Here is a 144,179-nt window from a genome sequence, read left to right on the forward strand (position 1 = left end):
CACAGGGATCAAGTTTGCCGGCTATAAAACACGAACGGTTTGAGATAAAATTAAACGTTTTTCACAGGCCAACGTGGAATTGTAATCTGTAACATCTTGCAAAGTTTCAGCTTGTTGCCATAAGCAAAACGAAAATAAGAAGTGTACATCATCATTTTGTCGAAGGGCATAACCGTCCACGCACTGACGACAATGGTCGCACAGGGATAAAGATTGCCGGCCATAAAACACAAACGGTTTGAGATAAAATCATTCGGTTTTCACAGGCAAAACGGTTTTTCAAACAAGCCTTTTTGAATTGTTGCTTGTGACTGATATTGCTAATTTCTGCAGGCCATTTTATGTTACGACTTGGAGCACGAACGCCAGTAGCACACAAAAAGTTTTAGACGCCTTTACACTATTTTATGTTTCTTTAAACATGTCGGCATTTGTTAAGTAAGATTTGAAGACTAAAGGTTTGTTTAATCTTTTAGCGATCTTATACAAAGCCATGTGTTCATCGTCGTTAGCTACCGAAGACATAAACAAATCATAAACTGTTATTTTGTTTTTTGCTTTTTGTAGGATATGAAACTTAATGTTGAATTAGTTGTATTAGACACAGAACTTTCGTATGCTTAATTACTTCCAAGGTATGCGAAAAAACCTGAAGTAGGTAAATCACTGTATCGTTTAGCACTAAAGAATAGTCATTGTTTTCTAATTGATGTGAAACAACAGATAGTGACGCAATAAAGCTTGCTTGCAACACAAAGTTTCAAACTAACGAGTCAAGGAGCGTGACGTGATTAAGTTTTTTAACAAAAGCTGAAACAACAGGACGTTGATTTGCTTTCCTTTCCAGCAAGTTTACGCTCCCTGAATTGCCCCCTATCTCTTGACTATAAATTTGCTATTTCTACCAAGGTAACCCATTGCGCCTGTTGTTTCTCTGGAGTAAACTTTCCTCAACAAGTCTGTAGAAATGAAACACGGATTGTACATTCTTTATTCAAGCCATTGATCCAATTCCGTGCGGCTTAACTTTGTAACTTTTGAAAGAACTCGCAATGAAAAGCGCCACAAATGTATCTCAGCAATAATGCAGTAAAACACCTCACATCCAGTGAAATAATTCTGGTTCAACATTTGGAAGTGGTCATGGATTTTTACTCAGTATTAAATGTGGATAAAAATTGTAGACTAAAAACGCAGTGTAACAAAAAAACAATACAGTTTGCATTAAAATAAGCACAAAAAGCACCACAAATTAACAAATAGATTGGGACATATATAGCAATCTAAATATTACCCAACAATTGGAATAGACAGATTTGCTTATTATGTTGAACCTTCGGTCATATCTTGGTTAATGTGCTGGATGTGGAATACAGAAAGCAGATTGCATGCAATCTATAGCTCTGTAAAGGTTAAAGTTTCAAATAGTACACATATCCCAGCAGGCACTCGACGTCTTTTTCACGTTTGTTTTTCAGTTGATTATAGGTCGAGACGTCAAATCAACGTCATCTATCAAAATGTTACGTACTTTTTTGGTCAAAATTACGTACATATTTCAACGCAATTTATTTTACCACATATCGACGTGAAAAAAACGTTGAGAAATGGTTTAAATCACAACGTACATTTAATTACCGTTTTTTAAACGTCGTATGGACGTCGATTACCCAACGTTGAATTTAGGTCATTACTTCAACGTGCAATTAACGTTGAATTAAAGTAAAAAGCTGGACGTAGAATTAAAGTCTTTACTTCAACGTCTAAATAACGTTGAATTGAAGTAGAAAACTGGACGAAGAATTAAAGTCTTTACTTCAACGACTAAATAACGTTGAATTAAAGTAAAAAACTGGACGTAGAATTAAAGTCTTTACTTCAACGACTAAATAACGTTGAATTAAAGTAAAATTCTGGACGTAAAATTAAAGTCTTTACTTTAACGTCTAAATAACGTTGAATTAAAGTAAAATTATGGACGTAGAATTAAAGTCTTTACTTCAACGTCTAAATAACGTTGAAATAAAGTAAAATTATGGACGTAGAATTAAAGTCTTTACTTCAACGACTAAAAAACGTTGAATTGAAGTAAAATGCTGGACGTAGAATTAAAGTCTTTACTTCAACGACTAAATAACGTTGAATTAAAGTAAAAAACTGGACGTAGAATTAAAGTCTTTACTTCAACGACTAAATAACGTTGAATTAAAGTAAAATTCTGGACGTAAAATTAAAGTCTTTACTTTAACGTCTAAATAACGTTGAATTAAAGTAAAATTATGGACGTAGAATTAAAGTCTTTACTTCAACGTCTAAATAACGTTGAAATAAAGTAAAATTATGGACGTAGAATTAAAGTCTTTACTTTAACGTCTAAATAACGTTGAATTAAAGTAAAATGCTGGACGTAGAATTAAAGTATTTACTTTAACGACGAAATAACGTTGAATTAAAGTAAAATGCTGGACGCAGAATTGAAGTCTTTACTCCAACGTCTAAATAACGTTGAATTAAAGTAAAATTCTGGACGTAGAATTAAAATCTTTACTTCAACGACTAAATAACGTTGAATTGAAGCAAAAAAACTAGACGTGGAATTTAAGTCTTTACTTCAACGTCTAAATAACGTTGAATTGAAGTGAAACGTTAGACGTAGAATAGTAGTCTTTACTTCATAGTCTAAATAACGTTAAATTGAAGCAAAAAAAAACTAGACGTAGAATTAAATTCTTTATTTCAACGTCTAAATAACATTAAATCAACAACAAAAACTGGACGTTGAATTACGTTAAATTAAAGTGGAAAATCTAGACGTTGAAATAAAGTTTTTATTATATTTTATGACATAAAATAGAACTAAAAACAGTCGGAGAATTAAAGTTGGCACTTCAAGGTGTAAATGCAGTTAAAGTAAATACTATAGGCCTACACATGTAATAATAAAGGTTACGTACGTTCTTAATTAACTCAAACGTACAAGAATATTTAAAATATGATGAAAATTTAAACGACTCAAACTCTAGCTCCAATTTATTCAAAAAATAACATGCGCCTGGTTTGTCAACAATTCATGATATCAGACAATCGCTGCCCCTCATCATCAGGAAATAATTGAACCGTAATTTGAATATTGCGAAATAGTTGTGAAGTCAAGCGTGAAAACGTCGCCCATTGGATAATGGCGTGGTCGATGGCGTGGCGCACTGTACGTAATTTAAGTAATGTATCTTAGTGAATCGGGTTTATTAATGTATTATAGGATGTGTGATTGTGGTTTTATTGTTCTGTAACTCAGTATGTGCAATAATATTTGATTTAACGCAATCTAGGACAAATTTAAATAAGCTATTGCTGCCAGGCATAGTATCAAGTTTATAGAGCTCTAGGACAAATTTGTTTCGTACCTCGTGTTGCGCAAGTGAATTCGTGAGAAAAGGTTGGTTAAGAAATGGCATACCACAGAAGATGGCGACATAAACAAAAAGTTATGGATGACCTTTTACTTTCGAGTGAAGAGTCAACGGAGAGCTATGTTAGTCCAGCAAAAAGACAGAAGGCAATAGTTGAAGTAGACGATTCCCATTCGGACACTGGGGAGTCAGCATCAACATTTGATTGGGCAAGTAGAAGTGGTCTCAGAGGAGTGTGTCAGAGGAATCAGACGATTGTGATGAACATGCTGTAAGTTGTTTAAATGTTCAAACTGAATCTTGCAGTAAAATTGAACCAAAATTAGCTTCTTGGGCTGTTACTCATCACATAACAAGAACTGGATTAGGTGATCTGTTGGTAATATTAAGGGAATTTGGTTTAGATTTGCCAAAAGATCCCCGAACTCTTTTACTAACTCCACGTCAAATTGAAACTAGAAACGTTTGTGGTGGCACATATTTGTACTTTGGTATTGGAAGATGTCTTCTAAGAATTCTTGATAAAATGACTGGTGTACCAGAGGTAATATATTTAAAAGTAAATGTTGATGGAATTCCACTCCACAAGTCATCCAATGTACAACTATGGCCCATTTTATGTTCTTTTGATAAACAGTGTCCGTTCATTGTAGCAATATTTTGCGGGCTGTCAAAGCCGGATCCTGTTACAGAGTACATGCAGGATTTTTTAAAGGAGTATAATGAACTGCAAAAGAACGGGATCTATTGTCACAAAAAGGTCATTAAAGTCAAAATCCACGCATTTATTTGTGATGCACCAGCACGTGCTTTTCTTAAATGCATCAAAAGCCACAATTCATATTATGCATGTGAAAGATGCACTATTAAAGGGACTTGGAAGTCAAGGGTTGTATACTCCTGTGCTGAAGAGGAACCACAAAAACGTACAAATGACCTATTTAATAAGTTTGTCTACCTTAACCACCAAAAAAGCTTAACTCCATTGATTGCCAGTGGAATTGGATGTGTCACAGAGTTTGCATTAGACTACATGCACCTTATATGTTTGGGTGTGGTTAGAAGAATGATTTTATTTTGGAGAAAGGGTCCACGCTGCTGTAGGCTATCTGCAAATCAACTTAGCCAAATTTCAGAGCAATTATGCATGTTAAATGGAAAGTTGCCTCGTGACTTTTCAAGATAACCCAGATCATTACTTGAGGTTGATCGTTGGAAAGCTACAGAGTTTCGTTCTTTTTTGCTTTATACTGGGCCAGCAATATTAAAAGATGTACTGGAACGAAAAGTATTCCTAAATTTTATGACACTTTCTGTTGCTGTTGGACTGTTATTGAATGAAGATGTTGTCAACAGAACAAAAAATCTGCCATTTGCAAAAAGCCTGTGTTGTATGTTTGTAAATAATGCAGCAAACATTTATGGTGAAACATTTGTTGTCTACAATGTTCATTGCTTGGAACATTTAGCTGATGATGTAAAACATTTTGGACAGTCTTTACACAATATATCTGCATTTCCATTTGAGAATTATTTACGTATTGTAAAAAATATGGTTAGAAATTCACATAATCCAGTTGTTCAGATTGCCAAACGATTGGATGAACTTGATAAACATACATTTTGTTCTTCAAAGCCAGACACAGAGCTTCTCCATGCTTCTACAGATATAAGGGATAATTGTTTTCTGTTGCCAAATTCTAGAGAAGTTGTGTTTTTAAAACAGAAATGCTGTGATAGGTTTATTTGTGATGTCATTCCAACAAGCAAACTAGAAAGTTGGTTTCAAAACCCATGTTGTTCCTTGAAATTAGACATATATTTTGCAAATTCTATTGCTCCCTTTTATCAAAAACAAGTTGTTAACAGTGGTTTACGTCATAAAATGATATGTATTTCTGTCTCAAAGGGTTTCGTTTTTTTGCCAATGGTAAATTGCAAAATTACATCCATTTAATATTGAAATGTATTTTAGTCATAGCAGCAAGTTAAGTATGTCAGCGTGGAAATTAGCTGTATGGAAAGAAGGAGATGTGGAAGAAGAAGGTGCTGTGCCATGCACCTGGATTAAAGAAGGTGTCCTTTACTGGCCACCAAAAGGTCAAAATGCTGAAAAATTAAGGAAGCAGCGGACAATACCTGGACTGCATTGGCAAAAGTTTCCAGTCATAAAAGTAAAGTTTTCATCAGGTATTGGCACAATAATACATAATTTGCTATTTTATTTTTTTCCATTCTAGAAAGTTCCCCAGTGTAACTTTAAATTTGACAAATAGAGACATATTTTACTTTGTAAGATGAAAATGTAGAAGTCGTCTAATTTAATGGGAATCACCAGAATAACCATATCATAGAAAGGGGTGGTGTTTTTACTTTAACCATAGAATGTGTTGCAAATGGCCATTTGTTAACACAAAGGGGATAAAACAAAAATTAGCATGTTTTGAAATTTAACATCTTTGTTAGATAACATCAAGGAGTGTGAAAGATACGATTATACAACCACCATGGAAGAATATTCAGACACAGAACCGAAAAGAAAAAGAACCAAGAAAACCCATGAAGACTTTGTGCCATGTATATTTTATGCATTATGATTGTTAAACCTATTTGATTTGCAGTGTAATACCCGAATATAACTTTGCTCAGGTGACAGTAACTCAGACACTGAAGAACTAATTGAGAAAGATGAATAACTAATTGAGAAAGATAAAGAACTAATTGAGATTGATGAAGGTAAAAAACAAGTCGAAAAAGGTGATTAAAACCAACTCAATGCTGTATCCTTTTTTACGTTGTTGCCATGGAGAACGAAATACTTTAATTATCAGAATGTCTGAAGCAAAATGTTAAGCACAACAATAATAGAGTTTGCCCATATATTTTAGAGTTTAAAGCATTGTGTTGTATTTAGATATTCATCTGCCAGAGCAGCGCAATAGGAAGAGGGCATATCCAATGTCCAAGGAACGTAAGTTGCACTTACCTAGTTTATTCATGTTAGGATTGAAACCATTATAATTTGATGTGTATCCAAACATGTTGTGTGCATAGGTCATTGTGTGCTGCTCTTAACTATACAACTTTACATATATGGGATTTCAGAAGAGAGTGTTCAGCATGTTGCTTGATATAAAGGAAAGTATCGCAAGTAATTCTAAAGCATCATCAAGCATGTCATACACAAACCACAGCAGATGCACACTTTAGATGAAGTTTATACGCTCGCAGGCAAAATAGAAGATCCAGAGCAGAGAAAGGAATTGGTATGATACACAACAGGAATTTAGGTTAAGAGCAGCATATTTATAGTATCTTCTTGTTTAGCTTCAAAACTTGTAACATTATAAACAAATGCTGTAAACAATAGTTAATGTCAGTAAAGTGTGTTGGTAATATTTTAAATTGCAATGGTTTTGTCAAGGTATATTTACAATTTCAGGTTTCACAGTTGAAGTTAATTGGTGGATACACAAAACGTGAGGCTGTCAACAAAACAATCAAATCGTAAGTGAATTACAAATTGTTTCATGTCATTTATCTATGTCAACAAACTTGTTTTGTGTTTTTAGATTGTTTTCAAATAGTCTCATGGCAAAAATGAATTTACGGGGAAACCATGGAAAGTTTGCTTTTGCCGACTCTCAATTTTTTGCAATAATATTAGGTAAGCAGTACATACAGTTTTAAACAAAATATTGTTTAATATGGTTTTCGACACAAAACTTTTATGTTTTTTTTTTAAGAAAGCATACGCTGCAACCATCAAGATCTCAGTGAAGCAGAATTTACACGCAGAGCTGCAGAATATTTGAAGCACGCCCCTGCACGTAAAGGAGGCAAGAGTGATTCTGCAGAGGATTCATTCAATTCCTCATTTTCCTCTGCATAGCATGCTAATGTCTAAATGTTCTTTTTATTAAATCGTGACTCCACGAACTTAAGTGCTTTGTTTTGCAGATGCTTTAGTAGTAGCTACTATTGAGGTGCATGCAAAGACGTAGACCAGTGTCGGCCTGCTACTCCAAAATTAAACGACGTTTTCTACGCACAAACGACGATAATCAATGATCGTAGTTTTCACCGAATAGAAACGTTATTACGACGTCTTTTCCATGACATCTAATATACGTTGATAACATACACGCAATAGACGTAGATGCAAGTTTGCATTCTACACCAAAAATCAACCTTAGGGCAACGTCTATTTACGGACGTTTAATATACGTTGATAATGTACGCGAAAAAGACGTAGAATAGTGTTTGCGTTCCACACCAAAAATCAACGTTATGCAACGTCTATTTCATCACGTTTAATATACGTTGATAAATGTACGCGAAAAAGACGTAGAAGCAAGTTTGCATTCTACACCAAATAACGCATCTAATTTCACGTTGAAAAATCACACGTCTCGACCATAAAATATACGTGAAAAAAACGTGTCAGTGCCTACTGGGATCCTTCCCTTGCATCTAACTTTTCCAGATTTTAAGGGTAACATCTCCTTGCCCTGTCCTGTAATAAAACACAAATTTAATGAAATAATTAAACACCATAAAAATCTAGTTTTGAAACTTTGGAGTTAATTAAATGCAATTTTTACAATCTTTACTTGATAACCAAATGGTTAGTTGCTAAAAAGGCTTTTTATGCTACCATCAAATGACTATATGACAGTACTGCTATGTAATGGTCATAATATAAAAATAGCTGAGCTGCAAACTAAACTATCTGCAACATTTTTTAACAAACATTTTGTTAACAATTGGAGATATCTGCTAAGTAAATCTAAGTGTGAAAATAGAGCTTATTTTAGTAGCAATGGTGCAATATTAATTTGAACAAACACAGTTGATTTATGTTAAACAATGTAAGCTAGTTTGTACTCATTGTATACATATCTACCTGGTCTACTATTCAGTCCATAGCCTTTGTGTCATTTGCTTCTTTTAAAGACAAAAAGCATGCTTTAAATTGTTTTTAGTTGGGAAATGACATCTTCATGGCAAACCATAACATGAGTTTGTATGGTACATATGAGGATTCACCCATAGCTTTAGCTGCAATTGCACAATATAATAATAAATTTCAATTCACTATTAACTAAAAAAACATACAGTATATGTTCAAAATCGCAAACAATTTTGAACCCATTTTAGTGTTTTTACCAGTCATTAATATTACAAGTGCTGGAGGCAACCAAATAAAATCAGTCAATAAAACTAGGCATGCTATCGCAGTCTTTCAGGTAATAGTTTGTAAGGTGTGTAAAACACTTCTATACCAAATATCAAAGTCATGCTATATTAATCTGCCTTAAGTTTATTAGATCAACTGTTTACTCACACAATCATCTGTGGTTCACCAAATCTGTCTCTCTGTCACTTGTCCTGTACTTGTAGTGTATTGGTTTCAACATTCCAATTTTCACCACCAGCCCAAACATTTCCAGACTTGTCCGGGTTGCATTTTTTTCTGAAACAATTATGACCTTCCTTTAATCAAAAATACACCATCTGTGTAGCTGCCTTGTTTATAATCGATGGAAGTGTTGCCCATATGAGTTTAAACTTCAACACCTTGATGTTTTTGTCCGAATCAAATACACACCAGGTCCCTGCAGGGGCACAGATGCTTGTCACTTTAAAGGCTGACAAACTCGTAAAACTATGCTGCTTCACTCAAAATCTACTTCCTGTGTGTGAACCCAGTTAATATCCTCAGGTCAGACAAATATGTGATATGTCTTTCTATATTAAAATGGTTTTCTATTATTTACAAAATAAATAAGTTAAACTTACCACCAATTTTAGGAAAAAACTCCATAAATTGAAGCCAGTGTTCTAACTTCTAACTTCCTACCGCACTGTAAGGTTCAGTTCAGCTGATTTAATTTGTCAACAAACAGTCACACTCACAACCAACGAAAACAACACCTAGGGTAACCCTCTAAGCCGTTCGTAATATCAATGGCATACCATGTCGTTTAAAGCGCAGAATCCATAATATGGAATATAATACGACAGCATAAAGGCCCGGGATTATCCAGAATTCGACAGTTTAAAGCGCCTAAAAGTAGACGGATCGGGTGCATCACTTCCAATCTCCTCCAATGCTATGGCGCAACTTCGTGAAGAAACTGAACGAGATCCCCAGTCAATAGACATCGTGCACTACGTTTACAATGGTTGGCCGGAACGTTCCGCAAATTGCACACCAGACTCCCAGGTATTTTGGAAAGTCCGTGATGAACTGTCCGTAAATGAAGGTGTCCTGTTTAAAGGAAGCAAAATAGTCATTCCCCGGAAAATGAGACCGTCAATTCTAGCTAAGCTGCATGAAGGTCATATGGGGGAAGTTAAATGCAAAGGTCGTGCCCACGAATTAGTGTATTGGACTGGAATTAACAAGGACATATCAAATTTGGTGTCCGCATGTTCAACATGTATGCGTTACAGACCGCGTTTGCAAAAAGAACCCTTGAATCCACATGAAATTCCCAAGTTTCCCTTTGAAAAAATAGGTGTTGATTTATGTTCGTATAATGGTCGGTCGTATTTAGTAGCTGTTGATTATTATTCAGGTTATCCCGATGTTTATTGTGTTAACAACACTTCTAGCGATGCAGTTATTACCTGTCTTAAGCAAACGTTTTCTCGCTTTGGTGTGCCGCTTAAACTATTTAGCGACAACGGGCCACAATTTTCCTCCCGTGAATTTAGATGTTTTTCGCAATCTTGGGACTTCTGTCATTTAACATCAAGTCCCCATTTTCCGCAATCTAATGGACTTGCGGACAGGACGGTACAAACCGTTAAAAATCTGTTAAAAAAATCTGTTGCCAGTGGCCAGGACTTTGATTTGAATTTGTTAATTTATCGTAGTTCGCCTTTACAGTGTGGTTTATCGCCGTCACAGTTGCTCATGGGAAGGCAAACCAGAAGTAATTTGTCTATTTGTGAAGAAAAGCTTAGGTGTCATAATTTGCCCAAACGCCCTTTTTATGCCGAAAAAACAGTACAAAAACGTTATTTTGATGTAGGTTCAAAACCATTAAGTGTTTTAAAGCCTGGTACCCCTGTAAAACTGTTTGATTTTCTTCGCCGCACATGGACAGAGGACGGAGTTATTGACAAGGTTTTGTCACCGCGCTCCTATATCGTTCGTACTCCTGACAATGTACTTTATCGTCGTAATCGTATACATATTCGCCGCAACATTGAATCCTCATCTCAAAGGTCTTCTCTGTTGCAAACGTTACCTTTATCGCCGCATCATGTTTCTGATAATTGTGAAATTGTTCGCAACTTTAATGTTCCGTGTCGTTCCAAAAGAAAACGTAAACCGACGAGACGACTAATTGAAGAAATGTAGACTTGTGTATTTTTCGTTTTCATACTGATGTTAGTTTTCTCCTTCTGTTACTTCTTTTTCGTGAAGGGAAGATGTAATGTATATTGCGCCACCTTGTGACGCATTAAGTATATTGCCCCGCCTTGTGACGACCTTGCCGCATGCCCATATAAAAGCGTGAGTTTCACCTTTACGGGCATTCGAAGTGTCTTGTAGCTGTGGGCTTGTTGTGTCGCTGTTTCATTCAATACACTATAAGCAAGTGTTGGCTATCAGTTTGACATGATAGCTAGAAAATATGCAAAAAAACTTTTGGACTTTAATACTTGTACGAATGTGCTGGTTGCAATGTTATAGTACATCTGATATCTGCTTATTTTGTAACGGACAGTTGATTTCCCAATCCGAAAGTTTTATTGTTTTTTAGCAACAAAATTCAGGAGAAGGAATTTAATGTATTGTCATCTTGGAGATTTGGCGAGGAATGGCAGGAAAATCACCCACAGCTGAGAACATGTAAATTAACGGACCATGCTTCGCTTTTTGTTGTTTAGTATACAAATCAATACAAACATATTGTTTTCAGACAAGAACACTTCGGTAAAAGTTTGAGACAATAGAAGTGAGATGATCCAGCAATTGGATGCTTCTTACATTCAGGTGACATATAAAATAACATCAAAGCTTCTTACAAAGATTTTGGCGTATTTCCGAAAAATCAGAGCAATTTTAAAAACGCAATTTCTTTGAATATACAGGAACATGGCTCTTCAGAATTCTTCATCGCAGCAAGAAATCCTGCTCCAGGAGAAGAAGAAAACTTTTGGAAGATGATCGTGGAGAGAGGTGCTTCACTTGTCGTTGATTTGGACAACAGCATTCAAGTAAGTGTGTCGATTTTAATCTATTTTCTTTTTTCAGTAACCACGCCTTCATGCAATACATCTGTTTTCAGATTCCAACCAATGCAGCTTTACAATACGAAGCTATTTCGGTTTCCGTATGCGATGAAAATGAAAGCAACCTGTACAATCTGATTACCGTCGACCTCCGGTCTGCAACTAAGGCATTCGTAAGTTAAACTTTTACTTAAACTGTTAACTTTTAAATCACATTTCTTTTTGGCAATCGTACAAAGTGAGTATTATTTATGTATGTTGTGCCATTGATGCAAATCCACGTGGCAAAAAAAGTCACTAAGTAACAAGGCTGTTCAAAACGTAGCTTAACTTGTTTATAGGCTGCCAAGCAATTGATGCTTGTGCAAGTCAAGGGATGGAGTGCCGTGGAACGACCGCCCAAAGAAATTGATTTTATCAAAATTATCGAGAAAGTGCAACTAATAAGGGCAAAACAGAATTGCCAGTGTGTGTTGGTTGCTTGCAGGTAAACCCTGTGCCTGTATCGCACTGATTCGTGTCACCCATAATTTTCAATAATTATAAACACAAATCGTGTCTACACCTGAAGCCCACCTTCGCTACATTTTCCAACACGACTTGTTCTTTATCGCAGTAACGGATCAACGAGAACTGGGACCTTCATCGCTCTGGTGAACATTCTCGAACGTTTGAAGGCACAAAAGCGGGTGGATGTATTCCGAACTGTGAAAGACCTGAGAGATATGAGACCGAATATGGTCGACAACAAGGTAATGTTTTACGTAAGAATCAGAAATAAAGATTGCGTCTTCAAATAATGTTTATGTTTTTACAGGAACTCTACAAATACCTCTACTCGGTCGTCATGCATTATCTGTCTGATTTCGACACTTATTCAAACTTCAAGTGAACTACACCAAAAAATACCTAGCATAACAAACGGGACAAAATTTATCCATTGTACAAATTGTATTACGTCAGTTCGCACAAGAAACGTCTTTGGTTATTGTTTTTATACGTACTTGTGCTTACTTGATCTGTCTGTTTGTTTGTTTGTTGTATACGTGCGCTCAATTTATTTGTTTGCTTGTGTGAGGCACATCTGAGTGAAAATGTCGCATGAAAAGCCGCTCACCACAGATACGAATCAAAAAATGTTTTCAATGCGTTTCTTTGCTTAAAAATTTTACAACTAACTGTCTCCTGACCCATTGCATTCACTTCAAAAACACTGAAAAACTTCCGCAAAACTGTTTCAATAGTTTAATGACGACCCTGATCAGTGCTGACTTGCATATTATTATTTATTTTATAATAAGGTATATAAACACCAAACCAAACCTCTCAATACCTTGTCATCATTTTGTAATGTTAACAGTCAGTTTAGTATCAGAATATCTTCATACGCACATGACGAAAATAAGCATTTCGGGTACAACGAAACTTTTCAAAATAAATCCCCGAAAATGCTTAAGTTGAAAATAAACAAAATCAGCTGAAAGAAACGCGCCTTTTTGTTGTTTGGTGCACCCCAATTGAATAAGTAATCTATTTTAGAATCGGTTTTGTGTTTATTTATTTGGTGACGTGCTTAAGCCAAGTCTTTAAAAAAGGTTACGTTTCATAACGATTACGTTAATATGTTCAACTGCATCAGTCCTACGTTTACGACACGATCTATGGCATGCGAATATCAAGACACAAAAGTTTTGTACAAAAATGGCACAGTAGATTCTGAATTTCAAGTTTCGTCTACACACTGATACATTTAAATTTATGGCATTCAAAATTGTTCCCCACAGCATTTCGATATTAGTCCCCAAAAAATTACCCACGAGTGAAATCATACATCGACAAATCAACGAAGCACGAAATCCAACACATTCAGCTATACTTACAGAAAAACAACGAAAAAAACGTTAATACAGGAAAATAGAAATGTTTCTGAATCGTAATTAGGCAAAAATGTGATTGCTCTTGAACTTAAAGCAGTCTCTAATGGTTGTTTTTAAAAGGAGCTAGAAGTTTTTTGACAACCAACGATAAACGAAATACACACATGTCCTAAGATAAAAAATAAAAAAGTAAGTTATGTTTCAAAATAGTTTACAGTGGACAATAAATGCGTATACGTCACTTGAAGTTAGAATAAGTGTCAAAATCGGAAAGATATTGCATGACGACCGAGTAGCAGTATCTGTAGAGTTCCTGTAACAACAAATAGACATTATTTGAAGACTCGCTTACTGGACAGTGTTTATTTCAGCCCCAATCGCTAAGTATTCACCAGCGCTCTCGTTATTAGTGCAACGCCCCATCAGGTCACTTACGCCCAATTTGATAATTACTGCTTTATAACTTTTTTTTTAATGATTAAAATTATTGCGGAACCACAAACAGGATTTGAAACATATTACCTTGTTGTCAACCATATTCGGTCTCATATCTCTCAGGTCTTTCACAGTTCGGAATACATCCAGCCGCTTTTGGACCTTCAAACGTTCGAGAATGCTGACCAGAGCGATGAAGGTCCCAGTTCTGGTTGATCCATTGCTGTAAACACATCAATATTATAGAAATCAGGCCAGAAAAACGGCTTTAGGGATTTGTTTTCCCCCAGATGATATTAAAGCTGTGGTTCTCAAACTGTGCGTCGCGACGCCCTGGTGCGTCGTTTCAATTTTCCAAAGGCGGCGCAGAATATTTCCGTTTCGTGACTGAACTCAGTTTATTTCATAAAAATGAGGTTTCACTGCAGTTAACGTATACGTCCAAATACTTTTTGCGTAGAGTGCGGATTGACGTAAATTTACCTCAAAAGTTTTTGATCAAAAACGCGGCTGTCCGTTAATGTACGTCGAGACGAAACAGAACAAGCAGTAATTGCGTGATAGGCGCGTGTCTGGTGCGACGCTTGGCGGGCATTAAACTTGATTATGTGAACGGAGTCTTCATAACAATGTAACAAAGGCGACTTTTCTAGCAAATGCTTGAGGTAGTTATAACGTATAATTGTTAGCTAAAGTTTTAAGTGATTATTGTGCGTGAGTTGCAGCAGTAAATTTTGTGCATCAGTTTATATTGTGCGTAAGTTAAAACATTACTTTCGCTGTAATTCATTATTGATGCTGTTGAGACAATGCAATTGTGCGGAATAATTGAAACAATTAACAAAAGCCCGAACGTAATTTCCGGGTGCACTAAAAGTGTTGAGGGCAGTTTTATAACTTTGTCGAAAAACAGTTTGGCTAAAATTGTTCTCTAAGTGCTGTTTAATAGATTTAAATTAACTGTTTATTAATAAATTTCCTCATTAACTTTTATTTGCTGGTGCGTCGCAAGTCCAGAAAACTTTTCCAGAGGCGTCGCAACAAAAAAAGTTTGAGAACCACTGTATTAAAGGAATGGTTCGCACCCACTAGTTTAAATGGGTTTTAAATGTATAGGAACTCGTAGTTATATGTCAAAACATGTTGATATTGTTTGAAATCAAACTTAATTAGGGTAGTTCAACAGGACTTGGTTTCTCAGCTCAGATTTGAGTTTAATTTCGTTTAAAAATTTGCCCGAAAAACAATTACTGTTGACAACAGTAAAGCGTAAGCTCTTAATGAGCTGCTGTCGCGGTTTCAAATCTCAAATTTATTGAGTTTGGACTTTTCTTCCACTCGCCTTTTCATATAAACGTCCGTATGAGACCGGCATAACTCGGCATTTCGCCTCTAATTAGTTGTTGTGCGTTTCCACAAACAAATATTTAGACGTGGTATCCAAGTAAAACATTACCTGCATCCTACCAACACACACTTGCAATTCAGTTTGGTCTTTAGTCGTTGCATTTCCTCGATAATTTTGATGAGATCCATTTCTTTCGGGGGTTGTTCCACGTCACTCCATCCCTTGACTTGCAAAAGTATCACTTGCTGGGCAGCCTGACACAAAACAAGAGTTTTATTCAACTTTGTGAGAACAACTATAGTTTTGTTGAAAACAAGGAAAGCTTTAGTGTGGTTTGACTTTGTCATTTCTTTAATTGCAAGTTATGCAATAATGTTAAACGGTAAAGAATTGAATCGAAACTCTTGTTTAAAACCTAGGCCATTACAGTGCACATGTTTCCATAATTAATATTGTTATACATAACGCAAACTCTCCTTGCCAACCTGCAATAACCTTTCCAAAATGCTCTCCATACAAAAAAAGTATTACAATCTGTGCTGTTCGGAAGTTATTAACTTACAAAGGCGTTGGTTGTTGACCAAACGTTAACAGTTATCAGATTGTGAACGTTGCTTTCATTCACATCACGTACAGAAACCGAAATGTCTTCATATTGTATGGCTGTATTGATTAGAATCTAAAAAAGACGTATGATATACAGTAAAGGCCTATTATAGAAAGATATAAACTGTCAAATTTACTTGAATGCTGTTGTCCAAATCAACGACAAGTGAAGCTCCCCGTTCAACGATCATCTTCCAGAAGTTTTCTTTTTCTCCTGGACCAGGATTTCTTGCTGCGACAAGGCAGTCTGAAGAGCCATGTTCCTGTAAAGAGAAACCTTTGCATTTGATTGACCTCAACCAAGAATGCATTCGATTGATCCTCATTGGTTTTAGTTAAATGGCAAATGCATTTAAAGCATTCTGACTCCAAAAAAATCACATCTCGAAAGTTATTACCTGGATATATGAAGCATCTAATAGCTGTATGCTTTTATTCGTATTGTTGTTGACTTTGACAGATGTGTTCTTGTCTAAAAACAAATATTGTGTGTGATAGGATAGAATATTAAACATTTTTAGTGAATTATTTACATGTTCTCAGCTGTGGGTGATTTTCCTGCCATTCTTCGCCAAATCTCCACGATGACAGCGTGTTGAATTCTTTGTCTTGCATTTTCTTACTAGAACAGAAACCTTTACTGTTTCATCTACTAAAACAATATGTGTACAATATGCCTAAGCGATCGTATGTCACATTCGCTTACAAATAGCAAAAGATCAATAACAAAACTTTTACGTATCAACCGGTTAGGTCAAGTGCTTAAATATCGTAATACCTAATTTACTACTAATCTGTTTGGGTGCAAGTCGTTTTTAAACGATACAAGATAATACAACTACTAACAGGGTAACAACCCTGTATCCAAGCTAACAAAATAAAACGTTTGGCAGGTAATTAGTTACATTTCACTTGAAGTCATCGACTGGAGTTCGGTCACATCTTTATCTGTTTCCTCCAAACTCTCACGCTCCATAAGCAGTTTGTAGACGTACATGTATTGTTTCTGTAGAAAATATATATTATTGAACTGATTTAGGCGATACTGGAATTTGTTGCCAGCACATTCGCTAAACCAAAATGTTGTAATGAAACGGCAGACGAACAATCTTAATCAAATTTAGTCCAAATTATGGTCAAGTAAACACAAATGTTAGTAATGCTTAAGATTCATATTCAGGTTTACAATGCTTCCTCACCCGTGCATGCGCAAATGTTTCACGTTCATTGACGGCGAGAATTAACATGAGGCCCCATACTTACTTAACTGTTTTCAGTGTCAAGTTGTGTATTGAAGATAAAAATACACAGCAATAACATAACTATAGTCAAGTCGATTCATAACATCAGGCCAACTAAAGTCTAATGTAAGTAAAGCATACCGTTCAAAGTTAGGTTTATTGAATCTATATGATTAATGTATCAAGTACAATTGGGTGATGATCAGCTTACCACATTTTGAATCATGTCTTTTCGATTCTCTCTCATTCTTAACACGGTTCGCGGCACATCAACTGTTCCTTTGTCGTCAAGTTCATGAAACAAAGAGTCCATCGCTATGTAAGTTCCTGTGCGTCCCACTCCAGCACTGCATACAAACATATGCTTCATTTGAGTGATCAAATAAACATGTGGTTGATTAAGTCTTTACCTGCAGTGAACGATAATTGGAGCATTGGTGTTTTGCAAATTATCGACCATATTACGTAGGTGGATCATGTTGGATGTAGTTACTGGAATCCCATGATCGGGCCAAGTTGTAAACTGCAGCTGTGTTATGGTTCGTTGCTCCTGGGAAACATACCCGCATAACTTATAATAGCCTTTTTTATACGTCACCGCAACAGGGAATCCTTTCATTTTACTTCGATATTGCAAAGTGTTTATTTATTATTTTGCTCGGTATGGAAACATACCTAGAAAGTGGTTCATAAGGTTGTGGGCAATCAATCGAATTTGAATCAAATTATATCTAGCATCAAACAGTTTATGTTATTTTAATTACATGAAGCGGTTTTAGTGAGAACTTAAAAGGTTATCCAATCTCGAGCTAGTGGATTTCAAAGACATTCTATTGATAGACGCTTTGTATTTGCTGCAGCTCGTTTGCAGTCATTTCCTGCCTTTTTCTCTACGCCAAACCCTGATTGAAAGATCAGATTTCAGTTCAATTAATCAACAGGCAAGCCTCGTTGTATTCCCAGCTTTTGTGTTCAATGAACCAAACCGGTTTTGAAAACTTGTTAGACTGTTCGGAACAGATTTGATATTTTGTTCTTTGCACTTACCCTGTTTGTGAATAAAACCAACTGTCGTTGAAGAATGCCACCGATGGTTATTTCACGTTGTGTTCGAACTGTAAGCACTGGCGACAATTCCCTTTGAGATTCAACGTCAGGCCAGTATTGCTCGCACTTTGACTGGTCGAAAAACAAGGTTCGCAACATTAGTGCAAACTGTACAATAATTTACGCTTGCTTGCTTTCCCGTAAAATGGGTTAAACCAGGGGTGCACAACCTTTTCGCTAAGACGGCCTCATCGCAGATCCTTATTTCACCAACGGCCGCCAATTAGCCTACCTGCTTGTTTTTGTTTTTAAATTGATTATGTGAAAATAGGGTTTGTCCCACATACATAAACCATCTAATGGCGTCCAAAAAGCCCGGATAATTTGAAACTTGATCCACAGATTGAGCTAAACAGTCTGAGCTATATTTATGACGTTATAATCTATATTGTGATGCAAGAGGTGTCTGTTTACTTGCATTGTTTGCACACAATAAGCGTATGTAAAGTGTGATGCACAGGGGGTTACTAGGCTGGTAATATTCTTTACAGTCTTACAAAATCTATTTAAAGCAGTTTGAAAGTCAACATATTTAGCAAAGGAGTTTCATTTTCGTCACAGCCACCAGTGCATATATTTTAATAAACATGTTCACGGCCGCACAAAATCGTCTATTCGGCCGTAGGTTGTGCACTCATGGGTTAAACATAAGTCATGTGGCATGATATGGTCGTTGTAGTAACCAAACATGACATCTTATAAGTTATGTATTACTCGAAACCCAAGTATGGCTACGCATTATGCTGATAACAATTTGGTCATTAATCACACCACTGTGGATTACTCACTGAACACTTCCTTGGTTTAACCACAGTGCACTGGCGAATGAAGGTTTTTTTTCCATAAATGTTTATTAGTGAAAAAGGAAAGAAATAACCAACCTTTCCGTTTTCCCTCAAGCCAGTAAGCATTACGATGATGTTGGAGTTTTCCTGCCAAACCATCAACCAGAAATCGTTGATTGTCTCCTTCTTCGGACCCTGAGTGGCGATGAACTTCCTCTCGTTATCGTAACCCGGTATATAAGCGGCGTTGATGTAATCGTTTTCACCGCTTCCTTGCAAAACCACTCGAGCATGATCGTCTATTGAACAAACAAATCAAGAAGCTAATAGCTGATTACGTTTCCACAAGATAAACTGATCCGTAATCTGTTTGTTAGTTTTTCGTTTAGAAGGCGCCTGATTTATTTTTCTTAACAACGACATATAGTTGGTAGCATTACCAAAACAGATTTGCTGATTAGTGTTTTATGTCATTGCTTTTCTGCTTAGGTGACTTAAAAAATACCTTTTCGCGCAAGAAGCTAAGTTATTTATACGTTTTCCACTTACAAGGGAAAATGTTCTTGTACCGGTTTCTCACAGCGTTTTGCGGCAACTGTGACACGTCCCTTGTTCTCTCGTTGATTTTGCTTTGGTTTTCGACTTTCTGGAACAGCAAAATATCCAAATATGAAATAGTTTAAAACTCTAATTTTCCAGCATTATTCTGATGTGACATGTCAATAGGGAAAAGTGGCTCGTGATCATTTTCTCTGTTAAAGCTGATTCAAGTGACATTACAGTAAAAACAATTCCTCTGTAAATTATGTTATTTCTGGTGCAATACGATAACGCCTGATTACATTAATTTTCCCCTCGATTTATCATTCTACTGATTGTGACGTTTCCTGGTTTCGATTGTGACGTATAGTCTGTGAATGAATCTTCCGGGTTTAGCTACGTGTATTCGATTAACAAATTTCAGACCAGTGACCAACCTTAAACTCGTCGGAGAAAAGAGATCCTGACTCCACGTTTTTTTTGTACAAGTCAAACAATTTGGTGGCTCTGCAGTTGGACGCCGCGGTTTCAGGAAATGGGTTTTCGTAGACTTGGTTTTGAACTTCAGGCGCTAACAATTCAAAAATGAACAAGTTTTCATCAAATTGTGCTAAAATTTTGAAAATAGGTAAAGTAACACAAACAAAAACACTAAACAATGTGTCAGAGTTCATCCAACAAACATCTTTGAACGAAAATGAAGATGCTAGTTGTGGAATGTATCTCGTACACTTAAAATACTCAACATTTAGTGTTGACTCATAAGTCTAGTACGATTTGGAGTCGGTTCAGATGAGAAACGTGTAAAGTATCCCTTTCTGATGTATGTGTCAGTAAAGATAAAAAAAACATAAAACTTTGACAGCACCTGAAAATCCAAGGCTTAAAGATTGATGAACTCCCTCATGACTAGGTTGATCCGTTCCAAGCCTATAAAGCACAAAAGAACTTCAATTTCACTTCTATTGTGGACTCTTAAATTACCCTCTTGACCGGAATGACTGAGCGCAGGTTTTTTCATGCATGCTATTTTGACAAGGTTTCAATCTTTCGACCACAAAACGAACTATTATTGACAATATCCATCACAACAAATACCTGTTTTTTCGTCTTAAAAACATGACCACCACCACAACAATGACAAGTACAAGAAACAACAGCCCGATCACCAGACCAGCAATCATTCCAACACTCGTTGAAGTCGCATTTAGATTTTCTAAACAAAACAGTTTGTTACACAAAGAGCACTGCTTTGGAGCACTTGTGTAACTGTGTGTAATCAAAGATGTAAAAACCTGTTTTTTGAAAATTGATCGGTGCTTACGTCAGCATATTGTCAGCACTCAAACCAAATGTCACGAAGCCTTCACAACTTCACGACATATGAGTGAACTTACGATACACGCCTTTACCTTTGGGATAACAGTTTGGAGGTAGATTCCCCGGAGTTTTTACTTTCTGATTGGATGTGATGTTTGTGTTGATTGAACCAGTGACAATCACTGTAACCTGGAATAAATAACAACGACAGTTCACACATTTTTATATGCAAGCTGTTGTATTTCTTTGTACTGTTTGCTCGAAGAGTAAAATAAAATGAGAAACGAATCAATGAAACAAGCATTTATAGCTTGGATAATTGCCAATCTACATAGCACAGACAAATACTAGTCACCACAGGCAAAAGAGTAATGAATGCGGTACAATTACCAAATCACGTGACTATGGAATGCGTGTACGCGATTCACTTCCTTAAGGAAAATACACGAAGCGGAACCATAACACAAACCATACAAAAACCGGCAACGTCGAACTATATTAATTAACAAAAGTTTGCATCTTGTACAGAGTAAAACGTTTCTCACTTGTATATTATAGACGGTAGAATGCGCCAAACTTCCTAGTGTTGTCGAATGGTCTGAATACGGAACGTGGAATTTCTTGTTTAATTTCGTGAAATAGACTTCCAACTGTTAGAAACGACAAGGATTTCGTTGTTATTGCATTTTGCCTAGCGAACGTTTTCGCAAACTGATTAAATCGAAACGTAATATTCATTATGTTGGGAAATTCAAACGAAAAATGATGTATGGAAACTAATTCCTTTACCTTTGCATTTAAATTGTGTTTGTTGATGAACTGATCCAATCCAGTCCAACTGACAACAACTGATGAGGCATTGCATTCAAAGGTCGTGGTATTGGTGACAACTGTTGATGCATAACGAAAAAGTTAAGGTCCAAAAAACACACATAACATAGCTGCTAAAATCAACGTCAGTGACGTTTGCTAAAGAATAACCATCAGCACAAAATCAAAAGCAACTCGGCCCAGGATTGTGTTTGGAAACAATAACACTTTCAAAACTAAATGTGTGAAGAAATGTTTCTTACTTGTTGTTTTACGGTTTTTTTTGTAATTTAATGTAGGTTAAACCTTATTTTATTTCTACTGGTGTAAATGTGACAATATGTATGTCAGCAAATTTCAGGTATTGGGCAAGTTCTGTTGCTCATTACACATTACACAAGAACGAATTGTTATTTTACCTGCAGGAAAGCAGTTTGGAGGGGGATTTCCCGGAGTTGTTACTGTCAGATTGGATGTGATGTTTGTGTTGATTGAACCAGTGACAATCACAATGACCTGGAATAAATAACAACGACAGTTAGCTCACATTTTTATATGCAAGCTGTTGTATTTCTTTGTACTGTTTGCTCGAAGAGTAAAATAGAATGAGAAACGAATAAATGAAACAAGCATTTATAGCTTGGATAATTGCCAATCTACATAGCACAGACAAATAGTAATCACCACAGGCAAAAGAGTAATGAATGCGGTACAATTACCAAATCACGTGACTGTAGAATGCGTGTACGCGATTCACTTCCTTAAGGAAAATACACGAAGCGGAACCATAACACAAACCATACAAAAACCGGCAACGTCGAACTATATTAATTAACAAAAGTTTGCATCTTGTACAGAGTAAAACGTTTCTCACTTGTATATTATAGACGGTAGAATGCGCCAAACTTCCTAGTGTTGTCGAATGGTCTGAATACGGAACGTGGAATTTCTTGTTTAATTTCGTGAAATAGACTTCCACCTGTTAGAAACAACAAGGATTTCGTTGTTACTGCATTTTGCCTAGCGAACGTTTTCTAACTAGCGCAAACTGATTAAATCGAAACGTAATATTCAAATTGTTAGGAAATTCAAACTAAAAATGATGTGTTGAAACTAATTCCTTTACCTTTGCATTTAAATTGTGTTTGTTGATGAACTGATCCAATCCAGTCCAACTGACAACAACTGATGAGGCATTGCATTCAAAGGTCGTGGTATTGGTGACAACTGTTGATGCATAACGAAAAAGTTATGGTCCAAAAAACACACATAACATAGCTGCTAAAATCAACGTCAGTGACGTTTGCTAAAGAATAACCATCAGCACAAAATCAAAAGCAACTTCGCCCAGGATTGTGTTTGGAAACAATAACACTTTCAAAACTAAAAGTGTGAATAAGTGTTTTTTACAAGTTGTTTTACGGTTTTTTTTTGTAATTTAAATTAGGTTCAACTTTATTTTATTTCTACTGGGGTGAATGTCACAATATATATGTCAGCAAGTCTCAGTTATTGGGCAAATTCTGTTGCTCATTAGACATTACACAAGAACGAATTGTTATTTTACCTGCAGGAAAGCAGTTTGGAGGGGGATTTCCCGGAGTTGCTACTGTCAGATTGGATGTGATGTTTGTGTTGATTGAACCAGTAACAATCACTGTGACCTGGAATAAATAACAGGACAAATTTGTCTTGTTTACAAAATATTGAAGCAAAAAGGGTGGGTTTGTTTAGAACAGTGCTTGGTGATACTTAATACGAACATTGAAAAACTTGCATTGTTATTAATTGGAGTTTACAATTGCCGGAAGAAAGCTATGCGTCGCAGTATCATTATGTGGCGTACTGAAAGCGTTTCGATATACGTGTAGTTATCTAATTACAATTAAACGACAAACGAGTTAAGCGGATACACCACTTGCATTACTGCTTAGAATGTAATAGGATGGATTTGATATAGCCATTAGTAAAAAAAATTCGGGTGAGCAAAAGTCTTACACATGTCTCGTATTAGCATGAATCTCACTAACTTGTATAATATTGACGGTGGAAGGCGCTAAACTTTGTACAGTTGCCGATTTGTCAGAATACTGAACGTAGATTTTCTCCTTCACGGCAGGTGTGAAAATGTCAACCTGGGCACATTTAACTCATTTAATGAAATTATTATTTTACGAACTTTTACCACTATATTTTCGGATAATAAAGGTTTGTAACGAGGCAAAAATTCGAAAAGTTATAAAATGTTGTTGAGATTCAAAAAATTGTTGTGTTAACAGTAACACTTTCACCTTTGCAATTAATCCGTTTTTGTGAATAAACTGGTCAAGTCCAGTCCAACTGACAACAACCGTTGAGGCGTTGCATTCAAAAGTCGTTGCGTTGGTAACAACTGTTGATGCATAACGAAAAAGTTATGCTCCCAAAAAAACACATAAAATAGCTGCTAAAATTTCTCTTAGTAAACAAAACGTCACTGACGTTTGCTAAAGAATAACCATCAACTAATGTGTGAATAAGTATTTTCACTTGTTGTTTTACGTTTTTTTTGTAATTTGAATTAGGTTAAACCTTATTTTATTTCTACTGGTGTGAATGTGACGATATACGTGTCAGCAAGTCTCAGTTATTGGGCAAGTTCTGTTGCTACTTACACATTACACAAGAACCAATTGTTATTTTACCTGCAGGAAAGCAGTTTGGAGGGGGATTTCCCGGAGTTGTTACTGTCAGATTGGATGTGATGTTTGTGTTGATTGAACCAGTGACAATCACTGTGACCTGGAATAAATAAATAGACAAATTTGTTTTGTTTCGAAAATATTGAAGCAAAAAGGGTGAGTTTGTTTAGAACAGTGCTTGGTGATACTTAATACGAACATTGAAAAACCTGCATCGTTATCATTGGAGTTAACAATTGCCGGAAGAAAGCTATGCGTCACGGTATCATAATATGACGTACTGAAAGGGTTTCGATAAACGTGTAGTTATCTAATTACAATTAAAACGACAAACAAGTTTTACTGCTTTGAATGTAATAAGATGGACTTGATAAAGCCATTAGTAAAAAACATTAGGGTAAGCAAAAGTCTTACTCATGTCTCGTATTAGCATGAAACTCACTTACTTGTATAATATTGACTGTAGAAGGCGTTAAACTTCGTACAGTTGCCGATTTGTCTGAATACTTGACGTAGATTTTCTCCTTCAATACTGGTGTGAAAATCTCAACCTGAGCACATTTAACTCAAGGAATGAAATTATTTTTTTTCGAACTTTTACCACTATATTGCGGATGATAAAGGTACCTTCACTTCTGCAGTTAATCCGTTTTTGTCAATAAACTGGTCAAGTCCGGTCCAACTGACAACAACCGTTGAGGCGTTGCATTCAAAAGTCGTTGCGTTGGTAACAACTGTTGATGCATTATCGCAAAATAATACAAAAAAGAATGTCAAGTTGTCGATTTTACCACACAAAGTTTGCATACCTGGGGGATAGCAACTCGGCGGTGGGTTAGGAAATGTTCTGAAGTTAAGCGTGATGGAAACGTTAGATCTAACGCAACCAGAGAGTATTGCAGTGAGCTGTGAATTAAATGTTGTTTTAATAATTGTGCACAATTTCCGCTTTTGAACTACTTCGTATTGTTACTGTTTTTACACCGTTGAACTACTTCGTGTTGTTACTGTTTTAGGTTATGTCGACGGCTACCATTAACCTGTTATGTATAGTAGAAATGTTCGCAATTTTGACATAATCACCTTTAATTGATATTTTGTTTCAAAACTTAGGTTTCCAAGTGTAGTCGATTCATCTAAATACGGTGTTGTATGTCTTTCGTTCAGGACCAATACATGGATTTCGACCTACGTACAACACATTTCTCAATCTATAAAAAATTAACCTGCTTTGGATAAATGTTACCACTGGACTGAGATTATGTTTGTTGATGAATTGATCGAGTCCAGTCCATCTGACCACGACAGTTGAAGCGTTGCATGCATCTCTCTTCACTGTAGCTTTGACTAAAAGTGAGATCAACAGTTTAATTTAAATGCAGCAGCAGTTTGCATTGTATGTTTAACTTGTTTTTATTGCTTTGCAGCAACAGGAATATGCAAACACTACCTCCGTCAAATTTTCTAGCGCAATTACTTGGACAAACACTGCCCTGGGTTTTCAGTCGCGTTCTGTGATGTTCAATAATATAGTTCCATAATTGGCTACTTTGTTATTTGGCACCAATTGCGGGCTAGACAAACGACGAATTTGGAACGCGCATTAAATCATAACAAAGGGATGGAGAAGTAACATGGGCATGACAGTAAACAGCCATCGCACAGCTTTGAGGCCTGATTTCACAGTATGTGTCTGCAACTTTTGTATCGATAATATTACCTAGCTATAAATAGTTAGTTGCTGGAATTAACCCGGTGCCAAACGGTGCCACGAATCTCATAAGGTTAAGGTTAGGGTGAAAAAATGTCGTAATGATTAATAGACATATCATAAAGCAGCGGGTGATAACTGACGTATGGTTAAATGCCGTATACGGGTGATGAAATTTCGAGTGTGATAAAACGTCACTCAACCGTGCTCAATCAACCGAAAACGTCCTGTTTAAGGTATTGTCTATTTTTGCCCATCATGTATGCCTTCTCTATTGTTCTTTTTAGCCGTACTTATTGTAGGATTTGCATGTATGGATCTGTCAAACAAACTTTCGAATTTCAACCGGCTTTTCAAAACCAATTCGGCGTCGGGCTCACACTTTCCAGATAATGGTCAAATTTTAGACCCACTTACAGCCAGCCATAAATGTAGACAAACTGTGGGGTAAACAACTTTACAAACCGCAACTTGCAATTGAATGTATACGGTATTCAATTTGTGTTTCCTATTTTTAACTTGCGCTAAACTCCAGCCAACTAACTCGCGATATCACTCACGTTTCACTTAATAAGCGTAGTAGGCCTTTCTTTTGCACTTTATGCTTGATTGTATATGTATTGTTTATTTTGAGATAAATTGTTTTGTTTTTACTCACGATTACTTTACTCACGTTTCACTTGGCAAGCGTAGTAAGCCACTTCCCCATTGCAGTTCATGCTTGACTGCTCCCATCCGATCCCATAATGCAACGCTCCCTGCTGGCAAGTTGTAACGTTGGAAACGCGAAAGTTTGCCCGAGATCCGTCCGTCCAGTACCAACTATTTAGCGACGTGTTATAACGAGCTCCAATATAAATCCTAATGTCTAGAACAACATTTGCGAGTGTTATTTATAAATAGAAATAACACGATCAAAAAATATTTTCTTTGTATGTTTTCAAACCAAACGCGCACGTGGTACCAGAAACGATCCTTCATATTTGGTGAAAGTTTCATACGTCTTATGGACACTGCGCAACTTGCTAGAAATTGGATATGTATATCTTCCATAGGTGAATATTTCTTTTTGGCGCCCCAAGGTGCTAATTTCGGAAAACAAGGAATACTGGAATCTCCATCCTGAAAAGAGTACAGATTTCGTTGTAGGTCAAACCTATGTAGAAGGGTTTTGTTTGACTACAGTAATAAAGATGAAAGAAAGAACGTATTAGTCAAAACGGGATAAATAGCAAGATAATATCACAATAGTATTTTTATTGGAAAGCTACACGGAAATTGATGAATAAGTGTGTTTTTGGTTGTTGCTGGGGACTTTAGACACCGTAGTGTGCTTGTGGCCTTGGGTAATGTTTTAAGTATATTTAGGCATCATTGGTATATTTAATTCAAAATTTTCGACATTTTCGTACAAACATTTTGTTGTGGAACGTTAATAATTACTAATCTGAGTGAAACGCAAACCTTGGACCCCACATTTTCTTCCAATGGTCACATTCCACCTCTCCGTGTCTCTGCCATTCGAATAATCGCAGAAGTAAATTTTTTGACTATAAGTTCCAGGATTGCTATCAGAGAATAATCTGTTTAACTAGTTTGCATCAATTTGTTTGTATTTAAAATTGTCACCTTTTGTACAAGTCGAAATACCACAGATTTCCAAGAAATTTCGTGCTACTCCAACCGACTTCAGCCGGATTTTTTGAGTATCTGTATCGCCTAGGATCGGTGGTATTTAAAAAAATATAAACTCGCACTAAATCTGAAAAATTTTACGATTATTTGTTTTTTACTTTATTTTGTTTATTATGTACAATGTGTTGATTTTAAGCTAAGTTTATCCTCAACTATGGTTACAACATGGTCTGTTGTTGAACTATATACCAGTTTTACAATATAAATATTTTGCATTATAAAAACCTGTTGTGTGTTTGTCTGTCATGAGTTGATTGAGAGTTGTGTTGATCTGTGGGTCATCAGTCATTGCAAGATTTCCACCCAGCAAAGAACATTCCTCCTGTGCAGTGTTTGCATCCACAAGATCGTCAGATAATATCAACACACTGTCCTTCACTGCATTCACGGTTTTGTTACAACCTGATTAAGAACATTATTGTTTAAGATTTTTATCATAATGTCTCAGATTGTCATACTTACTGGAAGTTTGCCCCTTCGAGTAACAAACCAACAGCAAACATACAAGTATTTCAATTTTCATTTTCTCAGTCATCGTAACAAATTGGTTCAGGTTCGGCGATAGACGGAAGTTCAACATCCAAATATGATAATCTGCGTTCCCTCTTAGATGTGCACAATTTGTTTAATCCAACCAGGTTAAAATTTACAAGTCATGAAAATCATTATACAACTTTTATGTTACAACCTTTGTTTGTTTCCTGCACACCTACAATACGTTGACGTAAAAGTCGTAATCTTTTATATTTCTTTTGTGCTTATTTCAGTGCCGAGCCAAACAGAAATATCGAGTTAATTGCCGCTGAGTTTCTTGTGCGCCTTGCTAGTGTAAGGTCTTGCTATTGCGCTCGACAAAATAAATATTTTTCCGAAACCGTTGGTTCATGTTTCAACCCGCTGCAGTAAATACTTCCCTAACGCCTGCCAGACTTGCGGGTTTCCTGATTAAATCAACTTACGATACGCCCTTTTGCTGCGCTGTAAAAATAAAACAAAAAACGGATCGGCCAATGCGATACAGGACCCGAAGATTTTAACAAATACACATTCCACTTCTCCGTTCGCCTGTTTTTCCAAGCCTCGCAAATGTAAATTCATTCCATCGTGTTTTCAGGATTCCTGCCTGATATAATTCGGTTTAATTGATAGTGACAAGTTCGTAAATATCTGCTTTTCACCTTTTGTACTAGTCGAAATTCCACAGATGTCCGAGAGATTTTGTACTTTTCGAGAAATTTACTTTAACCGAATTATTTCTGTATTTTCATAATCTATAATTTTCATCATCTATTTTATTTTCATCATCTATCTAGGCCTTATCTGTACTTAAGCTTTCTAACTAACATTAGTTCATTCAAAACAGTCTAGCTAAAATGTACAACACTCTATTTGATAAATGAAAACAATGTGCTGTACAAAACAACCGTCTCTGCGCGACGCTTGTATGCACCATTTTATTAATCTTTTAATTCACTTAAGTTTATATGAACGGGTGTAACTAATGGGGCCTCTCATATCACTGATGATGGCATGAGCATTTAGTATTTTTCGTCTGTTTGGGCCGTAATGTTCATGATTAGGTATACAACACATGTACGCAAATTTACTCCTGATTCCCATGCGTCAAGATGTTAACCTTACATCTGGTATGGCCACCTACTGCACATCTGCATAACTGACGGTACTGACTCATAACACATTGTTGATTAGCTTCAAGGGAGTTTTCTGTATGTTGTCGAAATTAGCACAATGGCTGAATAAAAGAGCTTTGCGTGGGAAAGCATGACTCAACGCTGCCTGCCTGTATATCTCATCCTCCAATTGCTTTTGTTGCATTTCTTAACCTGCAGGAGCGGTTAACGTAAAAAAAACGAGCATGCAAAAGGCAGTTAACGTAACAATCCCGTCTACCAGGTATTTCCGCGAGGTAAGCGTAGTTAGTGAATCTGACGTACTGTTTATCTGAAAATTCCTAGTCTGTACGTAAATGGAACTATGACAGCATTGTATCAGTTTCGATTGTAAGCACAAAGCCCCGACTTTGGACTAGGTCGTAGCCAAACACAGAAGAAAAACACAAAAGTAGAAGTTCTTAAGTAAAAATGCCGTTTTTGACTTTACCTTGTGACCAAATCTTCTATCTAAATATATTTCAAATATATTTCAATCTACGTGTAGGAAAGTCTAACCCCCGTTTAATTGTATTTCAATACTAACAAGAAAAACATTTTTGTAGCGTTTTTTCACAGCATTTTTAGGCAACTGTCACACGTCAACTGTGACACTTGCTTAAGGGTCTTGCAGGGGTTACTCGTTGCTAAAAGAAAAGGCCTGAAATGTGATTAACAGGACACTGCTGTCAGTTCTGCGACATCATGTCAACTAAACACGGTAAGAAGGTTTCTGACAAAATTATGAAAGGTCTGTAACTACTAAACATTAGGTTTAAGTGATCAAGCATCGAAACAATTTTAACAGCATTACAAATATTCCATAAACAATCACAATATTCAACGCACAGATTTTAAAGCTGTACAACACGTGGAGCAGGAAAGCTGACCAAATGATCTGTTGATAACACATGCTAATGGATTTAAACCAGTCTCGACCACTTGCTTTTTAAACAAGAAATTTACTCAACATTTCTCAAAGCTTCCTTAGCCTGACTTTTCTTTAAGGCTGCAACTATACTTCCAGGTTCCAGTGCGACTACAACAAAGCGTAATAGTTAAACAATAGAAATGCAGCTCTTTACTGCCACCATGCGTTAAAAGCATCGTCAAACAACACCAGAAAGTTAATCAGTTAGCAACGTGCAACATTAACGCAGTTTAAGAAAACAAAAATACCTAAAATAGCAAAAATTGCTACTGCAGTTAGTAAACTTGACGCGTTTATGTGAACATGAGTATAAGAATATGTCTCAATCAACCACAGAATTTTCGCAACCTAAAATAAACATGTAAAATTTAACTGCTTTGTTACTTCAGTATGTTCAAAGTAACAGGCAGAAAAGATCTATGTCACCAGTTTTGTTCGATGCCACAACTGGGCCTGAACCGCAGAGGAAACTCAGATAATACAGTCCACAGAAGGATGGAAGACATGGCTTTAGATATAAACGATCGAGTTTTACAGGAGATTAAGTCTGCTACATTTGGCTTATGTTCGATTCTACTGGATGAATCTACTGATGTGGCACCGTGTTCCCAGTTAATGGTAGTTGTTAAGTAAGCCCATTCAAACGCATTCAAAGAGGAGCTTCTTTTTTGTTCCTGTCTCGAAACAACTACGAAGGCTGTTGAAGTATTTGAAAAGTTTCTTCTTTCTTTGAATCCGAAGATATTTTGTGGAAAAAATATGTGGGTGTTGCACAGACGGAGCCCCAGCTATGTTAGGAAGTAAATCAGGATTTTAAGCTCATAGATTCCATCCTGCAAATATCAAATATATGTGATATCCAAGACATGAAATGAAAAGGAGTCTGTATCATCGTTACGAAGTGAAAAACCTGACAAACCTAAACTGTAGAAAAAGGTTTTGGCTGCAATATATTATTGTGATCCAACAAACGTTACTGAAGTAAGTAGGACACCAACCGTTCCAATTTCCTTTGTTGTCTAGCCCTTTACAATTGCATCCAATGGTCACATTCCACTTTTCCATTCCCTGTTTTTCCAAGTCTCGCAGAAGTAAATTGCTTCCATCGTGTTTTCAAGACTCCTAACAAATGTAAGTCGGTCTAATTAATAGTGACAAGTTTGTAATTAACTGTATACCACCTTTCGTACAAGTCGAAATACCACAGATGTCCGAGAGATTTTCTACTTTTCCAGAACTCCACTTCAGCCGAATTGTTTGAGTATATGCATCGTTCAGGTGTGTCCGGGTCAAAGAAAATATAAACCCGCTGCAAATCTGAAACAATGTTTTGTTGAGACAGGCCTTCACAATTTCGTTCAATTGTTACATTCCACTTCTCTATTTCAATTTTCCTGTTTTTACAAGCCTCGCAGAAATAAATTGGTTTCATTGTGTTTTCGGGATTCCTGTGAAAATTCAGTCTACTTCAGTGGTTCTCAACCTGGGGTCCGCGGACCCCCAGGGGTCCGCGCAAAGCGTTTTCTGGGGGTCCGTGACAACTTTCTAATTTTGCAGACAACGAGATTGATAAACTCAAATGAAAAAATATGTTTTAGCGTTTCAAAAAAGCATGAAACTTGTTTAAAAACATTCTTCAAAGGCGACAAACCAAAATGCATTATGATATATTAACCCCATTGTGATGCATCAGAGGTAAATTGTCAGTGGCAAACTACGTCACATCACAATGCATTGGCTCTCATTTTATGGGGTCCGACGTCGCAGCCCAGACAAAGGGATTGACATTTTGGTCCTGGACCAAACATGGTTGGTATTTTATGCGTCATGTATTGGTTGCTTGTTATAAAAAATGTGTGAAAAATACCAACACCTTCAGAGGGGTCCGCGATTAGCCTGCTAGTATCAAAAGAGAACCACTGGTCTAATTGAGAGTGAGAAGTTTGTAAATATCTGGTTTGAACCTTTCATACAAGTGAATTTAAACCAATTTTTCCGCTGATCCAATCGGTAATTACCAGTTTATAATTATCTGTTTTTCACCATTTATACAAGTCGAAATACCACAGATGTCCGAGAGGTTTTCTACTTTTCCAGAAATCCACTTCAGCTGAATTGTTTGAGCATTTATATCGTTCATATGTGACGGGGTCATCAAAAATATAAAACCGTTGCAAATCTAAAGGAAAGTTTGTTTCATAACCTTTATTTAAACAAGTTTTCTTTTTTCTATCCAGTTGATTTGCATTTAATAATCTTTAGAGTTTGTTTTGAAAATGTAATTTTTTACAAACCTGTTGTGTATTTGTCTGTCATGAGTTGAGTAAGAGTTGTGTTGATCTGTGGGTCATCAGTCATTGCAAGATTTCCACCCAGCAAAGAACATTTCTCCTGTGCAGTGTTTGCATCCACAAGATCGTCAGATAATATCAACACACTGTCCTTCACTGCTTGCATCGTTTTGTTGCAACCTGGAAAACACCTCGTTGTTAGATGTTGTTTCTGCAGCTGTTTTTGCCAAATTCCCCGTTAGTTTTGAAATTGCAGTACATTCAGTACATTTTGTTGGCAAAATTAAATAACTTAGTATGAGTGACACTTACGTTTAGTTTGTGCGGTTATAATAATAAGTAAGTGTAATGTCATAACAGACTACAGGAATCAGCCTCTGTAACAGGGTGGTGACCGACAGATCTGTCTGTTTCAATTAAAACTTTACACTGACGCTGATCGTCTGCCGCTCTCTTTGAGTATATTTTGCGGTTATAATATAAACCATCATGAATAAAACCACAATCTTGCTGAAGTGAACGCAAGTCATCATTCCTGGTTCGTCGCAATGAACAAATATACTGTGACTTTCTACTTCTGCTTGTTGCTATTCGATGCAGGATACGGTATGTTTAAAAAAGCACAAACATTGAACAGTTGGAGTGTGAGTCTGTTACTCCTGGCACGTTGGAGTTCTGTAATCTGGCTATAGGCAATACGGTCAATGTATTGTCTCTAGCTTAACTGATAAGACCTTAATTGTCTGCAGATTTTTGGCAAATGTTTTTAATTATATACCTTACTGCTTTGCTTCTGGGCCAAGTGAACACAACAGGTATGACTACCTATTGCACATCTGCAAAACCGACGGTACTTACTCATAACACATTGTTGATTTGCGTCAATGGAGTTTTCTGTATGTTGTAGAAATGAACAACAATGGCTTAAAGAAAGAGCGCTGCGTCGCAAAGCATGACTCAACGTTGCCTGCCTGTATATATCATCCTCTAACTGTTTGTTTAATTCCTATGACCTACAGGAGCGGCTAACGCAAAGAAAACACCGAACATGCAAGAGGCGGTTAAAATAATCAATCCCGTCTATCAGGTATTTCCGTGAGGTAAGCGTAGTTAGTGAATCTGACGTACTCATCTGGGAGCGGCGTTATTGTGAGTACACGTAAAGGCTGTGGAGAAATTCCTGGTCAGAAATGCTTACTCGATGATTATAGTCAACCTGGCAAAATCCCATTGCACATAACTTTTTTTCAACACTAAATTTGTAGACTTTGCTTCGGTCACATTCGTTGAAAGTGAATGTAACTGCACTTTTCCTTCTACCATTTCTAGTGTTGTATATTATCCGGTGCCTTCGTTCTTGTATATTTGAATTTAAATTCAGCAACTGAACTCGGTATGCAAAATAATTAAAACAACACCGTTAAGCATCACGGCTATAAAGTGATGACTTACCTATTCTGTGTAAGTGGCAAGGCTTTATCCAATAGGAGAGACATTGGTTTATAGCCTGCAACAAACTGGAGTGATGTTGGATGGCTACACTAGCCAAGACAGCCTAGCACTTGTCACCAGCTGCATTAATAAGATATTTTAGAAACATTTTTTCGAAACATTGTTCACTCTCTGCAGCTTATAACAACTTCTTTTTTTCCAAATAAAGTAAATGTTCGAATATCAATTTTTTAAAGTCGTGAAAAAGCGATTAAAATCGCGTACTTTTATGAAAGGAATTATGGTTTCTTTCAATCAATCATCGGTTGCTATTTAACTAATGAGGCTTGCTTCCTGCAAGTGAATGGAACTTAGACAGCATTGTATCAGTTTCGATTGTGGGCACAAAGCCTGTACTTTGGACTAGTTCGTAACCTAACGAGGAAGTAAAACACAAAAGTTGAAGTTCTTTGTGTAAAGTTGCCGTTCCTGACTTCAGCTTGTGACCAAATCTTAGATCCAAATATTTCAACCTACGTTTAGGAAGGTCTAACCCCCGTTTAAACTTTGTGTTTCAATACTTACAAGGGAAAATATTCTTATAGCGGTTTCTCACAGCATTTTGCAGCAACTGTGACACGTCCCTTGTTCGCTGGTTGTTTTTGCTTTGGTTTTCGATTTTCTCAACTTAAATGTGGTAAATCACAAACACTAGAAGTAAACGTTTTTCACATTTTTATTCAATTTGATTTGATTTAAAACGGAATGTGATGTCCGTTTAAAGACAAGAAATTAAATTGTACAAAACTATGTTCAACTTCCAAATTTTTCCATACACGATGTCCATGAAATCTATATAGTTACTTCTCGAATTGTTGCACAACACCACCTGGCTGATTCATCTCCCTGCAATCTACTGCTAATTAGTTTGGTTGCGATAATAACACTTGCTTGTTGTATAACGATTGTATTTTATATCTGTTGCAGTTACGTGAGGGCAGCTCAATTCGTGAGATCTATTTTCTCAAGAAAAAAACTAAAATTAGTTCTACCTGCAACATCATGCAAACTAAACAAGCTGAAAAGTCTGTAGCTACTAATAATGAGGAACTGCTGATTGAAAATGATTACGTTTATATGCAAGTGACAGTCACCCACAACAGTCAACTAAATAACACATAAAATCCAATGAATTGAAAACAGGATAGAGATTAAAAATAAAATGAAACAAACAAACAAGACATTGGACAGATTCACCAGGAGAATTTGAGGATGGATTAGGAAATATTTCGTTATTACAGTTTTGATACAGACTAGAAACGTGTTTTTAATGTTCGAGACTTGTCTTACAAGCAATGAAAAGTAAAGAAAAGGAAACAAACAAAGTACTTAGAAGAGAGACAACTTGTTTAATTATTATTGTATTTCCTCGTATGCAGCGCGTTTGTTGCTGTTACATTCATGTTTTCATATTCAGTTCTGAAGTTCTCATATTCATGTTGATCTTCATTTCCAGCGGTAGACGGCCCTGCAAAAGTCAAAACAACTTTCAAAACCATCTCATGTTATTGTGCACGTTTCTCTTACCTTCTGTTCTTTGTTGTTGAGAACGCGCATTTGCCACTGAATTAGCAGATGGTTCACCGTGTGTTGCTCTGCAAAAAATAAACCAAAATATAATTGATGGTTCAAATCTGGAAATGTGAGAAATGTGTTTGGTTAATTGCTGAGCTTCGATTTGGACAAACAACCCAGCTGAAGAAAACACAAGCGAAACAAAACTTGTATTTGATCATGAAGCATGCGTAGAAAATTTCAATGCGAATGGCTGAGTTTAGTTGCTAGCGCGCAAAAACAACGTGTTTGTGTTGATTATCCCAGCTAGTTTTATTTGTAGCGAAAGCAGAACTAATTTATCTATTGAGTTGAAACGTAATTTCCGGTCAGTTCCAGACAAACCTTTTTCTTCGACGTATAAAGATGACCACCAGTCCAACAATGACAAGTACCAGAACCAACAGCCCTATCACCACACCAGCAATCATTCCAGCACTCGTTGCAGGATTGGCCGTGTTATCTTCAGGCAAACAGCTTGAAGAGAGATTGCCTGGAGTTGTTACTGTCAGATTGGATGTGATGTTTGTGTTGATTGAACCAGTGACAATGACTGTGACCTGCAATAAATAATTTATTTTGTTCAGACAATATTGAAGCAAAAACAATGGTTTGTTTGGAACAGTGCTGGTAGATACTTAAAGCGAACACTGAAAACCTGCATCGTTATTAATTAGGAGTAGTTTACAATTGCCGGAAGAATGCTTTGCGCTGCAGTCTCATAATATGGCGTACTGAAAAGGTTTCGACAAACGTTTTGTTATCTTATAACAATAAAAACAACACGTAAGTTAAGCGGATTTCAACACTTGCATCTCTACTAATAATGTAATAAGATGGATTTGATCTAGCTGTTAGTAAAAATAATATATTAAAAAACTTAAAGTTAGCACAAAAGTCTTACTCATGTCTCGTATTAGCATGAATCTCACTTACGTGTATAATATTGACGGTAGAAGGCGCTAAACTTCGTACAGTTGCCGATTTGTCTAAATACTTGACGTAGATTTTCTCCTTCAATACTGGTGTGAAAATCTCAACCTGAGCACATTTTACTCAAGGAATGAAATTATTTTTTCTCGAACTTTTGTCACTATATTGTGGATTATAAAGGTCCCTTCACCTTTGCAATTAATCCGTTTTTGTCAATAAACTGGTCAAGTCCGGTCCAACTGACAACAACCGTTGAGGCGTTGCATTCAAAAGTCGTTGCGTTGGTAACAACTGTTGATGCATAGTCACAAAATTTAAAAAGAATGTCAAATTATTCCTTTTACCCGCACAATGATTCTTTTATTACCTGGAGGATAGCAGCTCGATGGTGGGTTAGGAAATGTTTTGAAGTCAAGGGTGAAAGAGACGTTAGATCTAACGCAACCAGAAAGAATTGCGGTGACCTGTGAATTAAATGTTGCTTTAAATAATTTTGCACATTTTCCGCGTATTACGCTGTTGGACTACTTCGTGTTGTTGCTGTTTTAGTTTATGTCGATGGTAACCATTATCCTATCATGTATAATAGAAATGGTCGCAATTTTTGACATAGATACCTTTAACTGATATTTTGTTTCAAAACTTAGGTTTCCAATTGTAGTCGATCCATCTATATACGGTGTTGTATGTCTTTCGTTCAGTACCAAAACATGGATTTTAACCTAAGTACAAAACATTTTTCAAACTATAAAAAATTAACCTGCTTTGGATAAATGTTACCACTGCACTGAGATTATCTTTGTTAATGAATTGATCAAGTCCAGTCCAACTGACCACCACAGTTGAAGCGTTGCATGCATCTCTCTTCACTGTAGCTTCGACTAAAAGTGAGATCAACAGTTTAATTCAAATGACGCAGCCGTTTTGCACTGTATGTTTAACTTGGTATTATTGCTTTGCAGCCTCAGGAATATTCATCCACCATCTCTGTCAATTTTTCTACCGCATTTACTTAACACTGCCTTGGATTCTAAGTCGCGTGCTTTGATGTTCGATACTATAGGTCTATAGTTGGCTACTTTGTTATTTGGCACCAATTGCTGGCTAGGCAAACGACGAAATTGGAACGCGCATTAAATCATAACCAAGGAATGGAGAAGTAATATGGGCATGACTGTAAACCGCCATCGCACACTTTTGAGGCCTAATTTCACGGTATTTGTCTGCAACTTTTGTATCGATAATATTACCTAGCTATAAATAGTTAGTTGCTGGACTTAACCCGGTGCCAAACGGTGCCACGAATCTCATAAGGTTAAGGTTAGGGTGAAAAAATGTCGTTATGATTAATAGACATATCATAAAGCAGCGGGTGATAACTGATGTATGATTAAATGTCGTATACGGGTGATGAAATTTCGAGTGTGATAAAACGTCACTCAACCGTGCTAAATAAACCGAAAACGTCCTGTTTAAGGTATTGTCTATTTTTGCCCATAATGTATGCCTTCTCTACGTGTTGTTCTTTTTAGCTGTACTTATTGTAGGACATGTATGGATCTGTCAAACAAACTTTCGAATTTCAACCAGCTTTTCAATACCAATTCGGCATCGGGCTTACACTTTCCAGGTAATGGTCAAATTTCAGACACACTTACAGCCATAAATGTAGACAAACTGTGGAGAAACAACTTCACAAACCGCAACTAACAATTGAATGTATACGATATTCAATTTTTGTTTCATATATTTAACTTGCGCTAAACTCCAGCCAACCAACTCGCGATATCACTCACGTTTTACTTGATAAGCGTAGCAGGCCTTTCTTTTGCACTTTATGCTTGATTGTATATGTATTGTTTATTTTAAGATGAATTGTTTTGTTTTTACTCACGATTACTTTACTCACGTTTCACTTGGCAAGCGTAATAAGCCACTTCCCCATTGCAGTTCATGCTTGACTGCTCCCATCCGATCCCATAATGCAACGCTCCCTGCTGGCAAGTTGTAACTTTGGAAACGCGAAAGTTTGCCCGAGATCCGTCCGTCCAGTACCAACTATTTAGCGACGTGTTATAACGAGCTCCAATAAGAATCTTAATGTCTAGAACAACATTTGCGAGTGTTATTTATAAATAGAAATAACACGATCAAAAAATATTTTCTTTGTATGTCTAAAACCAAACGCTCACTTGGTACCAGAAACGATCCCCCATATTTGGTAAACGTTTCATACGTTTTATGGACACTGCGTAACTTGCTTGAAAGTGGATATGTATATCGCCCATAGGTGAATATTTGTTTTTGGCGCCCCAAGGTGTTAATTTTGGAAAACAAGGAATACTGGAATTTCCATCCTGAAAAGAGTACAGATTTCGTTGTAGGTCAAACTTATGTAGAAGGTTTTTGTTTGACTGCAGTAATAAAGATGAAAGAAAGAACGTATTAGTCAAAACGGGATAAACAGCAACATAGTATCACAATAGTATTTTTATTGGAAAGCTACACGGAAATTGATGAATAAGTTTGTTTTTGGTTGATGCAGGGGACTTTAGACACCGTAGTGTGCTTGTGGCCTTGGGTAATGTTTTAAGTATATTTAGGCATCATTGGTATATTTAATTCAAAATTTTCGACATTTTAGTACAAACATTTTGTTGTGGAACGTTAACAATTACTAATCTGAGTGAAACACTAACCGTGAACCCTACAGTTTCTTCCAATGGTCACATTCCACCTCTCCGTGTCTCTGCCATTCGAATAATTGCAGAAGTAAATTTCTTGGCTATCAGTTCCAAGATTGCTATCAGAGAATAATCTGTTTAACTAGTTTGCATCAATTTGTTTGTATTTAAAATTGTCACCTTTTGTACAAGTCGAAATACCACAGATGTCCAAGAAATTTTGTACTGCTCCAACCCACTTCGGCTGGATTTTTTGAGTATTTGTATCGCTTAGGATCGGTGGCATTGTAATAAATATAAACTCGCTCTAAATCTGAAAAATGTTACGATTATTTGTTTTTTACTTTATTTTGTTTATTATGTACAATGTGTTGATTTAAAGCTAAGTTTATCCTCAACTATGGTTACAACATGGTCTGTTGTTGAACTATAAACCAGTTTTACAATATCAATATTTTGCATTATAAAAACCTGTTGTGTGTTTGTCTGTCATGAGTTGATTGAGAGTTGTGTTGATCTGTGGGTCATCAGTCATTGCAAGATTTCCACCCAGCAAAGAACATTTCTTCTGTGCAGTGTTTGCATCCACAAGATCGTCAGATAATATCAACACACTGTCCTTCACTGCATTCACGGTTTTGTTACAACCTGATTAAGAACATTATTGTTTAAGATTTTTATCATAATGTCTCAGATTGCCATACTTACTGGCAGTTTGCCCCTTCGAGTAACAAACCAACAGCAAACATACAAGTATTTCAAATTTCATTTTCTCAGTCATCGTAACAAATTGGTTCAGGTTCGGCGATAGACGGAAGTTCAACATCCAAATGTGATAATCTGCGTTCCCTCTTAGATGTGCACAATTTGTTTAATCCAACCAGGTTAAAATTTACAAGTCATGAAAATCATTACACAACTTTTATGTTACAACCTTTGTTTGTTTCCTGCACACCTACAATACGTTGACGTAAAAGTCGTAATCTTTTATATTTCTTTTGTGCTTATTTCAGTGCCGAGCCAAAAAGAAATATCGAGTTAATTGCCGCTGAGTTTCTTGTGCGCCTTGCTAGTGTAAGGTCTTGCTATTGCGCTCGACAAAATAAATATTTTTCCGAAACCGTTGGTTCATGTTTCAACCCGCTGCAGTAAATACTTCCCTAACGCCTGCCAGACTTGCGGGTTTCCTGATTAAATCAACTTACGATACGCCCTTTAGCTGCGCTGTAAAAATAAAACAAAAAACGGATCGGCCAATGCGATACAGGACCCGAAGATTTTAACAAATACACATTCCACTTCTCCGTTTGCCTGTTTTTCCAAGCCTCGCAAACGTAAATTCATTCCATCGTGTTTTCAGGATTCCTGCCTGATATAATTCGGTTTAATTGATAGTGAGAAGTTTATAATTATCTCATTTTCACCTTTTGAACAAGTCGAAATACCACAGATGTCCGAGAGATTTTGTACTTTTGTAGAAATTTACTTTAACTGAATTATTTCTGTATTTTCATAATCTATTATTTTCATCATCTATCTAGGCCTTATCTGTACTTAAGCTTTCTAACTAACATTAGTTCATTCACAGCAGTCTAGCTAAAATGTACAATACTCTATTTGTTAAATGAAAACAATGTGCTGCACAAAACAACCGTCTCTGCCCGACGCTTGTTTGCACCATTTTATTAATCTTTTAATTCACTTAAGTTTATATGAACGGGTGTAACTAATGGGGCCTCTCATATCACTGATGATGGCATGAGCATTTAGTATTTTTCGTCTGTTTGGGCCGTAATGTTCATGATTAGGTATACAACACATGTACGCAAATTTACCTCTGATTCCCATGCGTCAAGATGTTAACCTTACATCTGGTATGGCTACCTACTGCACATCTGCATAACTGACGGTACTGACTCATAACACATTGTTGATTAGCTTCAAGGGATTTTTCTGTATGTTGTCGAAATTAGCACAATGGCTGAATAAAAGAGCTTTGCGTGGGAAAGCATGACTCAACGCTGCCTGCCTGTATATCTCATCCTCCAATTGCTTTTGTTGCATTTCTTAACCTGCAGGAGCGGTTAACGTAAAAAAAACGAGCATGCAAAAGGCAGTTAACGTAACAATCCCGTCTACCAGGTATTTCTGCGAGGTAAGCGTAGTTATTGAATCTGACGTACTTTTTATCTGAAAATTCCTAGTCTGTACGTAAATGGAACTATGACAGCATTGTATCAGTTTCGATTGTAAGCACAAAGTCCCGACTTTGGACTAGGTCGTAGCCAAACACAGAAGAAAAAACACAAAAGTAGAAGTTCTTAAGTAAAAATGCCGTTTTCGACTTTACCTTGTGACCAAATCTTCTATCTAAATATATTTCAAATATATTTCAATCTACGTGTAGGAAAGTTTATCCCCCGTTTAATTGTATTTCAATACTAACAAGAAAAACATTTTTGTAGCGTTTTTTCACAGCATTTTTAGGCAACTGTCACACGTCAACTGTGACATTTGCTGAAGGGTCTTGCAGGGGTTACTCGTTGCTAAAAGCAAAGGCCTGAAATGTGATTAACAGGACACTGCTGTCAGTTCTGCGACATCATGTCAACTAAACACGGTAAGAAGGTTTCTGACAAAATTATGAAAGGTCTGGAACTACTAAACATTAGGTTTAAGTGATCAAGCATCGAAACAATTAACAGCATTACAAATATTCCATAAACAATCACAACATTCAACGCACAGATTTTAAAGCTGTACAAAACGTGGAGCAGGAAAGCTGACCAAATGATCTGTTGATAACACATGCTAATGGATCTAAACCAGTCTCGACCACTTGCTTTTTGAACAAGAAATTTACACAACATTTCTCAAAGCTTCCTTAGCCTGACTTTTCTTTACGCTGCAACTATACTTCCAGGTTCCAGTGCGACTACAACAAAGCGTAATAGTTAAACAATAGAAATACAGCTCTTTACTGCCACCATACGTTAAAAGCATCGTAAAACAACACCAGAAAGTTAATCAGTTAGCAACGTGCAACATTAACGCGGTTTAGGAAAACAAAAATACCTAAAATAGCAAAAATGACTACTGCAGTTAGTATACTTGACGCGTTTATGTGAACATGAGTATAAGAATATGTCACAATCAACCACAGAATGTTCGCTACCTAAAATGAACCTGTAAAATTTAACTGCTTTGTTACTTCAGTATGTTCGAAGTAACCGGCAGAAAAAATCTATGTCACCAGTTTTGTTCGATGCCACAACTGGGCCTGAACCGCAGAGGAAACTCAGATAATACAGTCCAGAGAAGGATTGAAGACATGACTTTAGATATAAACGATCGAGTTTTACAGGAGATTAAGTCTGCTACATTTGGCTTATTTTCGATTCTACTGGATGAATCTACTGATGTGGCATCGTGTTCCTAGTTAATGGTATTTGTTAAGTATGCCCATTCAAATGCATTCAAAGATGAGCTTCTTTTTTGTTCCTGTCTCGAAACAACTACGAAGGCTGTTGACGTATTTGAAAAGTTTCTTCTTTCTTTGAATCCGAAGATATTTTGTGGAAAAACTTGTGTGGGTGTTGCACAGACGGAGCCCCAGCTATGTTAGGAAGTAAATCAGGATTTTAAGCTCATAGATTCCATCCTGCAAATATCAAATATAAGTGATATCCAACGCATGAAATTAAAAGGAGTTTGTATCATCGTTACGAAGTGAAAAACCTGACAAACCTAAACCATAAACTGTAGAAAAAGGTTTTGGCTATAATATATTATTGTGATCTAACAAACGTTACTGAGGTAAGTAGGACACCAACCGTTCCAATTTCCTTTGTTGTTAAGGCCTTCACAATTGCATCCAATGGTCACATTCCACTTTTCCATTCCCCTGTTTTTCCAAGTCTCGCAGAAGTAAATTGGTTCCATCGTGTTTTCAAGACTCCTAACAAATGTAAGTCAGTCTAATTAATAGTGACAAGTTTGTAATTAACTGTATTTCACCTTTCGTACAAGTCGAAATACCACAGATGTTCGAGAGATTTTATACTTTTCCAGAAATCCACTTCAGCCAAATTGTTTGAGTATTTGTATCGTTCGTATTCTTTTGATTGATCATAAAAAACATAAACCCGCTGCAAATCTGAAACAAGGTTTTGTTGAGACAGTCGTTACAATTTCTTTCAATTGTTACATTCCACTTCTCCTTTTCAATTTTCCTGTGTTTACAAGCCTCGCAGAAATAAATTGGTTTCATTGTGTTTTCGGGATTCCTGTGAAAATTCAGTCTACTTCAGTGGTTCTCAACCTGGGGTCCGCGCAAAGCGTTTTCGGGGGGTCCGTGACAACTTTCAAATTTTGCAGACAACGAGATTGATAAACTCAAATGAAAAAATATGTTTTAGCGTTTCAAAAAAGCATGAAACTTGTTTAAAAACATTCTTCAAAGGCGACAAACCAAAATGCATTATGATATATTAACCCCATTGTGATGCACCAGAGGTAAATTGTCAGTGGCAAACTACGTCACATCACAATGCATTGGCTCTCATTTTATGGGGTCCGACGTCGCAGCCCAGAAAAGGGATTGACATTTTGGTCCTGGACCAAACATGGTTGGTATTTTATGCGTCATGTATTGGTTGCTTGTTATAAAAAATGTGTGAAAAATACCAACACCTTCAGAGGGGTCCGCGATTAGCCTGCTAGTATCAAAAGAGAACCACTGGTCTAACTGAGAGTGAGAAGTTTGGAAATATCTGGTTTGAACCTTTCATACAAGTGAATTTAAACCAATTTTTCCGCTGATCCAATCGGTAATTACCAGTTTATAATTATCTGTTTTTCACCATTTATACAAGTCGAAATACCACAGATGTCCGAGAGGTTTTCTACTTTTCCAGAAATCCACTTCAGCTGAATTGTTTGAGCATTTATATCGTTCATATGTGACGGGGTCATCAAAAATATAAAACCGTTGCAAATCTAAAGGAAAGTTTGTTTCATAACCTTTATTTAAACAAGTTTTCTTTTTTCTATCCAGTTGATTTGCATTTAATAATCTTAAGAGTTTGTTTTGAAAATGTAATTTTTTTACAAACCTGTTGTATATTTGTCGGACATGAGTTGAGTGAGAGTTGTGTTGATCTGTGGGTCATCAATCATTGCAAGATTTCCACCCAGCAAAGAACATTTCTCCTGTGCAGTGTTTGCATCCACAAGATCGTCAGATAATATCAACACACTTTCCTTCACTGCTTGCATCGTTTTGTTGCATCCTGGAAAACACCTCGCTGTTAAACTGTAATTGTTTTATGCAATAAATTGTTCAACGCATTACCACGCTTGATTTTGGGCAATTGCAGTGCATGTGGCAGAGTAAATTGCAAAAATAGGCAAAATTAAATAGCCCATCGAACGGATATTAACAGTTTTGTTATTAAAAGTTGACTCACCGTGAATAGAAACCAAGCAATCAGATATTAACACTTTTAAAAAGTAAAACAAACACTTAAATTTAGTTTGTGCGGTTATAACCCGAACCATCATTAAAATAACCACAATCGTGCTGATGTAATATATGGTGACTTTCTACCTGTTTCTACTATTCGCTGCTGATGGAGAAGACAAGCTGTGTTTGCTGCTAGACAAGCCATGTTTAAAGTTCAAACCCATCAATTGCAACATAAATATGGAACGAACAGTTGGGCTGTGGGTTTTTATCCTGTTTTCCTGACGCGTTGGAGTGCTGCGATCTGACTACGGCCAGTACAGCCAAATGTTGTCACCAGCTGAACCGATAAAACTTTGTATATCTGCAGCTTTTTTGGCAAACGTTTTCTGTTAATACGTGATCTTGTTTCTTATGGCCATGGCGCGTGACATATCGCTTGACGATTTAGTAGACTGTTTTTTAAGTAATTACCGGGCAAACGATGTGTGTGTGTGTGTGTGTGTGTAAACCGATAAAACAATCTCTACCGGGATTACGCATTCGAAACGCCGCGCGCACGATACGCGCCGCTCATCCGACACGCAATCGAGCGCGACGCGCGTTCGCTCATCCGGCGAAACTCCACAGCTGGCGGACGACACTAGAAACCTTGTGTCTGGAAAATTTGTGCCGTAAAGTTGTTTTGTTTCTTGCATATATAAGTGATCACATTTTACCAGCGGTTCCCAAACGTTAGTGATTTTAGACCCTTTCATTTAGTTTGCATGCTGTCGCTGGTAATACTAACAGCAGTCCCATGATAAACTCACATCTCAGACTTTTTCCTTGGAACAATAAGTCACCGTTGCACCGCATATCCGGTCAGCATATTGAGCTACCCTCACACACGTAACTACGACAGATATAAAATTCAAATGTTACACAAAAAAATGTTTCAACCGCAGATCAGCAAAACTATTTATAAAAGTAGATTGCAGCCAGATCAATCAGCCAGGTAGAGTGTTGCGCAAATAATTCGAGAAGTAACTCAATATAGATTCCACGGACATCGTGTATGGAGAAGTTTGAAGATTGAAAACAGTTTTGTACAGAAATCAATTTCTTGTCCTTAAACATTTTTCTTGTAAGTGGGTTAGACCTTCCTACACGTAGCTGAAAATGTATTAAAAAAATAAATTTTGGATCAAATATTTGGTAGTACAAAAATATATTTAGATATTTTGTCACAAGGTAAAGTAGGAAACAAGGTAAAGTAGGCATTTGTTTACACAAAGAACTTTTTGTAGTTTACTACCGTGTCAGGCTACGACCTGGTCCAAAGTACAGGCATTGTGCTTACAACCAAAACTGATTCAATGCTGTCTAAGTTCCATTCACCTACAGGTAGCAAGCCTCACACAGCAATTACCAACCGATGTTTTACTGAAAGAAAGCAAAACTCCTTTCATAAAGGTACGACGGTTTTAACCACTTTTTTGCAACTTTCAAGAATTTATGTTTCTAACATTTACTATTTAGCAAATAGAAGTTGCTTTCAGCTGCAGACAGTGCACAATGTTTCGACCAATACGATCTTGTTAGTGCAGCTGGTGACAAGAGACAGTCCGTTTTGGGCAGTGTAGACATCCGAAGGAACTCCAGTTCGTTGCGCGTAACAGGCTATACATGCCTTACCTATTGCATACCTATTGCAGGCCTTGTCATTTATACAGAATGGATAAGGCATGTCTTTCTAGCCGTGATGCTTTTACGGTATTGTTTTACTTATCTTGCTTGCCTGGAGATTTCCGTTGCTGATGGAAAACCTATTTTTACAGCCAAAGTGTAAAAATACTTGACTGAATTCAAATTAAAAATCGAAAAGTGTGTTGAGCCAAGTGTGTAGAAATTCAAAATCGAAAGTGAAAAAACACAAGCAATACATTAGTATAACATTCACCATTAGGAAGGACATAAGAAATAGTACAGTATTATTCACTTTCAACGAATGTTATCAAAGCAAAGCCTACAAATAGTGTTTCTGACTAGGAGTTTCCCCATAGCGTTTATGTGCATTCACAATACCGAGGCTCCATGATAAATCACGCAGCGTCAGATCCACTACCTACGCTTACCTCGCGGAAATGCCTGGAGGATGAAGTTGATTACGTAAACCGCCTCTTGCATGCTTGGTGTATTTTACGTTAACCGCTGCTACAGGTTATAGGAATTAAAAAAACAAATAGATGATGAGATATACAGACAGCGTTGCTTTCCCACGCAGCGTTCTTATCGTTCAGACAAAGCTGTTCATTTACATAACGTATAGAAAAACTCCATTGAAGCTAATCAACAATGGTATGAGCCAGTACCGTCGATTGTGCAGATGTGCAGTGGGTAGTCATACCTGATGCAAGGTTAACATCTTGAAGCATGAGAATCAGGGGTAGATTTGCGTACATGTTGTCTACCTAATGATGAAAATAACGGCCCTAACAGACAAAAAATACTAAATGCTCATGCCACCATCAGAGATATGAGAGTCCCCATCAGTTACACACGTTTCTATAAATTTGAATATTGATAAAAAGGTGAGAACAAGCGTTGGCGTGCGTTGTTCTGTACAGCACATTGTATGGTACATTTATCAAATGAAGTGTTCTGCTGTAAATGAACTTATACTTATTTTAATTACACAGCTTCAGCACAGATAAGGCTCGGTTCAAATGCGAGCAAAGCAGCACCGCAAGGAGTCCAAGTATGATACAGTAACTATACAATTTAAAACGATGGCTATTCAAAGCTGCAGACAGATAAGGTTTCGTCGGTGTAGTTGGTAACAATACACTGGCCGTGTTGGCCGATATACTCAATTGCGGCAAATCAAGTTGTTTTCTGCATTTCTTTTTAAATCAAGTTGTTTTCTGCAGCCGATGGTAACAACAAGCAGAAGCAGAAAGTGACCTTAATTTTGTTCATTGTGACAAACCAGACGTAATGACTTGGGTTTACACCAGCAAGATTGTGATTATTATTATGATGGTTTATATTACAACCGCACAAATTAAATGTAAGTGTCACTTTATCCGTTTGTAGGGCTATTTATTTATTTTTTTGCTATCAATTGTGCCAAATCCACTGCAATTTTTTAAAACTTAACGTGTTAATCGGTTAAACAACTTATTTGGCAAAATATTTGCAGAAATCAGTTAACAATGAGGTACTCTCCAGGTTGCAACAAAACTTTTCAAGCAGTGAAGGACAGTGTGTTGATATTATCTGACGATCTTGTGGATGCAAACACTGCACAGGAGAAATGTTCTTTGCTGGGTGGAAATCTTGCAATGACTGCTGACCCACAGATCAACACAACTCTCACTCAAATCATGACAGACAAATACACGACAGGTTGGCATATGTGCATCTGATATTAAGGCTTGGCAACAAAGTACAACATATAGACCCAACTGCCTGTCTCAACAAAGCGTTATTTTAGACTTGCAGCGGGTTTATATTTTTTTTGACCCGGACAAATATGAACGATGCAAATACTCATATAGTTCGGCTGAACTGGATTTCTGGAAAAGTACAAAATCTCTCGGACATCTGTGGTATTTCGACTTGTACAGAAGGTGAAAAAAAGGAACACATTTGTCACTATCAATTAAACCTAATTATGTTGAACAGGAATCTTGAAAAGGCGATGGAATCAATTTACATTTGTGAGGCATGGAAAAACAGGGGGCTGGAGAAATGGAAAGTGAACATTGGAAGAAATTGTGCACGCTTAGACGGCAATGGAGATTGGAACGGTTGGTTAGCGTTGTACCTAGATCAACAACACTGATTGGATCGCAATATTATATTGAAACCTAAACTTATTTCTACTGTTTATGGTTTAGGTCTGTCAGGAACAAAAACTTTTTTTTAATTTCTTTGAACGCACTTACAAATATTTGCAGGATGGAATCTGCGATATTCTTTATTTTCCGACACTAAAACAAGAAAACGCCAAAAACAAATATTTATTTATGAAAGCATCGGTTTAATGAGTGGAAGCAAATTGCGAAGTATCAGCGAATCGTTTGAAGGCTTCACCAAATATGGTGGATCGTTCCTGGCACCAAGTGAGCGTTTGGTCTTAAAACGTACAACTTCTACCCAATGTTAAAAAAGCATTTACTGTATTTCTAGAAGTCAACGTGTTTGTTGGAGCTCGTTACAACACAACTACGAATGGTTGGTATTGGAGCGACGGATCTCCCGCAAACTTTCCCGTTTTCAGCTTTAAAACTTGCCAGCAAGGAGCGTTGCATTATGGGATAGGATGGGAGCAGTCAAGCATGAACTGCAGTGGTGAACCGGCTTACTATGCTTGTCAAGTGAAATGTGAGTAATTACAAACTTACTAAGCCAATCAAAAATACATATCAAATGCTTTATGAAATGTTTCTGTGGAAGTTCTTGTTTTTATTGGAAAGATAATCGACCTTATTTAGCTTTGTTAAACATTTACTGTAACGTCTGGAATCACTTTAAGTCAATGCTACTGTGGAAACTTTCCAATGCAACGCTTCAATTGTGATTGTCAGTTGGACTGGACTTGATGAATTCGTCAGCAACAACAACGACAATCTAACAGCGCAAGTATAGACTAATCATACATAACGATGTTCTAACATCTAAGAAATGTGATTTGTTTGTGATGTTGTCTTTAGGTTGAGATTCATGTTTTAGAAACAAACAGAAGAGTCATGGCATCGTATGCAGATCTGTCGACTACCATCCGGAACCTAAGTTTGACAAAAAAATATAACATTGAAGTAAACAGTATTTTATTGTCGGCGAACAAATATCTTGTATTGTTTCCATATCTGGTGTTAATTCCTACAGTCTTGTTTTTCAAACCTTCTTTATAATGTTTTAAATTATTCCAATTTTTTCTACAAAAATTTGAAAGCATCTTGCAAATAAATTTACCCACTTTATTATGAACAGATCACAGCAATGCTCAAAGGATGCCTAAAAGCTAACATCTCAACGACCAAAATAGTAACAACATATGGAATCCCCCCATCGAGTTGCTATCCAAAAGGTAAGCGAATGTGTCACGTCTGCTATTTGTATAAACCTCAAAACACGTTCTTTTAGTAAACACGACTGCAGAAACATTTCCATGTAACGCTTCTACTGTGCTTGTCGGTTGGAATGGACTCGATCATTTCATCAACGAAAACGCACTTACAGCGCAGGTATGAAGCAAAATCTGTAATATTTGCTTTATGTACATCAAAACAGAAGTAAAGTAGGAAAAACAAAACAAATAAACCAAAGAAACCAGAATTTTCTATCATAAATACATGCAGGTTGCGATTGATGTCCAGGGTTGGAATCGAACAATCTCTGTTCCTTATTCCGACAGTTCCGCGACATTAGAAAATCTTTTAAACTCTGCTTTGCATGATATTAAGGTAACCGTAGTTTCCTTTCATTGGTTGAAAACTATGTATCTTTTACTGGAATTAACTTACATTTTTGTACGTCCAGGTCACAGCGATTGTCACTGGTTCAATCAACACAAACATCACATCCAATTTGAGAGTAAGAACTCCGGGAAATCCGCCTCCAAGCTGTTTTCGTGAAGACATCCCGACCAATACTGCAATGAGTGTTGCAAAGATTGCTGGTCTGGTGATTGGGTTGTTGCTTCTGCTGCTTGCCATTGTTGTGCCGTTGGTCATGTTTATTCGTCGAAGGTACGGGTTTGATTTTAAACTTCGGATTTATATTGTAGCTATTTGTCAAAGTGCAGAGAAACTGTAAACAAAAATCTGGAAGTAATTTAAGTTAACATTGATAAGAAGGAATCTAACTCCTTTCATATAAATAAAAACCTTAAACATGAAATATGTTTTACGTATTTGCAGGTACAGCAAAGATCAACCTTCACAACCAGAAGTTTCAAATCCTCAAATTCTTGCATCACCTCAAGGTGCCTTTGTTAAACTCGACTTGCCCATGTATTTAAGATTGCTTATGTAAGAGCTTGAAAATACTTGAAAAAGTACAAAATACAACAAGTCATTTCAAATGACTTGACAGAAATAGACAGAATATAGCTTAAAACAAATTACATTGGCCCACCTAAATTAAACTAAATGACTGATATGTTTTGGCAACAACAACTTAATATTTTTACAGCCAATTTTTTTTGAACGTTTGAAAAGTTGTAAACGAACACTATCAACTAGTACACATAACTGAAAACTTGTAAATCGTTGTAATCACGTTTAAAATCTTAATATTAGGTAAAAAAGTAAAATTTTTTTATAGTATACTAAAACTATAAGCAGTGGGGCTTATTTCCATTAGGGCCTAGGTACTTTATTTTCACGGAAAACTTATTCTCGCATTTTCGAAAACGTTTTTTTTTCAACATGTTTTCTTCTTTTGCTTAGTTGGTAAAAATTTGAACATTAAGCGTTTTGTAGTGTACTTAAAATTATTTATGCCAGTTTAATCAAAAACTTGTTCCAGTTCCAGACTGTGTCTATCAAAACGTAGAACATGAATCCAAGTCAAACAAAAACTTGTTCTGGTTGTTCGAGAAAAATGCTGAGTCAGGATTTCTTTTGTCCAACGAATTTGAGGTAGAACTGTTGTGTTAACTATGTCGAACAAATTCACGTTAGGTCCTAATCAGCACACTGTAGTGCCTTCCCTGTGCAATTCCAACGCAGATTCGGTTTTGTAACCTTATAATCAAATCAGACTTCAAAAAAGTCCAAATGCGCACAAAAATCGTAATTTAACAGCGTGAAAAATCATCAATTACCGAACAAAAAACTTAATTATAATAGACTTTGGAAGTTACATGCTAATCACATACACGCATGAGTAAGTTACTAATGATAATTCACACATGCTGTAAGCACAGCCTAACCAAGTCAGACCAATTTCAAAACATTTTCAGGAAATTCAAAACAAAAGCAAAAACAACCAGAGAACAAGGGACGTGTCACAGTTGCCGCAAAATGCTGCGAGAAACCGCTACAAGAATATTTTCCCTTGTAAGTATTCAAATACAAAATGTAAAGTAGTTAAATTAAATAAGGTTATGGAATGTGGCTAATTTTTTCATGTGTAAAACAATGTATGCAGAAACAAATTTGCAATGTTTGTCTTTTGCATGTTCACAGTAAACCAGGAATGCAAATAAACCGTGTCACAAAAGATAAGCAGATGCGGTTTGTTTTACACTTATAGAGAAGAGTAGTCAAACAAGGTCCTGTTTTCTTAAACTGACAAATGCATTCATTAGCATTGACTCAAAAACAACAAAGCCGTGGATAAAGAACACATTGTGATAAGAAATTTTTTACAATCAGTGATACGATTGTGCAAACAGTAGTACGTATAACTGGCATCCTGCATTACTGTGTTTCCTTAATAGACGATCACGCCCGAGTGGTTTTGCAAGGAAGCGGTGGAAACGATTACATCAACGCCGCTTATATACCGGGTTACGATAACGAGAGGAAGTTCATCGCCACTCAGGGTCCGAAGAAGGAGACAATCAACGATTTCTGGTTGATGGTTTGGCAGGAAAACTCCAACATCATCATAATGCTCACTGGTTTGGTGGAAAACGGAAAGGTAAGTTTTGTTAATTACCAGCTTGGTGTAGTGTGTGGTGTGAACTTTACTGCAAATGCTTAGGTTTGATTTTGACGATTAAGTATTACGTTTATATCACTTGGCTCAGTGAACCTGCATTGTAAAACTTGTATTTTGTTTGCTTGTAAATTATATAAGTCACTAGTCTAGTTGCGTTTAACGTTATTCATCGTTCTTTTCCTGCAGGCAAAATGTGAACAATACTGGCCTGATGTTGAAACCGAAATCAACTTGTCCTCATATCTGAAAGTTAGAACGCAGTTAGAAATTGCCATCGGTGGAATCGTGCAACGACAGTTTGTTATATCTACGACAACAGTAAGTATCTCGTTTGTATCATGCAGTTTGGTTTTGAGTTTGTTTCCATTGCTGCGATATTATGATTCTAAGCATTGGTTGCTTGTATATGGCCTGATAAGCCTGATACAGTTGATTGTACATACACAGGAACAACGAACCATAACACAGCTCCAGTTTACAACTTGGCCCGATCATGGGATTCCAGTAACTACATCCAACATGATCCACCTACGTAACATGGTCGATGATTTGCAAAACACAAATGCTCCAATCATTGTGCACTGCAGGTAAAGACTTGACACACCTATTGTTAGTTTGATCGACCAATGGCCATATGTTTGGATGTAGTGCTGGAGTGGGGCGCACAGGCACTTACATAGCGATGGACACATTGTTTAATGAACTTGACAACAAAGGAACAGTTAATGTGCCGCAAATTGTTCTAAAAATGAGAGAGAATCGAAAAGGCATGATACAAAATGCGGTAAGTTTAAATTCAAATTTATTTTAATTTTGTATTGAAGGTCGCGTTTTACAGAATCAATACAAGTACGTCTACAAACTTCTAATGGAGCGTGAGAATTTGAAGAAAACAGACAAAGATGTGACTGAAATTCAATCTATGACTTCAAGTGAAATGTAAACAATTATATTATTAGCAAACTATAAGCAAGTGTTGGCTATCAGTTTGGCATGATAGCTAGAAAATATGCAAAGAAACTTTTGGGCTTTAATACTTGTACGAATGTGCTGACTGCATTTTATAGTACATCTGATATCTGCTTTTTTGTAACGGACAGTTGATTTCCCATTTGCGAAAGTTTTATTGTTTTTTAGCAACAAAATTCAGGAGAAGGAATTTAATGTATTGTCATCTTGGAGATTTGGCGAGGAATGGCAGGAAAATCACCCACAGCTGAGAACATGTAAATTAACGGACCATGCTTCGCTTTTTGTTGTTTGATATACAAATTAAATACAAACATATTGTTTTAAGACAAGAACACTTCGGTAAAAGTTTGGGACAATAGAAGTGAGATGATCCAGCAATTGGATGCTTCTTACATTCAGGTGACATATAAAATAACATCAAAGCTTCTTACAACGATTTTGGCGTATTTCCGAAAAATCAGAGCAATTTTAAAAACGCAATTTCTTTGAATATACAGGAACATGGCTCTTCAGAATTCTTCATCGCAGCAAGAAATCCTGCTCCAGGAGAAGAAGAAAACTTTTGGAAGATGATCGTGGAGAGAGGTGCTTCACTTGTCGTTGATCTGGACAACAGCATTCAAGTAAGTGTGTCAATTTTAATCCATTTTCTTTTTTCAGTAACCACGCCTTCATGCAATACATCTGTTATCAGATTCCAACCAATGCAGCTTTACAATACGAAGCTATTTCGGTTTCCGTATGCGATGTAAATGAAAGCAACCTGTACAAACTGGTTACCGTCGACCTCCGGTCTGCAACTAAGGCATTCGTAAGTTAATTAACTGTTAACTTTTAAATCACATTTCTTTTTAGGCCATCGTACAAAGTGAGTATGATTTATGTACGTTGTGCCATTGATGCAAATCCACGTGGCACTGGGCAGTATAAAAAAGTCACTAAGTAACAGTGCTGTTCAAAACGTAGCTTAACTTGTTTATAGGCTGCCCAGCAATTGCTGCTTGTGCAAGTCAAGGGATGGAGTGACGTGGAACGACCGCCCAAAGAAATTGATTTTATCAAAATTGTCGAGGAAATGCAACTAATAAGGGCAAAACAGAATTGCCAGTGTGTGTTGGTTGCTTGCAGGTAAACCTTGTGTCTGTACCGCACTGATTCGTGTCAGCCATAATTTTCAATAACCCTAAACACAAATCGTGTCTACACCTGAAGACCACCTTCGCTACATTTTCCAACACGACTTGTTCTTTATCGCAGTAACGGATCAACGAGAACTGGGACCTTCATCGCTCTGGTGAACATTCTCGAACGTTTAAAGGCTCTAAAGCGGGTGGATGTATTCCGAACTGTGAAAGACCTGAGAGATATGAGACCAAATATGGTCGACAACAAGGTAATGTTTTACGTAAGCTTCAGAAATAAAGATTGCGTCTTCAAGCAATGTTTATGTTTTTACAGGAACTCTACAAATACTGCTACTCGGTCGTCATGCATTATCTGTCTGATTTCGACACTTATTCAAACTTCAAGTGACATACACCAAAAAATACCTAGCATAACAAACGGGACAAAATTTATCCATTATACAAATTGTATTACGTAAGTTCGCACAAGAAGCGTCTTTGGTTATTGTTTTTATACGTACTTGTGCTTACTTGATCTGTCTGTTTGTTTGTTTGTTGTATACGTGCGCTCAATTTATTCGTTTGTTTGTGTGAAGCACATCTGAGTGAAAATGTCGCATGAAAAGCCGCTCACCACAGATACCAATCAAAAAATGTTTTCAATGCGTTTCTTTGCTTAAAAATTGTACAAATAACTTTCTCCTGACCCATTGCATTCACTTTCAAACAGAGAAAAACTTCCGCAAAACTGTTTCAATAGTTTCAATACCCTGATCAGTGCTGGCTTGCATATTATTTATTTTTTAATGAGGTATATAAACACCAAACCAAACCTCTCAATACCTTGTCATCATTTTGTAATGTTAACAGTCATTTTAATATTAGAATATCTTCATACGCACATCACGAAAATAAGCATTTCGGGTACAACGAAACTTTTCAAAATAAATCCCCGAAAATGGTTACGTGAAAAATAAACAAAATCAGCTGTATTGCAAAGAAACGCGCCTTTTTGTTGTTTGGTCCACCCCAATTGAATAAGTAATCTATTTTAGAATCGGTTTTGTGTTTATATATTTGGTGACGTGCTTAAGCCAAGTCTTTAAAAAAGGTTACGTGTCATAACGATTACGTTAATATGTTCAACTGCATTAGTCCTACGTTTACGACATGAAGATGTGGCATGCGAATATCAAGACACAAAAGTTTTGTTCAAAAATGGGACAGTAGATTCTGAATTTAAAGTTTTTTCAACACACTGATACCTTTACATTCATGGAATTCAAAATTGTTCCCCAGAGCATTTCGATATTAGTCCCCAAAAAATATACCCACGAGTGAAATCATAGATCGACAAAAATTAACGAAGCACGAAATCAAAGACATTCAGCAGAAATTACAGAAAAACAACGAAAAACGTTAATACAGGAAAATAGAAATGTTTCTGAATCGTAATTACGCAAAAATGTGATTTCTCTTGAACTTAAAGCAGTCTCTAATGGTTGTTTTTAAAAGAAGCTAGAAGTTTTTTGACAACCAACAATAAACGAAACACACACATGCCCTACGATAAAAAGTATTTTTCAAAATAGTTTACAGTGGACAATAAATGCGTATAAGTCACTTGAAGTTAGAATAAGTGTCAAAATCGGAAAGATATTGCATGACGACCGAGTAGCAGTATCTGTAGAGTTCCTGTAACAACAAACAGACATTATTTGAAGACTCACTAACTGGACAGTGTTTATTTCAGCCCCCAAAATATTCACCAGCACTCTCGTTGAGTTGAGTTTATTTGAGTTGAGTTTATTTCGCCGGGCAAATACGTAGCAGCACAAAAGCGCTACAATATTTACCAGGCCGGAAATAGCTGCGCAGCGTTCAGACGGTAAAATGCGCGATAAAATTGAATGTACAATTGGTGGAGGGATGGTAGACGCGCTGCAGCTACACCGTTATTATAAGCGTTATGTGAAGGGGACTCACATCATGTGAAGTTGGCGCATTTGGACAGCGAGACTGGGGGGAAACGTTGGTGGAACCAGTCAAGTTGGGACCTAGAAGCCAACCACCCTTGTTAGGGAAAGAGGGTGGGGTTCAAGAGGGAAAGAAATCACCCTAACAAACCATGTTGGATAGTTTCGTTATCAGTGCAACGCCCCATCAGGTCACTTACGCCCAATTTGATAATTACTGCTTTAATACTTTTTTTGTAATGATTAAAATTATAGCGGAACCACAAACAGGATTTGAAAAACATTACCTTGTTGTCGACCATATTCGGTCTCATATCTCTCAGGTCTTTCACAGTTCGAAATACATCCAGCCGTTTTTGGACCTTCAAACGTTCGAGAATGTTCACCAGAGCGATGAAGGTTCCAGTTCTTGTTGATCCATTGCTGTAAACACATCAATATTACAGAATCAGGTATTTTGCGTTCAGACCAGAAAAACGACTTTAGGCATTTGTTTTCCCCCAGATGATATTAAAGCAGTGGTTCTCAAACTCTGAATTTATCTCAGAAAAATGAGGTTTCAGTGCAGTTAACGTATATCTACGTCCAAATACTTTTTGCGAAGAGTGCGGATTGACGTAAATTTACCTCAAAAGTTTTTGATTAAAAACGCGGCTGTCCGTTAATGTACGTCGAGGCCAAACAGTACAAGCAGCAAGTGCGTGATGGGCGCGTGTCTGGGGCGACGTTTGGCGGGCAGTAACAAAGTCGACTTTTCTAGCAAATGCTTGAGGTATTTATAACGCATAATTGTTAGCTAAACTTTTAAGTGATTCTTGTGCATGAGTTGCAGCAGTAAATTTTGTGCATCAGTTTATATTGTGCGTAAGTTAAGACATTACTTTCACTGCAATTCGTTATTGATGCTGTTGAGACAATGCAATTGTGCGGAATAATTAAAACAATTAACAAAAGCCCGCACGTAATTTCCGGGTGCACTTAACTGTTTATTGATAAGTTTCCTCATTAACTTTTATTTGCTGGTGCGTCGCAAGTCCAGAAAAACTTTTCCAGAGGCGTCGCAACAAAAAAAGTTTGAGAACCACTGTATTAAAGGAATGGTTCGCACCCACTAGTTTAAATGGGTTTTAAATGAGTAGGAACTCGTAGTTATATGTCAAAACATGTTGATATTGTTTGAAATCAAACTTAATTGGGGTAGTTCAACAGGACTTGGTTTCTCAGCTCAGATTTGAGTTTAATTTCGTTTAAAAATTTGCCCGAAAAACAATTACTGTTGACAACAGTAAAGCGTAAGCTCCTAATGAGCTGCTGTCGCGGTTTTGAATCGCAAATTTCTTGAGTTTGGACTTTTCTTCCACTCGCTTTTTCGTATAAACGTCCGTATGAGACCGGCATAAATCGGCATTTCGCCTCTAATTAGTTGTTGTGCGTTTCCGCAAACAAATATTTAGACGTGGTATCCAAGTAAAACATTACCTGCATCCTACCAACACACACTTGCAATTCTGTTTAGACTTTTGTCGTTGCATTTCCTCGATAATTTTGATGAGATCCATTTCTTTCGGGGGTTGTTCCACGTCATTCCATCCCTTGACTTGCATAAGCATCACTTGCTGGGCAGCCTGACACAAAACAAGGGATTTATTCAACTTTGTGAAAACAACTATAGTTTTGTTGAAAACAAAGAAAGCTTTAGTGTGGTTTGACTTTGTCATTTCTTTAATTGCAAGATAAGGAATAATTCACCACGAAAAAGTGTAAGATATTTTTTTGCTGCCAAACGGTAAAGAATTGAAACGAAATTCCTGTTTGAAACTTAGGCCATTACAGTACACATGTTTCCATAATTGATATTGTTATACATAACCCAAACTCTCCTTGCCAACCTGCAATAACCTTTCCAAAATACTCTCCATACAAAAAACGTATTACAATCGGTGCTGTTCGGAAGTTATTAACTTACAAAGGCGTTGGTTGTTGACCAAACGTTAACAGTTATCAGATTGTGAACGTTGCTTTCATTCACATCACGTACAGAAACCGAAATGTCTTCATATTGTATGGCTGTATTGATTAGAATCTAAAAAAGATGTATGACATATAGTAAAGGCCTATTATAGAAAGATATAAACTGTCAAATTTACTTGAATGCTGTTGTCCAAATCAACGACAAGTGAAGCTCCTCGTTCAACGATCATCTTCCAGAAGTTTTCTTTTTCTCCTGGACCAGGATTTCTTGCTGCGACAAGGCAGTCTGAAGAGCCATGTTCCTGTAAAGAGAAACCTTTGCATTTGATTGACCACACTCCAAAATGCATTCGATTGATCCTCATTGGTTTTAGTGGAATGGTAATTAAATGCATTTAAAGCATTCTGACTCCAAAAAAATCACATCTCGAAAGTTATTACCTGGATATATGAAGCATCTAACTGCTGTATGCTTTTATTCTTATTGTTGTTGACTTTGACTGATGTGTTCTTGTCTAAAAACAAATATTGTGTGCGATAGCATAAAATATTAAATTTTTAGTGAATTATTTACATGTTCTGAGCTGTGGATGATTTTCCTGCCATTCTTCGCCAAATCTCCACGATGACAGCGTGTTGAATTGCTTGTCTTGCATTTTCTTACTAGAACAGAAACCTTTACTGTTTCATCTTATCAATTACTACTAAAACAATACGTGTACAATATGCCTAAACAATCATATGTCACATTCGCTTATACTGTACATAGCAAAGGTTCAATAATAAAACTTTTACGTATCAACCGGTTTGATCAACTGCTTAAATATCGTAATACCTAACATACTACTAAACTGTTTGGGTGGAAATCACTTTTAAACGATACAAGATAATACAACTACTAAAAGGGTAACAACCCTGTATCCAAGCTAACAAAATAAAACATTTGGCAGCTAATTAGTCACATTTCACTTGAAGTCATCGACTGGAGTTCGGTCACATCTTTATCTGTTTCCTCCAAACTTTCACGCTCCATAAGCAGTTTGTAGACGTACATGTATTGTTTCTGTAGAAAATATGCACTATTGAAACTGATTTAGGCGATACTGGAATTTGTTGCCAGCACATTCGCTAAACCAAAATATTGTAATGAAACGGCAGACAAACAATCGTAACCAAATTTAGTCCAAATTATGGTCAAGTAAACACAAATGTTAGTAATGCTTAAGATTCATATTCAGGTTTACAACGCTTCCTCACCAGTGCGTGCGCAAATGGTTCGCGTTCATTGACGGCGAGAATTAACATGGGGCCCACTACTTACGTAACTATTTTCAGTGTCAAGTTGTGTATTGAAGATAAAAATACACAGAAATAACATAACTATAATCATATCGATTCATAACATCAGGCCAACTAAAGTCTAATGTAAGTAAAGCATACCGTTTAAAGTTAGGTTTATTGAAAGTATATGATTTATATATCAAGTACAATTGGGTGATGATCAGCTTACCACGTTTTGAATCATGTCTTTTCGATTCTCTCTCATTCTTAACACGGTTCGTGGCACATCAACTGTTCCTTTGTCGTCAAGTTCATGAAACAAAGTGTCCATCGCTATGTAAGTTCCTGTGCGTCCCACTCCAGCACTGCATACAAACATATGCTTCATTTGAGTGATCAAATAAACATGTGATTGATTAGGTCTTTACCTGCAGTGCACAATGATTGGAGCATTTGTGTTTTGCAAATCATCGACCATGTTACGTAAGTGGATCATGTTGGATGTAGTTACTGGAATACCATGATCGGGCCAAGTTGTAAACTGCAGCTGTGTTATGGTTCGTTGCTCCTGTAAAACATACTCGCATAACTTATAGTAGCCTTTTTCTACCGCAACAGGGAATGCTTTCATTTTACTTCCATATTGGAAAGCGTGTATTGATTATTTTGCTCGATATGGAAACATACCTAAAAAATAATTGATAAGGTTGCAATCAATCGAACTTGAATCAAATTATATCTAGCATCAAACAGTTTATGTTATTTTAATTATATAAAGCGGTTTTAGTCAGAAAAGTTTATCCAATCTCAAGCTAGTGGATTTCAAAGTAATAGTATAAGAAAGCCGCTTTGTATTTGCTGCAGCCCGTTTGCAGTCATTTCCTGCCTTTTTCTCTACGCCAAACCCTATGTAATGGTTCGGAACGAGATTTTTTTTTGTAACATAATTTTTGTTAGCATAGGTAACCGTTTCTAACCACCACATAATGTTACAATTTTTGTTCGGAACATATTTTTTCAAGTCAACGAAAAACCGTTAGATGGAGGTAGAGGTCTGCAAATTTTAGCATTTACACCGCACACCTAAATTAATTTTATGTGTTTATTAGTTCGGAATTTGATGAAGTGAAAGTTTTCAATGGAAAAATGGGGCTTAGGGATTCAACAACAATGTTGCAAAAGAACATTTGAAACATTCAATAGTAAAATGGGGCTTAGGGCTTCAACAACAAAGTTGCAAAAAGAACATACAGCGATGAAAATAAATGATTAATTACAAAAAAAGGGAAGTGAACACCGAACATTGGAAACATTCAATAGTACAATGGGGCTTAGGGTTTCAACAACATTGTTTCAAAAAGAACATGCAGCGATGAAAATAAATGATTTTATACAAAAAATGGGAAGTGAACACCGAACATTGGAAACATTCAATAGTAAAATGGGGCTTAGGGTTTCAACAACATTGTTGCAAAAAGAACATTGGGAACATTCAATAGTAAAATGGGGCTTAGGGCTCCAACAACAAAGTTGCAAAAAGGGCATACAGCGATGAAAATAAATGATTATTTACAAAAAAAGGGAAGTGAACACCGAACATTGGAATCATTCAATAGTAAAATGGGGCTTAGGGCTTCAACAACATTGTTGCAAAAAGAACATGCAGCGATGAAAATAAATGATTTTGTACAAATGGGGTTTAGGGCTCCAACAGCAAAGTTGCAAAAAGAACATACAGCGATGAAAATAAATGATTATGTACAAAAACAGGGATGTGAACACCGAAAATTGGAATCATTCAATAGTAAAATGGGGTTTAGGGCTCCAACAACAAAGTTGCAAAAAGAACGTACAGCGATGAAAATAAATGATTATGTACAAAAAAAGAGAAGTGAACACCGAACATTGATAACATTCAACAGTATAATGGGGCTTAGTGCTTCAACAACATTGTTGCAAAAAGAATATACAGCGATGAAAATAAATGATTATTTACAAAAATAATGAAAGTGAACACTGAACATTGGAAACATTCACTAAGATAAGGGTTAATGGCAATGCAAAACAGAAATGCAATGATTTTAAGTTTCCAAAATAGCTTGGGACATGTAAAATGTAAGTTAATGTATGTTTGTTTGGCAGTCAATAAATTAGGTAATTTTAAAGCTGCATCACAGACTATCAACTACAGTGAGAAATATGAATAGAAAATATATGAATAGAAAAAAGTTCTTTTACAGAAACAATGTAACTGCATGACATGTTATTTTAAATAATTTAGAAAAGTCTTCTCTTTTTTGGTGATGCTTCAGAATCTGAGCTGCATTTTTCTTTAGTTGGTGTACCTGGAAGTAGACAAAAAAATATTAATTTTTCTTGGAAAGATTGGAATTTTATATTCTTTCATGTACGTTTAATCTAATGGGATGTCATTAGGCTGTTACAATTATCCTAATTGTATCTGGTATTACTAACCTTTAAAAAGTTCAAGTCTAGTAAACTTACATAGCGACTGTTGGATTCTTTTAGCTTTGTAAAACAGCTTGTCTGCTGGCCACCTCGCTTTGCATAAACCACCTTCAGGAATTTGAGAGAAGTCTTTAAATTTCTTGTTGTCCAATGTTTTTAAGTCAGAGATTCGAAAAATTTGTAAAACTTCATTATCGTCCACAAACTGAACCATTATATACAATGATTCATCTGCAACATAATATAAATAATTGTAAATACAATTATAACTGCCATGACTTGGACTATAACAACTTCAATGCACTATGTTCAGAGGTAGTTCATGACAGCGATTGGTTGCAATCAAGTAAACTTGTCAGTTATTAAAATTGCATTGAAATAAATAAAATACTGAAAGCAAAAAACGCAAGCCTACCAGTGCTGAGTTTTTGATTTTTTGTCGTTGTGGTTGCGATTGTTTCTCCACTTTCTGTGACACAGTAAATGAAATTAGACAAGTATAATATTAAGTTAGGGCAAAATAAGCGTAACTCTAAAAATAATGAAGTCAATATATTTGACATAACAGTCAAAATTCTTGCAGAGTTTAGTTTAAAATTTCCTTCTTATGGCAGGAAGATGCTTGAGTTGTGACTCTTATGTCAAATTTATTGGCATTGCTGCTTTTGTATAATGTAATATAAAGTTAGATTACAGCCCCAATGGTCGTTATGGAATGACTGTATAGGTGGCAAGCACACCATGCACAACTAGAGTGCTTACTTATAACATGTGAATGCCTGTCTAACATTGATTGTAGTATGTAAGTCATATACATACCAGATTCTGACGACTCCTGATCCAGGTGAGATTGAGATATATCTTCTATACAAAACAAACAACTATTTAATATCATATTAAAACATACTTATATCATCTAGAATATAATGATGAAAAGGTTTTAACTGACCAAATTGCGAAACAGAAACTATTGAAGAAAAATCCTGTAGGGTAGTTGAAAATGAATTAGTAAACGGGTACTTACTTGAAACCACCTCCTCCATAGCCATCCTAGCTGTTTCAACAATTTTCAAAGGATGAGACAAGTCATACACCCGATTTAACATTTCGATTGAGTGCCCCTCGGACCTGGCAACTGCTTTTTGAACTTCTGCTGGAGCATCTCGCATTTTGGTTGTTATTACTTTTCTGACATCAGTTGCTGAAACTGCCATTTACGTTGATAGAAACCAGTTTGAAAAGTCTATTGAATGTAGTGGCTTCCATTTCAGCACCAGCAGTAACCAATGATGGAAAAGCTTGAGATTTCTCTCCCGGCTTATGTTTCAAAAAAGCCCATGCACGTCAGATGACACCTTGAGGTGATCATATTCAAGTTTGGACAAAACAATGCAACCATGTCGATTTTGTTCTTTCTGCTTTTCAGCTAAAATTGAAAAATTCCTTGGGCAGTTTCCTCTTTTCCTAACAGTTCATCTCGCCTCATTCCTCTAAATATTCCACCCCTGCATCCTAGTCTGCATATTACACGACAGAAAATGTCGCCCAACAAAAGCTCCAAATGTTTTTTTTTAGTTTCTAAACTTAGTTTGACGGACCCTGTCCATTTCTTTTGTGATCTTGTTGTTGTTTTCATATTGCAAGATTGCTTTCTTTGGTGTGTCGAGATCCTTAAGCTGCTTTCTACTTTTTTCTTTTACATATTGTTCACGTTTCTCTTTCTGTTTCTTTCTGAATTTGTGGTAGATGACGCACGGAGCGTAGGCTTTTACCACCCGATTCGTCAACAAGTGCTCGATTAGAAGCGCTTGTGTTATGAAAAAATCCCCGTTTCTTATCGGGCGGTGTTATAATTTTAGAACATGTGTTATAACACAGCCCGATTTTATCGGCAATGGTAGTGAAGCATTAAATTTATTTTTTATTGAAAAATATCATATTTTCTGTGGAAATAATCGCAGGTGAAATGGGTTTTACATGAAATTGGCAGTTAAATGTGAACTGTTATGACAAAAGCAAACGCATTTTAAGCAGCGAAATAGCAGCAGTCCCAGATTCTCCTCGATTGTAAACTGTAAAATACAAAATGGGCCAAGGTTGTTGTATCTAATAGGCATCCATGTTCTGATAACAAATGGAGTAATGAAAAGTGACAGTTCAGGGTGGGGGAAGCATTTCTAGTGCTTCGTGAAGCAAACTAAGGCCTAGCACACTATCAAATAAAGGACTTGGGACATTGGATTTGAAAAGCAATGATACATGGTAAGTGGTTGTCAATTGTCATGATATGCTTGTCATTCTCAACTGTTTCTATTATTTTAGCAGATGGTAATTTGTTATTTTTTTAGGCATGTTTAAAAATATGGTAGCTCATCTCTAGTGTGATCCTGGTTTTGTAAAACATTGGCTTTCATTTCTACTGGCCTAACTCAAGCATTTTTGTGTAAACTCCTACTTGTCAAATTAAATGTTGCCTACACTTTTTCTTTTATTTTTTGTTGCAGTTCAACATCTGGAAAACTGAATAGAAGCAGAAAAAAAGCAGCACAATCATTCCAAACGTAATTCAAGATTGCCTTGGACAACATGGAAGAAAGTAATTGATTGTGGAAGAATGGTGTGGGTGAAATGAGCTCACTGAAGTGTCAGCTAAATCATTGATGCATACAAAATGCTTCTTTCCTCACTTGCAGGGGAACATTTTATTTTAAGATATTCACCACACACTTCAGTTTTACATGAATCGAAATATGTGTGTTTTTTGCCGCTGTACTACCCGAAGGCAGGTTTATTTAACAATTCTTGTGCCCAATTTAAAGCAAACTTGTTATGTTAGATGTGTTCAATGATTTGTTGGTATTAACGCTGTCTTACCTACATGACATAATCATGGCGTCGTTAAAAAAGCATCTTTTGGGTAAATATTTATACATTTTCACTTTGATGTAGACTCTTTCAGTAAAAGTGATTCATCAGACAGGAATGAAAAACCTTTATTTTCAACCAGTAATCTCTATGATAGCTTGTTTGATACAACCTCATCTTTCACATGGTAGCTGGTTTAATTTTATTTCAGTAACTCGCAGCACATTGCATTTTCAGCTGAACAATGTTGTTTCACCTTTTTTGTTTCTCAGTCTGTTCACTTGATGACCCCTTTTTAGTGTACTCATTGTAAATGCAGGTTTTTGCTTGATAAATCAATCTTCTAATTATTTATCCTCTTCACATTTATTTCTTCTTTCATATAACTGTGGCACCCAATATGAGTATGTTATTGTGTGGAAATTGGGTTTATGAGGTGCTTTATTTTTTCATTAATAAAATGTTGCCCTTAACTGTGCATTTGTTATTTCATCATTTTAAGTACTAGTATTAACTGGTTTAAAATCACAAAGGGCTTGATGTAAACAAAAACGGTTTTCACAGGTCAACTCTAAACTACATCTAGTAAACGCATAAAAAATATCTTTAGAATCTAACCACCACATGATAAATGAGAGGCGTACATCATAAGCGAACGAAGGGCATGACCGCTTTAAAATGATTTTTCGCGCTGACGACCCTTGTAGCATATACAGGCTCCAGATCACAAGCGGTATAAGTTAAATGAAAACGGTTTTTACAGGTCAACTCTAAAATACATCTAGTAAACACATACCAAATATCTTAAGAATCTAACCACCACATCATAAATGAGAGGCGTACATCATAAGCAAACGAAGGCCATGGCCGCTTTAAAATGATTTTTTTGCGCTGACGACCCTTGTAGAATATACAGGCTCCAGATCACAAACGGATTAAGATAAATGAAAACGGTTTTCACAGGTCAACTCTAAAATACATCTAGTAAACGCATAAAAAATATCTTTAGAATCTAACCACCACATGATAAATGAGAGGCGTACATCATAAGCGAACGAAGGGCATGACCGCTTTAAAATAATCTTATACGCTGACGACCTTTGTAGCATATACAGGCTCCAGATCACAAACGGTTTAAGGGAAACAAAAACGGTTTTTTACAGGTCAACTCTAAAATACATCTAGTAAACGCATAAAAAATATCTTAAGAATCTAACCACCACATCATAAATGAGAAGCGTATATCATAAGTAAACGAAGGACATGACCGCTTTAAAATGATTTTTTGCGCTGACGACCCTTGTAGCATATACAGGCTCCAGATCACAAACGGTTTAAGATAAATGAAAATGTTTTTCACAGGTCAACTCTAAAATACATCTAGTAAACACATACCAAATATCTTTAGAATCTAACCACTACATCATAAATGAGAGGCGTACAAGCGAACGAAGGGGATGACCGCTTCAAAATAATTTTATGCGCTGTCGACCCAGTAGCATGTACAGGCTCCAGAACACAAACGACATAAAGTATTGAAAACGGTTTTCACAGGTTAACTTTAAACTAGACCTACGTCGCATGCAAAATATCAATCAATTCCTATCATTACCCTAAAATCAAGAGGCGCTCATCATCACTATACGTTGAGATTGTATTCTACACGCTACAAGAAATTTACATGCTATAGGCCCACATGAAATCGACAGCACTAGCGGTCGTGTCCTTCGTTTACTTATGATGTACGCCTCTTGTTTTTGATGTTCTTCTTAGAAGATAAAGATATTTGGTATGTGTTTACTCAATGTATTTTAGAGTTGACCAGTGAAAACCGTTTTTGTTTACCTTAAACCGTTTGTGATCTGGAGCCTGTATATGCTACAAGGGTCGTCAGCGCGAAAAATCATTTTAAAGCGGTCATGCCCTTCGTTCGCTTATGATGTACGCCTCTCATTTATCATGTGGTGGTTAGATTCTAAAGATATTTTTTATGCGTTTACTAGATGTATTTTAGAGTTGACCTGTGAAAACCGTTTTCATTTATCTTAATCCGTTTGTGATCTGGAGCGTGTATATGCTACAAAGGTCGTCAGCGCGAAAAATCATTTTAAAGCGGTCATGCCCTTCGTTCGCTTATGATGTACGCCTCTCATTTATCATGTGGTGGTTAGATTCTAAAGATATTTTTTATGCGTTTACTAGATGTAGTTTAGAGTTGACCTGTGAAAACCGTTTTTGTTTACATCAAGCCCTTTGTGATTTTAAACCAGTTAATACTAGTACTTAAAATGATGAAATAACAAATGCACAGTTAAGGGCAACATTTTATTAATGAAAAAATAAAGCACCTCATAAACCCAATTTCCACACAATAACATACTCATATTGGGTGCCACAGTTATATGAAAGAAGAAATAAATGTGAAGAGGATAAATAATTAGAAGATTGATTTATCAAGCAAAAACCTGCATTTACAATGAGTACACTAAAAAGGGGTCATCAAGTGAACAGACTGAGAAACAAAAAAGGTGAAACAACATTGTTCAGCTGAAAATGCAATGTGTTGCGAGTTACTGAAATAAAATTAAACCAGCTACCATGTGAAAGATGAGGTTGTATCATAGAGATTACTGGTTGAAAATAAAGGTTTTTCATTCCTGTCTGATGAATCACTTTTACTGAAAGAGTCTACATCAAAGTGAAAATGTATAAATATTTACCCAAAAGATGCTTTTTTAACGACGCCATGATTATGTCATGTAGGTAAGACAGCGTTAATACCAACAAATGTTTAAACACATCTAACCAACACAACAAGTTTGCCTTAATTTGGGTACGAGATTAAAATAACACCAACAAATCATTGAACACATCTAACATAACAAGTTTGCTTTAAATTGGGCACAAGAATTGTTAAATAAACCTGCCTTCGGGTAGTACAGCGGCAAAAAACACACATATTTCGATTCATGTAAAACTGAAGTGTGTGGTGAATATCTTAAAATAAAATGTTCCCATGCAAGCGAGGCAAGAAGCATTTTGTATGCATCAATGATTTAGCTGACACTTCAGTGAGCTCATTTCACCCACACCATTCTTCCACAATCAATTACTTTCTTCCATGTTGTCCAAGGCAATCTTGAATTACCTTTGGAATGATTGTGCTGCTTTTTTCTGCTTCTATTCAGTTTTCCAGATGTTGAACTGCAACAAAAAATAAAAGAAAAAGTATAGGCAACATTTAATTTGACAAGTAGGAGTTTACACAAAAATGCTTGAGTTAGGCCAGTAGAAATGAAAGCCAATGTTTTACAAAACCAGGATCACACTAGAGATGAGCTACCATATTTTTTAACATGCCTAAAAAATAACAAATGACCATCTTCTAAAATAATAGAAACAGTTGAGAATGACAAGCATATCATGACAATTGACAACCACTTACCATGTATCATTGCTTTTCAAATCCAATGTCCCAAGTCCTTCATTTGATAGTGTGCTGGGCCTTAGTTTGCTTCATGAAGCACTAGAAATGCTTCCCCCACCCTGAACTGTCATTTTTCATTACTCCATTTGTTATCAGAACATGGATGCCTATTAGATACAACAACCTTTGCCCATTTTGTATTTTACAGTTTACAATCGAGGAGAATCTGGGACTGCTGCTATTTCGCTGCTTAAAATGCGTTTGCTTTTGTCATAACAGTTCACATTTAACTGCCAATTTCATGTAAAACCCATTTCACCGGCGATTATTTCCACAGAAAATATAATATTTTTCAATAAAAAATAAATTTAATGCTTCACTACCATTGCCGATAAAATCGGGCTGTGTTATAACACATGTTCTAAAATTATAACACCGCCCGATAAGAAACGGGGATTTTTTCATAACACAAGCGCTTCTAATCGAGCACTTGTTGACGAATCGGGTGCTTTTACAGTGACAATAAGTGCTGAATCAGCAAGTTGCATATTGTTGACTCATCAATTATTGTCAAGACGTCCCATAGCTAGTTCAAAATGATTCTAAAGAATATATTCCTTTTTTTGCAACATTAGCTATAGCATTAACAAAAGTTGTAACAAAAGGTGTGTTACAAAACGATAAAATACTTTGGTTGGTAAATTATTGCTTCCATTCCAATCAAAATTACACACATCAAGGTACAATGAACATGGCACAATACAAACACGAAACAGTGATAGATTTCATCGTTTTAATAGAATACACAACACATCACTAGATAACGTACACCCATATTTCGCACATGACTTTAAATGATTTTGTGAAAAGTGACTCTTTCTGTTGTTGTTCTAATCTTTGGCACTTTCTGTAGTTCATGCTTTGATTAGCCTACATCTGACGTAGAGTACTTGTTTTCAACCAGTGCACTTGAAACTTTTTTTCATACTTCTAAAGAAGTGAATATTTGATTGTGTACTGAGAGGAATGCAGTGTTTACAGACTATCTAGTGCCACATCGTCATCATTCGCAAGGAGCGACCGTTAAAATTAAGGCGCGCTGACATACAGACAAGCACTTTTCGGTTATAAAACACGAACGGTTTGACATAAATTCAAACGGTTTTCACTGGCCAACTCCAAATTGCACACAGATACAGCATGCAAAGTTATAGGCCATTCCAATCAGTGAATCGGAATTCAGAAGCGTACATGGTCATTATTCGCAATGAACGACCGTTAAAGGCGCGCTGACATACAGACAAACACCTTTCGGTTATAAAACACGAACGGTTTGACATAAATTCAAACGGTTTTCACTGGCCAACTCCAAATTGCACTCAGATACAGCATGCAAAGTTTCAGGTAATTCCATAGAGTAAATAGGAAATAAGAAGCGTACATGGTCATTTTGGGCAGGTCACGACCGTCAAAATTAAGGCGCGCTAACATACAGACAAACATCTTTCGATTATAAAACACGAACGGTTTGACATAAATTCAAACGGTTTTCACTGGCCAACTACAAATTGCAGTTAGATACAGCATGCAAAGTTTCAGGTAATTCCATAGAGTAAATAGGAAATAAGAAGCGTACATGGTCATTATTCGCAAGGAACGACCGTTAAAATTAAGGCGCGATGACATATACAGACAAGCAACTTTCGGTTATAAAACACGAACGGTTTGACATAAATTCAAACGGTTTTGACTGGCCAACTCCAAATTTCACTCAGATACAGCATGCAAAGTTATAGGTCACTCCAGTAAGTAAATAGGAAATAAGAAGCGTACATGGTCATTATTCGCAAGGAACGACCGTTAAAATTAAGGCGCGATGACATATACAGACAAGCAACTTTCGGTTATAAAACACGAACGGTTTGACATAAATTCAAACGGTTTTCACTGGCCAACTCCAAATTTCACTCAGATACAGCATGCAAAGTTATAGGTCACTCCAGTAAGTAAATCGGAATTCAGAAGCGTACATGGTCATTATTCGCAAGGAACGACCGTTAAAATTAAGGCGCGATGACATATACAGACAAGCAACTTTCGGTTATAAAACACGAACGGTTTGACATAGATTCAAACGGTTTTCACTGGCCAACTCCAAATTTCACTCAGATACAGCATGCAAAGTTATAGGCCATTCCAATGAGTGAATCGGAAATGAGAAGCGTACATGCTCATTATTCGCAAGGAACGACCGTTAAAATTAAGGCGCTCTGACATATACAGACAAGTACTTTTCGGTTATAAAACACGAACGGTTTGACATAAATTCAAACGGTTTTCACTGGCCAACTCCAAATTTCACTCAGATACAGCATGCAAAGTTATAGGTCATTCCAATGAGTAAATCGGAAATGAGAAGCGCACACGGTCATTTTGGGCAGGTCACGACCGTTAAAAATTAAGGCAAGCTGACATACAGACAACCACCTTTCAGTTATAAAATACGAACGGTTTGACATAAATTCAAACGGTTTTCACTGGCCAACTCCAAATTGCACTCAGATACAGCATGCAAAGTTATAGGTCATTCCAATGAGTGAATCGGAAATGAGAAGCGTACATGGTCATTATTCGCAAGGAACGACCGTTAAAATTAAGGCGCGCTGACATATAGACAAGCAACTTTCGGTTATAAAACACGAACGGTTTGACATAAATTCAAACGGTTTTCACTGGCCAACTACAAATTGCAGTTAGATACAGCATGCAAAGTTTCAGGTAATTCCATAGAGTAAATAGGAAATAAGAAGCGTACATGGTCATTTTGGGCAGGTCACGACCGTCAAAATTAAGGCGCGCTAACATACAGACAAACATCTTTCGATTATAAAACGCGAACGGTTTGACATAAATTCAAACGGTTTTCACTGGCCAACTACAAATTGCAGTTAGATACAGCATGCAAAGTTTCAGGTAATTCCATAGAGTAAATAGGAAATAAGAAGCGTACATGGTCATTATTCGCAAGGAACGACCGTTAAAATTAAGGCGCGATGACATATACAGACAAGCAACTTTCGGTTATAAAACACGAACGGTTTGACATAAATTCAAACGGTTTTCACTGGCCAACTCCAAATTTCACTCAGATACAGCATGCAAAGTTACAGGTCATTCCAATGAGTGAATCGGAAATGAGAAGCGTACATGGTCATTATTCGCAAGGAACGACCGTTAAAATTAAGGCGCGCTGACATACAGACAAGCACCTTTCGGTTATAAAACTCGAACGGTTTGACATAAATTCAAACGGTTTTCACTGGCCAACTCCAAATTGCACACAGATACAGCATGCAAAGTTATAGGCCATTCCAATGAGTGAATCGGAATTCAGAAGCGTACATGGTCATTATTCGCAATGAACGACCGTTAAAGGCGCGCTGACATACAGACAAACACCTTTCAATTATAAAACACGAACGGTTTGACATAAATTCAAACGGTTTTCACTGGCCAACTCCAAATTTCACTCAGATACAGCATGCAAAGTTATAGGTCACTCCAGTAAGTAAATCGGAATTCAGAAGCGTACATGGTCATTATTCGCAATGAACGACCGTTAAAATTAAGGCGCGCTGACATACAGACAAGCACCTTTCGGTTATAAAACTCGAACGGTTTGACATAAATACAAACGGTTTTCACTGGCCAACTCCAAATTTCACTCAGATACAGCATGCAAAGTTATAGGCCATTCCAATGAGTGAATCGGAAATGAGAAGCGTACATGCTCATTATTCGCAAGGAACGACCGTTAAAATTAAGGCGCTCTGACATATACAGACAAGTACTTTTCGGTTATAAAACTCGAACGGTTTGACATAAATTCAAACGGTTTTCACTGGCCAACTCCAAATTTCACTCAGATACAGCATGCAAAGTTATAGGCCATTCCAATGAGTGAATCGGAAATGAGAAGCGTACATGGTCATTATTCGCAAGGAACGACCGTTAAAATTAAGGCGCGCTGACATACAGACAAGCACCTTTCGGTTATAAAACTCGAACGGTTTGACATAAATTCAAACGGTTTTCACTGGCCAACTCCAAATTGCACACAGATACAGCATGCAAAGTTATAGGCCATTCCAATGAGTGAATCGGAATTCAGAAGCGTACATGGTCATTATTCGCAATGAACGACCGTTAAAGGCGCGCTGACATACAGACAAACACCTTTCAATTATAAAACACGAACGGTTTGACATAAATTCAAACGGTTTTCACTGGCCAACTCCAAATTTCACTCAGATACAGCATGCAAAGTTATAGGCCATTCCAATGAGTGAATCGGAATTCAGAAGCGTACATGGTCATTATTCGCAATGAACAACCGTTAAAGGCGCGCTGACATACAGACAAACACCTTTCAATTATAAAACACGAACGGTTTGACATAAATTCAAACGGTTTTCACTGGCCAACTCCAAATTTCACTCAGATACAGCATGCAAAGTTATAGGTCACTCCAGTAAGTAAATCGGAATTCAGAAGCGTACATGGTCATTATTCGCAATGAACGACCGTTAAAATTAAGGCGCGCTGACATACAGACAAGCACCTTTCGGTTATAAAACTCGAACGGTTTGACATAAATTCAAACGGTTTTCACTGGCCAACTCCAAATTTCACTCAGATACAGCATGCAAAGTTATAGGCCATTCCAATGAGTGAATCGGAAATGAGAAGCGTACATGCTCATTATTCGCAAGGAACGACCGTTAAAATTAAGGCGCTCTGACATATACAGACAAGTACTTTTCGGTTATAAAACACGAACGGTTTGACATAAATTCAAACGGTTTTCACTGGCCAACTCCAAATTTCACTCAGATACAGCATGCAAAGCTATAGGTCATTCCAATGAGTAAATCGGAAATGAGAAGCGCACACGGTCATTTTGGGCAGGTCACGACCGTTAAAAATTAAGGCAAGCTGACATACAGACAACCACCTTTCAGTTATAAAATACGAACGGTTTGACATAGATTCAAACGGTTTTCACTGGCCAACTCCAAATTGCACTCAGATACAGCATGCAAAGTTATAGGTCATTCCAATGAGTGAATCGGAAATGAGAAGCGTACATGGTCATTATTCGCAAGGAACGACCGTTAAAATTAAGGCGCTCTGACATATACAGACAAGTACTTTTCGGTTATAAAACACGAACGGTTTGACATAAATTCAAACGGTTTTCACTGGCCAACTCCAAATTGCACTCAGATACAGCATGCAAAGTTATAGGTCATTCCAATGAGTGAATCGGAAATGAGAAGCGTACATGGTCATTATTCGCAAGGAACGACCGTTAAAATTAAGGCGCGCTGACATATAGACAAGCAACTTTCGGTTATAAAACACGAACGGTTTGACATAAATTCAAACGGTTTTCACTGGCCAACTACAAATTGCAGTTAGATACAGCATGCAAAGTTTCAGGTAAGTCCATGGAGTAAATAGGAAATAAGAAGCGTACATGGTCATTATTCGCAAGGAACGACCGTTAAAATTAAGGCGCGATGACATATACACACAAGCAACTTTCGGTTATAAAACACGAACGGTTTGACATAAATTCAAACGGTTTTCACTGGCCAACTCCAAATTGCAATTAGATACAGCATGCAGAGTTATAGGTCATTCCAATGAGTGAATCGGAATTCAGAAGCGTACATGGTCATTATTCGCAATGAACGACCGTTAAAGGCGCGCTGACATACAGACAAACACCTTTCGATTATAAAACACGAACGGTTTGACATAAATTCAAACGGTTTTCACTGGCCAACTCCAAATTTCACTTAGATACAGCATGCAAAGTTATAGGTCACTCCAGTAAGTAAATCGGAATTCAGAAGCGTACATGCTCATTATTCGCAATGAACGACCGTTAAAATTAAGGCGCGCTGACATACAGACAAGCACCTTTCGGTTATAAAACACGAACGGTTTGACATAAATTCAAACGGTTTTCACTGGCCAACTCCAAATTTCACTCAGATACAGCATGCAAAGTTACAGGTCATTCCAATGAGTGAATCGGAAATGAGAAGCGTACATGCTCATTATTCGCAAGGAACGACCGTCAAAATTAAGGCGCGCTAACATGCAGACAAACACCTTTCGATTATAAAACACGAACGGTTTGACATAAATTCAAACGGTGTTCACTGGCCAACTACAAATTGCAGTTAGATACAGCATGCAAAGTTTCAGGTAATTCCATAGAGTAAATCGGAATTCAGAAGCGTACATGGTCATTATTCGCAAGGAACGACCGTTAAAATTAAGGCGCGATGACATATACACACAAGCAACTTTCGGTTATAAAACACGAACGGTTTGACATAAATTCAAACGGTTTTCACTGGCCAACTCCAAATTGCAATTAGATACAGCATGCAGAGTTATAGGTCATTCCAATGAGTGAATCGGAATTCAGAAGCGTACATGGTCATTATTCGCAATGAACGACCGTTAAAGGCGCGCTGACATACAGACAAACACCTTTCGATTATAAAACACTAACGGTTTGACATAAATTCAAACGGTTTTCACTGGCCAACTCCAAATTTCACTTAGATACAGCATGCAAAGTTATAGGTCACTCCAGTAAGTAAATCGGAATTCAGAAGCGTACATGCTCATTATTCGCAATGAACGACCGTTAAAATTAAGGCGCGCTGACATACAGACAAGCACCTTTCGGTTATAAAACACGAACGGTTTGACATAAATTCAAACGGTTTTCACTGGCCAACTTCAAATTTCACTCAGATACAGCATGCAAAGTTACAGGTCATTCCAATGAGTAAATCGGAAATGAGAAGCGTACATGGTCATTATTCGCAAGGAACGACCGTTAAAATTAAGGCGCGCTGACATACAGACAAGCACCTTTCGGTTATAAAACACGAACGGTTTGACATAAATTCAAACGGTTTTCACTGGCCAACTCCAAATTTCACTCAGATACAGCATGCAAAGTTTTAGGTCATTCCAGTATGTAAATCGGAAATAAGAAGCGTACATGCGCATTATTTGCAAGGAACGACCGTTAAAATTAAGGCGCGCTGACATACAGACAAGCACCTTTCGGTTATAAAACACGAACGGTTTGACATAAATTCAAACGGTTTTCACTGGCCAACTCCAAATTGCAGTCAGATACAGCAGGCTTGTCAAACTCGCGGCCCGCCGGCCGCATGCGGCTCACGAACAGTCAATAACATTTGTAGTATTTTTTTAGATTTTTTTGATTATACTAAATGTTTCTTACTTTTCAAAGCTATTATTTAAACAGACATTTAGCGAAATTTAATTTGTAAATACAAATTCTTATGTTTTGAATAGAAACGATAGTAATTAAACCGTTCCTCAAACTTTCAGTTAAGGCTGTGCAATCTGCGTCCGTACGGCCACATTAAAATATATGTACTGGCGGCCGTGATGTAATTAAATCTCCTTTGCCAAAACTTTTGATTTTCAAACTGCCCGAAAGAGATGTTGTGTTACTGAAAAGAGTATTACCAGCCTAGCAGTCATATGCGTCAGTCTTTTTGTAGGCCTATTGTGTGCAAACAATACGATAAAACAGGTAGTAAAAGCATCACAATATAGATTATGACGTAATAATCATTAAAACTGATCTTTATTGTGCAACTCAATCTGTTCATCAAGTTGTAAATTAATGTGATAATAAATCCGGACCCCCCTTTTCAAAAAGTTTTGCGTAAATTAAATAGGCCCAAATCGTTTCCGTTTACCGCTGATAACAGGGAGTCGTTATCTCAAAGCCCTGAGCCTTCAAACTGTTGTATTCGCTTGTTATCTAATCGCCAATTGTGACGTAACAAGGGTTTAATACGGAGTTTTATGCGCTAACAATCGGAAAGTTACGTTCCGGCTAGAACGCTGGTTGCAATTTCTTGGATATCAAACTGTTTTTGCATTTGTATTGTTTCGACCTGCCAAAAACGTAATAGTTTTGTCCCACACATTAGATCGATGTTAATCGAGTTATGTTATTAGGGTACACGGAATTTGCGACTGCCACAATTTATGCCTTCTACAGTTACCACCAACTTTAGTGCATTCGTGACATTGCGCAACTTAACAGTAGCATTATCGCTTTAGAAAGGCGTTCAGTCCTTGAGAATCTGTTCCCCCTTTTTAAGCAACGATTTTGACGCTTATCGCTTATCGCTTATCTTGCAGCTGCAGTTTTGCTGAGTAAGCTAGATAGTAGCGGCAAAATCAGGAAACTACAAAGCTGTTGCGAAAATTATTTGTTGTTTCTGTCAATTGGAGTTAGTGGCAGTTTAACATGTGAATTACGTATTCAGTCTCGTGCGGTCTAGCGTGTTTGCAAACACTTTTCGTAACAAAACTCCGTTCCAAATAGTACTTTTCGTAACAATATTGTTTTCCAGCTAACACTTTTCCGTAACAAACTTTTCTTACAGCTATAGCTTTTTGCGAACTCAATTTATTTGAAACCGATGATTTTCGCAACTTAAAGTATGTTTCAAACTAACACTTTTCGTAACAAAATTTTTTTCCAGCTAACACTTTTCGTCACAAAATTTTGTTCCAATTAACACTTGTTGCCTCAAAATTTTGTTCCAATTAACACTTGTTGCCTCAAAATTTTGTTCCAACTAACACTTTTCCGTAACAAATTTTCTTAGAGCTTTAGCGTTTTGCGAGCTAAATCTATTGAAAACCGATTATTTTCGCAACTTAAAGTATGTTTCAAACCAACACTTTTCGTAACAAAATTTTGTTACAGCTAACACTTTTCGTAACAAAATTTTGTTACAGCTAACACTTTTCGTAACAAATTTTTGTTTCGGCTAAAGCTTTTTGAGAGCTAAATTTGTTTAAAACCGATGATTTTCGCAACTTAAAGTATGTTTCAAACTAACCCTTTTTGTAACAAAATTTTGTTCCAACTAACACTTTTCCGTAACAAATTTCCTTAGAGCTTTAACGTTTTGCGAGCTAAATTGATTGAAAACCGATGATTTTAGCAACTTAAAGTATGTTTCAAACCAACACTTTTCGTAACAAAATTTTGTTACAGCTAACAATTTTCGTAACAAATTTTTGTTACGGCTAATACTTTTCCGTAACAAAATTTTGTTCCAACTAACACTTTTCGTAACAAAATTTTGTTCCAACTAACACTTTCCGTAACAAAATTTTGTTCCAGCTAACACTTTTCATCACAAAATTTTGTTCCAGCTAACAATTTTCGTAACAATTTTGTTCCAACTAACACTTTCCGTAACACAATTTTGTTCCAGCTAACACTTTTCGTAACAATTTTGTTCCAACTAACACTTTTCCGTAACAAAATTTTGTTACGGCTAAAGTTTTTTGCGAACTCAATTTATTTGAAACCGATGATTTTCGCAACTTAAAGTATGTTTCAAACTAGCCCTTTTTGTAACAAAATTTTGTTCCAACTAACACTTTTCGTAACAAAATTTTGTTACAGCTAACACTTTTCGTAACAAAATTTTGTTACAACTAACACTTTTTGTAACAAAATTTTGTTACAACTAACACTTTTCGTATAAAAATCTTTGTTACGGCTAACACTTTTCCGTAACAAAATTTTGTTACAACTAACACTTTTCGTAACAAAATTTTGTTCCAACTAACACTTTTTGTAACAAATTTTCTTAGAGCTTTAGCTTTTTGCGAGCTAAATTGATTGAAAACCGTTGATTTTCGCAACTTAAAGTATGTTTCAAACTAACACTTTTCGTAACAAAATTTTGTTACAACTAACACTTTTTGTAACAAAATTTTGTTACAGCTAACACTTTTCGTAACAAAATTTTGTTACAGCTAACACTTTTCGTAACAAAATTTTGTTCCAACTAACACTTTTTGTAACAAAATTTTGTTACAGCTAACACTTTTCGTAACAAAATTTTGTTACAGCTAACACTTTTCGTAACAAAATTTTGTTCCAACTAACACTTTTCCGTAGCAAAATTTTGTTCCAACTAACACTTTTCGTAACAAAATTTTGTTCCATCTAACAGTTTTCCGTAACAAAATTTTGTTCCATCTAATAGTTTTGTAACGTAATTTTTTCCAATTAACAATTTTGTATCAAAATTTTGTGACAGCTAACACTTATCGGAACGAGATTCAATTTGTGTGGTTTCACCATGTATGTGCAGATTTAAAACACAAAATGTTTAAAATATGCTTAAAAAATTCTCTTTGTCGCCATCTAATGAACAAAAAAATACGGTAACAAAATTTTTTGTTACCCCCAATTTAACGATGTTTTTCTGTTCAAAAATTTTCGTTACGACGTACCAGAAATTTTTGTAACTTGGAACAAAATTCGGAACAAAATTTTCGTTCCGAAACGAAATTGTTCAATTTGGAACGAAATTTTGTTACTCGGAACGGTTTCGCTAACGGTATTTCCGAGTTAATGGAAAATTGCATTATGCCCCATTACCTGATGGAAAGATCAATTTCAGTTCAATTAATCAACAGGCCAGCCTTATTGTGTCCCAAGCCTTTGTGTTCAATGAAGCAAACCGGTTTTGGAAACTTGTTAGACTGTTCGGAACAGATTTGATATTTTGTTCTTTGTACTTACCCTGTTTGTGAATAAAACCAACTGTCGTTGAAGAATGCCACCGATGGTTATTTCACGTTGTGTTCGAACTGTAAGCACTGGCGACAATTCCCTTTGAGATTCAACGTCAGGCCAGTATTGCTCGCACTTTGACTGCAGAAAAACAAGGTTGGCAACATTAGTGCAAACTGTACAATAATTTACGCTTGCTTGCTTTCCCTTACAATGGGTTAAACCAGGGGTGCACAAGCTTTTCGCTAAATCGGCCGCATCGCAGATATTTTTCCAACGACCGCCAATTAACCTAACTGCTTGTTTTGTTTTTAAAATGATTATGTGAATATAGGGTTTGTCCGACATACATAAACCATCTAATGGAGTCCAAAAGCCCGGATAATTTGAAACTTGATCCACAGAGTAAGCTAAACAGTCTTACGAGCAGTCTGAGCTATATTTATGACGTTATAATCTATATTGTGACGCAAGAGGGGACTGTATACTTGCATTGTTTGCACAAAATAGGCGTGTGTAAGTGTGATGCACAGAGTTACTAGGCTGGTAATATTCTTTACAGTCTTACAAAATCTATTTAAAGCTGTTTAAAAATCAACATATTTAGCAAAGGAGTTTTATTTTTGTCACAGCCACCAGTGCATATATTTTAATAAACATGTTCACGGCCGCACAAAATCGTCTATTCGGCCGCAGGTTGTGCACTCATGAGTTAAACATATGTCATGTGGCACGATATGGTCGTTGTAGTACCCAATCATGACATCTTATAAGTTACGTATAACTCGAAACCCAAGTATGGCTACGCATTATGCTGATAACAACTAGTCATTAATCACACCACAGTGGATTACTCACTAAACACTTCCTTGATTTAACCACAGTGCCCTGGCGAATGAAGGTTTATTTTCATAAATGTTTATTAGTGAAAAAGGAAAGCAATAACCAACCTTTCCGTTTTCCCTCAAGCCAGTGAGCATTACGATGATGTTGGAGTTTTCCTGCCAAACCATCAACCAGAAATCGCTGATTGTCTCCTCCTTCGGACCCTGAGTGGCGATGAACTTCCTCGCGTTATCGTAACCCGGTATATAAGCGGCGTTGATGTAATCGTTTCCACCGCTTTCTTGCAAAACCACTCGAGCATGATCGTCTATTTAACAAACAAATCAAGAAGCTAATAGCTGATTACGTTTCCACGAGATAAACTGATCTGTAATCTGTTTGTTAGTTTTTCGTCAAGAAGGCGCCTGGTTGATTTTTTTTAACAACGGTATATAGTTGGTAGCATTTGGTAGCAACAAAACAGATTTGCTGATTAGTGTTTTATGTCATTGCTTTTCTGCTCAGTTGACTTAAAAAATACCTTTTCGCGCAAGAATCTAAGGTATTTATACGTTTTCTACTTACAAGGGAAAATGTTCTTGTACCGGTTTCTCACAGCGTTTTGCGGCAACTGTGACACGTCCCTTGTTCTCTGGTTGTTTTTGCTTTGGTTTTCGACTTTCTGGAACAGCAAAATATCCAAATATGAAATAGTTTAAAACTCCGATTTTCCAGCATTATTCTGATGTGACATGTCAATAGGGAAAGTCGCTCGTGATCATTTTCTCTGTTAAAGCTGATTCAAGTGACATTACAGTGAAAACAATTCATCTGTAAATTATGTTATTTCTGGTGCAATATGATAACGCCTGATTACATGAATTTTTCCCTCGATTTATAATTCTACTGAATGTGACGTTTCCTGGTTTCGATTGTGACGTATAGTCTGTGAATGAACCTTCCGGGTTTAGCTACGTGTATTCGATTAACAAATCTTACACCAGTAACCAACCTTAAACTCGTCGGAGAAAAGAGATCCTGACTCCACGTTTTTCTTGTACAAGTCAAACAATTTGGTGGCTCTGCAGTTGGACGCCGCGGTTTCAGGAAATGGATGTTCGTAAACTTGGTTTTGAACTTCAGGCGCTAACAATTCAAAAATGAACAAGTTTTCATCAAATTGTGCTAAAATTATAAAAATAGGTGAAGTAACACAAACAAAAACACTAAATATTGTGTCAGAGTTCATCCAACAAACATCTTTGAACGAAAATGAAGATGCTAGTTGTGGAATGTATCTCGTACACTTAAAATACTCAACATTTAGTGTTAACTCATAAGTCTAGTACGATTTGTGGCAGTTCAGATGAGAAATGTGTAAAGTATGCCTTTCTGATGTATCTGTCAGCAAAGATAAAAAAAACATAAGACTTTGACAGCACCTGAAAATCCAAGGCTTAAAGATTGATGAACTCCCTCATGACTAGGTTGATCCGTTCCAAGCCTATAAAGCACAAAAGAACTTCAATTTCACTTCTATTGTGCACTCTTAAATTACCCTCTTGACTGGCATGACTAAGCGCAGGTTTTTTCATGCATGCTATTTTGACAAGGTTTCAATATTTCGACCACAAAACGAACTATTATTGACAATATCCATCACAACAAATACCTGTTTTTTCGTCTTAAAAACATGACCACCACCACAACAATGACAAGTACCAGAAACAACAGCCCGATCACCAGACCAGCAATCATTCCAACACTCGTTGAAGTCGCATTTAGATTTTCTAAACAAAACAGTTTGTTACACAAGGAGCACTGCTTTGGAGCACTTGCGCAACTGTGTGTAATCAAAGATGTAAAAACCAGTTTTTTAAAAATCGTTCGGTGCTTACGTCAGCATATTGTCAGCACTCAAATCAAATGTCACGAAGCCTTCACAACTTCACGACATATGGGTGAACTTACGATACACGCCTTTACCTTTGGGATAACAGTTTGGAGGTAGATTCCCCGGAGTTTTTACTTTCTGATTGGATGTGATGTTTGTGTTGATTGAACCAGTGACAATCACTGTGACCTGGAATAAATAACAACGACAGTTAGCTCACATTTTTATATGCAAGCTGTTGTATTTCTTTGTACTGTTTGCTTGAAGAGTAAAATAGAATGAGAAACAAATATATGAAACAAGCATTTATAGCTTGGATAATTGCCAATCTACATAGCACAGACAAATAGTAGTCACCACAGGCAAAAGAGTAATGAATGCGGTACAATTACCAAATCACGTGACTGTGGAATGCGTGTCCGCGATTCACTTCCTTAAGGAAAATACACGAAGCGGAACCATAACAAAAACCGGCAACGTCGAACTATATTAATTAACAAAAGTTTGCATCTTGTAAAGAGTAAAACGTTTCTCACTTGTATATTATAGACGGTAGAATGCGCCAAACTTCCCAGTGTTGTGGAATGGTCTGAATACGGAACATGGAATTTCCTGTTTAATTTCGTGAAATAGACTTCCACCTGTTAGAAACAACAAGGATTTCGATGTTACTGCATTTTGCCTAGCGAACGTTTTCTAACTAGCGCAAACTGATTAAATCGAAACGTAATATTCATTATGTTGAAAAAATCAAACTAAAAATGACGTATTGAAACTAATTCCTTTACCTTTGCATTTAAATTGTGTTTGTTGATGAACTGATCCAATCCAGTCCAACTGACAACAACTGATGAGGCATTGCATTCAAAGGTCGTGGTATTGGTGGCAACTGTTGATGCATAACGAAAAAGTTAAGGTCCCAGAAAACACACATAACATAGCTGCTAAGATCAACGTCAGTGACGTTTGCAAAAGAATAACCATCAGCACAAAATCAAAAGCAACTTGGCCCAGGATTGTGTTTGGAAACAATAACACTTTTAAAACTAAATATGTGAATACGTGGTTTTTGCTTGTTGTTTTACGTTTTTTTTTTAATTTAATGTAGGTTAAACCTTATTTTATTTCTACTGGTGTGAATGTGACGATATGTATGTCAGCAAATTGAAGGTATTGGGCAAGTTCTGTTGCTCATTACACAAGAACGAATTGTTATTTTACCTGTAGGAAAGCAGTTTGGAGGGGGATTTCCCGGAGTTGTTACTGTCAGATTGGATGTGATATTTGTGTTGATCGAACCAGTGACAAACACTACGACCTGGAATAAATAACAACGACACTTAGCTCACTTTTTTGTATGCAAGCTGTTGTATTTCTTTGTACTGTTTGCTCGAAGAGTAAAATAGAATGAGAAACAAATAAATGAAACAAGCATTTATAGCTTGGATAATTGCCAATCTACATAGCACAGAAAAATAGTAATCACCACAGGCAAAAGAGTAATAAATGCGGTACAATTACCAAATCACGTGACGATGGAATGCGTGTACGCGATTGACTTCCTTAAGGAAAATACACGGAACCATAAGACAAACCATACAAAAACCGGCAACGTCGAACTATATTAATTAACAAAAGTTTGCATCTTGTAAAGAATAAAACGTTTCTCACTTGTATATTATAGACGGTAGAATGCGCCAAACTTCCTAGTGTTGTCGAATGGTCTGAATACGGAACGTTGAATTTCTTGTTTAATTTCGTGAAATAGACTTCTACCTGTTAGAAACAACAAGGATTTCGTTGTTACTGCATTTTGCCTAGCGAACGTTTTCTAACTAGCGCAAACTGATTAAATCGAAACGTAATATTCATTATGTTGGGAAATTCAAACAAAAAATGATGTATTGAAACTAATTGCTTTACCTTTGCATTTAAATTGTGTTTGTTGATGAACTCATCCAATCCAGTCCAACTGACAACAACTGATGAGGCATTGCATTCAAAGGTCGTGGTATTGGTGACAACTGTTGATGCATAACGAAAAAGTTATGGTCCAAAAAACACACATAACATAGCTGCTAAAATTTCTCTTAGTGAAACAACGACAGTGACGCTTGCTAAACAATAACCATCAGCACAAAATAAAAACCAACTTGCCCCAGGATTGTGTTTGGAAACAATAACACTTTTGAAACTAAATGTGTGAAGAAGTGCTTTTTACTTGTTGTTTTACGATTTTTTGTAACCCTATTTTATTTTTACTGGTGTAAATGTGACAATATATATGTCAGCAAATTTCAGTTATTAGGCAAGTTCTGTTGCTCATTACACATTACACAAGAACCAATTGTTATTTTACCTGCAGGAAAGCAGCTTGGAGGGGGATTTCCCGGAGTTGTTACTGTCAGATTGGATGTGATGTTTGTGTTGATCGAACCAGTGACAATCACTGTGACCTGAAATAAATAACAAGACAAATTTGTTTTGTTTAGAAAATATTGAAGCAAAAAGGGTAGGTTTGTTTAGAACAGTGCTTGGTGATACTTAATACGAACATTGAAAAACCTGCATCGTTATTAATTGGAGTTTACAATTGCCGGAAGAAAGCTAAGCGCTGCAGTATCATAATGTGGCGTACTGAAAGGGTTTCGATAAACGTGTAGTTATCTAATTACAATTAAATCAGCAAACAAGTTAAGCCGATACACCACTTGCATTACTGCTTAGAATGTATTAAGATAGACTTGATATAGCCATTAGTAAAATAAATTAAGGTGAGCAAAAAGTCTTACTCATGTCTCGTATTAGCATGAAACTCACTTACGTGTATAATATTGACTGTAGAAGGCGCTAAACGTCGTACAGTTGCCGATTTTTCTGAATACTGAACGTAGATTCTCTCCTTCAACACAGGTGTGAAAATCTCAACCTGAACACATTTAACTCAAGGAGTAAAATTATTTTTTCTCGAACTTTTACCACTATATTCCAGATAATAAAGGTTTGTAAGGAGGCAAACAATCGTAAAGGTGTAAAATGTTTGTTGAGACTCAAAAAATTGATCTGTTAACAGTAACACCTTTACCTTTGCAATTAATCCGTTTTTGTTAATAAACTGGTCAAGTCCAGTCCAACTGACAACAACCGTTGAGGCGTTGCATTCAAAAGTCGTTGCGTTGGTAACAACTGTTGATGAATAACGAAAAAGTTATGCTCGCAAAATACACATAAAATAACAGCTAAAATTTCTCTTAGCAAACAAAACGTCAGTGACGTTTGCTAAAGAATAACCATCAGCACAAAATCAAAAGCAATTTGGCTCAGGATTGTGTTTGGAAACAATAACACTTGAGAAACTAAATGTGTGAATAAGTATATTTTTTTGTAACCATTCAAACCAAATGTCACTAAGCCTTCGGTGTTCAAAAACAATAACACTTTTAAAACTAAATGTGTGAAGAAGTGCTTTTCACTTGTTGTTTTACGGTTTTTTTGTAATTCAGTGTATCTTGTGGATGCAAACACTGCACAGGAGAAATGTTCTTTGCTGGGTGGAAATCTTGCAATGACTGATGACCCACAGATCAACACAACTCTCACTCAACTCATGACAGAAAAATACACAGCAGGTTTACATAGAAGCAAGAGATTAACACTGGGAACATGAAAGTTAGACATAATTTAAACACGCGTTTTATACATACTTTGAGAAATTACTTTAAAAAAAACAGGATTTGCATTATTTTTGCACATACATCTTTTACTATTTGTGCCAAATGTGATTGTAATTATTGAGTGCAAAAATACAGCAATAAAAATTAAGTAATCGTAAATATCTTTAGATTTGCAGAGGGTTTATATCTTTTGTGATACAGCAGACAATAGACGATACAAATACTCATACAATCCGACTGAAGTGGGTTGGACTAGTACAAAATCTCTCGGACATCTGTGGTATTTCGACTTGTACAAAACGTAACACGTTGTAATATGATCAAAATCCTAGCATGAAAACATACGTTTCGTCCTCCAGCAATCCCGAAAACACGAGTCAAACAGTTTACTTCTGCAATGTGACAAACCCGAATGACATGAGGTGGAATGTGACAATTGGAAGAAATTGTGAATTTAAAGGTTTTGAGTTTTTCACTGCTCAGTAACCTTTATACGTCTTCAACATAGTTCTGATAAAAAAAATCTCTTGACGGCAAATGGAATTACATTAAACAGAGCAACATTTTGTGAAACACGAAAGATGGTTGTTGCCAGAACTATAGAAGCACAAAGACACATTTTCAAATGCTATACGCCAACAAAGCCAGAATATACAAATCATAAAAAGATTTTCTATTTTTCGCCAAAACTGTAAGCTATTTATTGTGGCCTGTACAGTATCTATCTCGTTTCAACTTGGCCCTCTTGTTTTTCTTGGCGCTAGCCAAATAAACTAATTTTTTCGTTGTATTTGTTACCACAAATGTTTGTTTGCAGGATGGGCATTTCAATATTCCTTATTTTCCGACACCAACACAAAGAAAATTCAAAAAGAAATATTTAACTATGCAAGATACTCACAGCCATATTCAAGCAAATTACGAGGTGTCAATGAGCCGTATGAAACTTTTACCAAATACGAAGGATCGTTCCTGGCACCAAGTGAGCGTTAGGTCTCGATACAATAAAACGGCAGATAAACGTTTCGTTTGAAAAAATAGTATTTGCAAATTGTTTTTCAGATATTAACGTTTTCGTTGGAGTTCGTTACAACACGTCGTTGAATGGTTGGTATTGGAGCGACGGATCTCCGGCAAACTTTCCAGTTTCCCACGTTACAACTTGCCAGCAGGGAGCGTTGCATTATGGGATCGGATGGGAGCAGTCAAGCATGAACTGTAGTGGGGAACCGGCTTACTACGCTTGCCAAGCTAAATGTAAGTAATTATAAAACGATTTGTTTGATCATATTTTTATTCCAAATTACATACTGGGCTTCATACAGTTTCGGGAATCGTTTAATTGTTTCTTTGCATTTTTGTTTCCTATTTATTGGTACATTTGCTTCACTTTTTTTTCCAACAAGTTTCACCACATGTTTTAACATTTTTACCACTATTGGCATTTAACATTTTTGGTCCATTTTAGTCAAAGCCATTGTGGAGAAGTTTAACTGCAATGCAACAACTGTGGTGGTCAGTTGGACTGGACTTGATCAGATCATCAACAACAACAATGCAAAGGTAATGATGTATGATCAAATGTTTTTTTTTGGTTTTGTATACTATGTCTCTTTGCAAATGTTGCTTTCAGGTCGCAATTTATGTTTTGGGAATAAACAAGAAAATCGTTGCACCGTATGCAGATAAAAACACAATTATTGGAAACCTAAGCTTTGCAACAGAATATAACATCGCTGTAAGTTTTTAAAGCATTAAGCAAGTTTGGTTCGATTGATATAGAATATACAACAACCTAAACAATTAAGTTGCTTTGAAGCAGGGTTCCAAACAGGCGACCCGCGGGCTCATGCGGCCCTGCAAGAGTTTTTGTGCAGCCTGCGAAGTAACTTTCAGAAGTTACGTGTTTTACACTGGCGGAATAACCTGTCAGACCCCTGTCAGTTTAACAACAAAAATCGAAACAGCTCCTCTTTAGAATCAGCAATTGTGATTGTTGCGTCATATTATTTACATTGTTACGTCATTGTAGGTCATTGTGTTCATACAAAGTTGGTTCTTTCACTTTGCTACACTGTTTATCTGTTTGTTATTTTTTTTTATAAAGAACGAACATTTAGGTTTTTAATCATGCATCATTTTTGTTGTCACGTTACAGTGTAACAAATGTTTCGTTAGTGCGACCCTCGATTTACTTAAAAGTTTGTTTTTGACACCCCTGCTTTAAAGCACAATTGGATTCGATGGGTCACCGTCCAAGTTGTAAATTATGAGACGAAAAACATGTTATAATAACGGCTTGTTACTAAGCCTAATCGTTGATATTGGATCTCTTAAAAAAACATAAAGCTTTGTTAACCTGAATCCATTCGATCTTTACAGATCATAGCAATACTTACTGGATACCCAGTCATGAACGTCTCAACTTCCACATCAGTAACAACTTATGGAAACCCCCCATCGAGTTGCTATCCTTCAGGTAAGTTTACGTGTTTGAGTTTTTATTAATGTGCGGGTGAAAAAAGGTATTTAAGTGATTTTGTTAGTAAACACGACTGCGGAGACATTCATGTGCGACGCAACAACTGTGCTTGTCAGTTGGAATGGACTTCATCAATTCATTAACGAAAACGCACTAACAGCACAGGTTTAAAGGATGTTTGTGTGTTGCCAAACGGTTATTTGAAATCGATGTACATTCAGGTTGAAATTCAAGTGCACGGTTTAAATCAATCAATCTATGTTCCGTATTCAGCCCATTCGACATTAATAGAAGATCTCATTCAATCTACCTTTTATGAAATTGAGGTAAAGAAGATTTGTCGATTGGGCGTAAATAGAATAGAACTCTCTGTTTTACCAAAAGAAGGAGTAAACTTGTCCGTGACATAACATTAAAGTAATTAAGACACGAATCATATTTGTTTTGATTTCAGGTCACAGTCATTGTTACTGGCTCAATAAACACAAACATCACATCCAATCTGAAAGTAACAACACCGGGTAATCCCCCGGCAAGCTGTTTTCCTGCAACGAGTGCTGGTATGATTGCTGGTCTGGTGATCGGGCTGTTGCTCTTGGCACTTGTCACTGTTGGGCTGGTGGTCATGTTGATACGTCGAAGACACAGGTTTTTATATATTGCGATTCAAATTAGTGCTTTTTAACACTTTTTAGTCCCATGCAGACATTTCGTCAAATTTGCGGAACCGCATTAAAAATAATCTTAACACTTTGAGGTTAAATAGACGAAAAAAACATGCAGTTTTAAACAAAGTCTAAAACACGACTATATAAAATTGATTCAATAAAACGATTGACCGAGCTTGTTGCTTTGCTTGTCTCGCAATTCGGCAAAAAGTGTAGTTAGGCCTGGATTTACTACGCCATTATCGATCGAAGGTGTAACTAAGGTTAACTAGATTGAAGAGGTGAGCGTCACTGTTCGCAATAATAATGTTTTAAATCATTCGTGTTTGAAATGTTACAACAAACTAGCCTTTGACTTCACGCCACGACTCTAAGTGTTGCATTGAACGCAAGAGTTCCGCGGAACCTCGGTTGAATAGCATTAATTTGAATTGCCGTTTTATTCCTTTCATTGAAGATGACAAACGTTTTCAGAAAAAAAATTCTTCTAAAAATGTAGATGATTTTAAAAACTATTACAGTTGAACAAAACTTTCAAAAATCCTTGAAAACAGTTCAGCGATTCCTTGTTTTTTCAAACCAACTTTGTAACTTGCAGCAGTAAAATATACGGACCACACGCCGGCTTTTTCCAGCTAAATAATCAGACTATTGAGAAGAATAAAAATCAATAACTGCCGCACATCCTTTAAGGGTATTTGCACGTAATGTGAGAGTCTGATGAATGTATTTGTATCTTAACTTGTAGTTAAGACTTACACTTTTATGTAATTTTCTGTCATTTGATCGCAAATGCTTAATTTCCCCTTCAAGATCATTTCTATCGGAAAGATAACAAAAGTAGCTATTTTATTTCAAACCATTTTAGAGCTTCATAACCCGTTTTGGCAAAATAATAAAAAATAAAAATTATAAGTCAATAGTGGTAGCAAAAGCGGTCACCAATTATGTCTTCAACCAATATAAGAGAATATTAAGGCGCAAACATTTTTTATTGTTTCCAGCAGACCAAAGCATGAAAAACCATGTAAGAAACGAGAAACACATGCCCAGCCTTCACATAAAAAACAAAATGGTGGGTAAAACTTACTGGCAAAAAAACATTGCAAAGTAATTTTATTTAATTTTGTTTCAGCGCCCTCTGCTGGTGACGATGACCCAGAGCACAAATACGAACCATTTGAAACAGAAAATGCTTACGAAGTGCCAACATAATTCACCTTGTTTACTGTCTGTCTCTAATAGCTTTGTAATTTCCTTTGCAAATACCTAATAAATGCAAATTTAATTGAACTAGATTGCGGTTTTTCTTGTCAGTTTAAGTACAACGTGCACCAACTATAATCGAGTGTCGATGTTGTAATTTTTTGTCGGGACGAATATAGCAATCTGGTCAAAATTACAAAGAGATATCTAGGCACTATGAATGGAAACAATAACGTAATACAATCACTTATGTATCTTTGAGGCTGATTTTTTAAACTAACCTACTAATAGATTTGCCTGTTGTTAGTGCAACAAATATAAAGCTAAACTTTTATAAAATGCTGTAAGACAGCGTCACGTCAAATGTTACAGTTCACGACCACAAACTATCCATATTCATATATTGAGTGACAAATTTTAGGAGTTGTATAAGCTATTGCTTCCAGGCATAGTATCAAGTTTTAAGAGCTCTTCTGGCAAATGTGATTTTATTCCGACGTTTCGACGTCCTATACAGGTCGTCTTCATCAGGGTAAATAACACTGAATGCGACTGGTACAGTGCACGATAAACAAAGGAAAAAAAGAATAGAACGCAAGCATGTCACAACGCAAGGAAAACAGACGTTGTGTTTGCTTTACACATTCGCGGTCAGACCAACCTTTAAACTCAGGTTGTATTGATTACATAAGGTTGACGACAACCTTTGCGCAAATTCGCTTTTTTATGGCCTTGTCTGTTTGTCGTCGTCGACGTCGGTTTGAAACAAATACAGTGGGGTTGGTGCAAAGAACAACATATATAAGGAAAAGATGGTTTTTGAATATACGACCACGAAATAAACACACTCAAAAAATTATTTGCAAAGCTTATGTATAACTGACATAAAATCTATAGGCACAAGGTCCACTTTTACGGATACAAACATATAATTAAAACTTGTTTTCATTGGTGAATGGACAAATACCAGTTTTCCCATGCAATCAGTTGCTCTGTGGCTATAGTTTAAAACTTGAACATGGAAAAGTGCTTTCCAACTTAAAGTGGGAAACTACAGTTTTTGTTTCAAATAACTTACGCGAGAGTTTAGAATTCGTTAAAAAAACTACTCTAACAAATTAAGAAATGGGTGTAAACCTGTCGTGTGCAGACTTGCATGTGAGCTGATGCTAAAGAATAAAGGTTAAAAATTTAATCTCAACTGCGCCTGAATTCTCTGGTGACCACTCAATCTTTTATCTGCAAATACACAGTACATGAACATATGCAAAGTGAAAGTAGCGCGATATTCTAGCTTCAATAAAGATTTATTACTCACCAACACAATGCTTGCGGTAGATCAACAAACGTAATTTAACACGTCGGTAAACAGTTAACGTGTAAATCGGAAAAGAACAAACCACTTTCGTTTCTGCAGGTACATCTGTTCAGTGTTCATAGTACAGCTTTGAAGTCGATTTTTCGTCCACTACATGGATTGTTTTTCTTTTACAATAAATCAAGTTAGTCACATCATTTGAAAGAGATTAGCTTGTGTACAAGTTTCAAACTGTTTTTTGCCAGAAGTGTAATGATGCGCAATGATGGTAATAAACCTTCAAAACTGGTCAATGGCGTAAATCGAGACGTTTTTGAAATTAAAACGGGAATTAACTTTCGGTCCTTTTCGATGTAAGACAGGATTATACCAATGTGCTGATCTGTAGATTTAGTTTTAACTTCAAGTTGGCACATTAGAAGTCAAGTGACAAGCAGGTGCAGTTGTCTCTTGTGTTGTGTTTCACAAAAGTAAACTACCTTTTGAAATGGAGTGTTTGAACTGAACAGTATCAGACACTTTAACAAGCATCAGTCACGACCACCGTTTATGTGAATAAATAACTAAGTGGAAAATATTTTCCTAGTAACGGAATTAGTCGACGAATATCGTTACATATATATAATTATACATGTATATATGTATCACATAATGACACCTTCAGTTCCTTATTCAAATATAATTATATATACAAGAACTAAAGACGCCATAAGACAAAACTGGTTTTTGTTCCAAGATTTTCATCGACTGATTTCGTAACTGGGAAAATATTTTCCATTTTTCTGTCTTTTGGAATTGTGATTGTTATTTTAGAATGTAGAAAGAAGTTTGTTGAGCCAATAACTAATTTATGAGCAGCACAGAACGTTCAAAATATGATGAACAGGACTGTGGCGTTTGTCTTGATGCTGCTTGCACCATTGTCATCAGCTCAAACAAAAAGTAAGACGTACTACTCTGCAAATAACTACAGAAATAAGATATTGTAATCCTTAACACATTTGTCAGGTTGTGGAACGACCATGGAAGCAGTGAAGGACAGTGTGTTGATATTATCTGACGATTTTGTGGATGCAAACACTGCACAGGAGAAATGTTCTTTGATGGGTGGAAATCTTACAATGACTGGTGACCCACAGATCAACACAACTCTCACTCAACTCATGACAGACAAATACACATCAGGTTTGTGTAGATGCAATTTAACAACATCAGGCAGTTCACTATTTTAAGAATCGACCGTGTTGTGCCTCAACAGAATAAGCTGATATTAACATGAACATAGTTGTCAAATATTGTGGCTAGAACGATTTTAACTCTTCGGAGTTATTTTGGTCTAATATTTTGTTCGTGAAAAACTGCCATGATTAAAATTAGGCGATCGTTATTTTTTTCAGATTTGCAGCGGGTTTATATTTTTTATAACCCCACTGACCGATACAAATACTCGAATAATTCGGCTGAAGAAGGTTGGATTAGCACAAAATATCTCGGACATCTGTGGTATTTTGACTTGTATAAGAGGTAAACACATTTAACAGCAACAAGTTTGTAATTATAAAAACATACAATTTTTTGTTTAGCAATCCTGAAAACGCAATGGAATCAATAAATTTCTGCAATTATGAGAAAGTCAGCGACACGGAGAGGTGGAAAGTAACTGTTAAAGGAGATTGTACGCCGGGAAGTATGTAACCTCACTTAGTAACCCAACTGCCAAATCATCTTACTAATAACTTTCCATTTACTGAAATTAATATTAAATTTTACGAAGCATTGTTCAGTTGTTCCATACACGAAAACAATGACAAAATTATTGTAACTAAAAATAGCTAACCTCTATATGGGCAATGTTAAAGTTCTCATAGTTAGGTAAAAATAATTATGTTTGTCTTCCTGACATTTTTTTATCGTCAGTTTCTTATCACCTCACCTTAACTTGTATGTTAAATCATATTTCTTATTACCTGATACAGGCACAAAAAGTTTATACAGAGTTGCCTATTTGTTTGTAGATTGGGTATTTCAGTATTCCTTGTTTTCTGATGTAAACACAAGCACACACCAAAAAGAAATATTCAACTATTGGAGAGAAAGCCAGCCATTTTCAAGCAAGTTGCGAAGTGTCAATGAATCGTTTGAAACCTTCAACGTATATGATGGATCATTCCTAGAACCAGGTGTCGTCATGGTCAAACACAAAATGTTGCTTGTGTCATTGACATAATCAACGCAAAAATATCTTCTAGACCAGCGGTTCTCAACCAGGAGCGATAGCTCCCCCAAGGGGGCCACGAGCTGTGTTCCAGGGAGAACGGGAGAACCAGAAAACCACTAAAAGCCATTTTCTTTTTTTTAAACATAATTAATACCTGTTGCAAACAACTTTATTTTATAATTCACTCGATTATTTCACATATTTTTGTCTACACTGAAATTTATCACGATTACGGAATCTTGTTTACTCTATTTGACGTGTTTTTACGCCAAAGTTACTGCTCTCACGAGTTTGCCATTTGCGTTTTCAAATTCCCAACAAGAGATAGCCATATGCGTTGTAAAGGGGGGCCACAGATCTTACAGAGTTACATGAAAGGGGCTCGAGGCCTAAAAATTGCTTTTAGGGGCCCACGGTTCCCTAAAATTTGAAAATCACTGTTCTAGATATTAACGTTTTTATTGGAGCTCGTTACAACCCGTCATTGGAAGATTGGTATTGGAGCGACGGATCGCCGACAAACTTTTCTGTTTCCAACGTTACAACTTGCCAGCAAGGAGCATTGCATTATGGGATCGGATGGGAGCAGTCAAGCATGAACTGCAGTGGGGAACCGACTTACTACGCTTGTCAAGTGAAATGTAAGTAATTTAAAAACAAAGTATGTTTAGTCAAAGTTAAGCATTAAACAATCATTGTATATTTTTTTGATTTATTTGTGATACAGTGTCTTCATGCTAATAATTTTATTTTCGTTTCTAAATGGACATTTCACCCTTTGACCAACTTTTAGTCAGTGCAACTGTGGAGAAAACTATGTGCAACGCTTCAAATGTGGTGGTCAGTTGGACTGGACTTGATCAGATCATCGAAGACAATAATCTACTTGCAGAGGTAATGTTTATTGAACCACAAAGACTGTTTGTTTGTTTATTTTAAATCTAAAATCTTCCGCGCAAAAATCGATTTAAAGTGAATGCAGGAGGCACATGCAATGTCCTCGTATATTGTGACGGGTCCTCGTGTGCGAAATGTTTCGGGCCTTTCACGCCAGAGCGGCGAATGCCAAGCTGAGGTGGCTTCAAGTCGTTATATTTTCCCAATTTCCATTACGTAAGTTCGGTCGACCAGGTCCAAAACCCTGAAAGGCTCGTGTACGAAGATGTAAAGGGGGGTCGGAACATGGCTTTATAAATAAACACATAGTTTGCGGTTAGTATACTTGCTATAGCAAAGTACATGAAACACAAGTAGTCCAACCCATTGTTACGCGATAGAACCTCATGGACGCCATTTTGTGTCCAAATTGATACAGCAGGTATAGGGAAAAACACGTAAATTGTCTGATTTTTACAAACTGGTGGGCTTTAACGCGAAATTGATAGGCAAAATCGAATAAAACTTTTGGGTCCTAACATTTGGGTGTGATAATGAACGCTGAATGCAAATATTTAAAGTTTACATGAAAAAAAGCAGTTTAGCTTTTAATATTACGTTAAAATGTTAGAACCCGAAATTTTCATTCAATTTGGCGAATCAAATTCGCGTTTAAGATCTCCAGTTTGTAAATATCAGCCAGTTTATGTATTATTTTCCTCTACCCACCCTATCATTTTGGACACAAAATGGATCCATAGGCTTTATTGCGTAACAATAGGTTGGACAACTTGTGTATTATATAGACTTGTGTTAGCAGCGCTGTGGGTACTGATGGATATTGCGTAGCTTGTTGCGACAAGGTGGCTACATATCTACGGTTGTTTATGTTGTGAATTGCAGTTTTTGACAACTGTTTTATTTAGGTTGAAACATATGTTTTGGAGCTGAACAAAAAAATCATGACACCATATGCAGATCTGTCGACAACAATTGAAAACTTCAGTTTTGCAACTGTATATAATTTTGAGGTAAAGTGTATTTGAATATAATTTAACTTAATTTATTTGAAACTGGAATGGTCTGCTTATTAACAAAAAAATCCGGACCAGTATTTGTGTGTAAAACATGATTACGTTTCGACAAGTGCAATTGTACTATTATATTTGCGCAGAACGTTCAACCCCAAAACAAACTGGTTTGAAAGATAAGATGAACATTCATAACTGGGAACAGCCCTCAAGCGTCTATGCAGACCAGCGATGACGCCACACTCATATATAAATCACAGTACGCCAGGCCCATTGGTGACCGGCTGATTCGGTATAGTGATTGCTGGTCTGCATAGACGCTTCAGGGCTGATCCCAGTTATGAATTTATGTTCATCTTAACTGATACTGGACAATCTGGCGAACCCATACTACGAAGCTGACATGTGCAGCATACGAGGCAGGCAACGGTGCTTGTGATTCGACTTTCAGCGGATTCTCCACTGGGCCTGTGTACCTCAGTTAGTAGAGCGTGAGTCCCGGAAAGACTCCTGTCGTGGGTTCGAATCCCACCGCAGGCTAGATTTTTCTAGCCTACGACTTGCCATATTGTGCTGAATGCTTGGTGACCGGCTGATTCGGTATAGCGCCTTCAATGGGCCTGACGTACTGTGATTGGTTTGACAGCTATTCTTTTTCATCACCGAATATTTACTAACAGATCACTACAATGCTTACCGGATGCTTAAACGCCAACGTCTCAACCTCTACATCAGTAGCAACATGTGGAAACCCCCCATCGAGTTGCTATCCTCCAGGTAAGCTAACAAGTCACCTGTGAAATTTGAATTTTTTAATTGTAACAACACCTTTTTGTAGTAAACGCGACTGCAGAGACATTTCTATGCAACGCTTCAACTGTACTTGTCAGTTGGACTGGACTGGATCAATTCATCATTAACAACGAACTAAAAGCGCAGGTTTAAACCAAGTTTGTGTGTTGTATAAATGGATTTGAAACCAAAATGCATACAGGTTGAAATTCAACTGGAAGGTTTGAATCAAACGGTCTTTGCTCCTTATTTTGACTACTCCACAACAATAGAAGATCTCATTCACTCCACTACGTATGTCATTGAGGTAAAAACTAATGCCTTTCTTGGTGTCAATTGAACAAGCACTGGTTTACCAGAAAAAGTAACGTTGATTAACTTGTCCGCAACATGACATTCACGTAACCAATTTGTATGTTTGTGGTGGTAGGTCACAGTGATTGTCACTGGTTCAATCAACACAAACATCGCATCCAATCTGACAGTAACAACTCCTGGCAATCCCCCTTCAAGCTGTTACCCTGAAGGTAAACATTGATACGATTTTATTTTTGGTATTTAGCAAACCTAATTCCCAAGAAGCAGGCAAAGTGTTTCTCTAATTTTGCAAACCATCGTAAGTGGTTTATTATTATGCATTACAGTAAATTGCGACTGGTTTAGTGTCGCACTGAAGGTATGGAAAATAAACATAGTTCATACCAGTGTTTCGCAACAACAACTCCGAAGAAGCGAGCAAACTATGTTAGCGAACACAAACTTTAAGAACCTGACACAACGTTTCTTTTCTATTTGCATTGCAGTAAACACGACTGTCGAGACATTTCTATGCAACCCTTCATCTGTGCTTGTCAAATGGACTGGACTTGATCAATTTATCAACAGCAACGATCTGTTAGCCCAGGTCTAAATTAAACTTTTTGTTGTTGTTTTTCGAGTCTTTAATCTTTGATAAACGAACCTAAATGTGCATTACTACACTAAAAACAAACTTCACTCTTCACTGCATTAAGTTACATACAGGTTCAAATTAGAGTCTTCGTTTTGAATCAAACAATCTCTGTTCCGTATTCCGATAAATCAACTATAATAGAAGATCTTCTTAACTCTACTTTGTATGATATATTGGTAAGGATTTTTTTCCTATTATTGGCCAAGTAAAAATAAACAGAAAATACTTTTGTTGAAAAAAAAAATTGTTTTGTTGAAACTCTCAAACTAAGCATTTTTGTAACACAGGTCACAGTGATTGTCACTGGTTCAATCAACACAAACATCGCATCCAATCTAACAGTAACAACTCCGCCTAATCCTCCTCCAAGTTGTTTTCCTGGAGAAAACACGGCCAATCCTGCAACGAGTGTCGGAATGATTGCTGGTTTGGTGATCGGGCTGTTGCTTCTTATATTGTTCATTGTTGGGCTGGTGGTCATGTTTATTCGTCGTAGACACAGGTACAAAATTTTATTTTTAAACGTCAATGTAGGATATTGCAATAAGTATCATTGTTTTGATGGTGTTTTTTATTATCTATATAAACACATATCTCATTTTTGTTTTCAGCAGAGAAACATTATGATCATCATTTGTAACTTGTTTCACAGAAAAAATCAAAGCAGCCAACCAGAAACAGTAACGGCGAAACAACTGTTTTCACTTAAAAGAGCAGAAGGTAAGAAAATCGTTGCAAACAACGAATCATATGAAGAAATTGATTTCACTTCTTTTGCAGCACCCACTACTGACAAAGTCGCGGACGAAGACGAATACGAAACAGTTATTAATGTCGATGGGACCAACTCAAACCCTACATACGAAACAATAACGTGATTAAATTATATTTAAACTTACGTTTTCGCCCACATAATTCATTTATTAACTCACATCTGTTGTTTGCAGGAGCGAAACATTGTTATGAATATTTGTAACTTTCTTTACAGGAAAAATCAAAGTCGTCATCTTGCAACGGTAATGACACAAAAGCAGTTTCCACGTAAAACAACAAACGGTAAGAAAATCCTTAATGATATTTTTTTTCAGGATATTTTATGTCTGTAAATGGGTCAGGCATGCCGGACTATTCAGCTAAGTTCCTGCCCAAAATCCTTAATAATAAAATTGCACAAATTAATTTCACGTTTTTGCAGCGCCCTCTACTGACAAAGTCGCGGACGAAGACGAATACGAAACAGTTAATGTCGATGGGACCAACTCAAACCCTACATACGAAACAATAACGTGATTAAATCATAGTTTAAATTGCTTCGGTACAATTGTCATTTATGTACTTTTATTGTAATTAATTGTTTCGAAATTTAAAAACCGCAAATATAATTTCAAAAATAAATATTACAGACAAGGTCAGTTACAAGTCATAATTCTTCTACATTTAGGAAGTTATTTTTTATTTTTATATATTTAGAAGTAAAAATTTTAAGAAACTTTACAAGTGTACAAAAAAATTGATACCTGAGAGGAAATGTCTATAAAAACAAAACCAAGACCTTGTACATACGAAACACAACGTTTAATTATCTGTAGACACTCCAGTTTGTCAGAGGCTAAACGGTTAGAAAACTACACTAGCTAATGCAGTCTGAATCACCAGCTACTTTGATAAGGTCTTAAATGTAGGTCGAAACAGGAGTTGGTACATTTGTGATAATTCTACCTGAATAAATGAAAAAAGTAAACGAACGTGTGTTTTTCGTGAACGTGACACTCGTATATTTGATTGATAATAATTTGTGACAAGTTGTACTATTGCTTTGTCCGTGCTAGTGAAGACGGCAAAAAGATAAGCTATACTTTACAAATACAATTGAGCAGTCAGCACTGGTTCTGTAATGACTTACAATCCCACAAAAAAGCGTTTGTACAAAGTCTACAGACGAAGTTTAGGCAGTTAATAAACAGTCAACGTCAATGGCCGAATCGTAAAATCATTTGTGTTTCTCCAAGTGCAGCTGTGCGGTGTTTTGAGTCACTGCAGGTGTAAATTCGCTCTGAAGCGATTTAAAAAGCAGCTTAAACCGGAAGTGTAGTTTTTGCTAAACGGCAAATATCACAATGACAAGTCGGTTTTCGTAAATTTGTGAAGCAAAATGTGTTTGAATATTTGACCCAGTTAGTGGTACTTGTTTATTAATTAAGGCGACATAAGTAGACGTTGAAAACCTTGGTACATATATTGTAAAAGATAAAAAAAAACATCTGTTGTACGTTCAATCCATTTCATATGATTGTTTCCGGTTTAATCAATGCTACCTAATACGTGATATTCGTAGACTTCCAACAAAGGAAAGAATTTTGAAAAAGGAAAGTAAAATCTGTCGTGTGTAGACTTGCTTTTACGACTGTTTATCTGATGCTTATAAATAACGAAATACACGTTGGCCAAAACACATTATACGTTGAGCTTTTAGGTCGTACAGAGAACGAACAAGTTATTCTTAGCTTTAGTAAATATTTACACCTCGACAACACAATGCTTGCGCTAGGTCACACGCGATTAAACAAGTCGGTAAACAGACAACGTCAATGCGAACATTGGAAAATGCCGAATCACTTTCGTTTCTGTAGGTGCAGCGGTACGTGGACAGCTTTAAAATCGAGTTTTTCATATTCATTTGGATTTTTGCTTCGCCAGAGAGGTTTCGCAATAACGAGCGCCTTGATGGTAGTATACCATTAAAATTAGTCGGTTAATTTGCACCAGATATTTCTTAAGTCAGAATAGGAAAAATAACAAACGTTTTATGTTGACGCGAAGCAGTTTAATGTCAATGGGCTGAAGTTGATAGTAATTTTCGGTTTAGTTCGAGTGCTAAAATAAACGAGTTGAACTAGTAAATGGTGCCATTTATTTCCAATTAGACGTTTGTTGCATGAATAAAAAATATTGGAAGCACAGAACTTTTTTAACATGATAAAAAGGACTGTGGCGTTTTTCGTGATGCTGCTTGCGCAAAGGTCATCAGCTGCAAGTAAGATGTAGAATACTGTAAACAATCACAGCAACGCTGTAACATTCATTCATTTCGTTTTAAGATTGTAACAAAACGATGCAAGCAGTGACGAACAGTGTGTTGATATTATCTGACGATCTTGTGGATGCAAACACTGCACAGGAGAAATGTTCTTTGCTGGGTGGAAATCTTGCAATGACTGATGACCCACAGATCAACACAACTCTTACTGAACTCATGACTGACAAATACACAACAGGTTCAAGTTGATGATAGTTTATTACCCCAACCTGTATTCCACAAATCTAACAACAAACTTATTTTGAAGCAAAAAAGGATTTAAATCATTATTGCAAAGACGACTTTACTCATGGCTGCATTTTTTTTAATATATGTGAAAAAATAAATAACAAACATCGTTTCAGATTTGCAGAGAATTTATATTTTTTACAACTTGTTCGACCATGAACGATGCAAATACTCAAAAAGTTCGACTGAAGACGGTTGGAATAGTACGAAATTACTCGGACATCTGTGGTATTTCGACTTGTATAATAGGTAATAGATTTTGACATTAACACACCTGATCATAAAAACATGCAATTTGTTGATTAGCAATCCTGAAAACACCATGCAACAAATTTACTTCTGCAATTATGGAAGTGGTCCTAATGCTGAGAGGTGGATTGTAACTATTGGAGAAAATTGTGAGAAATTCTGTAAGTAATAAGGCTTTCGCCTTTCAAAATTCAGCTTTACATGCACAAAACGCTCTGCTTTCTTTTTATTATTAATATCAGCTGGCACGAACCATTGTTATATAGAAAAAAGGTTGGCACGCGAGGTCATTAAGACATGGAAATAACAAGTCATTTTGCACGCTTTATTGATTTTATTGATTCTGAACTGAGCAATATCCACACCAGCAGAAATAGGTTTGGGAATTCAACGTGGAGTAAATCCGATTGTACCATGGGATAACAATATAGAATGAATGCTCGGCGCTAAACACTTATATCACACCACTAACGTTACGTTTTCAACTACCCTTACCAACGCACAATAAAAAAGACTATTATGTCCACGTAGCGGAATGTAACTGGGCAACCGCAAAAAAGGACCCTTGTAGCTAAGGACAGTAACAAAGAGTTAGAACTATTGCATGAATATAAGTGAACAGAGGGCTAATAAGCACTTGTGTGGATACCAAAAAAATAACAAAAGCAGTAGAACAAACAGCGTTGTGATGTGGTCATGGTGTCAAGCATCGAATAAAAGTTCGGCAGTCGAAAATTCCATGAAACAACCGGTTTTTAAACATTTATTTTTCAGGAGTTTGCTATCTACATCACACTAACCTACACGTTTTTTTTCATATATATTCCTTTTTCAGTCAAAACAAAACCTTGTATAAGGCTATCTATTCGTTTGTAGCATGGATATTTCAGTATTCCTTGTTTTCCGATGTTAACATTAACAAGCGCCAAAAAGATATATTCAGTTATGAACGGAAACCACGTTCAATCAAGTTGAGGAGTGTTAACGAAACGTATGAAAGCTTTACAACTTATAATGGATCGTTCCTGGCACCAGGTGAGCGTTTGGTTTCAAAAACTTACAACCATAGAAATCTGTCGCTCGTGTCATAAAAATTCATCGCAAAAATGGTTTCAGACATTAACGTCCTAATTGGAGCTCGTTACAACACGTCGTCAAATGGTTGGTATTGGAGCGACGGATCTCCGGCAAACTTTCCCGTTTCCAACTTAACAACTTGCCAGCAGGGAGCGTTGCATTATGGGATCGGATGGGAGCAGTCAAGCATGAACTGCAGTGGTGAACCGGCTTACTACGCTTGCCAATTAAAATGTGAGTAATTAATTGATTCGAAATACAGACTAAACTTCAAACAATCTGTTTAAGTTGATTTGATGTATTTGAAACACAGCGTCTCTTATGCTGTACTGACTCCTGCTAATATTATAACCTAAATTAATTTCTCTTGAAATGGACATTCTAGTTGATTTAATTTTAGTCGAAGCTACAGTGGAGCAAACTATATGCAATGCTTCAACTGTTGTTGTCAGCTGGACTGGACTAGATGAGATCATCGAAGTCAATAATCTACTAGCAGAGGTAATATTTTATTATGCCTCAATGGCGACGTTTCGCTGTGTTTTTGTCGAAATTTTAAACAGAGAACGCGAGAAAAAAACACAATCGCGGGTCTGCAGAGTCGCTACACAGCTCTCTCGCCGAAAGTAAATTGCAAAGGGTCGTGCCTGCCACAATTTTCCGACCAGGGCCGTGTCTGGTGACCCGGTAGTGAAATGTCAAAATGCGCTGGTTCACCCGTGACGTTTTGTTTACCCAATTTGCATTACGTCAGTTTTATGACCTAGATCCAATACTATGAAAGGACCTGTGTTTGAAGGGGTCAATGAGGCCGGTGCACGTCCCTACGAAGAAACAAATGCTCTGTTTTGCATAGTTTGAGGGCGTTGAGTAAATTACTCAACATGGGTACTGGTGTCAATGGATTTAAAGCTGCATGAGGCTTTAATACCTAAACAAATTTCATGGAATAAAGACTATAAGTTCCTGTACATCTGATTGATGGAAAATGGTTGGTACAATTAAGAGCAGGGGCGGGCAACTTCTCCAGTCGGCGGGCCTAATATGGGAAAATGAAGTACTTGGCGGGCCGGATTCCTGAATCAATACATTAATCGCGTATTTATCCAGTGATTTAAGACGGATTTTTGACCACCTAAACCAAGTACATTCAAGAACATCACAATTACAATACAGTCCAAACAATCCAACTATAACATAAAAGTATTCACCACAGCCAATTTAATGCATACACCACAGACTTAGATACTGGTGAAACACTAACTAGGCTACACGTGTGGAAACAAAGGAAGCCGTGAAAGCAGGCCACACACAAGGTTGGCAGTTATGTCGTAACAATAGATGTATGGTGCAAAGGTAACAAAGGCGGAAAAGTTTTTTGCTATTGGGGAGCGTTACTGTCCGTTACAACTATAATTTGACGTAGTAAGCAAGTAGTGTGGGATTGCGGCAGACTGTGGCCGTGGGCCACATTATCATGTAAGACCAGAAAGTGTCTGCGGGCCGCTCAAAATCCCGTCGCGGGCCGGAGCCCCTGATTAAGAGGCTTTCATAATCGCTGATCTGTAGAGTCGCTAAAAAGCCATTGTTATCCGACCAGGGTTATATGTCTCAGTATTCAATTTTTTGACAAAGATTGTTCTCAGGTTGTGATTTATGTGTTGGGGCTGTACAGAAGAATCGTGGCACCGTATGCAGATAAATTGGCAACAATTGAAAATCTCAGTTTTTCAACACAATATAATTTTGAGGTAAAGTGTGTTAAAAAAAAGCAGTGATTATTTTTTATTTTATTTTTTTTGCGTTTAAATGATCAGCTCAATGACAATATGAAGCAAGTTTTATTATTAGACTACAACATAGCTTTCTCATTTATCTAACAAAATGACGGATATGAAAACAGTTCCGAAATTCTCTAATCAAAAATAGCCTAAAACACCTAAACAAACTAAATTAAAAGTTATTATATTTCATCACTTATTATTTGCTGACAGATCACTACAATGCTTCATGGATGCCTAAATGCAAACGTCTCAACCTCCACATCAACAACAACTTTTGAAAATCCCCCATCGAGCTGCTATCCTCCACGTAAGCGAACAAGCCACGTGTGAAATTTGAATTTTTAATCCTAACACCTTTTTTGTAGTAAACATAACTGCAGAGACATTTCCATGCAACGCTTCAACTGTACTTGTCAGCTGGGCTGGACTTGATCAATTCATCAACAGTAACAATTTAACAGCACAGGTTTAGTTTGAATTTGTGTTTGTTCAACCGTTAACTAAAACGAAACTAACACAGGTTGTGATTCAAGTCGAGGGTTTAAATGAGACAATATCTGTTCCATATTCTGACAATTCGACTTTGATAGAAGATCTACAGTATTCAACATTCTATGAAATTCTGGTGAATTTGTTTTTCTTATTTGAGTCAATCGAACAAGTAGTTGCAGGACACCTTCTGTTTACAATCAACTACGCGTTTAAACATTTTCATCGCAATGCATTTACGTAGTTTAAGTATTTCAGGTCACAGTCATTGTCACCGGTTCAATCAACACAAACATCACATCCAATCTGACAGTAACAACTCCGGACAATCCCCCTCAAAGTTGTTACCCAAAAGGTAAAAATTATCGCAGAAAAGAAATGTAATTTGGTTTCGTGTAGCACTGAAGTTATGGAAATTAAAATTGTTGTAAAATCATATCACTGTTTCGCAACCACAATTCCGCAAAAGTGAGAAAACTATTTAGCAAACACAAATTTTAAGATCCTGACACAGCGCTTCTTTCCTATTTACATTGCAGTAAACACGACTGTAGAGACTTTTCCATGCAACGCTTCAACTGTGCTTGTCAGTTGGACTGGACTTGATCAATTCATCAACAGCAACCATCTAACAGCTCAGGTTTAAACCAAGTTTGTATGTGGCTAAACGGTTATTTGATGTCACTATACATGCAGGTTGAAATTCAAGTGGACGGTTTGAATCAAACAGTCTCTGCTCCGTATTTTGACTACACCACGACAATAGAAGATCTCACTCACTCTACTTCTTATGTCATTGAGGTAAAAGTCTGTTTCCTGTGTTGTTGTTAATTGAACAATCACTGGTTTACCAGAAAAAGTAACGTTAATAAACTTGTCCGGAAACCGGAACATAACATGTACATAAACAAAAGGTATGTTTGTGATTCCAGGTCACAGTGATTGTCACTGGTTCCATAAACACAAACATCACATCCAATGCAACAGTAAAAACACCGGGTAATCCCCCTTCTAGCTGTTACCCTGAAGGTAAACATTGATGCAAATTTTAAGCATTTACCGACCCTAATTCCCAAGAAACAGGCAAAGTGTTTCTCTAACTTTGCAATATTATACATTGTAGTAATTGCGACTGCAGAGACATTTCCATGCAACGCTACATCTGTGCTTGTCGGTTGGACTGGACTTGATCAATTCATCAACAACAACGATCTCGTGGCGCAGGTTGACAGCAAGTTTGTGTGTTTTTCAAACAAATATTTGTAACCAAACTACATGCAGGTTGAGATAAACATCGAGGGTTTAAACAAATCAACTTCAGTTCCGTACTTTAGCGATTCGGTCTTAATAGAAGATCTCAGTCACTCAACGATCTATGAAATTCAAGTGAATTTATTTTCCATTGAGAGTTGATTTAACACATTTAAGGTGAAACCTACAAGACTTGTTACGTGTTTGATGTCTTTCAGGTCATAGTTATTGTCACTGGTTCAATCAACACAAACATCACATCTAATATGACAGTAACAACTCCGGGTAATCCCCCGCAAAGCTGCTATCCTGAAGGTAATATTTTTAGTAAAATTAAACAGAAATATGGAGTGCAGACATGTGATTAACAAACACGATATTTCAAAACGCCTGCAATATTTGTTGCATTACTGCAAGTTTTGTAAAACAGAAACAGTAAATCTTTTATTCCAGTAAACTCGACTGCAGAGACATTTCCATGCAACGCTTCAAACGTGCTTGTCAGGTGGACTGGACTTGATCAATTCCTCATCAACAACGATCTGTTAGCGCAGGTCTATTGGAAACTCTTTGTTGTTGTTTTTTGAGTCTTCATTGTTTGATATACAAACCTGAATGTGTGACAAATTTGCTGAAAAAAAACTAAATTCATCATTGCATCCAAATTACATACAGGTTGAAATTGAAGGCCAGGGTTTGAATCAAACAATCTCTGTTCCTTATTGCAATAAATCAACTATGATAGAAGATCTCCTTCACTCTACTTTGTATGAAATATTGGTAAGGACTTGTTCTCCTTTATTTTTTGACCAAGTAAAAATAAACAGAAAAAAATCTTAAAAATCGTTTTGTTGAAAATTAAACTGAAAGTATTTTTTTGTATCACAGATTACATCCATAGTCACTGGTTCAATCAACACAAACATCACATCCAATCTGACAGTAACAACTCTGGGAAATCCACCTCCAAACTGTTATCCTGGAACAAATCCTGCGACTAGTGTTGGAATGATTGCTGGTCTGGTGATCGGGCTGTTGCTTCTGGTACTTGTCATTGCTGTGCTGGTGGTTATGATTAAACGTCGAAACAGGTTTGTCATTAACTGATTTGGCTCACAAAACATAAATATGTGTTTGATATTTTTGATCAAAACATTTTGGACAAAATTCTTCTGCTCATGATGCCCGGTAACCAGATTTTTACCACCAACTGAAATTTAGATCACGAATAAATATTCAAACTTGTTTTTTATTAAAGCAAAGATTAAACACTCATGTACAATTAAATAGAAACATGACCAACTAAAAAAGTTTAACTCAAAGCTGTTCTGTGTTTGCAGAAATAACAAAGATCCGCCTTCACATGTGGAATTTTCATCGCAAATGTCACCCGCAGGTAACTTTCACTATCGAAAATTGCTAATTAACTAATAGGGTTTCACAAAATTTATGAAAACAATTCCATAGAGCCATGCTGAAATATACCTCATGGTTTCAACAGGACCCGTGATATACGAAAACCTATCTCCTTCTGTTGTCCCTTCAAAAAACTGCAGAATCACCAAATTGTTTGAGGTGTTCAAGAAAAATGTTGAGTCAGGACTTCTATTTGTCAACGAATTTAAGGTTAGAGAAAACTATAATAAACATTTACGTCCAAGCAATTCAAGAAGAAAACAATCAAACCTTAAAAACTCCTTTCATTACGTTTTAACCATTTTTCAGGAAGTCGAAAACCAAAGCAAAAACAACCAGAGAACAAGGGACGTGTCGCAGTTGCCGCAAAATGCTGTGAGAAACCGATATAAGAATATTTTTCCTTGTGAGTATTGAAACACAAAATACAAATGAGTTTAATAAATGAGTATATGAAATTGGTTAATTTTTCCTATTGATCAAAGTCTCGTGAAAAGTCACTTTGTTGTGTTGTAAATCCCTTGATTTATTACTGGCATAGTTGTTGCACATTTGTTTCCGCGACAAAACATAATGCAAATCCTCAGTTTTTGTTTTATTTTTTTATTTTTATTAGGATAGTTGGTTTTGCTATTTTACTTGTGTTAGGTAAATATTACACTATTGGCTACAGTGGATATTTGTTGTTACACTTCTGCACGTGTTATAAAATCTCAGTATTAATGGCGTGTTTTCAATAGACGATCATGCCCGAGTAGTTTTGCAAGGAAGCGGTGGAAACGATTACATCAACGCCGCTTATATACCGGGTTACGATAACGAGAGGAAGTTCATCGCCACTCAGGGTCCGAAGAAGGAGACAATCAACGATTTCTGGTTGATGGTTTGGCAGGAAAACTCCAACATCATCGTAATGCTTACTGGCTTGGTGGAAAAAGGAAGAGTTGAGTTTTTTATGTGGCAGATATACATTGATTGACAAAATCAAATCTGCCACGGAGTGAATAGGAAACAAGTTTTTTGTTTGTCTAAACCAGTGGTTCTTAGCTCGTCGTCCATGGACCACTAGTGGTCCACGAAGAGTTTTTGGGTGGTCCACAGGACGTCCACGAAACTTGGTGAAAACTGGTTTTTGCATATTGTATTTTGAAAAACGGTCAGCGTGTTTGTTGTCAGCAATTTTATCTCACTTCTTGTAAGCGTCTACTGATTTTGTGTCAAAAGCATTTGCTTCTTAATTATTCATTTACTGAAAGAGTTTTGACTCAGTGATCGTGGACAATAACATGCTTAATATTAGAGAAACAGATCCTGTGAATAGCATTTATGTTATTGTAAATAGGTTTTGAATAATTATGCTTCAAGCAAACATGATTATTTCATAGGCCTACTTCAATCTTGCTTACAAATGTAATGGTCTACGATATTGTTTTTGCTGCTTCGGTGGTCCCTGAAACGGGTTGAGAACCACTGGTCTAGAAATAACAAAATATATTTTAAATGCAGACAAAGTGTGAAAAATATTGGCCTGATATGGACTCCAAAATCAAATTGTCGTCGAATTTGGAAGTTCGAACACAACATGAATCAAGTCTAGGAGGAATCATATATCGACAGTTCGAATTATCCACAACCAGGGTTTGTGTAAATAACGAAAATGTAACCATAAAACGTAAATGACCAACAAACTAGTATTTGTCTTGCTAAAATTTCGTTGCCTAATGTTTTCTTGACTCACGCATTGCACGGCATGTGGATGGCACGTTCCTTTTCAGCAAAACTGACGTAATAATTCATGTAATTACTTGTTTTCGTTATCAGGAGCAACGTTTCATAACACAGTTGCAGTTTACAACTTGGCCTGATCATGGAATTCCAGTAACTACATCCAACATGATCCACCTACGTAACATGGTCGTTGATTTGCAAAACACAAATGATCCAATCATCGTGCACTGCAGGTAAAGACTTGACAAACCCTGTGTTATGTTGACCAATCAGTGAATCCAACGTTTAAATGCAGTGCCGGAGTGGGACGCACAGGTACTTACATAGCAATGGACACTTTGTTTCATGAACTTGACGACAAAGGAACAGTTGATGTTCCACAAACTGTGTTAAGAATGAGAGAAAACCGAACAGACATGATTCAAAATTCGGTAATGTGCTGCAAACGTTAACTTAACTATAAAAAAACGACAAGGAATTCGGCACAAATTCCACATGTTAACTGCTCTATAGGGGGGCATATGATGCAACTAAGACTAACAACGTCAATCATGTTTTTTTTCTAAATTTGTTTTTCTTCAGAAACAATACATGTACGTCTACAAACTTCTCATGGAGCGTGAGAATTTAATTGAAACAGATAAAGATGTGACAGAACTACAATCGATGACCTCAAGTGAAATGTAACTCATTTTGTGTTTTATTAATCACAACACATGGCTCATTTCTAGTTTACAATTTTAATTCCTTGCAAGCATTTTGTTGGTGTACCACATTAGTAGTTGTCACTTTGTTGAGATTATTGTTTGAACCGCTAATAGCTTTCACATGTGAGCGCGCATTAAGCTTTTGTTTTGCAGCACGAAGATGCAAGAGCAAGAATTTGAAACATTGTCAGTGTGGCGATTTGGCGAGGAATGGCAGGAAAATCACCCACAGCTGAGAACATGTAAGTTTACTTCTCAAAATAATGTTTGACCTTAGACAGATGAAATATTGTGTTCAGATAAGAACACGGCAGTAAAAATTTGGAACAAAAAACTTGAGATTATACAGCAGTTGGATGCCTCGTATATTCAGGTGATATTACAAAATACAATGTTTTAAATCACATCACGGTTTCAATTTCAATTTGTAGCATATGTACTAATGTGTTTCAAAGTCAAGTCAAATAGGTTTTAAGGTGATTGTATAAGCACCTTTACACACAGACATCAGTAGCAAACCATTCGGGTAAAATGTCAATAAGTTTTAATGATTTACATGTCAGAACAAAAATGATCTTTGTCCTTGAGCTTACTTCTTTTGGTCTACTTTAATCTAGTTTCAAATACAGGAACAAGGATCTTCGGAATGTTTCATCGCTGCAAAAAATCCTGCTGCTGGAGAAAAAGAAAATTTCTGGAAGATGATTGTGGAGAAAAAAGCTATGGTTGTCATTGATTTGGAAAATAGCATTGATGTAATGCTGTCATTTCAAATCACAATTTCTTTACATATTAAAACATAAAATTGTTTTTAGATTCCAGTGAATGCAGCTTTACAATACGAAGATATTTCGGTTTCTGTATGTGACGTAAATGAAAGCAACGTCCACAATCTGACAACTGTTGACGTTTGGTCAACAACCAACGCTTTTGTAAGTTGAAAAATTTAGAACAGCATTGCTTCTAAACTACAAAGTTTGTTGTGGTCTAATGTGTGAAAAACAAATCAGTACAAAATCTATCAAAAAACAACTCAAAAATACCTTTTACAACATAGCATTATTTCAAAATTTGCGTAACTGCTCGGATCAACATACCGGCTTTTAGCATTTAAAGATTAGTTTTATAACGTGCATAATGAAACTTAGCTTTAAATTGTTTTCAGGCTGATACTCAATTGTGGCTTCTGCAAGTCAAGGGATGGAGTGACGTGGAACAACCCCCGAAAGAAATGGTTTTCATCAAAATTATCGAGGAAATGCAACGGCTAAAGGCCAAACAGAATTGTCAATATGTGCTGGTTGTCTGCAGGTAATATATTGTTTGCATTTTACACACAAAACAAGGAGATCTGCTACAACAAATTGATATCAAGCCAATTTGCCAACAAAATTGTAAAAATCATAAACATGTTCTCAAGACAAAATAATATTGATATGTTCCCAGCAACGGATCAACAAGAACTGGAACCTTTATCACTTTGGTGAACATTCTCGAACGTTTGAAGGCACAAAAGCGGGTGGATGTATTCCGAACTGTAAAAGACCTGAGAGATATGAGGCCGAATATGGTCGACAACAAGGTAACGTTTTTCTTTGGGCTAAGGCGAGATATGTAGACATCTCTTTAAATAAAGTTTATTTTGACAGGAACTGTATAAATACTGCTACTCGGTCGTCATGCAATATCTGTCTGATTTCGACACTTATTCAAACTTCCAATGATCTGAAAACAGACAACGGCATTATTGAGAAATCTGAGCGTTTGCTTTTGTTCGTTAATAGATTTTCTGTCATGTTTGAAACATTTGTTGTTTAATCATGCTGATCTGCAATCTGCAGCTTGTGTGTTGCCCCGTTTTCCGAAAATAATTATTTGTGTAAGATTTGTCGAAACTTTAATTCCGAGATTTTTTTCTTAAATCATTTCTGCGTTATCACCCAAAAAAGAAAAATTGTGCTGGAAAAATTCTGTTACATAGAATACAATAAGCAATTAATTTTAGCGTTATTTGAAATATAGGCCTATACAATAATAAACCCACTAATATCTATGCTTGTCGTTAGTTGCTAAATTCAAGTTAAATATGTCAGATATTTAAACAGGTGTTATTCCGTTGTTAAGTAAAGTAGTAAAAAAGAATCTACAAAACAAGCAGCCGACACAACGACAGTGAAGCATTTTCTGTTGAGTCGATTTCCATGCAGTAAAACTTGCTGTAAAATGTTGAGGGTCGGACAAACCTTTTGTCACAAGCTCATGATAACCGTAAGTTGCGTGACTACTTTGGACAAAAGTTTCTCCGTATTATTCACTACTACTTTGCGTATTCCTATCTGCAATACGACGTCGCGGCGAATCACTCACAGCACTTGCCGATGTCGCGCTACCCTACTATATCGTGACTTGCGTGTTCTAATTTTCAAAGACTTTTACTAGCTTGAAGTAGCCAAACTATTACACGACTGTCATTCTTGTACAATGCCTTTCACATACAACTCCCTTTTCACACCTATTGAGTCAGTACAGTGTTACAACACACAAAGGGCTGAAAACCAGAATTACTTTCATCAACACCATGTCTATCAAAAGATCAACTTGCCATCGAGGTCCAAAAGTATGGAAAGAATTACCACACGACATAAAGTCTCGGCCACGTTCCTCCTCTTTCAAAACACAAAGTATTGCTTGCATTTATTGAGGCAATATGACCACTCAATTACTAAAAAACCTCTATGCCATCGCTCATACCAGAATACATATAATACAGCTTGATTTTCTATACCAAAAATTACCCTAGTTTTAGCTACCTTTTTCTGTTTTTTTTATGTCTGTTTTAGTTTTATCTTAGCGTTCTTTCACTTTTATTCTTTTAACTCGTTTGTATTATAACAATGAACTAGATCTCGCCGTCGATTCTACAAACCCTGGAGGGCCAACAAAAATCATTGGGCCAACAAAACTCGCGTTCAACTACCGTCTTATGCAACCGGACCTACCCCGCCAGGATCGTGCGGTCGGTTGCGATTCTACGGTACGACATACCCAGAAAACCAAATTTAACCAACACTTGATTCGGCAATGTATGGATTCTTTCGGTGTCCTTCCCTTTTCCGTATCTGTTCAACAAAAATGAAACTGTTATGGTAAAGTGCTCATGCAAAAAATCACTTGACTTGACAGTGCTTTATGACTTCAATTAAGGTGAAGGTGCCAATGTTTGCAGTAAAACATAAAAGCGCTTTAACGAGTTGGTAAACACCCAAGTGTCGGACGATTCTTAAGAAACACAAGGACTTTCGTTTCTTCTGTCAGTGCGAATTGGGCAATGCTTTTCAGTGTTTCAAGTTTGGAAGCAAGGGAGCGTTTAAGCTTTTTTAATTAGTATTTATTTGGAAAATTATAATCACAGAGTGCCTAACAAACAGTTTTATGATTGAAGAATGGATTGCTTAATTGCAAACCTAAAATCATTTTTTGATATTTTGCTCTGTCAATGTTAGTCATGATCTCTGGTCGCAAGATTGTGGTGTTGTTGTTTCTTGTTCACTGCTCATTCACTCAACACAACAGTAAGTTACATCGAAACCAAATATATTATAAAAACCAAAAAAAAAAAATTCTAAAAAATATTTTTGACAGGTTGTACAAAGACTCATCAAGCAGTGAAGGACAGTGTGTTGATATTATCTGACGATCTTGTGGATGCAAACACTGCACTGGAGAAATGTTCTTTGCTGGGTGGAAATCTTGCAATGACTGATGACCCACAGATCAACACAACTCTCACTCAACTCATGACTGACAAATACACGACAGGTTTGTACTTATGTTTATTCCGTTTGTGAGCAGACAGATATACTTCAACGGCACTAAAAACCGTGAATAGCTGTAAATGCGTAGTTACCCTTTGTTGAAAAATGCTCATGTTCAACTGCATTGCAAAAAAAACTTCTCAGATTTGCAGCGGGTTTATATCTTTTACGAAGACAAACATGAACGATACAAATACTCAAACAATTCGGCTGAAGAGGATTTCTGGAAAAGTACAATATCTCTCGGACATCTGTGGTATTTCGATCTGCTAATCAGGTAAACACATTTAACAGCAACCATGGCAATCGTAACCATACATATGTAAATATATATACATATATTTATTTTATTTTTTCAACAGCAATCCTAAAAACCAAAGTCAACCAATTTATTTTTGCGACTATGGGACAAACACTGTCAATGAGCGGTGGAATGTCACTATTGGAAGAAATTGCAGTGGCCTGGCGCCCAATGGAAATTGGAACCGTTAGTGTGAATAAACTTAGTAACTTAGTTGACCGTTATATAAGGCAGATGTCAAACCTATAAATTATATTTTAAAAAAATGTGTGTATGAAAAAATAACCCAAAATTTGTGTGTAAAATTTTTTGGTTTAAAACCAAAATAACAAACTGGTACGTAAATAGTGGGTTTGTAAATACAGCCATTCACAAAGAACAAAAACTCAATACAAAACGTAACTGTCATGTTTCAAACCTTGATTTTTACTCTATTGCCATGTCAATGAAAAAGATCTCAGGCTCATTTATTGTTATTTGATTAATTTATGTTTGTTTACAGAATGGACATTACAGTTTTTCTTGTTTCCCGACACTACCAACAGAAAAAAAAAAAAAAACGTTCAAGCAAGTTACGAAGTGTTAACGAAACGTTTCAAAACTTCACCATATATGAGGAATCGTTCTTGGCGGAAAGTGAGTACCCAACAACATTTGGTCACCAAACAGGCAAAACCTAACGTTGTGCATCAATAGTATTTGCCATTTCTCTTACAGACGTTAACGTTTTAATTGGAGCTCGTTACCACACTTCGTTGCATGGTTGGTATTGGAGCGACGGATCTCCGGCAAACTTTCCCGTTTCAAACTTTACAACTTGCCAGCAGGGAGCGTTGCATTATGGGATCGGATGGGAGCAGTCAAGCATGAACTGCAGTGGGGAACCGGCTTACTACGCTTGTCAAGTGAAGCGTGAGTAATTTCAAGTAAATCAATCATCAAAAATAGTAAATGTCTTCTTGACATCACTATGTGTTTCAATGATTTTTTTGCAGGTATGTTTGCACATACTTTTATATTGTGTCGCTAGACAATATGCTTTCATGAATATTTAATTTAAACTTTTTTCTAGTTAAAGCGACTATGGATACTATTCCATGCAACACTTTAACTGTGTTGGTCAGTTGGACTGGACTTGATCAATTCATCCGCAACAACAAACTTTATGCAGAAGTGACATATTTACGTCCGTTAACTTCTTGATTTTAACAAATGTTTCATTTAGGTTGAAATTTATGTCTTGGAAATGAACAGAAAATTCATTGCACCATATGCTATTCTGTCGACAACCATCGAAAACCTAAGTTTTGCAACTAATTACAACATTACCGTAAGCAATCTATAGTAGCAGTGTACAAATTGTTTGACATGTTAGAGCATCTTTTCAGTGCCTATAAAAATTAAAAGTCCAGACCTTGATTTTTAATTTTAAATGTTTCAATTGAAGGCATTCAGCCGCTTTATAATAATTTAGGTCTACTGCTTAAACGTTTCAGATCACTACAATGCTTACCGGATGCTTGAACACTAACGTCTCAACATCGAAAACAGTAACAACTTTTGGAAACCCCCCATCAAGTTGCTATCCACCAGGTAAGCAAGCGTGCTACGTGCTGTGTGGTATATTAAATTCCAAGAGTTAGGAAACATTTACCGTGTCCAAACCTTAACAACGATTTTTGTAGTGAACACGACTGCGGAGACATTTCCATGCAACGCATCAACTGTGCTTGTTCGTTGGACTGGACTTGATCAATTCATTAACAATAACAATTTAACAGCACAGGTGCAGATAAAATTGTGTGTTGCTTTTGGTTTAATTTCTAGTCGACAAACATAAATTGTTGAAACACTCTTATACCTTGCTTCAGGTTCAGATTGTTGTCATGAGTTTGAATCAAACTATCTCCGTCCCGTATTCAGATAACACGACAATAATACAAGATCTTATACTTTCTACTTCATACCATATTGTTGTAAGTAACTTTTTGTAGAATTATAATCCATCACTTTTTGACACATGCCATCATAGTTTATCACGTACAACAACAAAACATATTTTTGTATTGCAGGTCACAGTAATTGTCACTGGTTCAATTAACACAAACATTACATCGAATCTGACAGCAACCACTTTAGGTAATCCCCCTTCGTGCGGTTTACCTGCAACGAGTGTTGGAATGATTGCTGGTTTGGCGATCGGTCTGTTGCTTCTGCTCCTTGTCATTGTTGGGCTAATAGTCTTGTTCATACGCCGAAGACGCAGGTGCATGCAATCGCATCTGTTTTAATTATCTTTGTTTCACCAGCTGAGCTACTTTTTTAACTTTGTTTAAACTCGAAACGGTTAGAGATTAGAACCACAAATCCTAGGTCTGATTGCTGTCCCACCCAACTTAATTTCAATTCCAAACACTCGTTTTTCCCACAGAGCACCATAATAAGCAAAATTTGTTTCCACAGAACTTCAAATAGAAAAACATCTGGAAAACAAGCGACTCATGAACAGTTTCCACATCAGAGTAACAAAGGTAAGGAAAATTTCTACTGCAATGCCTCAAGTTTATCGTACAAAGTTTGAACCCAGCACATTACTCATCCACTAACTTATTGTATGAGTTAAAAGTTTCAAACTGTTTACAATGGAATTTACAATCTGTTTCGCAGCAAACTCCGACGACAAAACTACAGATCAACATGAATACGAAAACTACAGAGCAACAAATGGAAACCCTACTTACGAAACTATAACATAACTAGTCATCGGTTGTACCCACTTGTAGTTTTTATTTTTTGTTATCATAAGAATTGCAGGTTTAACGCGCTTACAAACGTTACCTAAGATTTTTGTAATTAGACTCTGCTTTAACGCAATTATAAAATGTCACCGGTAAAAGAAACTCGTATATAACGCAATTGATTTTGCAAGTGCAGCCAAAAAAAGTCGTAAAGTTTCAAGAAAAATAAAGCGAAATGAGTTGCCTATAGTTAAGATAGTGTTTGCTTTGCTGGATGCCAGAGGTATAACATTTGCACATTTGCAAAAGTAAAGGTTGATATATAACGCTCCACGCCAGAGTGACGATCAATCGCTTACAAGTATATAAATACTGATCGTTGTTTGTATCTAAGTAAAGTCTCGTATAAATTTACAACAAGTCTTTTCAAAAGTCGCCACTCTCTCAAATTATAAACAAAAAACATGAAAAAGATGTAATCACATTGATGTTTCCTTCTGTGTTTGATCCCATATATCATCATTTTATCAAATCGGTTTATATGATGAGCGGCCGACTCTTATAATCACTGTCACTTTCAATTTTCTGATATTTTTAACTAGTTTGTTAGAAGACACCGCAGATGGTAAGATTTGTTTTGTAATCACTTTCATTTTGTGAGCAAATAAACGGCTCTGTCCAATCGATTTTGTCACACATAAAATCATTTTAACACCTATAACCGCAGATCTGGACAACAGACGTATCAATAAGAGAGATGACGTATTGGGAAGAGACAAACTAAGGGTAGTTGATAAAATTCAGGGTTTGTTTAAGCAACATCGTCATTACAATGAATTATATGACGGAATCTTGCATGGGAGAGAATTTAGTGAAACTCGACTTGGAGTAGTAGATTGTGGGATAGTGGGATTAGTAGATTGAGTTTAGTTTGCATTATTTCTGTTGGTGAAAAAGGTGGAAGAACAGTTTTACAGAAAAAAAATACCAGGAAGAATAAGGAGGAAATAGTTGCGCAACCTACAGCCTATAAAAATAAGCTTGTCACAAAGCAGACTATGCGATGTTGCTGCACCGAAATACGTAGGAAATACGAAGTTAACTTGTTTGGTTGTGATGTCTCCACCTGTATACACTAAAGTGTGCTTAACAATGCAGTTTTACAGCATATTCAAGTAATAAATTCATTTCGAAGTTAATAATGGATGAACGTTTGGATATAAAGGCAGCATTATGTCATGTTTTCCACGTAGCCCTTGTGCAACGCAACTAGATGATTTCAATTAGGCACAGGAAACTGCTATGTAGACGATGACTCAGAGGCAAAGCAACAAGGCATTGTTAATCAGGAGTAGCAAACTTGCATATGTGCAGTGTATGGGGTCAGTTAAATAAGACTGCTGGAAGGTAAAATATATTTCAGGCGATCTCAGGAATAACCTATTCTTCTAAAAGAAATAATACTTGTTATCTGTCATAAATGAAGTTTGCTTTGATTTACGCGAAATTGTTTTTTAAACATCTTCTTCACCAGGAAAGCGAATAAAATGCTCTTAGCAATAAAGAATGACGTGAGGACATTTTTGGTTTTAACTTTTATTCAGTATTCGACGGGACAAGCAAACGGTAAGTAGCCTATTAGCGCTGTTTTAAAAATACTTGAAATAAAGGTTTTTTGAAGTTTTTTACTGTACAAAAATAGTGTTTTACTTTCATACTTCAGGACTTGAACAAATGCTCTCCAACAAAAATGGATTGTTTCTGGCATTGGCATTTCCAGCAAAAGTTTTGCTATTTTTTTTAATTCGGCTGATTACATCGATGGAAGTTGGTTACATCTGTTAAAATCATCCTTGTTATAAATCATCGTACGGTAGTTGCGTAACCGAGCCTTGTTTCAGCTCTAAACAAACAAAAGAAAAGCAAGTTATAACAATAGACATCGAACCCATAACTTGGTCAACAAAGAACTGTGCATTGTTTTGCTCACAAAACCAGCGTAACGCATTCTGGTGTCATGAAACAAATCCAAAAGCGTATGAAGTATCTTGCTTTCGAATTACAGTTTGGAATGGACCATAATAATATTGTTCAAAGTCACGTTCGTCCTGCTTAGTAACAGTAAAAATCATAAATAGTGTGTTGCGTTTTTGCTTCACAGAGCGTAATCACGCTGGATTACAAAGTATATAATCATTAAATAGGAAAAATGTAAATTAAGTTACTAACCGCGAATTGAATTTTTAGCTTACAATAACACAATGGAGGCAGTGAAGGACAGTGTGTTGATATGATCTGACGATCTTGTGGATGCAAACACTGCACAGGAAAAATGTTCTTTGCTGGGTGGAAATCTTGCAATGACTGATGACCCACAGATCAACGCAACTCTCACTAAACTCATGACAGACAAATACACAACAGGTTTGTGATGGCTTTTCATCAAAAAAACATTTTTAATTGTAATTTTTAATATATTGAATAAATGTTTGTTTCAGATTTACAGCGGGTTTATATTTTTTACGAAGACGAAAATAGGCGATACAAATACTCGTATAATTTGACTCAAGTGTATCCTTGGAAAAGTACAGAATCTCTTGGACATCTGTGGTATTTCGATTTGTATGAAAGGTTAAAAACTTTATCAGACTATTTGACGACAAATAATGTTTCAAATTTGTTTGTCAAAATTAACACAACCACTTTTGTCCAACAGTAATGTCAAAAATACGATGGAATCCATTTATTTCTGCGATGCTTGGACAGAACCGAATTACAAGTGGAGAGTAGATATTGGGACAACATGTGAAGGGCTGGATAGTGAAGGAAATTGGAACGGTGTGAGTTGAAACAAATCAGTTACTTTAGATATCGCAAAGAAGCCCATTGCAAATTAATAGTTTTAGCTGTTTCATTTAGTCAGCAACAACAGACACATTTGTTACAAAATGTGATATTTGCAGGATGGACCTTACAGTTTTCTTTGTTTTCCGACACTACCAAGAGGAAATGCCAAAAAGAAATATTTAACTACAACGGTGGCATAAATTCGTATAAATTGCGAAGTGTTAATGCGTCATATGAAAGTTTTAACATTTCCAAAGGATCGTTTCTGACACCAAGTAAGCGATTATTTTTTAAAAGAAACGCAAAAACAACCATGATGATTTTGGTACACCAACACAATCATTTTTAAGATATCAATGTTCTGATCGGATCTCGTTACAACACTTCGTTGCATGGTTGGTATTGGGGCGACGGATCTCAAGCAAACTTTCCCGTTTCCAACGTTACAACTTGCCAGCAGGGAGCGTTGCATTATGGGATCGGATGGGAGCAGTCAAGCATGAACTGCAGTAGTGAACCGGCTTACTACGCTTGTCAAGTAAAACGTAAGTAATTATAAAACAACAAAACCTGTAATCGCTCACTACGCAGCCTGGATTGTGGTTTTTCTATTAATGTTATAGATTCAAGTTTTGTTTAAAATTAGTAACATGCATAGGAAATATGTTTTAGTAAACGTTTCTGTGCAAGCCAACTGGTTATGTTGTATATTCAATTCCAATCATTCATAAGCAACTATTTACTACCTCCAACTTTAACAACGTTGTTTATAGTAAACACGACTGCAAAGATATTTCCATGCAATGCTTCTACTGTGCTTGTCAGTTGGACTGGACTTGATCAATTCATCAACATTAACAATCTAACAGCTCAGGTAGTAAAACATATATTTTTGTCGTTGTTTCTTATCAAATGAAAAATATGTCACAAACATGCAGGTCGAGATTCGCGTCAGGGATTTTAATTTGGCAATATCTGTTCTTTATTCAGACAATTCCACGTATATAGAAGATCTTACTTACTCCACTTTCTATGAATTCCAGGTCAGCTACTTTAGAAGTGGTTAAACAGAAAAATAACTTATTGTCTATTAAAAAGAATGTGGAACATAAAGTTTATTTTGTACTGTTTTTTTCACTAAGATCACAGTGGTTGTCAATGGTTCAATCAACACAAACATCACATCCAATCTGACAATAACAACTCCGGGTAATCCCCCTCAAAGCTGCTATCCTAAAGGTAAATCTCTTTTTCTTTACGGAAATAAAACCGGTTAAATATCCCGGTAATATTTCCTTCTGAGCAGCGAGCAAAGTGTTTACTTGATGGCTGATTGGTCAGTGCTCACAAAGTTGTCAATTCTAACCTTGTCCTGATTATTCTAGTATTTCTGAGCAAGAAATTTGAGCGGTATTGCTTTGATACATTGTAATCCAAACGCATATACCAGACGTAAACGATGCAGAGCAAAACATAAATCGTTCAATTCCCGCCGCAGGCTAGATGTTTCTAGACTACGCCTTGCCATATGGTGGTGAATGCTTGGTGACCGGCTGATTCGGTATGACGCCTTTAATGGGCATGGCGTACTGTAATCGTTCATGTAGATTTCCAAATAATATTAACATTTTCAAATCAACGACTTTTGTAGTAAACGCGACTGCACATATTTTCCCATGCAACGCTTCAATTGTGCTTGTCAGTTGGACTGGACTTGATGAATTTATCAACAGAAACAATTTAACAGCACAGGTGCGAGAACATTTGTGTTGATGTTTAATTCTTGTGCATTTGAACATTAAACAAAGTTTTGTTATAATCTGTCATAATTTGACTTGAACCTCTGAAACCACATACAGGTTGAGATTTATGTCCATGGACTGAATCAAACAACCTCTGTTCCATATTTCAATAAATCTACAGAAATAGGAAGTCTCGTTCATTCTACTCTGTATGAATTTCAGGTAAGTCTAGTTTTCTTTCAGTATTAAGCTAACAAAACAAATCATAAATACTAAACCAACCATGTTTTGTACCGCAGGTCACAGTAATTGTCAATTTACTATTGTACTCTTTGTATTCTAGATTGCAGTGATTGTCACTGGTTCAATCAAAATAAACATCACATCCAATCTGACAGTAACAACTCCGGGCAATCCCCTTCCAAGCTGTTTTCCTGGACATAACACGGAAAATCCTGCAACGAGTGTTGCATTGATTGCTGGTTTGGTGATCGGGCTGTTGCTTCTGGTACTTGTCATTGTTGGGCTGGTGGTCATGTTTATTCGTCGAAGACAAAGGTTTGTCATTAATTGATTTGGCTCACCACGCATTTGGGTAATAGCTTCAGTCGATGCATAATATAATGTTATCCAATGATCCTCACGCACCAACAGAAAGAAAAAACAATGTGTGTTCTAAAAAAGTGAAACTTTTGCATGGGATTTTCATTGGAAATAAAAACTCTTTATAGTAAGTGAAACTGTTCTATTGCGTTTACAGACCAAGCAAGGATCAACCTTTACAAGCAGAAGTTTCTAATCATCATTCTTCACGATTACCACCAGGTTGCTACTTACATTCTTACTTGACGATTTCTTCCTGTGTGCTGCCAACAATAAAAAACATAAAAACTGCTTTAACTTCTAAATTGCTAAACACTTTCACGCACAAAAATGTGCAGATACTGTGAGTGTTTATTTCTTACAATCGTGCAAATGTTTAAATCATAGGGATAGAGTCGTTTCTTTGCGAATATTAAACATAACTTGTTTTAAGTTGGAAACGGTGCCTACCAAAACGTAGCGCATGAAGCCATGTCGAATTCCACCTTGTTTGAGTTGTTCAAGAAAAATGTTGAGTCGGGATTTCTTTTTGCCAACGAATTTGAGGTTTGTTTTGATGCAAATCAATGCCAACAAGTACTGTGTAGGCAATATAACATGTCATGGTGGTTTCTCTTTCGCCGATTATTTTATTACTAGGTTAATTTCGTTCTTGTTATCGTAAAATTTAAGATGCCGTAAAATAAACCGATATTTCGGTATTTCATCATTTGTACTATCCTTATTTTTAATTTAGAAAATCCAAAACAAAAGCAGAACCAACCGGAGAACAAGGGACGTGTCACAGTTGCCGCAAAATGCTGTGAGAAACCGATACAAGAATATTTTCCCGTGTAAGTATTAAAGTTAGCAATATGGTAAAGTCGAATAACAATAATCAGTAAATTGGTCTCACAGCAACCTGGGTCTAATTAACGTTTATGACAAAAAGTTGTTCAATTTCACTGTTATTTGTAAGCAACTGTACCCAACATTACATGCGAGAGTATTTTGTCACGATTTTATTGCACACAAAGGCAATAATAAAGTTTTGCGGATTATGTCTTGTGCATTATTCCAGTACAGAAATTCTAAACGTGGCTGTTTCGTTATCGACCAGCAAATAAATGGCTGAAGGCTGGATTACAACGTATGCTTTAAACACATTGTGTAAATATAGTGAAAAGGTAAATATTTTCAGTTAAATAGACACCCGATTTCCAAACAAACAGGATAAACATTAAATCGATATTGTTTGCATTACAGTTGCGCTCAAACAGACCTGTGTTAAAGACAGATTTTTATTGGAACGGACAGATGTTTTGATATTGTTTCATTTTGTTTCTACTTCTTCCAGAAAACGCATGAAATTTAAATAGATCTGGCGGTATAATTCATGATATATATAAACAGTGCACTGCTTTTTGCATTCTTATAGTTTTCTAGTTCAAATCAGGAATTAATAGGCAACCCAAAGGTGGTTATATCAGACGTTTGTTCTTTTTTGTTTCATTTGTGCTGGAGACAAGTCAATTGACTATCTGATTGTGAAAGTCCCAACATGATTTTCAAGAAATACAAGTCAAAACGAAAATCTAAAAGTGTACGAACGGCCAGCATTAAGAGGTCATTACTTTTCTGTACTAGCCGTTTATTACAATGCAACTGATACGTGTACAATTGACTTCCTGCACAACTTGTGGTTGTTCAATAGACGATCATGCTCGAGTGGTTTTGCAAGGAAGCGGTGGAAACGATTACATCAACGCCGCTTATATACCGGGTTACGATAACGAGAGGAAGTTCATCGCCACTCAGGGTCCGAAGAAGGAGACAATCAACGATTTCTGGTTGATGGTTTGGCAGGAAAACTCCAACATCATTGTAATGCTCACTGGCTTGGTGGAAAACGGAAAGGTTATATTTTTAACTGTTAAAAATAAACGACCTGTAACAGAAAAACAACTTTACCACAAGCAAACCTGATTCCACCTTTTATTTATCCAACACAATTCCATTATACTGATTTTAATTTGAAAAGTATCTATTTTTTTATTAACATGATGGTCTCAGTTGAACATAAGTGTTTGTTTAATAACTTTTGTTGGTGTTGCAAAATCTGTTTTTTGCAGCCAAAATGTGAACAATACTGGCCCGATGTTGAATCTCAAAGAAAATTGTCGCCAGTCCTTACAGTTCGAACACAACTTGAAATAACCATCGGTGGCATTGTTCAACGGCAGTTCGTAATATCCACGACAACAGTAGGAAAAATATTTGTAACAAATTGGTTGTAGTGGGTTAAATATGAATTACAAATATGAAAAAGAAACAAATTTAACTTTGTCAATTCAACAAATGTATCGTTTCACAGGAGCAACGAACCATTATACAGTTGCAGTTTACAATTTGGCCCGATCATGGGATTCCAGTAACTACATCCAACATGATCCACCTACGTAACATGGTCGATGATTTGCAAAACACAAATGATCCGATCATTGTGCACTGCAGGTAAAGACTTGACAAACCCTATGTTTTTTTGATCAATCTATAAAGCATGTGTTTGTATGCAGTGCTGGAGTGGGACGCACAGGTACTTACATAGCGATGGACACTTTGTTTCATGAACTTGACGACAAAGGAACAGTTGATGTTCCACGAACAGTTCTGAAGATGAGAGAAAATCGGATCGACATGATTCAAAATTCGGTGAGCTTGAGAAACTATGTCAGCTTTTGTTAAATTTTCGTTAATATTCAAAATTATTTAAATGTAAGTTGATTGATAAGTAAAGCAAAGAATGCTGCTGGATGTACTTTTGCAGCAAGGATTTAAACTGTAAAAGATAATATTGTTACAGAAACAATACATTTACGTCTACAAACTGCTTGTGGAGCGCGAGAGTCTAAAGGAAACAGATAAAGATGCTACGGAACTACGATCAATGACTTCGAGTGAAATGTGTGCAATATTTTGCAAACAATGTCGATTGTAAAACAATGTAAACTCGGAAAATAGGTTCCCAATAAAACATAACTGATAGTTGTTTATGTTGTAAACATAGGTTCCCACTGCTATTATATATTCAAAGTTTAATTATGTTTTCAGAGAAGAAATGCAGGAGAAAGAATTAAAAACATTGTCATCTTGGAGATTTGGCGAGAAATGGCAGGAAAATCACCCACAGTTGAGAACATGTAAATAAATGTCTTACAACGTTAGACATATAATTATCCTGTTAAAAATTGGATTTAGATAAGAACACGTCGGTCAAACTTTGGGACAACAAAAGTCATAACATTCAGGAGTTGGATGCTTCATACATTCAGGTGAAATTACTCACATTTGCTTATGATCAATGTGAAAAACTGTTTTCGACATTTCCATAAAACACAATGTATTTCTTTTAATATACAGAACCATGGGTCTTCAGACTTCATCGCGGCAAGAAATCCTGCAGCTAGAGAACATGAAAACTTCTGGAAGATGATTGTGGAGAAAAACGCTTTGGTTGTGGTTGATTTGGAGAGCAGCATTGATGTAAGCTTGTCAACAATTTTGCCGAAAATGGTTTTATACTTTTGAAACATGTTACCAATTTAAGATTCCACTCAATGCAGCTTTACAATATGAGGACATTTCGGTATCAGTTCGTGATGAGAATGAAAGCAACGTTCACAATATGATAACTCTCGACGTCTGGTCTGCAACCAACGCCTTTGTGAGTTTAGTTTACCTATAATAAAAACAAAGCAGTTGCGATTCTTGTTGTTCTCACATGTTGAATACAACCTTTATTTTCTTGTCAGGCTGCCCAACAATTGAAGCTTCTAAAGGTAAAGGGATGGAGTGACGTAAAACGACCTCCGAAAGCAATGGATTTCATCAAAATTATCAAGGAAATGCAACGGCAAAAACAGAATTGCAAGTGTGTGTTGGTGGGATGCAGGTGAAAAACAATTTATTATATTAGGCTCAAAATCAACCGACCTTCATTAAATGTCTTAAATTAATAAAACGCTTCATACAAGGTCATTTTTACTATTGTAGCTTTACATTGAAAACTACATGAATCAAATTCGTTCGAGTTTTATTCACTTAAATTAAACTTACTAAATTCTTTCGTGTAATGCCGCAGTAACGGATCAACGAGAACTGGGACCTTCATCGCTCTGGTGAACATTCTCGAACGTTTGAAGGCACAAAAGCGGGTGGATGTATTTCGAACTGTGAAAGACCTGAGAGATATGAGACCGAATATGGTCGACAACAAGGTAATTCAAGTAAGGTTTGTATTTACATATATCCTCTTTTAATCATGTTTATGTTATTACAGGAACTCTACAAATACTGCTACTCTGTCGTCATGCAATATCTGTCTGATTTCGACACTTATTCAAACTTCAAATGAACTTTTGAAAAAAAACTCCAAATGAACCAATTGAAGTTAACTATTTTAGAAATATGTTATGAGCGATTACCTTATATATATATATATATAGTCATGAGTTGAAAAGTATTTTCGTGTTTGAAAGAAACTACTTTTGGCGACCTCCTTAGCATTTTTGCATTCGTGTGTATCGAACTGTCGTTGTCGCCAAATTAGTCAATCTTCTAACATTGAACAGCTGTTGAAAATTTTTTGTCTATTTTTTGTATTAAGGTAGAATGGTAAAGTGTTTAGAAACCCAAGGAAATTGTCCACAATTCATATATTTAGTAATCACTTGTCATGGGGTCTATGTAAACTACACTGCTGCTCAATTACTCGTTTTAAGATTTTGAAATGGTTTTTATTTCTAACTTCCAAGGACAGTAGGTGGCGTAAGAGGGTCATTTGTGACCGGTTGCGTTGCCTGCAAATACTTGGCATCAGTCTTGGCCAAAAAATCCAACTCACATTGCTTCTTTCCAACTGATTTAGATGTAAGTCGGGTTTTATAAGGTTTTTAACTACGTCAAATCCAAGACCTACGTTTACCACCCGGAAGTGACAAGGAGACTGGCCTGTATACGTTCAACGCCTCTTACATGTTACCGGATTTTAACCAGAGCAAATAGATGTTGAAACAGATTTAGCTTTGTTTCCACGCAGCGGTTTTTCTTTCAGTAAAAGTTGTTTATTTTAACCACACTCAAGCCTCAACTGAAGTAAAGCAGCAATGTGTTGTGAATCAGTAGGGTCGTTAAGGCAAGTGAGCAATGTGTAATCGTGGGTGTTTTAATCTGTTGCAAGCTTAAAATTTTGAGGCATTGTAAACAGAAGCAAAATCAATCAAATTCGACTGATTGCGAATAAATCCCAGCACACTGTCTGGTAAACATTTATTAAGTTATATCTAGACTGTTGCAAACGAGCAAATATTTGTTACAAAGCTAAAGCACAGAAAAGGCCCAGTTCACTTCCAAAGTAACTCTGGCTCAGGAACAAAAGCAGTACGGCGAGGGGGACATATAGTTACTATACCGGTTCGTTGCTAGTAAACAACGGGAACAAACATTTTACTAATGGAAATTCCATAAAACAAACGCAAATTAATAAAACTCAAAATTAATACGTTACAACAGATTCAATTGTTTGCAGTAAAAAGCTGCAGACAGATACGTTCTCATCAACGCAGCTGGTGATAATTATATAGCAAGACTTCGGCAAACTGTCAGATGAAACAGGCTAAAAAACTCTCTACATAACTGTTCAATGTTTATGTTACATATGTGCTTTTTGAAACAAAGTGCATCCTTTAGCAAATGGTAACAACAAGCAGAAGTAAAATGTTTTTTCGAATGCAACGAAACAACAACGTACTCAAATGACTTTAAAAAGACACATTGAAAAAATACATATTTGAGGCTGAAGACAATTAAATCCCAAGTTTCGCTTACCGTTACAAAAATCACGTGTGACCTTTATAAGACACCAATGTCAACCAGCTCGAAACTGCCACGTTCAAAAATCACAGTTCAAGATACAAGAACACTAGGGGCGCCATAGAGTTTGTGTGACGTACTAATTATTTAACTTCAATACTTCAGTGACAATTCGTTGCATTATGCAAAGCTTGAAGGCTTAATAGTCACAAACCGAATGTGTGCTTTTTTTGGTGCTGTGCTGTTAATCCAGCATTCTGAACGCGTATAAAAACAGAAGAAAAATTCGGGTCAGATAAGTTTACTGCTTTGCGTGTTAATCTCACTAGTCTTAAATATTTTTTTGTTGCGGGTACAAACTTTCACAATCCAGACATGTTACTCAATTATACGGTAATTAAACGACAAAACTTACGGTTTGCATGTTTCCATGAAAAATGAATAACAATTTGTGGGGTACGTAATTTTTACTGATTGATAATATTCGAATTACAGCGGCTACTGCAAAGTTTTCTAGTCTAGGTCATGTTGCAAGAAACTGTGCGATTCAGTTTGAAGATTGTGCAAGCTTGCGTACTGTGATGCATGTATGAGGAAATGTGACGCGTATGACGAAATCGTTGCTCTGTTGAACTGCTCCAGAGCTAACCCTGGTAACGAGTTTCAATTACAGTCAGTGGTACCGTGATGCATTCGATGTAGTGAATCATTTCTATTAGTTACAAGAAACTGAAGTAAAGACAAATAGTCAGAGGGAAAGTGACAAGTCTTCGTTAGTCACAAATCCCGAGCAAGCAAACGTGGAAGCTGTTACGTAAGTATATTGTAAAGTTAGGCGAGGATGTATACGAAGTCGTGTCCATAATACAATGGAGTTTATCAAAACGTATATTTAAAAAACAACTACCTGTGTAAACATGGTTTGTGTACTTTTTTTAGATATCGAAACAGACGCAGCAATGAAGGGAAATTATCTGAGCACTATTTTGGTTTTGGTTTTGATTCAGTTTTCGGCAGGACAAGGCAATAGTAAGTAATTCGAAAAATAACCATCAACAACGTAGAAACTATTGGTAAATAAAATAGTAATGGAGCAAAATTATCGAATGAAAATTATTATTGGAAGGTGTTGCTCTTGTGCATGCTGCAAATTTTGCACATGTTTTTTGTAATTTAAACTAAACGTTTAAGATGTGTCATTAAAAGCTAAGGCGTATAACAAACGATTAGTTCAGTTCAAAAACATAAAGGTGCAATGATTTGAATTACCCTTTAAACATTGTTAAACATACAATATTTCAGGCTACAACAAATCATAAAATCAAAACAAAGACTAACTCACCAATCTCCAGAGTATGCTAACGCTTTTATTTTTAGTTTGCAACAAGACCATGCAAGCAGTGAAGGACAGTGTGTTGATATTATCTGACGATCTTGTGGATGCAAACACTGCACAGGAGAAATGTTCTTTGCTGGGTGGAAATCTTGCAATGACTGATGATCCACAGATCAACATAACTCTCACTCAACTCATGACATACAAATACACAACAGGTTTGTGTAAATGCAAAATAATGATATTGTAAATCAGGGGTGTCAAACTCGTGAGGTTCGAGGGCCACATTGCAGTTTGAAAATTATGCCGAGGGCCGCATGTGATTTTTAAACAAGAAAAAAAAAATTATACACTTAAGAAACCTTTTCGCTACGCCGGCCGCGTTGCAGATCCCACCAACGGCGCCAATTACCTGCTGGTTTTTGTTTCAAAATTACAGATGTAAAGAAATAGTTTCATATATACCAACTACTGACGTCCCCAAAGCCCAGATTGATTTCCAACTTCATGCAGAGATTGAGCTGCACAGTATGAGGATCAGTTTTAACTGTTTATTACGTCATAATGTATATTGTGACTCTTTTGGTACCTGTTTTTTCGCATTGTTTGCACACAATAGGCCTACAAAAAAGTCTGACGCATATGGCTGCTTGGCTACTCTTTTCAGTAACACAAAATCTGTTTAGAGCAGTTTCAACATTTTTGCCAAAGGTTTTTTACATCACGGTCGCCAGTACATTATTTTAATGAACATGTTTACGGCCGCACATATATCTGACAAAATAATACATATGTTGTTGAGTGTTCGTGGGCCGCATTGGAGGGCCGCATGCGGCCCGCGAGCCGCGAGTTTCACACCCCTGTTGTAAATAGTTTATATTTCAACAACAGTCTATGTTGTAACCATAGTTGAGCATTGTGGGTTATTTTTAAACAAAAAAAAAACATTTTTAATTGTAATTCAACTATATTGAATAAACATTTGTTTCAGATTTACAACGGGTTTATATTTTTTACGAAGACGAAAATAGGCGATACAAATACTCTTATAATTTGAATGAAGTGTATCCTTGGAAAAGTACAGAATCTCTTGGACATCTGTGGTATTTCGATTTGTATGAAAGGTGAACCCCTTTATAAGATTTTTTGTCGACAAATAATTTGTCAAATTTGTCCAACAGTAATATCGAAAACACGATGGAATCAATTTATTTCTGCGATGCTTGGACAGAACCGAGTTACAAGTGGAGAGTAGATATTGGAACAACATGTGAAAGACAACAACCTAATGGAAATTGGAACGGTGTGTGTTGAAACCAATCAATTTCTTAAGATGTTGCAAACAAGCTGATCGCAACTTAATCATACTATAGCTGATTCATTCGGTCAGCATCATTTTAACTGATTCATTTAATCAGCAACAATAAGCACAATTGTTACAATGTGTGATATTTGCAGGATGGACGTTACAGTTTTCTTTGTTTTCCGACACTAACAAGAGGAAACGCCAAAAAGAAATATATAACTACAAAGGCGGCATAAATTCGTATAAGTTGCGGAATGTTAATGCGTCATATGAAAGTTTCAATAAATACAAAGGATCGTTCCTGGCACCAGGTAAGCGATTTTAATTAAAAAGAACACACAAAGCAACCATAATAGTTTGGGTAAACCAACACAAGCATTTTAAGATATCAATGTTCTAATCGGAGCTCGTTACAACACGTCGATGAATGGTTGGTATTGGAGCGACGGATCTCTGGCAAACTTTCCTGTTTCCAACGCCACAACTTGCCAGCAGGGAGCGTTGCATTATGGGATTGGCTGGGAGCAGTCAAGCACGAAGTGCAGTGGAGAACCAGCTTACTACGCTTGCCAAGTGAAACGTGAGTTATTGTGAACAGAATTATTTAAATCAAGTAAACGATATACAGGGCTTCATAAAACATTTCTCTAATTTTTTGATTCGTTTTTGTACTCGCCGAGCCAAACAATCCAGTTGTGTCAAAATTACAGATTATGAATGCAAAATAATACTGGTTTGTGTGATTCCTCTGTAGTCATATGCATTTTACCTTTTGATTCACATTTAGTCACGGCTGGTGTGAAGAAATTTAAATGCAACGCATCAACTGTGGTTGTCAGTTGGACTGGACTTGATCAATTCATCAAGAATAATAATCTCAATGCAAAGGTATTGCTTTATCACATCATGTTTTTGTTAACATGCAGGTGTCATGCCTTTTTACGAATATTGTATTCAGGTTGAAATTTATGTTTTGGGAATCAACAAGAAAATCTTAGCACCTTATGCAGATCAAAACACAACCATTGGAAACCTAAGCCTTAAAACAGAGTATAGCATCACTGTAAGTAGTGTAAAAATATTCACCGAACAAATCAAATCGAATGAAATACAATAAACGACAGACATGCACTTTTAACTCAAATTTGAATTTAATTTATGTTGTTCGATGGCTGGATTGAGTTCGAGAGACTACTAATGATGCAACCAAAAATATAATATGCCATAACCGGTTTGCTTCATCTAAATTTATCTATTTGTACTGGAGGCTGGAGCCCTTCATAAATAACAACTTCAAATAACTTTGATATGTACAGATCACTGCAATGCTTACCGGATGCATAAACACTAACGTCTCAACATCCAAGACAGTAACAACTTATGAAAATCCCCCATCGAGTTGCTATCCTCCAGGTAAGCGAACGTCTTCCATTTAGCAAACTTCATGTCTCTTAACTTATCTGTGACTTTCTTAGTTAACACGGCTGCAGAGACATTTCCATGCAACGCTTCAACTGTGCTTGTCAGTTGGACTGGGCTTGATCAATTCATCAACAACAACGATTTAACAGCGCAGGTTTGAAACATAGTTTGTGTTTTGTTGAATTGTTTTTAAATATTAAACACATGCAGGTTGTGGTTCAAGTCCATGGTTTACAACTAACAATTTCTGTTCCGTATTCAAACAATGCCACAATAATAGAAAACCTTATTCACTCAACTTGGTATGAAATTCAGGTAATAACTTTTTTTTCCTTTGTTCGTTTTCAACATCAGTTTTTACCAAAAATCCTATAATAACATTTTTCGATACATCGCAGGTCACAGTCATTGTCACTGGTTCAATCAACACAAACATCACATCCAATCTGAAAGTAACAACACCGGGTAATCCCCCTCAAAGCTGCTATCCTGAAAGTAAAAATTAAAAGTTATTGTGGTTAAACGAACACCAAAAGTGTGTAAAATAAACCTAATGTTAATCAGTTTTTAGTACCGCCCATATTGTAAACCACAAACAGTAGAGTTTTCTTATTTGCATTGCAGTAAACACGGCGGCAGAGACATTTCCATGCAACGCTTCAACTGTGCTTGTCAGTTGGAATGGACTTGATCAATTCATCAGCAATAACAATCTTATTGCACAGGTGCTGATAAAGAGTTGTTTTATTGTTGTTTTCATTTTCTTTGCCAACATCAACATGCAGGTTGAGGTTCATGTCCAGGATTTGAATCAAACCATCTTAGCCCCGTATTATGATAATTCCACTGGAATCCTAGATATCATTCACTCTACTTCGTATGAAATCCTGGTAAGCACAGTTCTTATAATTTGGTGCGCCCAAACACTCTTTTTCTTTTGATATTATAGATCACAGTGATTGTTACTGGGTCCATAAGCACAAACATCACATCCAATCTGACATTAACAACTCCGGATAAACCCTCACCAAGTTGTTTACGAGATAACACGGCCAAGCCTCAAATGACTCATGGAATGATTGCTGGTCTGGTGATTGGGCTGTTGCTTCTGGTACTTGTTATTGGTGGGCTTGTGATTATGTTTATACGTCGAAGACAAAGGTTTGTGTATGATTCTCTTGGCGTGTCAAAAATTTACGTTGCAGCATTTATCGATGCTATAGTTTGTCTCATATTGATATGAGTCAACGCAAATTCACTTTGTAGCTTTTATCCATGTTGATTGAGAGGGAGGAATAAACTGATATTAAAAGTACCATCGTGATTTCACACTCAAACGAAAGTTTTTTGAACCGGATTTTAAGCGAAAAGTTATCGGACAAACACTCAGTTTCTTCCTCCTTTTCAATCAACATGGATAAAAGCTATAAAGTGAATTCATGTTGAGTCATATTAATGTAAGACAAGCCATTGCACTGATAATAGCAGTGACTCACGCTTCTAGGCAATTTACTAAAAATCCGATACGATAAATTCAGGCAATTGAAATGCAAATAGAGAGGGAAAACAATTAAAGAAACAATACGTAATGTTTAATTGCTTTTATAGAATGAGAAAAGATCAATATCCACAAGTAAACAATTTTACCGCTGCATCTCACACAGGTAAAGTTTGCAATCATTAACTGGCTTGTTTTAGAATTGTGTACATTAAATTAGCATGTATACATAGCGATATACACTACTATTCATTATACACACTTTACGGTTTAAACAGGAAACGTGACATACGAAAACCTATCTCCTTCTGCTGGTGCATCTAGAAACTGTAAAGTCACCAACTTGTTTGAAGTGTACAAGAAAAATGTTGAGTCAGGAATTCTGTTTGCCAACGAGTTTGAGGTTAGAGTCAAAACAATGGCGAAAATATCCATGTAAAGTTAAGTTAAAAAAACTAAAGTAACCTAATACCTTTTATTCCATTCTTTTTTATTTCCAGGGGATTGAAGCACAAAGCATAAATAACCAGCGAACAAATGGCCTGTCACAGTTGCCGCAAAATGCTGTGAGAAACCGCTACAAGAATATTTTTCCTTGTAAGTAGCGAAACACGAAATGCAAAGTAGAGTTTGTGAAATTGGCTGATATTTCCCATTCATCAAAATTGCGGGGGAAAATGTTATTTTGTCGATTTAACTTGTGTTTGTTCAATAGACGATCATGCTCGAGTGGTTTTGCAAGGAAGCGGTGGAAACGATTACATCAACGCCGCTTATATACCGGGTTACGATAACGAGAGGAAGTTCATCGCCACTCAGGGTCCGAAGAAGGAGACAATCAAAGATTTCTGGTTGATGGTTTGGTAGGAAAACTCCAACATCATCGTAATGCTAACTGGCTTGGTGGAAAACGGAAAGGTAACTATCGGCATTGATTTCGTGTTAAAAATGTCGGGTTTGAATGTATTCAAACTCAGAAACAAACAGTTATCCCTTTTTCAACGTGTTTTACATGCAGTCAAAGTGTGAGCAGTATTGGCCTGATAATGAATCCGAACTTAAGATGTCGAATTTGGAAGTTCGAACACAACATGAAGTAACCATCGGTGGCATCGTTCAACGACAGATCGTTTTGTCTTCAACCAAGGTATGTGTAAACTTGGTTAAAAAAGTGAATGTCTAACAGATATTTGTCATACTCAAACGGTATCGTATAAAGTTTTCATGCAAAATAAAACTGGCATGAGATTGGACAACAACAATAGCAGGTAGAAAGTTACACAATATTTTCTTGAGTTTTTGTAGCATTAACGAAAACAAACCTACTTTTCTAAGTATCTTGATTATCATTAGGGTTTTGTCATGCAAAATTTCATGAAGGAAATTTAATCACATGATCACGCGTGTTTTATCCCTAGGAACAACGAACCATAACACAGTTGCAGTTTACAACTTGGCCCGATCATGGGATTCCAGTAACTACATCCAACAAGATCCACCTACGTAACATGGTCGATGATTTGCAAAACACAAATGCTCCAATCATTGTGCACTGCAGGTAAAGGCTTGACAAACCCTATGTTGTTTTGATCAATCAACTACACATATGTATGCAGTGCTGGAGTGGGACGCACAGGTACTTACATAGCGATGGACAGTTTGTTTCATGAATTTGACGACAAGGGATCAGTTGACGTGCCAAGAACCTTTCGGAAAATGAGAGAGAACCGAATCGACATGATTCAAAATTCGGTAAGTCTCAGAAATGAACCCTTACAATAAGTAAATCAACTTCAGCCAACACATTGGATATTAAATACCCATCACTTACCAAATTTGTGTATTTACAGAAACAATACATGTTCGTCTACAAACTGCTCATGGAGCGCGAATGTTTGGAGGAAACAGATAAAGATGTAACTCAACTCCAGTCTATGACTTCAAGTGATTTGTAAGCAATTTTATAGCAACGAAGTGAATTAATGCATACATGTTGGTAATATAAACTGTCAAACTCGTATAGGAGTTGTTGTGGTAATTCACTAATTAGCCAATGGTTTAACTTGTATTACAGCCAGCAAATGCAAGACAAAGAATTCAACACGTTGTCATCGTGGAGATTTGGGGAGGAATGGCAGGAAAATCACCCACAGCTGAGAACATGTAAACAAATGGATGACAATATTTTACTTTCTCACGAATTACAGGTCATGTTATTTTTCAGACAAGAACACGGCGATGAAAGTTTTGGACCATAAAAGCCAAAGAATTGAACAGCTGGATGCTTCCTATATCCAGGTGAGAATAAAATTTACATTCTCAGTTTAAATGTTTTTTTTTTTTTTAAAGTAGTTAAAATACATTTACTCGTTTCCAAAAATGCTCTTTCTTTGTTTTGACAACATACAGGAACAAGGGTCTTCAGAATTCTTTGTTGCACCAAGAAATCCTGCTCCAGGAGAAGAAGAAAACTTTTGGAAGATGATCGTGGACAGAGGAGCTTCACTTGTCGTTGATTTGGACAACAGCATTCAAGTAAACCTAAAAAGCAGCGTAAAAATGTTTGGATGCTGACTAAACATTGACTAAAACAACATTGTTTTCAGCTTCCTATCAATGCAGCTTTACAATACGAAGACATTTCGGTATCGGTTCGTGATGTGAATGAGAATGAACTTCACAATCTGATCACTGCCAACGTCTGGTCTGCAACCAAGGCGTTTGTAAGCAGCCTTGTTGCTATGTTTTGTTAGATTATAATAGGACAATCTCTTTGTAAATACAATATTATTCCGATTGAATCTTTGTACTCCGTATTTTAGACTCCCCAGCAATTGATGCTTCTGCAAGTCAAGGGATGGAGTGACGTGAAACGACCCCCGAAAGAAATGGACTTCATTAAAATTATCGAGGAAATGCAACAACTAAATGCAAAACAGATTTTCCAGTGTGTGTTGGTGGGATGCAGGTAAACAATATTTCTGCATATCAGCATCAATTCTAAAACCAAACTACCTGAAATGTACATTTGATTTCGGTTAAGTAAACGACTTTATCATTCCAAACTGCTTTATGCCTGAAGTTAAAAAGTCTTGCAAACAATATCAATTTAGACACCTTTGACATTATCCAGAAACGTTTTTTTTTTCTAGAGCCGTTTTTTTCTGGTGTAAACTTTCAAAATACCGAATCCAATCAACTTGATTTATTTGCAGTAACGGATCAACGAGAACTGGGACCTTCATCGCTCTGGTGAACATTCTCGAACGTTTGAAGGCACAAAAGCGGGTGGATGTATTCCGAACTGTGAAAGACCTGAGAGATATGAGACCGAATATGGTCGACAACAAGGTAGTATTTTATGTAATAAAGCAAATAGGAATACTGAAAGTTGGTCTCATATTTCTGACTTCTGAACAAGCAAGATTAAATTCTGTGTTTATTTAATGTTCTGGATTAAAAATTAAAAATTTTCCTATAATATTGAATACATTTTGTTACAGGAACTGTACAAATACTGCTACTCAGTCGTCTTGCAGTATCTGTCTGATTTCGACACTTATTCAAACTTCAAGTGAGCTAAGCACCAAAGCGAATTAAAAAAAATCTTCATTTTCCAACGGGTTTAATTAAACTCAAGCAACTGCTGTCCAACCATATTTGCAACTTCGTTTTTGCTCTTTATCGACAGTAATTGTCAAGTCCCCCCAAATCGTTTTTTGTCGGCCTCTTTGTACGCTCGTTATAGGAACCGATCATAGGTCAGGGTTTCCGGACCTCCTTAGTAACAACTTCTGTAATCAATTAAAAATTGCAAGCAAACCCGAAGCAGAGACCTAAAACCCGAACCACAAATGAATAATCCGAACTCCGGCCCAAACCCAATTGTTAGTGAAATTATTTCGCATATTCATCCAATGTTTATCGTTATTCTGTGATACACTTGTGTAATATTTGTTGTAAAAAACGAAAAAAAATGTGTATTTTTGTAACAGCTAATGTAACGTTATTTCACAATGCAACTTTTTTGCGCTATACGGGCTTTGTAGCTGTGAATGATTTTTTGTTTCATTTTTTTTTAATTCCTTGTTATTTTCTAATACATGTTTTACCATCTTAGGTTATTGCGACGATTTAATGTTGTATCGGACCTTGGACTTTTCATTTAAAACATATCGGACTCTGGACTTTTTAATTCAAAACATTTTAATTCGTATAATTGTCGTGTCATACCTCACCTTTTTTCTACACAAAAGCTTGACCGGCTATTTAAACCTGTTTTTTTTATCACTGAACCGGTCAATTACTGCTTAAGGCTATCGTTTTATCGTCCCCTTACGTGTTAACGTGAAGCAACGTCTTAATCTGCTTCCAGTCATGTTAAACTTGACACTTCTATAAGCGATTTAAAGAATAATTACGGTTTAGAACACAGTTAATCTTTTCGGGCGTACGTTTTTATAACTATGCCGCATAACAACTATTTGACCTGAATGCTATAAAGACCGACGTGTTTTAAACTTAAAATCAGACCTTAAGTTACCTTCAGGCATAAGTGACTAGTGACTAGTGACTAGAGTACGCATTAGAATTGATGTCTCACAGTTGATTCGTGCGCGGTGACTTTTGTGTTGCGTGTTTAGCCGCAAGAGGCGTTTTCGTGGCATGCCTTATTGAAATATAATGGGGGAAAGTTAAACCAGTTTGCGTCTTTTTTAGGTTTGTTTCGACAGTGATAGTTTGTTTGTTTATTAGAGTCAGATACACGGAGTGTTTAATTGTCTACCCACTGGGTCAGTACAATTTGGTGACGCCCTCTGACGTGATGAAATTGATTGTCGCGCATTTAATCTTCTGATAAAATCGCTGTTAACAACGCCTAAATTAATGATGCAGGCAATTGCTAGTTTCGTTCCCGTTTCTGTAAGCGCTGCGACGCATTGCTATAATACGCCGTTTCAATCTGTATGGACTTCACCAACGGTATTGTATTACTCTGAGACTGAGATACGCCCAGATTATTCTGTCAAGTTTTCAGATAGAAACCAGGCAACATCGCCGTTTTTGCCACGTAGCCAGGCACCGTGTGATGCACAATATTCTACACTTCGCTATCAAATTAATTCTGCGCCTGTTGGGATTGGTGAACTTAATTTACCTCCCCTGTGGACGGATACGGTAAGATTTTGGTTTACAACGGTGGAAAACATTTTCCAAAGCCACCAGGTAACGTCCGACGCTGAGAAATTCTGTTTAATTGTCTCTGTGTTGAACCAGGCACAAGCGCAAAAGGTTAGCCACGTCATTTTAGGTTCTGTTGGTGGTTGTCTTTCGTATGACGATCTAAAACAGGCTCTGATAAAGGCTTTTGGCGTTAACCCTGTTGCTAAGGTAAATAAGTCGCTTCCCGATGTTACGTTGGAAAGTAAGCGCCCTAGTGTCTCTGTTGATAATTTGGTTCCTCCGGGCGATAACCAAGATCCAGTGCCGGTCGCCGAAAAGTTGTTGAATCAGTCGTTTTTGGCGCCTGATTACGGTTTGTCCATGGAAGCTTTGGCTGAAAACGCTGATCAAATCGCATTGATTAGCGAGCCAACGAACTTTCAGTCTTTTAAGGAAAGCGACACAATTGTCGCCGGCAATAAAAATGTCATTGTCGACGCGTGCCGATTCCAGCAACTCGTCAGACGAAACGCCGGTTTGTTTAGATCCGCAGGCGATCTGAGAATCGGATAGCAGGGAAGTATAATTATTGATTGACTATTGTTTACGGACGAATTTGATTACCTTACTACGACATTGCCTACTCCCCTTATTTTTAATCTCTAACTTGCGATTGCTAATCCTAAATGACAACAACTGTACCATGTTTTGACTATAATTTTTACTGGGAAATGTCACCTTTATGCTTGATACGGTCTAATAATAATCTACTTGTCTACTTAATTAGAAATCCTCGTCTCTCTCGTACGTGATTGCGGTAATTGGGGCCGCATGCGCCTAAGGCAGCAATTATTTCATTTTTACTACTTCTACATAATTGTCAGACCCAATAGTCTGTAAGTCCTTGCACAATAGGGATTGACTGCTTCTCGCTATAGACAAACAAGCGAAAGTTGGTCATTAGGGCATAGAAAGTTTGCTGACCGTTATCATTCATAGATAAGCATGTTCTTGTTTGGTTTATTACTAATACTCTTACGTGGCAGTTTGTTTGCTCTAAATAGTTAGCGTCGCAAAGTTGCAGATTTAATGTTTTGTTTTTTTGAGTGTAGTTTTACAGAAAGATCAATGCTACATGAGGTTCAGACGACTTCTACCGATACTGACGACAAATTGTCAAGCACAGTAAGTACTCTAATCATCATCGGCCTTGCTTACGCCAATACAGCTATAAGTATTCTAAGAACCTCGTAGATTGGCCGTTCTAACAACTACCTTCATATTGAAACGAAAACGATCATAACATTCGTTCTAAGTACCTAGTAGGTTGACCCTGTATAAAAATAATTTTAGATTTGACATGACTATATGTGAAACCAATACGATAAAAATGAAATTGTGTTTAATCAATTAAACGTGCCAAGGAAAAATGCAGGAGAATGCTACAGTAATAAAGCGGAAAGATGTTAAAGCAAATGCAAATGGCCTTGACATAGCGCCGCCGCGCGCACGCGTTCATCGAACGCCAAGCCACTGGTTCATATTGAACTTTATAATTCAATGAGCACAGCTCAAAGCAGCATTTTTCACATGTAAAATCAAGTCGCCAGCACAGCTACGCGTCAAACCGTAAAAAAGCTTAGCAAAAACTCTGAAAAGTACGGCAGCTCGTTTAATTTCTTACAAGAATTCGATGCTGAAACACTTGTCAAATGTCAAAACTATTTTTATTTGTATATCACAAACCTACATAGTACTTAGAATTTGCGCCTTTTTTCAATCGTATTGTATATATATACTTAATCAAAATTATAGCCCTAAAATACCCTTATATAATCATTGGTGTGAATATTTTGCCGCGCAAATCTTGAGTTGAGATTTCAGACATTCAGGGACATTAACGTACGAATTCAATTGTTCGAATCACACCGGATCAACTGTTCGCATCACATCAAACAACATTCTACGCATGTCCATTGGTACGATGACGTTCGAAAATACAAAGACTTCCTCAACTGCAGTTCATCAATAACAACAAACAAGTTATCACCACACAGCGTGATAATCATCAAGCAAGAACGTCGAATGGACAAAAATTTCGGCACAAAACATTTGACTTTGGAGCACGAAGCGTCAAATCGGAAACAATAAACGGACAACAAACTAATTCGGAAAACATCATCCAGGAGAATCTCTCCCGGAAAACATTTCACGAGACGGAGAGTGATGTATCGGACCTTGGACTTTTCATTTAAAACATATCGGACTCTGGACTTTTTAATTCAAAACATTTTAATTCGTATAATTGTCGTGTCATACCTCACCTTTTTTCTACACAAAAGCTTGACCGGCTATTTAAACCTGTTTTTTTTATCACTGAACCGGTCAATTACTGCTTAAGGCTATCGTTTTATCGTCCCCTTACGTGTTAACGTGAAGCAACGTCTTAATCTGCTTCCAGCCATGTTAAACTTGACACTTCTATAAGCGATTTAAAGAATAATTACGGTTTAGAACACAGTTAATCTTTTCGGGCGTACGTTTTTATAACTATGCCGCATAACAACTATTTGACCTGAATGCTATAAAGACCGACGTGTTTTAAACTTAAAATCAGACCTTAAGTTACCTTCAGGCATAAGTGACTAGTGACTAGTGACTAGAGTACGCATTAGAATTGATGTCTCACAGTTGATTCGTGCGCGGTGACTTTTGTGTTGCGTGTTTAGCCGCAAGAGGCGTTTTCGTGGCATGCCTTATTGAAATATAATGGGGGAAAGTTAAACCAGTTTGCGTCTTTTTTAGGTTTGTTTCGACAGTGATAGTTTGTTTGTTTATTAGAGTCAGATACACGGAGTGTTTAATTGTCTACCCACTGGGTCAGTACAATGTCTTTGCTCTTTTCGTGAATTTTTACAAATAAATATCCAAGTTGTTCAAAAACCAATGCGTGAATTTCACATAAAAAATAAAAATTGTAGTTAATGAAATAGATTCAAAAGTGTAACTTTTTGTTTCAGTAATCAATCTTGACATCAGAAACATTAGTTTTCGTATGTGGAATAAGCGATATCTTTAGGCCAAAGTTTACAAAAAAACATAGTTTGAAAAATCCAAATGCCAGACACATAGGTCTAAACTTTAGATTCTAAAGTCAATGGGTTGAAACCTGGTGAATATTTTGTTAATCTGTTACTCGAAACGAATATGATGTTTAATGAGAATGTACAGTAACGCAGTTAACTAAACGACATTTTATTTGCTGCCCATATGAAATTTAATAATATGTAACAAAACTCTGCTTTATTATACCCCTTTGTACTTCTCGCTTGTTCAAATATATCTGATGTCCAATATACTCTACGGAAAGATTCGAATAATCTGGGGAAAGACGAAACAGAAACAAACCATTGCAAACGATTGCCGCGTCTTTTCCTGCTTTGCGCGGCACAAACCATCCATCATTGCAAAATCTGCTTAACGCTCAAAAACAAATTTTTCCAACAGTTAAAACGCACATCGACTTCATTCATTGAAAAAGATAAACGTTTTTCTTTTAAATTTTAAATAATTTTTCATACGACATGTACGTTAATGGGCTTTATTAACCACTAGACAGCCTGTCTGGACAGAGCTAGCAAGAATATGATGACAACTGTTGGAAGAATGTTTAGTCTTCTTGGTCCGTTCCCGAAGTTACAGTTGTCTAAATGCAAAGTTTACCGCAAAATTTAAATCCACAAATATTCACAAAACGTTTCAAAAATTCAAATAAACATTCAAATAAGTTATTTTAAACTTTTCTACAAATTGTAACCATTTGTTGCAGATTTAAATTTATGTTTTGACAAGTATCAAACAACAACTCACAAAAAAACAAGGAAAGTTAATTCTCAAAGAGCAATGAATGCATTAAAAAAATGTTAAGATATACAGGCAGCGTTGTGTATAGTTTCCCAAACAGCGCTCTCGCTCTTGTTTATTTCAATCATATGAAACTACATTGATAGTTACTCGAAACCAGGCAACAATGAGTTGTGAGTCAGTACCGTCGGCTAGGCATATGCGCAGTGTTTAATCATTGTTTTTTTAAGGTTAACGAGGCAAGGAAAACAAAAGTCGATTCGCGTAAATGTGTTAAATATTGCTTTGTACAGCACACAGTCTGGTAGACATTCATCAAATACAGTGTTATACTGTTGTATGTGGATTTACATTAGTCATAAAACTTAAGCACAGCTGTAAATTAATTGTGATCCAAAGCCAAATAATACAATTTAGTGCAACTATACATAATACAACTTAAAACGTTTGCAGTTGAAAATTATAGACAGATATGATTTGGTTATTGTGCCAAACCAAACGTGATGACTTGGGCTTACATTAGCAAGATGTGGTTATTCTTCTGATGGTTCATATTACAGCCAAACAGACAAAACGAAATGTCTGTTTCCTCATCAAAACTGTTAATATACGTTTGTTAGGCTGTATAATAGATAGGGTCAGCTACTTGCAATGGCCCCTAGTGGCTCCAGCTGATCCATTTTTGTTTGCGTCGTTGTTATTTCAATGTACATAACTGATTACTTACTGCGCGTGAACGAAATAAATGAAGTGAATTGAAAATATAATTTTGCCATATGTTCCGATTATTTGTGCCCAAAGCACTGCAATTTACTTAACTTAACGTGATACGAGGTAGCAACCTCAGTGATGAAATAGCAGCTGATGTTTTATTGAAAAAGTTACTTGATTTAGAAAACAGAAGTGGTTTCAAGCAACAGACAGTGCACAATGTTTCAACCAATAAAATCTTATCAGTGCGGATGGTGACGAGAAGGCCGTTTTGGCCAGTGCAGCCATCCAGTTTGTTGTAAGTAACAGGCTATATGTCAATGCTTAACTTATTGTATAAAGCGAACAGATGAGGCATTAATTATCTTGTATACCGTGTTTAGTTGTTAAATTTAAATGCAAAATTCAAAGTTACAAGAAAGAAAAAAATTTAGTGTTGAAAAAAATGCTAAGTGCAATGGGATTTTGCCAGGTTGACTGTAAAGGAAGTAATGTTTAAACACAGAGGTTAGTAGACATGGTGTTATTGCAGTGTTAAGCTTTTAGTTACCACGTTTCTCACTTACAGTAAAACCACAGTAGAAACCTTGACAGCACGAAATTTACCGCACGACCTGTTCACAAAAGGCGTAAGAGGGCACACTAACTAGAAGTATGATTACATGTGAATGTTTTAAATCAACTTAAAACCAACACGGGTGAACAGTGCTAAGTTTAAGCGCCCATCAGCATCCAAAACAATTCAGTACATGATTTGTGATACCTGCTGCTTTTGGTGTGAAGCCCATATTTACTCAACAAATGTAGACGAAGTTAAAAAACTTCCGCATTCTTATAAATGAGTTCGACGTAAACAGTCCCGCCACTATAAGGAAGAAGCTTATATGAAAGACAATGCAACAAGAATTGCAGCATCGAGCAGACAGATACGTTAGAGGATCGGTTTGCAGAAGCACATAGGTTCGCGGTTTGAGTTTGACAGGACGCAGTAGACAAGAAACCATCAAGCAAGATGAAACAATAGGACCAGTATCAGTTACTTTATTTGAAAGTGGTTCCCTATGTTTATGTCGTATTTTCCGGGGCAGTGTTCGACTTATAAGTTTTGGCTATATTTATCTACTTGGACGACTTAGAACCGTTTATGTTACTGAATTGAATTTAAGTTCGTATTTGCAAGAAGACTTTGCACAAAAAACAAACAAACAATAAAACCAGCAGAAATATACAAACTGATTTAGTTTTATTTTTAGCTTAAAGTCAGCAATATGACAGGAAGCAATATTTTTATGATATTGCTATTGGTTTATTATTCGAAAGGACAAATCAACAGTAAGTACAACCATGTTTCCAATAATGAAAAGTTTTTGTTTTTATTTGTATTCTTGTATTTGAAATCCAGATATTGTCAAGTGAAAACGGGCCTCGATTTTTGACCTTTGTGACTTTCATCTTGGATTTAGTAACAATTGTATCTAAAGTGCCAGACATTATTCATTCAGAATCGCTTACAAACAAATTTACACGCCACTAAAATTTTCAGGTCAAATTAAAACCAATAAATATCACAGGTTGCAGAAAGACTTTCCAAACAGTGAAGGACAGTGTGTTGATATTATCTGACGATGAAAGGCATGCAAACAATGCACAGAAAAAATGTTCTTTGCTGGGTGGAAATCTTGCAATGACTAATGACCCACAGATCAACACAACTCTCACTCAACTCATGACAGACAAATACACGACAGGTTAA

General features: G+C 36.5%; 9 protein-coding genes, 3 long non-coding RNA genes and 1 pseudogene across 12 annotated transcripts; 8 read left to right on the top strand and 5 right to left on the bottom strand.

Moving 5' to 3' along the window:
* Positions 1-3,159: 3,159 nt before the first annotated feature.
* LOC145231596 (uncharacterized) lies at positions 3,160-6,112 on the top strand. The gene is made up of 4 exons (XM_080096349.1): positions 3,160-3,681; positions 5,386-5,600; positions 5,877-5,987; positions 6,060-6,112. The coding sequence occupies exons 1-4, from the start codon at positions 3,449-3,451 to the stop codon at positions 6,104-6,106; spliced, it is 606 nt and encodes a 201-aa protein (XP_079952475.1). The 5' UTR covers positions 3,160-3,448; the 3' UTR covers positions 6,107-6,112.
* A 28-nt stretch (positions 6,113-6,140) lies between these two features.
* On the top strand, positions 6,141-7,763 carry LOC145204364 (uncharacterized). The gene is made up of 5 exons (XM_080076881.1): positions 6,141-6,167; positions 6,325-6,381; positions 6,853-6,917; positions 6,983-7,077; positions 7,157-7,763. Exons 1-5 carry the CDS (start codon positions 6,141-6,143, stop codon positions 7,300-7,302), a joined length of 390 nt encoding a protein of 129 aa, XP_079933007.1. The 3' UTR covers positions 7,303-7,763.
* Positions 7,764-7,868: 105 nt separating this feature from the next.
* LOC145231944 (uncharacterized) lies at positions 7,869-9,522 on the bottom strand. The gene is made up of 4 exons (XR_013860796.1): positions 9,213-9,522; positions 8,758-8,886; positions 8,317-8,471; positions 7,869-7,926 (listed from the first exon to the last, which is right to left on the bottom strand). It is a non-coding gene; the product is annotated as an uncharacterized LOC145231944 (long non-coding RNA).
* Positions 9,523-11,197: 1,675 nt separating this feature from the next.
* Positions 11,198-12,985, top strand: LOC145204470 (receptor-type tyrosine-protein phosphatase epsilon-like). The gene is made up of 7 exons (XM_080077040.1): positions 11,198-11,280; positions 11,351-11,424; positions 11,523-11,648; positions 11,720-11,836; positions 12,005-12,150; positions 12,280-12,415; positions 12,481-12,985. Exons 2-7 carry the CDS (start codon positions 11,392-11,394, stop codon positions 12,553-12,555), a joined length of 633 nt encoding a protein of 210 aa, XP_079933166.1. The 5' UTR covers positions 11,198-11,280; positions 11,351-11,391; the 3' UTR covers positions 12,556-12,985.
* On the bottom strand, positions 12,963-84,901 carry LOC145228604 (receptor-type tyrosine-protein phosphatase alpha-like). Its single transcript, XM_080093726.1, has 24 exons — positions 84,812-84,901; positions 23,300-23,396; positions 22,859-22,959; positions 22,607-22,711; positions 22,152-22,248; positions 21,712-21,812; positions 21,468-21,572; positions 21,015-21,111; positions 20,701-20,818; positions 20,471-20,532; positions 20,040-20,173; positions 19,612-19,708; positions 19,159-19,361; positions 18,218-18,349; positions 17,581-17,720; positions 17,382-17,517; positions 16,835-16,935; positions 16,463-16,551; positions 16,328-16,401; positions 16,067-16,192; positions 15,886-16,002; positions 15,432-15,577; positions 14,063-14,198; positions 12,963-13,853 (listed from the first exon to the last, which is right to left on the bottom strand). Exons 9-24 carry the CDS (start codon positions 20,784-20,786, stop codon positions 13,779-13,781), a joined length of 1,854 nt encoding a protein of 617 aa, XP_079949852.1. The 5' UTR covers positions 20,787-20,818; positions 21,015-21,111; positions 21,468-21,572; positions 21,712-21,812; positions 22,152-22,248; positions 22,607-22,711; positions 22,859-22,959; positions 23,300-23,396; positions 84,812-84,901; the 3' UTR covers positions 12,963-13,778.
* LOC145228614 (receptor-type tyrosine-protein phosphatase epsilon-like) lies at positions 52,279-55,521 on the top strand. Its single transcript, XM_080093736.1, has 12 exons — positions 52,279-52,475; positions 52,683-52,814; positions 52,944-53,083; positions 53,145-53,280; positions 53,335-53,435; positions 53,634-53,722; positions 53,794-53,867; positions 53,966-54,091; positions 54,163-54,279; positions 54,451-54,596; positions 54,726-54,861; positions 54,927-55,521. The coding sequence occupies exons 1-12, from the start codon at positions 52,413-52,415 to the stop codon at positions 54,999-55,001; spliced, it is 1,335 nt and encodes a 444-aa protein (XP_079949862.1). The 5' UTR covers positions 52,279-52,412; the 3' UTR covers positions 55,002-55,521.
* On the bottom strand, positions 56,107-84,440 carry LOC145229041 (receptor-type tyrosine-protein phosphatase alpha-like). Its single transcript, XM_080094296.1, has 20 exons — positions 84,347-84,440; positions 83,911-84,011; positions 82,524-82,628; positions 82,080-82,176; positions 81,766-81,883; positions 81,536-81,597; positions 81,106-81,239; positions 80,679-80,775; positions 80,219-80,421; positions 79,278-79,409; positions 60,249-60,388; positions 60,050-60,185; positions 59,502-59,602; positions 59,114-59,202; positions 58,981-59,054; positions 58,716-58,841; positions 58,535-58,651; positions 58,048-58,193; positions 56,856-56,991; positions 56,107-56,287 (listed from the first exon to the last, which is right to left on the bottom strand). Exons 5-20 carry the CDS (start codon positions 81,849-81,851, stop codon positions 56,213-56,215), a joined length of 1,854 nt encoding a protein of 617 aa, XP_079950422.1. The 5' UTR covers positions 81,852-81,883; positions 82,080-82,176; positions 82,524-82,628; positions 83,911-84,011; positions 84,347-84,440; the 3' UTR covers positions 56,107-56,212.
* LOC145232973 (uncharacterized) lies at positions 60,743-64,023 on the bottom strand. Its single transcript, XM_080097638.1, has 5 exons — positions 63,314-64,023; positions 63,109-63,153; positions 62,705-62,758; positions 62,326-62,520; positions 60,743-62,165 (listed from the first exon to the last, which is right to left on the bottom strand). Exons 1-5 carry the CDS (start codon positions 63,501-63,503, stop codon positions 62,098-62,100), a joined length of 552 nt encoding a protein of 183 aa, XP_079953764.1. The 5' UTR covers positions 63,504-64,023; the 3' UTR covers positions 60,743-62,097.
* LOC145232989 (uncharacterized) lies at positions 64,242-65,632 on the top strand. Its single transcript, XR_013860988.1, has 2 exons — positions 64,242-64,551; positions 64,794-65,632. It is a non-coding gene; the product is annotated as an uncharacterized LOC145232989 (long non-coding RNA).
* Positions 67,461-69,833, bottom strand: LOC145232981 (uncharacterized). The gene is made up of 2 exons (XR_013860987.1): positions 68,600-69,833; positions 67,461-68,358 (listed from the first exon to the last, which is right to left on the bottom strand). It is a non-coding gene; the product is annotated as an uncharacterized LOC145232981 (long non-coding RNA).
* Positions 84,902-118,444: 33,543 nt separating the features above from the next.
* LOC145205054 (receptor-type tyrosine-protein phosphatase epsilon-like) lies at positions 118,445-125,669 on the top strand. The gene is made up of 24 exons (XM_080077699.1): positions 118,445-118,508; positions 119,048-119,206; positions 119,282-119,476; positions 119,705-119,805; positions 119,870-119,974; positions 120,074-120,170; positions 120,583-120,683; positions 120,791-120,895; positions 121,017-121,231; positions 121,434-121,498; positions 121,710-121,822; positions 122,013-122,109; positions 122,970-123,172; positions 123,388-123,519; positions 123,630-123,769; positions 123,832-123,967; positions 124,119-124,219; positions 124,367-124,455; positions 124,514-124,587; positions 124,676-124,798; positions 124,863-124,979; positions 125,068-125,207; positions 125,397-125,532; positions 125,595-125,669. The coding sequence occupies exons 1-24, from the start codon at positions 118,445-118,447 to the stop codon at positions 125,667-125,669; spliced, it is 2,883 nt and encodes a 960-aa protein (XP_079933825.1).
* An 8,735-nt stretch (positions 125,670-134,404) lies between these two features.
* Positions 134,405-136,266, top strand: LOC145205245 (receptor-type tyrosine-protein phosphatase alpha-like). The gene is made up of 9 exons (XM_080077920.1): positions 134,405-134,440; positions 134,539-134,639; positions 134,763-134,851; positions 134,913-134,986; positions 135,098-135,223; positions 135,295-135,411; positions 135,511-135,656; positions 135,904-136,039; positions 136,192-136,266. Exons 1-9 carry the CDS (start codon positions 134,405-134,407, stop codon positions 136,264-136,266), a joined length of 900 nt encoding a protein of 299 aa, XP_079934046.1.
* Positions 136,267-136,835: 569 nt separating this feature from the next.
* On the top strand, positions 136,836-140,636 carry LOC145228622 (uncharacterized; annotated as a pseudogene).
* Positions 140,637-144,179: the final 3,543 nt, after the last annotated feature.

Source organism: Phallusia mammillata, chromosome 1 (assembly GCF_965637545.1).
Source record: "Phallusia mammillata chromosome 1, kaPhaMamm4.hap1.1, whole genome shotgun sequence".
Classification (NCBI taxonomy): Eukaryota; Metazoa; Chordata; class Ascidiacea; order Phlebobranchia; family Ascidiidae; genus Phallusia; species Phallusia mammillata.

Bases quoted from the DNA above. Each gene is read 5' to 3' on its own strand.
- LOC145231596 (XM_080096349.1), top strand. From the start codon at position 3,449: ATGGCATACCACAGAAGATGGCGACATAAACAAAAAGTTATGGATGAC. The intron at 3,682-5,385 runs GTAAGTTGTTTA...AATGTATTTTAG, and splicing joins ACGATTGTGATGAACATGCT to TCATAGCAGCAAGTTAAGTA. The intron at 5,988-6,059 runs GTATATTTTATG...AACTTTGCTCAG, and splicing joins CCATGAAGACTTTGTGCCAT to GTGACAGTAACTCAGACACT.
- LOC145204364 (XM_080076881.1), top strand. From the start codon at position 6,141: ATGAAGGTAAAAAACAAGTCGAAAAAG. The intron at 6,168-6,324 runs GTGATTAAAACC...TGTTGTATTTAG, and splicing joins TAAAAAACAAGTCGAAAAAG to ATATTCATCTGCCAGAGCAG. The intron at 7,078-7,156 runs GTAAGCAGTACA...TTTTTTTTTAAG, and splicing joins ATTTTTTGCAATAATATTAG to AAAGCATACGCTGCAACCAT.
- LOC145204470 (XM_080077040.1), top strand. From the start codon at position 11,392: ATGATCCAGCAATTGGATGCTTCTTACATTCAG. The intron at 11,425-11,522 runs GTGACATATAAA...TTGAATATACAG, and splicing joins TGGATGCTTCTTACATTCAG to GAACATGGCTCTTCAGAATT. The intron at 12,151-12,279 runs GTAAACCCTGTG...TCTTTATCGCAG, and splicing joins TGTGTGTTGGTTGCTTGCAG to TAACGGATCAACGAGAACTG.
- LOC145228604 (XM_080093726.1), bottom strand. From the start codon at position 20,786: ATGATTGCTGGTCTGGTGATCGGGCTGTTGTTTCTTGTACTTGTCATT. The intron at 20,533-20,700 runs GTATTTGTTGTG...TGTGCTTTATAG, and splicing joins TTTTTAAGACGAAAAAACAG to GCTTGGAACGGATCAACCTA. The intron at 19,362-19,611 runs GTAAGTGGAAAA...TTTGTTCAATAG, and splicing joins GTACAAGAACATTTTCCCTT to ACGATCATGCTCGAGTGGTT.
- LOC145228614 (XM_080093736.1), top strand. From the start codon at position 52,413: ATGGTTTGGCAGGAAAACTCCAACATCATCATAATGCTCACTGGTTTG. The intron at 54,280-54,450 runs GTAAGTTAATTA...ACTTGTTTATAG, and splicing joins GGTCTGCAACTAAGGCATTC to GCTGCCCAGCAATTGCTGCT. The intron at 54,597-54,725 runs GTAAACCTTGTG...TCTTTATCGCAG, and splicing joins TGTGTGTTGGTTGCTTGCAG to TAACGGATCAACGAGAACTG.
- LOC145232973 (XM_080097638.1), bottom strand. From the start codon at position 63,503: ATGGCAGTTTCAGCAACTGATGTCAGAAAAGTAATAACAACCAAAATG. The intron at 62,759-63,108 runs GTATGTATATGA...ACTGTGTCACAG, and splicing joins TCAGGAGTCGTCAGAATCTG to AAAGTGGAGAAACAATCGCA. The intron at 62,521-62,704 runs GTAGGCTTGCGT...ATTATGTTGCAG, and splicing joins AAATCAAAAACTCAGCACTG to ATGAATCATTGTATATAATG.
- LOC145229041 (XM_080094296.1), bottom strand. From the start codon at position 81,851: ATGATTGCTGGTCTGGTGATCGGGCTGTTGTTTCTGGTACTTGTCATT. The intron at 81,598-81,765 runs GTATTTGTTGTG...TGTGCTTTATAG, and splicing joins TTTTTAAGACGAAAAAACAG to GCTTGGAACGGATCAACCTA. The intron at 60,186-60,248 runs GTAAAGACCTAA...GTTTGTATGCAG, and splicing joins CCAATCATTGTGCACTGCAG to TGCTGGAGTGGGACGCACAG.
- LOC145205054 (XM_080077699.1), top strand. From the start codon at position 118,445: ATGACTGATGACCCACAGATCAACGCAACTCTCACTAAACTCATGACA. The intron at 121,823-122,012 runs GTTTGTTTTGAT...TTTTTAATTTAG, and splicing joins TTTTTGCCAACGAATTTGAG to AAAATCCAAAACAAAAGCAG. The intron at 124,456-124,513 runs GTAAATAAATGT...AATTGGATTTAG, and splicing joins TCACCCACAGTTGAGAACAT to ATAAGAACACGTCGGTCAAA.
- LOC145205245 (XM_080077920.1), top strand. From the start codon at position 134,405: ATGAGAGAGAACCGAATCGACATGATTCAAAATTCG. The intron at 134,640-134,762 runs GTAAGCAATTTT...CTTGTATTACAG, and splicing joins TCTATGACTTCAAGTGATTT to CCAGCAAATGCAAGACAAAG. The intron at 135,657-135,903 runs GTAAACAATATT...ATTTATTTGCAG, and splicing joins TGTGTGTTGGTGGGATGCAG to TAACGGATCAACGAGAACTG.